Genomic DNA, 144,179 nt, shown 5'->3' on the forward strand with positions numbered 1-144,179 from the left:
ACGGTTGTCAATGTTCATCTGTGGTTAGAAGTATCCAGTATACAAGACGGCCAAGTTAAACTGGAAGCAATAGCATTAAGACTTGAGTTGCGTGAAGCATTTGAAAGGAGTAGAAAAAGAGCAGTTGGAGGACCTGTTGCTAGAATTCCAGGATCTGTTTTCTCCGAGTGGGCTGTTGCTTGCCACACCAGTAATACAACACAGGATTTCAACAAGAGATGAAGTACTGGTATTCCGAAGATCATATAGAATGTCACGTTCATTGCAACCACTTTTAGAAGTGTTCATAGATCAGGGATTAGATGACGGAATAATAGAAGAATGTAATAGTGTATTGGGGGGCAGGAATTGTAATCGTACTTAAGAAGTCTAAGGAGGTTCTCACAAGTATCGGTTTTGTTCCGATTATCGCTATTTCAGTAGAATGAGTGAAACAGATTCATATCCTATTCTCAATATCACGGAGACCAAGGATCTATCTATATCCCGATCCCGCTTCAGCTACTGCCCGGTCTCGGTGCTGACGAGTCCTCTCCATTTGGCTCGGCCCTCCCACCACTTTTCTTTCCCTACTTGCTGCCAGGTCACACCTCTCCTTTCCACAGATATTCTCACACCCATTTTCCACCGTGTTCTTGGGCGCCCTCTAGGTCTTTTTCCATCCATCTTTAGTTCTTCACAATTTTGGGGAGTCTCTGCCCATGCACACTCTTAACATGCCCATACCATCTTAATCTCTTTTTTTCAATTTCTTCTCTCATGCTTCATTGTTTAAGATCCTTTCTAATCTCTACAATCCTTACTCTGTTCATTCTTTTGCCGGCCGTGGTGGTCGAGCGGCTTTTGGCGCTATAGTCTGGAATCGCGCAACGGCTACGGTCGCAGGTTCGAATCCTGCCTCGGGCATGGATGTTTGTGATGTCCTTATGTTAGTTAGGTTTAAGTAGTTCTAAGTTCTAGGGGACTGATGACCTCAGAAGTTAAGTCTCATAGTGCTCAGAGCCATTTTTTTGTCCATTCTTGTTTTTCACTTAATTACTCTGAGAAATTCCATTTCCCCTGCTTGCACTTCGCTCCAGTCCCTTTCTGTCATTGTCCATGTTTCTCCAACATAGGTGACAATACGGAAGTAATAATTCTTATACGTAAGGAGTTTTGCTTTTTGTGAAACTTCTTTATTCCAAATCAGGTGTTATATTGTTTGGTAGAAATTGCCTCCCTTATGTAACCTCCTATTAATTTCGTTGGTTGTTCTTCCATTCCTAGATATTTCACTCCCTAAATAAGTGAAACTTTCTACCACTTTGAGGGATTCTCCATTCATAGTAATATTTCCGTTGATCCCGTTCTCTCTTCCAAATACCATTACTTCACTCTTATCTTTATTTATTTTTAATCCATACCTTATCATTATTTCCTTCCACGCATCAAGTTGTAACTGTACATCTACCTTTTATCACCCCATATTACCATATAATGTGCAAAAATAATCTTTTAGTTTTTTTCTTTTACTATATATTTAACTGCCATATTCATTCCCTCCATCACAACATTAAAATGTGCAGGAGACAGAATACTTCTTTGCTTAAGTCCTTAAGTATTCAGAGTTCCCCAGTGGTGTTCTAATTCTACAATTGTGTCTGCTGTACATTGTCTTTATTACATTAATGCATCCATCTTCTATATCTATCTTCTTCATTTCTTCCCAGAGTCTTTCCCTTTTAACTGAGTCATATGCCTTTTCTATGTCTATAAAAAGCATTATCACATTTTTGTTATTCTCCCAACTTTTTTCCATGAGTTGATGGATAGAAAATATCAGGTCGATCTTGCTTCTTCCTTCCCTAAACCCACGCTGTTCTTCACTCATTCGATTTAGTAAAATTCTTTCAAAAATCTTGGCTGTATGACACATAAGGGTTATTCCAAAGATAACTTACGAAAAAGCAAATATTTATCGACACTGAATTTAAAGAGAAGATACCATCAGTTAGAAGTGGCTCCTGAAGATAGACCGAAAACAGCTTTTCAGCAAATGGGGGACACTACCAAAATAGGAAGATACTTTTTGGATTGAAAAAGGCGCCGGCGACATTCCAGTGGTTGGTGAACGGAGTATTGAGAGGATTGAAACCACACCAGTCTTTAGGACATAATCGTCTATTCAATCTATATGCAGGAACATAGACAACGTCGGATTACAGGCAGAACGTTTCACATCCAACGCTGAAAATGTCACTTGCGCTGAAGAAAGTTAACTATTTGGATCATGTCGTAAGTAAGAATGGTCTAAAGATTGATCCAAGGTTGGTGCAAGTAGTGCAATATTTTTCAGTACCACAGACTCCTCCATCTCGCGAATTATTGTAGGAGGTTAGTGAAGGGCTTTGTGGATATTGCAAGCCTGCTTACGCAATTGTTGAAGAAAGAGCTTAAGTTTGTGTGTTCGGATGAATGTCAGGGAGCATTTAACGAATGAAAGTAGGTGTTGACATACAGTCCAGTTTTGATGATTCCATACTTCCAGAACGATTTGTATATTCATGTGATGCATCAAACTACATCCTTGGCTGCGTTTTGAGCCAGAAAGTCGATGGTCAAGAACATTCTGTTCCCTTTGCATCATCATCAGTCTTATGGCTAAAGGCAGGTTTTCTCATGGTAGCTCTCCAAGGCTGTCCGGTCTTCTGCCATTCTCTTCAGATCTGCATGATTTCCTCTTCCCTTTATGTCGTCTATCACCTTGTATCTCCTTCTCCCTCTCAGTCTTCTCCCACAAACCAGTCCTTCCAAAGCATCTACTAGCAAGCACTCCCTTCTCAATGAATGTCCCAATCAGTTCTTTTTCCTTTCACTTACAACCTTCAGCAGACATCTTCTCTCACCAACCTGTTCCAATACCTTTTCATTACTCACTCTTCCCATCCAGCTTATTCTCTCCATTTTCCTCCACATCCACATCTCAAATGCTTCTAACCTTTTTTTCATCCTCTCGTCTCAGCGTCCATGTTTGTGCACCATATAGTGCCACACTCCAGACAAAACATTTGCCAAGCCTTTTCCTTAGTCCTTTATCTAATTTTCCACATAAGAGTCTCCTCTTTCTGCTGAATGCCTCCTTCGCCTGAGCAATCCCAGTTATCACCTCCTGGTGACATCTCAAGTCTTCAGTTATTGTGCTTCCGAGATATTTAAATTCACTTACTTGGCTAATAGTACATCGTCCTATTTTAATATTGGACAGTCTGCGTCTTGTACTGATGACCATACTCTTTATTTTTGCTGTGTTTATTTGCATCCCATATTACACACAAGCTTCATTCAGATCTTTGAGCATGTTATTCACTGTCCGCTCACTTTCTGCCATTAATACCATGTCATCAGCAAATCCTATACATTCTATTCTCTTTCCACCAATACATATTCCCCTTTTCCCATCTCTTCAAGGTATACGTTAAACAATAGTGGGGAAAGGCAACAACCTTGTCTAACACCTCGTCCAATGCTGCTTTCTTCTGAGATTTCATTTCGAATCCTTATTTCCCTTTGCATCAAGATAATTGAATGTCGTAGAAGGAAACTGCTATACAATGGAGAGAGAGATGCTTAGACTGATATTCAGAATAAAGTACTTTCGACGTTATTTGTACGACACGAAGTTAAAGGGGATAACGGACCTTGCAGCTTGGAGGTGGTTACTAGGCTTAAACGACCCTCTAGCACATTAACGAGATAGACATTGAATCTCAAGGAATTTGAGTAAAAAGTAATCCGTCAGCTGAGAAATGCAGATGGGCCAAGCAGAAAGTTGCAAGCACTGGGTCACGATCTTGCGGAATGGCGAGTAGCACAGACCACCGATGTGGAATGTAGGCAGTATAAGAAGCAGCAGCAATTCGGTATGCGAGACATATTATTGTGCAGAGAGACAAGATAAGACCACGAGTGGTAATGAAGGCCAAGTTAAAATTGGAAGCACTATATGATAAGCATGATCACATTTTGTCACGCCGTGGTGGATGCAGGGCGACGAACAGAAAAATGGCAGGTAAGTATTGGTAGAAAGGAAGGACGAATGGTGTGGACTGATACATCAAGAATTCTGCGGATTGTGCGCAGCGGGCCAATTTAAATCGGAAGAAAGTATTGTTACAAAGATTGTTTCATTGGGGCGGATGTGTTAGAACCATTCAACCGAACACCAGCGGGCAATCGTTTTGTTCTGACCATAATAGCTCATTTTTATCATTATGACGAGATGGTGTCAATTACAGTGCAACAGGCTATCACAGTTTCACTGCGTTAGTTAATAGGTTGAATATGAAGTTCGGAGTGGCTCAGAAGATAATAATGTACCAGGGGACGACCTTCATGTCAGAGCCCATGAAGGAATTGTACTGGTTGCTGAGAGTGAAGGAGTTGAGGACTAGTCTACTACATCAACAAGCTAATGACAGGACAGAAAGAATTCATACCTAGTTACTATTTGGATTCAATCATTCAAATTGGGACACATACATAGCTTTTATTATAAATGCACTTAACTGTAAAGTACATACTAGCACTGGGTTGTCACCATTCGAGGTAGTGTATGGCAAAAAAATGCTATCACTTGTCGGCATGATTGACCAGGAAAGCGGCAGAAAAGAAGCAGTCCGCAGTCTTGCAAGAAAAGTAAGGGTGCAAAGAGCTAATACGAAGGCTTTGGAGGAACAGGAAGAGGCAATGAGGCGTGTGGGGAAGTTACTGCAGTGTAAGGTGATGATACTGTCGAATCCAGACAAGTTTTTAACGCAGCACCAGGGCCTGTACCAAATAGTCGAAGCTAAGACACCGGTGAAAGTGAAGCGGCAGTTAGCAACATGGACAACGATCGTGATGTGGCATGTCTGCCACCATTAAGGGAGCACTAGAAGCAATTCCACGAGAAGTGCTAGTAAAGGCAAAGAAGGATATTTAAAGGAAAAAGTGAAACGACGGGAGTGGGAACAGTCGGATGCCTCAGACTCGTTATACATTAAGGTCAAGAGCGTAGTTATGACTATCTGTTTTGCGCTGTTTATTTGTAAGTCTAGTGTAGGACATAACGTTGATAGTAATAGGTGTAGACCTATATGCTTATTTGTGGTAATCTTATCAGTAGAATAATAAGATGATCGCTGTTCAGAGACAGCAGGCTTCTTGTGGGGAGGGCAGGTGATATGGGTCCCTGTCTTAAGGTTGCCAGGCGAAGGCGAAGACGAGTGCTGGTTTTTGCAGTTCTGTATCTTTTTAGCGAGGGCGGAGAAAGAGGACTGCAAGTTCACCATCCTGATGGTGGAGTGTTGTTTTTCAGTCAGCGAGATGTGGCATTTTCTAACCATAAATGGCCTTATTTTACCATTTAATGTGTAGGATCTACGAAATGAAATCAGGAGACTGGAAGAAGTATTTTCGGGGGTGCAAAAATTAGTGATTAGTAGCGGGTCACGGAGAGAGAGGTCTCAAAAGAATACGGGAATTTGCTTTGAGCATATGCGCGATTAAAGAGGCGGATGCTAGAGGTGACTGAAGTAGTACCACACGAGCTTAGGAGAGTAAAAAGGGGGATGAATAGATGTTGGGGGTTACTCTGTTTAATGTGAGACAGCCACAGCTGTATACGAACCGCGAGAGATATTACCCAAACAAAATCTTACCTTTCTGAACGATACTTGGGAACCAGGTCTGGACCACTTCTTAAGCCGAATGATAGCATTCCAAGAAGGGCGGATTAATGCTGAACAAAAAAATGATTCAAATGGCTCTGAGCACTATGGGACTTAACATCTGAGGTCATCAGTCCCCTAGAATTTAGAACTACTTAAACCTAACCAACCTCATGACCTCACACACATCCATGGACGAGGCAGGATTCGAACCTGCGACCGTAGCTGTCGAGCGGTTCCAGACTGAAGTGCCTAGAACCGCTCTGCCACAGCGGCCGGCGCTGCGGAACAAATGCTACAGCATGTAGAGCAGTGTCGAAATAGGAGACGTCAAATAGCAGTGACCTCAAGTGTCACAATTCCTAGCACCATAACAATTTTGCTTTTGCTCTGCCTAGCTTTTTTTTAATATTTTTAATTTTGTGGGCGACATAGCGCGAGGAAACCCGATCCAGGGTAATATAAGTTCCGGTAGATTGGATTCCCAGGGCAAGACGTGTTTGATATAGTACTTATGTGCAAACAAATATGGTTGTCATCAAAATAGTGCAACCAGTTGGAGTAGTATCCATGGGACCGGGTCTTCTCCAGAGAGGGAGGCAGTGTAGTGGTACAACCCAGTATTTTAGGTAAAGGTATTAAATCTTTAGTGTAAGTGACTGGAAGTAGCACGGAGGCCGCCGCAGAGGATTGCAGGAACAGCGCTGGTCGTCAGGACGCTATGTCGACATGCAGGGCACAGTGACAGATGCACAAGTGGGTTGCGATGCGAGGATAACTGGACACAGTGGCAAACTCCACCGCGCAGCAAACAGCGATGTGGAAAGTGGGTCGTTGCCCCACCGCACTCGATCGATTCTCTTTATTACGGGCGGCGTAACACCAGGTTTTGGAGAGACAAACGTTAAGTAACAGAGTATGAATGAGACCGAATTTGAGGACAGGACGTCATTCGACGTGGGACTTGGTCAGTGCTGACTAGTCATACCACGACGCCGCAGCACCGCCGGACCGACAGACGACTGGGCAGCTCAAGCCTCCGATTCGAGACCAGGCTGCGCCTGCCGCCGCGTCGGGGCGTCCACGGGACTTGATGCCTCAGCCCTGTCGGCCTGTTATCCGTGTCTGCTGCCGTCGACGGTGAGTCCAGGGAGGGCTCGACATCACAACGCCAGCCGCCGTGCACCACCTGTCCGAAGGGTGCGGGTCGAGACGGGGGCACAGCCGCCTCTCCCACCACGAACTACTTTGCAATATAATTTTAGAGAACAAAAAATGGTTTCTAAAGGACAACGTAAAATTTCAACAGAATATTGGGTAGGTCTGATTTAACGTAACGGAAACTTTGAGCCACTACCTTAAAATTATCCGACCCTTACCATACCGGTCATTTTGATGATATTCACATTATCAAGTTTATCCGTGTAGTGGAAATTTTCACATTTGGTTTCTCTTTTAGGAGTTATACCCATCTTTACTAAAAATGTGCTAGCAATCAGCACAACCTTTTACTCGCAGTGACGTAACAGGTTTTATGGAGATCGGTTCAAATGGTTCAAATGGCTCTGAGCACTATGGGACTTAACATCTGAGGTCATCAGTCGCCTAGAACTTAGAACTACTTAAACCTAACTAACCTTTGGACATCACACGCATCCATGCCCGAGGCAGAATTCGAACCTGCGATCGCAGTAGTCGCGCGGTTCCAGACTGAAGCACCTAGAACCGCTCGGGAGATGGGTTCCATCAACACGTCATGCAAAGCCTGATGTGAAAACACTGCTCATGTTATTTCTGACACTTCTGCAGAAAACCATTTTAAAGTAACTGATGTATTTCAGTCGAAGCTTGAGGCCGAAGTTCTTCAATTCTGATAAATAGTTTTACTTGGTAGGTACTTAGGGCATCGATAAACATACATCTATAACTCTTGTAATACTTTACGTAGACAAAATACAATTTCAGTTTTTTAATACTCTGACGAAGTTTCAGTTTTGAAATACACTACAACGCCAGAGAAACTGGTATAGGCACGCGTATTCAAATACAGAGATATGTAAATAGGCATAATATGCCGCTGAGGCGGGAACGCCTATATAAGACAACAAGTTGTTACATAGGTTACTGCTGCTACAATTTATAAAGTTTTAAGTGAGTTTGAACTTGGTGTTATAGTCGGCACACAGCAATGGGACACAGCAACCCCAACGTAGCGATGAAGTGGTGATTTTCCTGTACAATCATTTCACGAGTGTACCGTGAATATCGGGACTCCGGTAAAACATCAAATCTCCGACATCACTGTGGCCGGAAAAAGATCCTCCAAGAACAGAGCCAATGACGACTGAAGAAGATCGTTCAACCTGACAGAAGTGCAACCATTTCACAAATTGCTGCACATTTAAATGCTGGGCCATCAGCAAATGTTAGTGTGCGAACCATTCAATGAAACATCACCGATATGTGCTTTCGAAGCCGAAGGTCTACTCGTCTACCCTTGATGAGTGCAAGACACAAAGCTTTACGCCCCGCCTTGGCCCGTCAACACCGACATTGGACTGTTGATGACTGGAAACAAATTGCCTGGTCGGACGACTCTCGTTTCAAATTGTATCGATTAGATGGACTGTACGGGTATGGAGACAACCTCATGAGTCCACGGATCCTGCATGGCAGCAGGAGACTGTTAAAACTGGTGGAGGCTCTGTAGTGGTGTGGGGCGTGTGCAGTTGGAGCGATATGAAACTCCTGATACGTCTAAATATGACTCTCACAGGTGACACGTACGTAAGGGCCTGTCTGATCACCTGCATCCATTCCGACGGACAGTTCCAGCACGAAAATACGACCCCATACGTCCAGAATTGCTAGAAAGTTGCTCCAGGAACACTCTTCTCAGTTTAAACCCGTTCACTGGCCACCAAACTCTCCATTATTGAGGATATCTGGAATGCCTTGCAGCAAACTGCTCAGAAAAGGTCTCCTCCCCTACGTACTCTTACGGATTTACGGACAGCCCTGCAGGATTCATGGTGTTACTTCCTTCCAGCACTACTTCACACTTTATCCGAGTCCGTGTCATGTCGTGTTGTAGCACATCCGCATACTCGGTGGGGTCAACACGATATTAGGCAAGTGAACCAGTTTCTTTGGCTCTCCAATGTACATCATAATTGTTTGATTTTTTGGCCTTTCTCTAGTGATTCTTGTTTTTGCACGTTTTCAGCCCATTGAAAACCCCTCCTAGTTCGATTTAGTAAATATTATTATAAACACTATTTACATGAAAATAGAACCGTTAATTGGTGAGGGACTCTCAATGCCAATTGGATGCACTGAACTATCTATACACCAGTCATCAGCAGAGCTTAAAATCACGTGAACTATAATTTGATTCAAAAGACACATCATAAATATAACGTATTACTTCTTCGATGCTATGGGAATTACGTCACAAGTCACTAAAATAAAAGAAATAGTCTCATCCAAACGAGGCGGGAGGAGTTGTGGTGAAAGTTTTGGGTCGATATCGACTGGTGTAGCGAGCAGGCGCATTAACAGCTACAGATGAGTGTGAGTTTTCAAGATAGCCTAGTGAAAAGGTGGCAAAACTAACGCAGTGAGATGCTTTAGTGTATGGTATTGCGTTATTGTTTTTGCACTGAACAATCATAAGCAAACACTGCTCGGAATATTTGTTTCTTACTTATAAAGACCAGATCACCTTAATGGTGAAACGAAACTGCAACCCCAGACAACCAACGAACAAAAGATAAGTACGTCCACAGCAGAATAAAATCTTTGAGACTTCTGGCTCACGGTTTATAAGCTTAGTGCCGTAGCATCCGGGTTCCATCCACGTGACGTCACAGGCCACTATTTGTAGAACCCACACAGCGTCGTCAGCACATGCCCACACGCACACAAACACACACATACTTTTCAATCTAATCATAAATACGGCATGATAATCACTTATTCATACTTAAATTTCAGTCTGTCCAACAGATATATTTCTAGTTTTACATGATAGGGATTCAGTAATATCAGAAATTCAGTCCGCCTTGATGAAAAACACCATGTTATTCGTTTATTTCTTCATTCCCAAACTAGTTTCGGAGACAAATATCGCCATCATCAGTGGGGTTTTTTAATTTAAAACATGCAGAAAATGACACGGTTGTACAAACACAAAAAAACATTATTACAATTTTTACAATTCGTCTTTTGAAATATAGTTTTCTATTGATACTTTCATAATACCTCATTTTTTTGTATGTTTCAGCATGTTTTAAGCAATTATTGGCGCTGTTTGCGACATATTTTCTGTGCTCTTTCTTTGTTGCCGTCTTCTTACTTAGCGAACATCATGTCGTCTGCAACCATGTGAGCGGCTGTTAGTAAACAAATACTAAAAGGTGAGCTTCGTCTCTCAGCAGTATATACTTGGGTTTGTGGTACTGTTGTGGAAACCAGTTATTTGGTGTCTACTGAGCTGTTGCTTACCTATTCGTGTACTCATGTTCGTTGGATGGTATGTGGCTGCTTTTATACATAGAAAAACAAAACTTTTGCACTTTGTTTCTGTTCCAGAATATTACGCCATCTTGCTGTTCGTATATGTCGCGAGAGGCGTATCTCATGTGGCGAGAAAGGCTATGAAAAACTGTAGCACAAATTACGATGACTTCTGTTGATTATTTATGTCTCTGTGTGTGATGGGGAAGTGGTTCCTTTGCGTGTGTGTGCTTTCTGTTCTGTGTCCTTGGTCAGTTCTGTCAGAGCGGTAAAGAGAGTTGTGTTTTCATTTATTACATTTTCCCCTTCGACTATGGCCTTTTGTATGTAATTTTCTTGTATTGTTAGTTGTCGGTATAGACTGTTGCTGTTTCTCAGAATGCGTAGATCGTTTTCGATATTAGTGGGGCTATAGTTTTTGTTCATTAGATGTTCTGCAAAAGTTGAATGTGTGGTGTCACTTTTTAGAGCTCTCATGTGCTGTGTTTGTCCTATGTAGTGGGCCTCACAGCAGTTATAAGTGAGTTGATATATTCCAGCGTTGCTGAATTTCTCTGAGGTTTTTCTGACTGGTCTTAGTCTTTTCTGAACTGTATTGTTTGTTATGAATGTCATTGGGATCCCTTGTTCTTTCAAAATGTTTCCTGTTCTATGTGATATTTTGTTACTGTACGTTAGTGTGTACCATCTCTCTCTTTTTTCTGAAGTGGTGTGGTCTGCTGTGTTGTCTGTGTGTACTGCATGTTTCCATTTTAACTTGTTGTTGAGTTCGTTTACGATGTTTGTTTTGTAGTCGTTTTTTTTTCAGCAGTTTGTTTGGTTATATTTAGTTCCTGTGTGTAATTTTCTCGTTTAAGAGCAGTTCTGTTTATCCTGTGGAGCACGTGTGTGAAACTGGCATATTTATGCACTGTTGGGTGGTTGGATGAGCTGTGGATAACAGTGTGTGTGGATATGGGTTTTCTGTAGATGGAGAATTCATGTTGGTGGTTGTTTCTTGTGATTGTAGGATACAAGAAATTTAGATTCTTGTTGTTTTATAATGCTCCACAACACTCTGTAACGTAACAACACACTCTTTGAAACTTCTGTTAAGTTTGGCAGATAGGAGACGAAGTACTGGCAGTAGTAAAGCTGTGAGGACGGGGCGTGAGTCGTTCTTGGGTAGCTCAGATGGTAGAGCACTTGCCCGCGAAAGGCAAAGGTCCCGAGTTCAAGTCTCGGTCCCGCACACAGTTTTAATCTGCCAGGAAGTTTCATATCAGCGCACACTCCGCTGCAGAGTGAAAATTTCATTCTGGAAACACACTCTTTACCGCTCTGACAGAACTGACCAGGGACACAGAACAGAAAGCACACACACGCAAAGGAACCACTTCCCCATCACACACAGAGACATAAATAATGAACAGAAGTCGTCGTAATTCTCGCTACAGTTTTTCATAGGCTTTCTCGCCACATGAGATACGACTCTCGCGACACACTCGAAAAACAAGATGGAGTAATATTCTGGATCAGGAACAAAGTGCAAAAGTTTTGTTTTTCTGTGTATGCCCGCATCTCGTGGTCGTGCGATAGCGTTCTCGCTTCCCGCGCCCGCGTTCCCGGGTTCGATTCCCGGCGGGGTCAGGGATTTTCTCTGCCTCGTGATGGCTGGGTGTTGTGTGTTGTCCTTAGGTTAGTTAGGTTTAAGTAGTTCTAAGTTCTAGGGGATTGATGACCATAGATGTTAAGTCCTATAGTGCTCAGAGCCACTTTCTGTGTATAAAAGCAGCCACATATCATCCAACGAACATAAGTACACGAATAGCAAAGCAACAGCTCAGTACACACCAAATAACTGATTTCCACAACAGTACCACAAACCCAAGTATATATTGCTGACATATGAAGTTCACCATTTAGTATTTGTTTACTAACAGCCGCTCACATGGTTGCAGATGACATGATGTTCGCTAAGTAAAAAGACGGCAACAAAGAAAGAGCGCAGAAAATATGTCGCAAACAGCGCCAATTATTGCTTAAAACATGCTATAACATAAAATAAATAAGGTAGTATGAAAGTATCAATAGAAAACTATATTTCAAAAGACGAATTGTAAAAATTGTAATAATGTTTTATTGTTGTTGTACAACCATGCCATTTGCTGCATGTTTTAGATTAAAAAAACCCACTGATGATGGTGATAATTGTCGCCGAAACTAGTTCGGGATAATAAAGAAATAAACGAATCACAAGGTGTTTTGCATCAAGGCTGGCTCAATTTCTGATATTACTGTTTTTCTATGCAAACACGAACCAAATGGAAGAGTTTCAAGATAGTATTATTATATATGATAGGGCTTCATCATATTACATGGTGTAGAGGACAGATCATAGGGCCCTATATAGGTTAGACCATCTGCCACAGAAGCTGTTGTCATAATGTATTTTGAAGTATTTATAAGAAGCTCTAAACCATGAATACACATTTTAATTTGTCTAAGAAGAAGGAGGAGGAGGAGGAGGAAGTGAAGGAGGAGCAGGAAGAGAAGGAAGTGCAGTTTGCAGGTAGAAGAAGAAGAATGTGTCTCATTTTGCACCTTAATTGCTTGGAATTCCGCTTATTGTGCTGCATGTAATGGTCCACTGGAACAGATGGCCTTTGATCGTAGTTGCTTCCATAGACATGTCGACGATATGTGCTAAAGTTTGTCACCTGTACAGGACGATTGCCATGGAAGTCATATTTGGAGAAGATTTCAAGACTTTCTTTTTACAGGCATTATATGTTGGAACAAAGTCCTATTAATTCCTGCAAGGGAATCCGCAATGGTTTTAGTCCTAAAATAAAGAGTATTGTTATCTGAACAATAGGTGTCCGTGAAGGCCATAATTGTGTCAAGTCTCTTCCATATAGCAACAACTGAACTCCCTGTGGCAACTCGTATTACACTGTACAGGCCACGCACTTTCGTGACACTTGGTCACTTTAAATATACACATCGTTTTGGGTCGTGAAATGTTAACTTCATTGTATTATCCCCAAACATGTTGACAATGGATTTGTGGTTACTACCAAGGATATCGACATCCTGAGGAAAATAGTTGTACAAAGGTTCATGCAATCCTCGATCTACTTTAGTTTGCTGCTCAGTTGTTCCCACTCCATATCAGTGAACAGCACATTTTTACCCTACTGGTTACTTTCTACTTCTACGATAACTTGGAAATCTATGTCAGATGCTAAACCAACATTAACACGCTTCAATTCATTGCAGCCAGTTGAGAAACATGGTTCAAATGACTTTGAGGACTATGGGACTTAACTTCTGAGGTCATCAGTCCCCTAGAACTTAGAACTACGTAAACCTAACTAACCCAAGGACATCACACACATCCATGCCCGAGGCAGGATTCGAACCTGCGACTGTAGCGATCGCGCGGTTCCAGACTGTAGCGCCTATAACCGCTCGGCCACCCCGGCCGGCTCTACCTACTGACATGAATTAGGATTTTTGTTCATGAAATTCGCTTAAAGATGGTATCACTCAATAAAGTGAGAGAAAAATAGACAACCAAACGATACTTATTTATGACGTCCAAAGACTTTTACTAATGATCAATGTAAAGCACAGATTGTTTCAAGGAAAATGTAAACTAATAAATGGGAAAATAATATCTGGAAAATTGCGAAACTTTCCTAGTGATTTGAAGAAAGAGCAAGTCATTCACATTTTGAAGAAGGATAGTCGAAGAGACGCACAAAATTTTTTGCCTTTATCTTTGACATCGGCCTGTTGTTGAATTATGGAATGTGTTTTATGGACTCGTGTTATAAGATTTCTGAAGACCGAACATCTCCTCCATAGAGGACAACATGGATTTATAAAACGATGATTTATGAAACTCCGCTTGCTCTCTTCGTCCACAAGACCTACAAGCCAGTAGCTGCAGATGCCCAATTTTATGACACTTTTCTTGACTTTCAGAAGGCGATCGATAAATTTCCGCACAAAACACAATCCTGCGAAATATCAGACCAGTTGTGCGACTGGACTGAGGAATTTCTAGCAAACAGAACATAGCGTGTCATTCTCAGATCTTTGCTTCTATGTATAAATTACAGAACTAACGTCGGAAGTTCCATGAGGCTTGTCGTGGATGACGCTGTCATATATAGAGAAGTCGCAAGGATAGAAGATTGTAGCGGACCTGCAGAGGGTCGACGCTTGGTGCAGACATTATCAGTTGACGCACAACTTAAACGCATGAAACTTTTTGCGGATAAATAGGGAGAAAGATCCATAACTGTATGGTAACACGATTGCAGAACTATTACTGGAAGCAGCCGAATCGATAACACATCTGGGAGTATGCATTCTGTGGATCGCCTAAAACTAATCGCAGGTAAGGAAGTGACCAGACTGAAATTCACTGGAAGAATTTTCAGAAATTGTTGTCCATCCACAAATCCTTTCTTCGATCTATAGCTGAATACTCTGCGTCAGTGTAGGATCTGTACCATATAAAGTTGAAGGAAGAGATCAGATCCAAAATAGAGTAGCGCGTTTCGTAACACGTCCTTTTAGTAAGCGCGAAAGCATCACGGAAATGCTCAGTCAACTCACATGGCAGACTCTGCATGACTGGCGTACCGAATCGCATTGTGATATACTGTTAAAGTTCCAAGATCGAGCACGAAAACATCAAATTAGAGAAATTCAAGGTCACGCGAAGGTTCGCCACCAGTAGTCCTTCCGGCGAAACATTCACGATGGGACCAGGAGAAGACAGGAAGTGCCAGTGGAAAATGAAGTACCCTCCTCCACACACTTTACGACTTCTTGCATAGTATGTAAATGTACATATAGATACAGAAATGAAGAACAAAAAACCGCAAGCATATGAAGACTAACACTTCAGTTTGTGCATGCGAATATGCATTTGAAACGTCAGGAAACAGAATGTAGTCAGCACTGGAATGAAATACCCAAAGATGTTTTTAATAAATGATTGTGGCAGAGTTTATACGTTAAAAATATCAAGAAACTAGAATATCAAAGTCGGAAATAAGAACAAGTTCGAAGAAAGATAAAGGTTTTAGGTAATATTTAGCATTCGATAGATGTTTCAAAATACTCATGACACTGAACTGCATTAACTGGATTTTATTAGCACTATCGGTTTCTGCCGCAAGCCATCATCTGGTACGAAAATCACTTAAGACATTTCATTTGTCATAAATGTTGAAACACAAAGCATTAAATATTTTAATCAACATGAAACAGTTAATGAAAGCTCATTTACAAGTGCAGCATTTTGTTGTTATCATCTCATATGAATAGGACGACTGCACCACTTGTAATCTCTGTGAATGAGTTTCTATCACTTGTTTCTTGTGGATTAAAATATTCAGTGGTTTGTGTTTTTATGAAAAACGAAATACTTTAAGTGATTTACCTACTAGATGATGGCTTATGGCTAAAAACGATAGTATTAATAAAATTCTGTTAATGCAGTTCCGTGTCATAAGTTTTTTTAAATTATAAAGGCCCTTGATAGAATTACAGAAAATGCAGAGTATACTGCTGCTGTTTTCGGTGAGCCACAGAAATAACTGTGTTCACGAGGCTGTATGAGATCTCTACAGGATACTCTTGCTGGAAGATACAGTGAACAAACACACAATCATCGTTGCAACCGATTGCCGATTGATATTCTTAATCTACAGGGGTAAGCACGAGCGGAGAAATGCAACAACGTCAACAGTTTGATATTCCTCTCTCTTAAAAAGTTTGTTGGTACAATACGCAGGAGAACTGAAGGAACAATTGCGTACTTATTGAAAGATTACCTAAATTCGTAAGTGTAGAAGAGATGTTTATACAAAAAAAAAATGCTTTTACATCAACCAATCTAATTAGGTCTTCATAGAAATACGAGGGGCATTCAATAAGTAATGCAACACATTTTTCCCTCGGCCAATTTCGGTTGAAAAATGCCGAATCTGCTGTGGGACATAGTGGAGTATTCCCGCTTCAGCCCCTATAGGTCATGAAGTTCCATCCGTAATCTTCAGGACGACGACGGGAACGGAGGTGCGTTTCTAGCAGAAATTTGACACTGAGTTTCTTTTGGTGGAGAACCAGAGCATCGCAAATATTCGTAGCAGCTTTCAGAATGTCTATGGGGGTCTTGCAGTGAACAAAAGCACGACGAGTCGCTGGAGAGGCGTCTGTCATCCTGCAAGCTTGTTCGATCTCTCTCATGCCGCCTGGCCGCACACAGCTGTAACTAGTGCAGTGTTTGAACGTGCGGACACTCTCATTCGAGATGATTGACGAATCACAAACATATCGCTGCCCAATTGGACATCTCTGTGCAAGTGTTGACACACTCGTTCACGAGCTAGGTTACTCAAAGGTGTGTGTCCTGACACAAGACCGTAAAGAACAATGGAGAACCATGTGACAATTTTTGGTCGAAAGGCTTCACAGGGGATGAAACATGGGTTCTTCCTTCGAACCAGAAACAAAACGGAAATCCATGGAGTGACGCCCCGCCACCTCTCCTCTGGAAAAGAAGTTCAAAGCCGCATTCTCACCTGATAGAGTCAAGGCGACGGTCAAGAGGGACTCAAATGGAGTTATTCTGTTTAATGTCTTCGGAAGTGTACTGTGCTTCCCCCAGGAAAATGAAGAAACGATTTCAGCGTCTTCGTCTCTACAAAAATGGAAACGAACTTCTCCTTCTTCATGAAAACACAAGGCCTCACGCAAATGTGCGCACCCGCGAGAAGCTCACAAAACTTCATTGGTCTGTTCTTCTTCATCTACTTTACAGCCTGGATGTAGCACCGTCCGATACCACCTGCCTGGCCCAATGGACGATGCACTCCGCCGGAAAGAGTATGTGGATGATGGGGAGGTTGTTGATGCACTAAGACGTTGGTTCTGAAGTCGAACAGTAGAGTGGTATCATACTCGAATACAGGTTCCAGTAAGGCGGCGTAAGGCCGTCTCATTCAATGGAGATTGTGCTGAAACACAGGGTTTTGTAGCCAAAACAGTGGGGAAAATATGGGGTATTGGCATGCTGAATAAGAGTAACTTGCTTTCAGAAGAAAAAGGATTGAACACATTTCGTAATATGTTGTTGTTGTTGTGGTCTTCAGTCCTGAGACTGGTTTGATACAGCTCTCCATGCTACTCTATCCTGTGCAAGCTACTTCATCTCCCAGTACGTACTGCAACCTACATCCTTCTGAATCTGCTTTGTGTATTCATCTCTTGGTCTCCCTCTACGATTTTTACCCTCCACGCTGCCCTCCAATACTAAATTCGTGATCCCTTGATGCTTCAGAACATGTCCTACCAACCGATCGCTTCTTCTAATCAAGTTGTGCCACAAACTCTTCTGCTGCCCAATTCTATTTAATACCTCCTCATTAGTTATGTGATGTACCCATATAATCTGCAGAATTCTTCTGTAGCACCACATTTCTAAAGCTTCTATTGTCTTCTTGTCCAAACCATTTATCGTCTACGTTTCACTTTCATACAAATACTTTCATGAACGACTTCCTGACGCTTAAATCTATGCTCGATGTTAACAAATTTCTCTTCTGCAGAAACGATTTCCTTGCCATTGCCAGTCTACATTTTACATCCTCTCTACTTCTAACATCATCAGTTACTTTTCTTCCCAAATAGCAAAATTTCTTTACTACTTTAAGTGTCTCATTTCCTAACCTAATTCCCTCAGCATCACCCGACTTAATTCGACTACATTCCATTATTCTCGTTTTGCTTTTGTTGACGTTCATCTTATATCCTCCTTTCAAGACACTGTCGATTCCCTTCAACTGCTCTTCCAACTCATTTACTGTCTCTGGCAGAATTACAATGTCCTCGGCGACCCTCAAAGTTTTTATTTCTTGTATATGGATTTTCATACCTACTCCGAATTTTTTATTTGTTTCCTTTACTGCTTGCTCAATATACAGATTGAATAACATCGGGGATAGGCTACAACCCTGTGTCACTCCCCTCCCAAACACTGCTACCCTTTCGTGTCCTCTGACTCTTATAACTGCCATCTGATTTCTGTACAAATTGTAAATAGCCTTTCGCTCCCTGTATTTTACCCCTGCCACCTTCGCATTTTGAAATAGAGTATTCCAGTCAACATTATCAAAAGCTTTCTCCAAGTCTACAAGTGCTAGAAACGTAGGTTTGCCTTTTCTTAATCTATTTTCTTAGATAAGTCAGGTTTGCCTTACGTGTTCCAATATTTCTACAGAATCCAAACTGATCTTCCCCGAAGTCGGTTTTACTAGTTTTTCCATCCGTCTGTAAAGAATTCGCGTACGTATTTTGCAACCGTGGCTTATTAAAGTGATAGTTCGGTAATTTTCACATGTGTCAACAGCTTCTTTCTTTGGGATTGGAATTATTATATTCTTCTTGAAGTCTGAGAGTATTTCGCCTGTCTCACACATCTGGCTCACGAGATGGTAGAGTTTTGTCAGGACTGGCTCTCCCTAGGCTGTCAGTAATTCTAATGGAATACGTTCTACTCCCGCGGCCTTGTTTCGACTTAGGTCTTTCAGTGCTCTGTCAAACTCTTCACGCAGTATCATATCTCCTATTTCATCTTCATATACATCCTCTTCCACTTCCATAATACTGTCCTCAGGTACATCCCCCTTGTTAGACCCTCTATATGGTCCTGTAGCACCACATTTCGAAAGCTTCTGTTCTCTTCTTGTCAAGTTTATATGCCAACTATCTCTGCAGATGACGAAGGAAATCGTTTCTGCAGAAGAGAAATTTGTTAACATCGGGTATAGATTTTAGTGTCAGGAAGTCTTTTCTGAAAGTATTTGTATGGAGCGTAGACATGTATGGAGGTGAAACATGGACTATAACTAGTTCGGACAAGAAGAGAATAGAAGCTTTCGAAAAGCTGTGCTACAGAAGAATGCTGAAGATTAGATGGGTAGATCATATAACTAATGAGGAGGTATTGAATAGGATTGGGAAGAAGAGAAGTTTGTGGCACAACTTGACTAGAAGAAGGGATCGGTTGGTAGGACATGTTCTGAGGCATCAAGGAATCACCAATTTAGTATTGGAGGGCAGCGTGGAGTGTAAAAATCGTAGAAGGAGACCACGAGATGAATACACAAAGCAGATTCAGAAGGATGTTGGTTGCAGTACGTACTGGGAGATGAAGCAGCTTGCATAGGATAGAGTAGCATGGAGAACAGCATCAAACTAGTCTCAGGACTGAAGACCACAACAAGAACAAAGTTCAGTTGTCACCTTCAATGAATGATATATACGAGAGTGAGTACTCATACTTTTCTATGTGAACACTTCTCTCTGCGTCGGAGAGTGCAGGGTTGTGAAACTTACTGACAGTCTTAAAGCTTAATCTAATCAGGAGACGAACCTTGATATCAACCACGGCTCATGATCGGTTTCCACAGCTTCATTATTGCCAATACCTCTCCAGTACTCTCCAAAGTTGACAGTAATACTCCTGCACTCACTACAGGTGCTGGAATGAAGGATATCGCGGATAAATGCTTTCGTCAGACTGTAGGACGTTGTTTCCATAACAGATCTTTCACTGTGTAACTGGCTGTTTTAAAAACTTCAGAGTGATTGAAATTGTATACTTGATCGGGAACCTAATCCAGAAGTGAACTTCCCACGAAAGCCAAGTTTCCTCTTTTGTGTCACGGTCCGTCACATACACTGATGAATCAAAACATTACGATCACTGCCCACCGCATGATTGAATGCCTCCTGGTGGTGCTATGCGCACGTGACGTGGTAATGAAGGTGTACAAGAGGACTAGAGACGAATGAGGAATCGTCCTAGCGACATTGTGGTCCCCAAATCGGGAAATCCACTGACATAAATGACTCTGACAAAGGACAAGTTGTTATCGCCCGGCGCCTGGGAAAAAAACATGTCGGAATCGGCGAATCTGGTTCGCTCTAGACGTGCTACTGTTTGAGCCTCTATGGGAAGTGGTTGATGGACATTGAAAACACGTATATGTAACACGGTATTGGACTTGCACGCCTCATCACAGGATCTGGAGGTCGGAAGTTTGCCCGTTTTGTAAAACAGGTCGATGGTCGCCATCCAGGCTAACGACTGCTCGAAATACTCACCACACCACCTGACGCAGGCTGTTGAGGGCGGTACTGTGCTATGGAGGACATCCGCCATGCTTCTATGTGGCCTGTGGTAGCTGGGGCAGTGACCGAAGGTACCAAGACCGCTGTAGAATACGTGAACATTTCTGCAGACCAACCGTATCTCTTCATGATTCATATCTCCCCTTTCGGCGATAGCATCTTCCAGCAGGATAACTGTTGGTGCCACAAGGTCACAAACATGCTACAGCGCTATGCCACAATCATGCTACAGCGCTATGCCACAAATCATGCTACAGCGCTATGCCACAATCATGCTACAGCACCTAATCTGAACCAATTGGAAGCTGGGATGCTTTAGAGCGGCTACTCTGCGTCCACAAACGACCAATCCATGCTTTACGTGACTTTTGTGACCTGTACATAAAACTCGGCGCCAGATACCCTCCGAAACGTACCAAGGATCTGTACCGTTGGTAAATGGGACAGAATCTGCAGATATTAACCAAGAAGTTAGACAAGGTTGCTCTCTGCCGCCCACCCCTTTTAAGGTTGAAAGCGAAGATGTTGTTGTTGTTGTGGTCTCCAGTCCTGAGACTGGTTTGATGCAGCTCTCCATGCTACTCTATCCTGTGCAAGCTTCTTCATCTCCCAATACCTACTGCAGCCTACATCCTTTTGAATCTGCTTAGTGTATTCATCTCTTGGTCTCCCTCTACAATTGTTACCTCACGCTGGCCTGCAATACTAAATTGGTGATCCCTTGATGCCTCAGAACATGCCCTATCAGCCGATCCCCTTTTCTTGTCAAGTTGTGCCACAAACTCCTCTTCTCCCCAATTGTATTCAATGCCTCCTCATTAGTTATGAGATCTACCCATTTAATCTTCAGCATTCTTCTGTAGCACCACATTTCGAAAGCTTCTATTCTCTTCTTGCCCAAACTATTTATCGTCCACGTTTCCCTTCCATACATGGGCACACTACATACAAATACTTTCAGAAACGACTTCCTGACACTAAATCTATGCTCGATATTAACAAATTTCTCTTCTTCAGAAACGCTTTCCTTGCCATTGCCAGTCTACATTTTATATCCTCTCTACTTCGGACATCATCAGTTATTTTGCTCCCCAAATAGAAAACTCCTTTACTACTTTAAGTGTGTCATTTCTTAATCTAATTCCCTCAGCATTACCCGACTTAATTCGACTACATTCCATTATCCTCGTTTTGCTTTTGTTGATGTTCATCTTATACCCTCCTTTCAAGACACTGTCCATTCCGTTCAACTGCTCTTCCAAGTCCTTTGCTGTCTCTGATAGAATTACAATGTCATCGGCGATCCTCAAAGTTTTTTTTTCTTCTCCATGGATTTTAATGCTTACTCCGAATTTTTCTTTTGTTTCCTTTACTGCTTACTCAATATACAAATTGAATAACATCAGGGAGAGGCTACAACCCTGTCCCTCTCCCTTCCATACCACGGCTTCCCTTTCATGTCATCTGTACAAATTGTAAATAGCCTTTCGCTCCATGTATTTTACCCCTGCAACCTTCAGGATTTGAAACAGAGTGATCCAGTCAACATTGTCAAAAGCTTTCTCTAAGTCTACAAATGCTCTACAAATGCTAGGAACATAGGTTTGCTTTTCCTTAATCTTTCTTCTAAGATAAATCGTAAGGTCTGTATTGCCTCACGTGTTCCAGTATTTATACGGAGTCCAAACTGATCTTCCCCGAGGTCGGGTTCTACCAGTCATAAATGAATTATTACGTTAAACACAACACCAACAAACGATAATTTTAATTTCATTATGCTACTGTTTTCTGATGGTCGGCTTATAACACGAAAATCTGTAGAAATTGTTCGAACTGCAGTACCTAAGTTGAGTGAAATTGCCGCTAAACAAAAAATGAGAAAATTGACAGATAAAATAAAACTGATGGTATCGCAAGGACTGGAACCCACAGTGAAAGAGTTAAAATCTATAGAGTGCAATTCAATCGCTTCTTACTGAAGGGGGATAACTTTTTAAAAATTGAAAATCCAGATCTTTGTCAGTTTCAGTTTCTTCAGACTCAGCTGCTTAGACTGGAATTCAAAAGGGAGGCCATCATTGCCTTGCTACCTGGAGAGAGCGGATTTAAATCTTCAATTGTTTCTAATACGTGACAACTCCAGAAGTAGTCACATCTTAGAAATGAACATGTGGCGTGCTTGGAATCATACTGATTCAATCGGTCATTTTTCTTAGGAATTTTAATTTACTATTCCACTTATAATGTTTAAATGAGCAGCTCAGATATGAAAGTGTCAGAAAATAATGAAAAAAAAGCAAGAAAACGGAAGAAAGGTAAGCGTTATTACTTTATAGTATGCTACGGGTTTTTGAGATACACAACATGAAAACAGATGAAGCCACGTTTTATTGTTACAATGAAGGCCAAAGTAAGAAAGATCATAATGAAGTCCTCCTTTCTGTTCCGTTACTTGTAGTACTTAATCCCTATAAGAAAGCCTGTCCAGCAATAACTGTGGTGGCGAAAATGACAATGATATGATTACAATAAAGATATTGTTCTTAACAAACAGTGATAGATTCATAAAGTCTAGCACTGTTGTCCCACTGGAGGACACTCTTATCTAGCATCTGGCTGCACCTACGAATGTGCGACAGGGTATTTATTCCATATCAGTATAAGTCACTTATCACCATATCCAGCCACCTTGGTCGCTTTGAAGTTCATGCAAGAGAAACAAGTGAAATAGAGAAATCTTATAATATGTTGGGTCGTTTTATACAAAATGCTCGTGACCTTAACTGAAACACTGGGGAGAGGCAATAGAAAACTGGACAAATTTTCATTTGCCACCTATTAGGTTCTTTACTATGGGTACAGGTCAAAAAAGAAAAGGCAAGTAGTTGTTAATTCGTATATTGGTGGACCCGAAGTCTATATCTCAACGTTGGTGAAAACCAGGACATATTTTCCCAACTAGAACACTGGGCTTTCTCGAGCAGGGGAGTTCCATCACACGAAGAAGAAAGGTATTATCGAGAAACTACTGTAGTATATTGCTGATCGACAGTATCATCTTTGCAAAAAGCTGAAGAGGTAGCGTGTATAGAATTAAATGAAAATGACTGAAAACTAACTAGAAACAATAATTTTTTTGGGCCCTGTTTCGTATTCATTTTTGCTAATAAACTTAATGAAATTTCGTGAACAAGTGACCATTCATCATTTTCAACATCCTTTTATTCATTTTTGTTTTAACTTAAGGCATTTTTGTGAACTCTCAGGGCTATAAAGATAATATTGAACGTATTCATTGGTTTAGGTTCAAAAGAATTGACAAACAGTAAATTATTTGGTTTCCATTTAAATATAGTTCATATCATGATTATGTACGGTAATTTTTCTGTGATAGTACGCTCAAGACAGACATATATCTTTTATATTTTATTTATTGCACTCGAAATGCTTTCAATAATATAAGTTTTTACTGTTCATATAATGTAAACAAGTGCCTTAAAATATATTTACATCTTCATTTATAGCTATAATAGGATAGCTCCATGTTATAGAAGTCAAAATAACAGTTACAAACGTTTTCGAACCACTTTATGTTAGCCTTACACATTCCAGCAAATGATTTGTTTCACATGACAGAAAGAAATTCACCATTTAAATGGTAAAACAAGGTTGTGGAAAGTTTTTCTGCCTCCTGAATAATTTATCTGGCGGGAGTTGTCTCTCATAAATAATTGATACAGTTTGAAATTTTCCAAGTCAAACAATGAAGAGATAAAATTGTCCAGATTGAGACATTTCTGTGGAATCATAACACGTGCATTACAAACATAATGTATGTAAAGAGACATTACTTAAACTTCGCATGGTAAAAACTAATATATAATTAATTACGACAAATCGAATCATCAGAGATAAAGTTCCTTCTTTGTAGTGGGAAACTCATTATAGGACTACACAAGAAAAACCTATATTAAATAAGAACTAAATGTAGAACGGATTACAACTGTTACCGGAAAAGCCAGACTGAACTGGGAAGACCATACCCAATTTTCACTGAGGAGGAAAAAGCCATGACACACCTACTAATATCGTGTCGGACCTCGTATTGCCCTGCTTAGTGCAGCAGCTCGACATGGCATGGACTCAACAAATTGTTGCAAGTCCCCTGAAGAAATATTAAGCCATGCTGCCACTGTAACCATTCATCATTGCCAAAGTGTTGTCCATGCAGGATTTTGCGAACGAACTGATCTCTTTATTATGTTCCATAAACATTCAGTGTAATTTATGTCCAACGAACTAAGTTGCCAAATCATTTGCTCGAACTGCCAATGTTAACAGTTGTGACCCTGTGACATAGCGCATCTCATCCATAAGACTCCCATTGTTGTTTGGTAATATGAAATCCATAAGTGGCTGCAAAGGGTCTCCAAATAGCCGGAGGTAAACACTTCCAGTCAATCATCGGTTCATTTGAACCAGGGGACCAAGAACATTCCACGTAAACACAATCCACAGCACTATGGAGCTACCACCAGCTAGTACGGTACCTTGTTGACAACCTGGATCCATGGCTTCGTGGTGTCTGCGCGATATGAACCCTACCATTAGCTCTTACCAATTGAAACTGGAACTCATCTGAATGGGCCAAGGTTTCCCGGTCATCTAGAGTCAAGCCAATATAGTCACGAGCCGAAGCGAGGTGCTGCAGGCGTTGTCGTGCTGTTAGCAAAGGCATTGGCGTCAGTCTGCTACCATAGCCCATTAACACCACATTTCGCCGCACTATCCCAACGGATACAGTCATCTTAGGTCCCACACTGATTTCTGGTGTTATTTCACTCAGTGTTGCTTGTCTGTTAGTACCGACAACTCTGGCAAACGTCGCTGCTCTCGGTTGTTAAGTGAAAGCCGTCGGCCACTGCATTGTCCGTAGTAAGAGCTAATGCCTGAAATTTGGTATTCTCGGCACACGCTTGACACTGCGGATCTCGGAATATTGAATTCCCTAATGGTTTCCCAAATGGAATGTCCCATGCATCTAGCTCCAACTGTCGTTCCGCGTTCAAAGTCTGTTCATTCCCGTCGTGCGACCGTAAACACGCTGGAAACATTTTCCCGTGAGTCACATTAGCACAAATGACAGCTACGCCAATGCACTGCCGTTTTATACATTGTGTACGCGATGTATCGCCGTCTGTACAGCTGCATATCGCTATTCATGACATGGTCACCTCAGTGTATGTCTAGTAATAGAATAGCTACATTTTCAATCCTATATAACCAAATACGAACAAGAAACTTTCGACGTCCCTTAAAGAGCTGGTGTGAACATTGTGAGGCGGAGCAAGCCAAAGGCCTGATTCTCGAAGACATGATGATGATGAACCAAGCAAGGACATCTTCTATATTAACGACATAGGAGACAATCTGGGTAGCCGTCTCAGATTGTTTGCAGATGATGCTGACATTTACCGTTTTGTAAAGTCATCAGATGATCAAAACGACTTGCAAAATGATTTAGATATTGAATTTAGGTACTCAATTTAGATAAGATATCTGTATGGTGCGAGATGGGGAAATTGAGCCTCAATAAAGAAAAGTGCGAAGTTATTCACATGAGTGCTAAAATAAATCAGCTAAATTTCGATTAAGCGATAAGTTACACAAATCTGAGGGCTGTAAATTCAACTCAATGCTAAGGGATTACAATTACAAATAGCCTAAATTGGAACGATCACATAGATAATATTATAGGCAGAACACTTAGAAGGTGCAACAGGTCTACCAAAGACACTGCTAACACTACGCTTGTTCGATCTATTCTGGAGTATTGCTATGCGGTGTGGGATCCGCATGCGGTGGGACTGACGGATGACATCGAAAAAGTACAAAGAAGGGCAGCTCGTTTTGTATTATCGCGAAATAGGGGAGATAGTGTCACAGACATGATACGTGAATTGGAGTGGCAATAATTTAAACAAAGGCGTTTTTCGTTGCGACGGTATCTTCTCATGAAATTTCAATCACCGGGTTTCTCCTCCGATTGCGAAAACCTTCTGTCGGCAGCCACCTACATTGGGAGAAATGATCATCACAATAAAATAAGAGAAATCAGAGCTCGCACAGAAAAATTTAAGTGCTCGTTTTCCCGCGTGAGGTTGGAGAGTGGAACGGTAGAGAGACAGCTTGAAGGTGGTTCATTGAACCCTCTGCCAGGCACTTTATTGTGAATAGCAGAGTAATCACGTAGATGTAGATGAAGGACTTGTCGAATCCACGACACATAGAATCACTGCTGTATTGTGCTTCAGTGGTGGACGAAGGTGCTATTAAGCAGGGAGTCATAATGTTTTTGGCTCGTCAATAGTTTTAATTTATGGGCAAGTATTCAATCCTTGAAATTTATCCAATTCGCACTTGTCCTAAAGAATCCAGAATGAGATTTTCACTCTGCAGCGGACTGTGCGCTGATACGAATCTTCGTGGCAGATTAAAACTGTGTGCCGGACCGAGACTCGAAATAGGGACCTTTGCCTTTCGCGGGCAAGTGCTCTACCAACTGAGCTACCCAAGCACAACTCACGCCCCGTCCTGACAGTTTCACTTCTGCCAGTACCTCGTCTCCTATCTTCCAAACTTTACAGAAGCTCTCCTGCGAACATGCAGAACTAGCACTCCTGAAAGAGAGGATATTCGGGCGACATGGCTTAGCCACAGCCTGGGGGACGTTTCCAGAATGATATTTTCATTTTGCAGCGGAGTGTGCGCTGATATGAAACTTCCAAACTTCCTGCAGGAGAGCTTCTGTAAAGTTTGGAAGGTAGGAGACGAGCTGCTGGCAGACGTGAAACTGTGAGGACGGGGCGTGAGTCGTGTTTGGGTAGCTCAGTTGGTAGAGCACTTGCCCGCGAAAGGCAAAGTTCCCGAGTTCGAGTCTCGGTCCGGCACACAGTTTTAATCTGCCAGGAAGTTTCAAGTCCTAGAGTACGCCATTTTGCACTATGACCTTCGCCTCTTTACTGACGTTGCGAGTAACACGAATGTTTTTAAAGGTCATAGACCCTTCGATTGCGTGATCATTAACGATTTCCATTGTGCCGTTTTGTGATCAGCCGAAGGGGGTGTTTGTCACGCGCTAAAAGTGTAGGTGCAAACAGAGCACAACGGCAGCAAAACACTTCGTCAATTAAACGGCCTCCGCGAGGCAAGACAGTTAAGGAGAGGTTTTGTGTGTGGGACACTGAACGGCGACGCTTTGTGTTACGCGAGACGCGGCACAAACGCGGGCGCCGACTTGCGTGAGAAGAAGGCGGGAGGCCTTCGCACGATCTGGCGGCACCAAGACGGAGAGGAAGCGGCGGAGCGCGAGCAGCTGCCGCAGGCAGGGCGAGGGGAGGGGAAGGATGTCTGACGGGTCGCGCGCCGGCACAGTGAGCGCCCATCTGCAGACATGGCAGCCACGCCGCTACTCAGCCTGCTCCTACTGGCCGCCGCCGCCACCACCGGTAAGTGCGCCTCAATAGATACGTTTTCAAATGTTCTCTCTCCTGTTCCTGAAATGGACATGCTACATGTACACACATATTAAACCAACGATACATACACTACTGGCCAATAAAATTACTACACCACGAAGATGACGTGCAACACACGCGAAATTTAACCGACAGGAAGAAGAGGCTGCGATATGAAAATGATTAGATTTTCAGAGCATTCATACAAGGTTGGCGCCGGTAGACACACCTACAACGTGCTGACATGAGGAAAGTTTCTACCGATTTCCCATACACAAACAGCAGTTGACCGGCGTTGTCTGGTGAAACGTTGTTGTGATGCCTCGTGTAAGGAGGAGAAATGCGTACAATCACGTTTATCACTCTGATAAAGGACCGATTGTAGCCTATGGCGATTGCGGTTTATCGTATCGCGACATTGCTGCTCGCGTTGGTTGACATCCAATGACAGTTATCACAATATGGTGGGTTCAGGAGGGTAATACGGAACGCCGTGCTAGATCCCAACGGCCTCGTATCACTAGCAGTCGAGACGACAGGCATCTTATCCGCATGGCTGTAACGGATCGTGCAGCCACGTTGCGATCCCTGAGTCAACAGATAGGGACGTTTGCAACACAACAACCATCTGCACGAACAGTTCGACGACGTTTGCAGCAGCATGGACTATCAGTTCGGAGACCATAGTTGCGGTTACCCTTGACGCTGCATCACAGACAGGAGCCCCTGCGATGGTGTACTCAACGACGAACCTGGGTGAACGAATAGCAAAACGTCATTTTTTCGGATGAATCCAGATTCTGTTTACAGCATCACGATGGTCGCATCCGTGTTTGGCGACATCGCGGTGAACGCACATTGGAAGCGTGTATTCGTCATCACCATACTGGCGTATCACCCGGCATGATGGTATGGGGAGCCATTGATTACACGTCTCGGTCACCTCTTGTTCGCATTGACGGCACTTTGAACAGTGGACGTTACATTTCAGATGTGTTACGACCCGTGGCTCTAGCCTTCATTCGGTCCCTGCGAAACCCTACATTCCAGCAGGATAATGCACGACCGCATGTTGCACGTCCTGTACGGGCCTTTCTGGATACAGAAAATGTTCGACTGCTGCCCTGGCCAGCACATTCTCCAGGTCTCTCACCAACTGAAAACGTCTGGTCAGTGGTGGCCGAGCAACTGGCTTGTCATAATACTCCAGTCACAACTTTTAATGAACTGTGGTATCGTGTTGAAGCTGTACCTGAAGACGCCATCCAAGCTCTGTTTGACTCAATGCCCAGGCGTATCAAGGCCGTTATTATGGCCAGAGGTGGTTGTTCTGGGTACTGATTTCTTAGGACCTATGCACCCAAATTGCGTGAAAATGTAATCACATGTCAGTTCTAGTATATTATATTTGTCCAATGAACACCCGTTTATCATCTGCATTTCTTATTGGTGTAGCAATTTTAATGGCCAGTAGTCTATCATCCTGTCTTGCCTTGAAAGTCCTCTCGCATAAGGAGCATGAAAGAACACAGCGTGTTTCAGCAGTAACTGTAAATACGAGGGGCTTTGAGTAAACTGCAATACATTTTTCACTCGCCCAATTTCTGTGACAAAAAATGTGGAATTTATTGTTGGTCATCTTGGAGTATGTCCGCTTCAGCCCCTATTGTTTCATGATGTTCGGTAGGTCGAGGCGCTATACGTAGCCTTCAAAATGGCATCTGTAACGGAGATCCGTTCCAAGGCAGAGACCTGTTATCGGGTTTCCTCTGGAAGAAAAACAGAGCATCGCAGGTATACACAGGCGATTTCAGAATATCTATGGAGACTTGGCAGTGACAAAAGACGGTGAGTTGTTCGGCGAGGTTTCTGTCATCATCGTAACAAGGTCGCTCCAGGTTGTCCAATCCCCCACGGGTCGGACGGCCGCACGCAGCTGTGACTCCTGCAATGTTGGAGCCTCATTCGCGGTGATCGACGAATCACAATCAAACACATTGTTCTGCAGCTGTGGAGGTTATTGATGCAGCAAGACCTTGGGCATACAACGCCTACTTGTACGCTCGCACTGAACGGAGTTTATTTTGAAAAATAAGGCTTTTTAGCTAGAGGAGTGGGGAAAAATATAGTGTATTGGAAACCTGACTAAAACTAACCTACTTTCAGAAAAAATGTGATGCGTTGCTTGTTGAAGGCCTCTCGTATTTTGAGAGGTAGCACTATAGACTAATTCGAATAAAACATTCCGAGTCGAAGATGTATTGATTAAAAAGATGTACCTGATGTACCCAAACAAATACAGAAAAAAATGGTACAAATGGCTTTGAGCACTATGGAACTCCCCTAGAACTTGGAAGTACTTAAACCAAACTAACCTAAGGACATCACACACATCTATGCCCGAGGCAGTATTCGAACCTGCGACCGTAGCAGTCGCGCGGTTCCGGACTGTAGCGCCTAGAACAGCTCGACCACCGCGGCCGGCACAAATACAGAAGGTGTTATGCAAAGACAAATAATTAAGTTCGAAGTTGATTTTCATAAATTCAACCCCGACTCCAATGGACTTTCGAGTTCTCCTCTCAAGTCGTCTCGGCGTTCTTTTTGAGGTGTGCGCTATTCAGAATCCGATCAGCTTTTGTTTATAGACTCTATCAACCATTGTCACAGTGAACAGTCTAAAGGGGATAAGATCGGGGGATATTGGTCACAAGAAGCTTGACCATTTCTGCCTTTCTAGCTGCGGGGAATCTCGGCTTAGATGATGTGTAACCTGACGACTAGAATGTGCAGGGTCTTACATCATGCTGGAAGAACATACTCATCCTTGTACCCAAAGGAAATCCTCCCAATAGCGCTGGAAGCTCGTTTTCAAGAAAGTCCAGATAACAGGTTCCTGTAAGATGACGCGGTAATTCAGTAAAGGCAATCAAGTGATCGTCCATCGTACCGGTACCAGACCAAAGATTTATAGAAAAGCGTTCATCGGACCACCAAAATATAATTGACAGCCTATAAATAAACCCATAGCAGCTGGAGTTCAGACATGCGGAATGAAAAATTCTCTCTATAACCAACTGTATCTCTGTACCCAATAAAAACTTGACACATGTTATACGGAATATTTCATTTGAATTAGCCTATATTTCAACTTCCTTAAATATTTGTTATTCCTCCCAAACACTCTTTATATCACCAGTAATCAGCAACTACCGCTATTAACTTTCCCTTACGCAAAACATACAATAGTGACATTTAGTATTGTTTTGCTGGTTCTCGTATTTTATCAAACAACGAATGTCAAGCATAAGATAGTAATTATCCATCACTGCCCATCTAAGTTACCAGAACATAGCTTCAAAACTTTGGTATTGACTAAAACCATACGTGATAAGTATCACTCAGTGTCTTCGACATGTATCTGCAGGCTGACTTAATCTCCAGCCCGAGTACTGATTTGATGAAGCGCCTGACGCTGGACGGTCGTATGCCAGCTTCCTCATCTCTCTGTAGCTGGAGCAACAAACATTAACTTCAGCCTCCTTACTGTTGTTAAAATTTTGTCTCCCTCTATATTTTCTACCCCGCACACACCCCCCACCCCACATTAAAAATTGACGATTCCTTGATGCCTCTATATCTGTCCTATTAACCAATCCCTTCCTGTAATGAAACTGAACCATAAATTTCTTTTCTTCCCAATCCAGTTCTGTATCTCCATGATGTAAACCGATCTACTCATCTAATCTTCAGCATTTTTGTACAAACCGCATTAAAAAGCTTATATTCTCTTCTTGCCTGAAATCTTTATCATCTACCTTTAATCGCCGAATAGAAAAAGACTTCCTAATTTTGTAATTGATATTCGATGTTAACATTTTTCTCTTTATCAAGCCATTTTTCTTACTGTTATCAATTTGCATTTATATCCTCCCTAGATCGGCCATTATCAGTTAATTTTCTGTCGAAGTAGCAATACTTATCGTCTGCTACTGTTGTCTGATTTCCTAATCTAATTCCCCCATTCCCCCACCATGGCCTGGTAATCCGACTCCGTGATGCTACTTGCTACTCGTATTGAACTTTTGTTGATATTCTTTTTATAATCTCTTTTCATTACATCATTACGAATATAGGCCACACAATGATAGAATACGCTGTTTATTCTGCAGAGGCATCTTATTCTCGCAAACTTTTTTGTGATGAAGTCACCTCGCCTCCCAGTAACTTACTCTTTTCCTCTCTGTCGCAACACCTAAATATGTGCTCGGTATGACTGACTCCGCATGTTTTTATGCAGTCAGTGTCACATTTGCGAGCAAAGAGGGGGGGGGGGGCACATCCGTGTTCTGACTTGTTTCTATACGGCGCGCTACGACTTTCCCTCCTGTCCAGCCTCCCAGCCTCTTCGTTTCAGAGTTGCACTTACACCCACAGTTCCCTCTTATTTGTTGTTTGTATTCCGATCTCTGTCTTTCCCTACAGTTTGTACCCTCTACAGCTCCTTCTTGTACCATGGAAGTTACTCCCTGATGCCTTAAAACACGTGCTGTCATCATGCGCCTTCTGCTCAGTGTTTTCCGCGTATTTCTTTTCTCACACATTCTGCGGAGAATCTCCTCATTCCTTACCATATCAGTCCACCCAATTTTCAACATTCTTCTGCAGCACCACTTCTCAAACGTTAGATTCTCTTCTTTTCTTATTTTCCCAGAGTCCACGATTCACTTCTGCACAACACTGTGCTCCAGACATACATTCTCAAGAATTTCTTTCTCAAATTAATGACAGCGTTTGGTATCAGTAAACTTCATTTAGGCAGAAATGCTATCTCTGCCTGTGCTAGGCTGATTTTTATGTCCTCCGTTCTTCGTCCGCCGTAAGAGATTTTGCTTCTAAACTAGCAGAATTTCTTCACTCTGTCTACGTTGTGGTTCATAATTTTGATGACAAATGTCTCACTTATCTCTTTTCAGTCACTCTTCATTACTTTCGTCTTCCGTCGGTTTATTCTCAATCGATATTCTGTGCTTAGTGGATTGTTCATTCCATTAAGTATGTTCTGTATACCTCCTTGCTACCACTGAGGATAGCAATGTCATCATCGAATCGTATCAGTGATAAACTTTCATACTGAATTTTAATCCCATTCCGGAAGTTAGCTTTAAATTATGTAATTGCTTTTTGACGTACTTATTGAACCGAAGAGGTGGGAGGGATGAGGTGGGTGGAAAGACTGCATGTCTTGTTCCCTTCCAACCCGATCACTTCGTATTTGGTCTTCCGTTTCTATTGCTCCTTCCTGATTCTTACATATGTTGTATATTATTGTTTGTTTCAAAGCTTATGTTTGTTTTTCTTAGAATTTTGAACAACTTGCACGCTTTTACTTTGTCGAATACTTTCTCTAGGTCCACATATCTTATGAGGTGTCTTGATATTTCTTAGTTTTATTCCCTTTAGCCAATCTGATCGTTACGCAAGTATGCTCAGATTTTTTACCCATTCTTGTGTATATTGTTCTCGTCAGCTACTTGCGTGCGTCATTTGTTAGGTCGGGCGTGCAATAATTCTCATATTCATTTAGCCTTTGCATCGTTGGCATTTTATGGGTGGCATTTTTCCGGAAGTCTGACGCTAGATTTGCAACCTCATAGAATCTACTGTGTCACTTACGCACCTTAAATAATGGCTCTCAAGTAAGACATCCTAATAGTAGAAACACTTTTAACAGCTATCCGTGAGCCACAAATGGACATTAGTGCTGACGACACCACTGATCCACTGATGGCAACTGGGGAAGCAATCTATGTGCCTGTATCGTTTTCACCTTCTCACTCTCATCGCGCAATCACTCATAACGACACAGAGACAAGCACTCGTCGCAATCGTTTGCTTGTCAGCAGTACGCAGTGGAGGCCGCCTGCCCATGTGACACGTAGGCGCAGCTGACTGCCATGCGGAGGAGCCGGGTTAGATTCCCGACTCAGACAGGGTTTTTTCTCCATGAAAGGATGCATCCAGTGACGCCAGCAGAGGTTACCTCTGCGATCGGTCGGTGGACGGAGTTATTTAGATAACTTGTGAGTAAGCAGAGGACGCCAGACACAGAACTATAAGATAAGGAACTCAGCTCTGAATTTTTCTTTGATTTATTAAAACTATCCGCAAATCAGTTTGCAATTCATGTTGGAGAAATGATAAGGCACTACATTTTGAATGCTAGAAACAACCACTTTCTCAATGTTTATTAATCACTGCAGGAGAATACGAATGCAGCTACCCTATTTCAGTAGTAACATTACCCAAATGTTCCGCGAAATTGGTGCATTAAATCTTTAAAGAACAGTACTAGAGCGATTGCTGGATAGTGTCTGTTATTTGTCCTGCGGAATACCTCTAAGCCAAGTGCGGAAGTTGTTCCATTCCTTATTTCTCTTCTCTTTATTATTGTGCTGTCTCTATGTCTCTTAAACTACTGAATTCACGGAAACAACTGCAAAAATTATTTCTTAGAGATTGCTAAAACCCGATTTCCAACAGACGCTCAACACGAAATTTGCTAAGTTCTATGAACACACTACATTCTTTTGTTCTCACATTTTATGGTTTCCTAAACTCAAAATATATTTTCTTTCAATTTTATATACACACTTCTTACAGCTTCATTCTCAATGACTGATTGTGAAATGCTTACGTGATTCAATATCCTTCTTAGTTCTGTCTTTAAACACTTGAGTTTTCATATAATGTAGTTGATTTTCTACTATGTAATGACATTGTAGCTTGTAGGGATGCTTTTTACTTAGTAAGACCACAGGAATCAAATAAATGAGAAATGCAGAGAGGCCAAGGCTAAATACCTGAATGAAAACTGCGAACAAATGTGAAAAGAAAAGTTCATCGGAAGGACGTATGAAACAAATAGAAAATTCATGACAACCTTCGGTGGAATTGAAATCAAAATCGTTAACTCGAAGAGCGCAAGGATTTCACTGTTGAACGGTGAGAAGAGAGCGGATATGTGGAAAGAGTATACTGACAGCCCCGGCGAGTGGGGATAAAGTGACTGAAGACGTGACAGAATAAGAAATGGGGGTCGATGTGGAAGACAATAAGGATCCAGTATTAGAGTCAGAGTTTAAGAGAGCTTTGAAAGACTTACCATCAGATAAGGCGGTATGCATGTACCACATATCTTCCGAATTTCTAAAATCATCGGGAGAAGTAGCAACCAAACCATTAAAATTTCTTTGTGGAATCTCGTCTGAAGATTTTCGGAAAAATATCATCCACACAATCCCGAAGACAGCAAGGGCAGATAACTGTGACGACTGTCGCATATTGAGCTTGAAAGATCATGCATCCAAATTACTGCCAAAAATAATATACAGATCAATGGAAAAGACTACCCCTTCCGTTTTTACCTTCTGCGATTTCCTCAACTACCATGGAAACTATTTTCTATGTCTTAACACATGGTCTATTAGTTCATATTTTTTGTCAATGTTTTCCATATGTTCCTCTCCTCGACGGTTCTTGGGCGCACTGCCTCATTTCTTATCATATCAGTCCACCAACTTTTCAGCATCCTTCCGTAGCAGCACATCTTAAACTTTTCAATTCTCCCCTTTTCCAGTTCCCCCAACAATCCATGATTCAACTCCATACACTGATGTCCTCCACACGTGTATCACCAGAATTTTCTTCCTCAAACTAAGGCCATTGTATGATATATAAAGAAAATGGTTGATCTTTTAAATGACGATCCATTTGGCTTTAGGAAAGATAAAGGTACCAGAAAATCACTTCTGGAAGCGAGGCTTAAGAAAAACGAAAACACGTTCAAGGGATTTATGGATCCAGGAAAAGTGTTTACTAATGTAAAATGGTGCATGTTGTGCGAAATCCTGAGGAAAATAGCAGTAGTCTACAGGGAAAGACAGGTAATAAACAATAGGTATTTGGACAACTAGTCGCATCTTCACAAGGCTAAAGTTGTTCAATGAGCCTGTCACTGTCGTTTCCTCTTCTACTTCATGAGAATATTTACGCAGTTTGCGCTACTTTATGTGTTTCATGGATGACTTACATAAATAAAGAATGTACTAATGTGCATTCTACACAAAAAGCCAATGAAATGTGACCATTGACAAGAGCTTCAGTGATCGATATTTGTATTAATATTTGTGACTAGTCGATCTCAACAACCTTGTTGAAATGAATCTGACTCTCAAAACAAAAATTTCATTCCGCTAGTAGAGTGCACGCAGTAAATAAAGATGCTAACATGTTAAAGCTGTATATCGGACCACAGCTTACACATTATCTGACAAACAACTGAATTTGCTTGCAAATTTCGTCACCGTAGTAAGATAAGCAGTCGAATGGAAAAACAAACTAATGGAATCTGACATTGTAGACTGTGAAACTCTGACATCGAAAGGTGACAAAATAAATTTCCAAAAACGAATTTCTCTCTCATTACTCCTTACTGCCGTATCCTGTTAACTTGTTTGCAAGACTGTTAAGGGAACTTATTGCCTACGTGTTGCATGGCACCCTGAAGTGTTAAACTAATTTTCGGAAGGAATACCCATCTACTTAATAGTCAAAAGGGTTTCTTGTGTCAAATACTATGTTATAACACGACTGTTTCATTGTAGTGATGAAATTACATAGCGAGGAAGAACAGCCTGCGGGTGAAGGACTATCATTAGTTCCGCTTAGGCAGAGCACTTGAGAAACAGCGTTTTCGTTACCCAACGTACCTCCTCAGAACTGTCACCGCATAGGCTCGTCTTGTCACGATGCAGAAGGAAATTTATCAAGATATAAAATGAAACGTCCCCTTCGAACAATTATACAAGATTGTGCTTAAACTGACACACAATATTTTTAGCGCAACGCAATCTGACTTTGAGTAATCGCTACAAAGAATGGTCCTGACTAACATTAACCTATACGTTTCACATATCATGTACCTCACAAAAATCTTGGTTACTCGAACTACTGCAATACAGCGAGCACCACTACTGCCAGCTAAATAAAAGATTCAAACTACGGAAGGCACTAACTACTGATAGGCACAGTTAGCAAATGAAAGATTTTAATAGAGAACAAAGAATGTGTTTACCTTAATAGTCATAATATATATATACATATCAGTTCATGACATCCATTCTTACAAGTTTCAAAACTCCGCCATCTCTCTCCCCACATCCACCACTGCTGGCGGCTCACCTCAAACTGCGCAACGCTTCGCGCTGTTAACAGCCAACTGCCCAACGCTACAATGGCGAGTATTACAACAATGCCAACCAGCCACTGACTGCACACAGCACAGCCAGTGATTTTTCATACAGAGCGCTATGTGGCATTACCAATAAAAAAACCTAAACAGCCTACTTACAAATATTGTGTTGGTGTGTGTGCTCTTCAGACCGAAGGCTGATTTGATGCAGCTCTCAATGTTACTCTATCCTGTGCAAGCCTCCGAATAACTGCTGCAGCCTGCCTTCTGAATGTGCTAACTGTACTCCTCTCTTGGCCTCCCCGTGCGATTTTTACCCCCCCCCCCCCCCCCCCCACATTTCCTTTCAACACTAAACTGTGACATAATGTGTCCCATCATCGGCTCCCATCTTCTAGTCAGGTTGTGCCACAAACTTCTTTTCTCCCCAGTTCTGTTCAGTACCTCGTTATTAGTACTCGATCTACTCATCTAATCTGCAGAATTCTTCTGTAGCATCACATTTCAAATGCTTCTATTCTCTTCTTGTCTAAACTGATTATTGTCTATGTTTCCCTTCTATGTGTGGCTACATTCCATACAAATACTTTCAGAAAAAACTTGATCCTATATTCGGTGTTAGCAAATTCCTCTTCTTCAGGAAAGCTTTTCTTGCCATTGCCTGTCTATATTTTATATCTTCTCTGTTCGGTCACCATCAGTTATTTTGCTTCCCAAATAGGAAACTCATCTACTACTGTAAGCGTCTCGTTTCCAAATCGAATTCCCTTAGCGTCACCGGATTTAATTCGACTGCATTCCATTACCCTTGTTTTGCTTTTTTTGATGTTCATTTAATATCCTCTTTTCAAGACACTGTCTATTCAATTAATCTGCTCTTCCAAGTCTTTTGCCGCTGTCTCTGACAGAATTACAATGTCGTCGGCAAACCTGAAGGTTCTTCCAGAACTTTAATTACTTCTCTAAATTTTTCTTTCGTTTCCTTTACGGGTTTTTCAGTGTACGTATTGAAGAACATCGCCCAATAAGCTACAACTCTGTCTCACTCCCATCTCAACCACTGCTTCCCTTTCACGTCCTGCGACTCTTATAACTGCCGTCTGGTTTCCATACAAGTTGTAAATAGCCTATCGTTCACTGTATTTTTCGCCTGTTATCTTCAGAATTTCAAAGAGAGTATTCCAGTAAATATAGTCAAAAGCTTTCTCTAAGTCTACAAATGGTTACGATGTAAGTTTGACTTCCCTTAACTTCTATTCTGAGGGAAGTCGTAGGGTCAGTTTCGCCTCGTGTGTTCCTGCATTTCCCCAGAATCCAAACTGACCTTCCCCGAGGTCGGCTCCTACCAGTTTTTCCATTCTTCTGTAAGTAATGCGCGTTGGTGTTTTGCAACCATGAGTTACTAAACTGAGAGTTCGGTGCTTCCTTAGCAATTGGGATTATTATATTTTTCATGAAATCTGATGTATATTGCCAGTCTCATATATCTTTCACATCAGATGGAAGTGCTTTCTGAAGGCTGGCTGTCCCAAAGCTATCAGTAGATCTGATGGAATGTCGTCAGTTCTTTCAGTGCTCCGTCAAATTCTTCTCGCAGTGTCATACCTCCCATTTCATTTTGATCTACGTCCTCTTCCATTTCTATACTATCGCCTTCAATTACACCTCCCTTATATAGACCCTCTATATACTCATTCCACCTTTTATCTTTCCCTTTTTTGCTTAGGACTGGTTTTCCATCTGAACTTTTGGTATTCATACACCTGTTTCTCATTTCTTCAAAGGTAATTTTCCTGTAGGGGGTACCTATCTTTACTCCAGTGATATATGCTTCCAAATCCATACATTTGTTCTGTAGCCATTCCTGCTTAGCCAATTTACACTTCCTGTCAACCCCATTTTTCAGATTTTGTATTCGCTCTCTCCTGCTTCATTTGCTGCAATTCTATAGTTACTCCTTTTATCAGTTAAGTTCAGTACCATCTGTGTCATCCAAGGATTTGTACTAGGCCTTGCCATTTTTCCCCATATGATTATCTGCTTCTTTCACTATTTCATCTCTCAAAGCTATCCATTCGTCTTCTAATGTATTCCTTTCCCAGTTCTTGTCATCGTTGCCTGATGCTCCCTCTGAAATTCTCAAAACCTCTGTTTCTTTCATCTTATCCAGGTCCTGTCTCCTTAACTTCCTACACTTTTGCAATTTGACAATTTTATTCGTCGTATAATCTAATACAGAGTCTAAAAATAGCTGTACTCTCACATCAGACTTAAAAATAAGATTTCCACTATCCGTAGCTTACGATGAAATCTGTCTACAATTCAAGGTTCAAAAATGGTTCAAATGGCTCTGAGCACTATGGGAACATCTGTGGTCATCGGTCCCCTAGTACCTAGAACTACTTAAACCTAACTAACCTAAGGACATCACACACATCCATGCCCGAGGCATGATTCGAACCTGCGACCGTAGTGGTCACGCGGTTCCAAACTGAAGCGCGTAGAACCGCACGGCCACACGGGCCGGCACAATTCAAGGAACTTCCTGCTCCATTGAAAGAGCTATTTTCAATATACACATTTTCTCCGAGGTGTTATCCTTGGATTAGAGTAACACAATGCCTTGTAGCATCAGATATGACAGACTCAAGGCTATGTGGTAAGGCTGGAGGAGACTACCACACAATAAGTGTCTGCTACACGTCCTTAATTGTATATCTACTAGTATTTTAAAAAACTCCAGTTTTATTGTGATATTCAGTGAGGGTTAAAAACTGACGGACAGATTTGGTGCCCTGCAATAGTCTGTCGTCAGCACTCGTATAACCAATACGTTAATTATGTGTGCATCAGACCCATTCAGAGGCTGACGGAACATTGAAACAACTGTTGGAGAATGTGTCCCATCTGCTTCCTTTCTCTTATTTATCCGCACACAAAATAACAAATGTATTCAGCAGACGAAATCTTTCAGAATATTCATAAGATACTTCAGCTTCTGTAGATTCAAGGAGCAAACATCCTCTGCTGGATGACATTCCATGGGTGGATTTTTTTTTTTGTAGTGGCGTCACCAAAGAAGGCGAGTATGATGAAAACACTAGCGCAAAAAGATGTATCATTTCTGTAGTTAAATAAAACTTAGCGTTAATAGCAACAACAGCATTACAAAGAGAGTAATAAGCTAAGGTTAATAATATCATTGATCCGATAATGTACACCTCTTTTCCAGACTCTTAGGTGGAAGAAACTGATCTTAATCAGACTTAGCATAGTAACCTGCCCGATGGCACAGTACCAAATCTCACGCTAGGTAACCCAGTAGCATGGGTCGGAACTGGTGCCCCATTATCCACGCAACACGTTTTATTAAAGTGTGTTCGATCCTGTCACAAGAGAGCACTCTTAGAATTTCAGACCCATTCAGAGGCTGACGGAACGTTGAAACTACTGTTGGAGAATATCGTGTAAGGCTTCCGCTAGCATGCAGAAGTGCCCCAACACTACGTGGCATGGACTCAGTTAATGTCTGAAATAGTACAGATTACTTTACAAAGAGACTAGCTCTGAAAATGTTTTAAAATTTCGTGTGTCCGTAATACAGATTTCCATATGTGTCTGAATTGGTGATTTATCGTTTTTCCTATGTAATAAAAAGGCCCCGGGAAAATCCTCTACATGCCTCAATTAGAAAACCTACCTAACAATCAAACTACAGAAGTACTTTCTGAAAGTGAAGATGGACAATAGAACAGAGTGAACTGAGCCAGAGACATAGGGACAACAGGGTTAAGGACAAGAAACATACACTCAGAGCTCCATCAGATGCATCGCGTCAGTATTAGTGCTCATTCCGTTGTCCAAATGTTGTGCACCTGCTACCCTTGTCGCATTAAACGTGGATAGTAGACACCGTATTTTAGACGTTTTGTCACCGTCTGGAGTTCTCAGTTCCCCCATGTGTCCTGCGCAGCAGCAGCAGCAATGGATGTATGGACATTAAAACGAACCACCTTGAGTGCCATGATGTTTTTCGTACATTCTGGCGCGGAGAGTGTTTTTTACAGATCTTCGACAGCTGGCAACACGTGCTATGCACGGAACGGCCTTGTCGGTGTTGTGTGTTTACGCGAGACCGCTTCGTACGTGACATCTGTGCTCACAACAGGTCTGGCTGTTCTTTTGAGACTGTTGTTTCTCCTAAGACAGTCATTAATGGAATCCACCTTTGTTAACTTTTCGTACTCCGAGCATACCTATCAGCCTCCTAACCGTAACATAAAAGCTACCGATTAAAATTAATAACAATATAATAAGAGCATTACTTTTTCCATCGGGACAAGGAACCAGTTGACTATAGAAGTTGATGTAGCACAATGAAACTTCGGGCGAAACGCGAATGAACTGTAGAACGCAGCAATCAGTAAATTTGTCTCGGTTTCATTAATTATACGAAAGCTTTAGTTTGTTTTAGTTCCAACAAAATCTATGCTAATGTCCTTGAGGTACAAAGTGTTGATTCAACATATTATATTCAAGGAAAGCATACATGTTCACAGCTTCCATTAGACTTCATTAGGATAATGAGGAAATCAAAACTGATAGAACAGTCACGCAAGAAGCTTCCATAACATCAAAACATTTCTTAACTGTCCTAGAGAGTGTTTCCAGATCTTTAAACTGGGCGATCGAAGATAGAACATGCTTCAGCGGAATATAATTAAGCCAGCTGCGTTCCTTTATTGACATTGATCTACTCGCATGTAACTCAAGTAAATTTTCCGCGACGAATGCAAGAACTTAATAGAACAAGTTTAAAATAGGTCTGAAAGCAATGTCATTATAACTAATGCAACGTATAACTACATACACTGAAGAGCCGAAGAAACTGGTACACCTGCATAATATCGTGTAAGGCCTCCGCTAGCATGCAGAAGTGCCCCAACACTACGTGGGATGGGCTCAGCTAATGTCTGAAATAGTGCTAAAGGGAATTGACACCATGACATCTGTTCTGAACAGCACGTTGCAAGGCATCCCAGATGTGCTCTGCATTGTTCATTTCTGGGGAGTTTGGTGGCCAACAGACGTGTTTAAACTCATAAGAGTGCTTCTGGAACAACTCTGTAGCAACGTGTGGTATGTCGCATTGTCCTGATGGAATTTCCCATGTACGTCAGAGTGCACAATGCACATGAATGGATGCAGGTGATCAGACAGGATGCTTACGTATATGTCACCTGACAGAGTCGTATCTAGACGTATCAGGGGTCCCATATCACTCCAACTTCACACATCCCACACCAGAGCCTCCACCATCTCGAACAGTCCCTTGCTGATATGCAGGGTCCATGGATTCATGAGGTTGTCTCCATACTCGTACACATCCATCGGCTCGATACAATTTGAAACGAGATTCGTCCGACCAGTCAACATCTTGTCAGTCACTAACAGGCGAACGTCAGTGTTGACAGGTCAGGCGAGGTGTATAGCATTGTGTCGTGCAGTCATCAAGGGTACACCAATGGACCCTCGGCTCCGAAAGCCTGTAACGATGCTGTTTCGTTGACTGGTTCGCACGCTAACACTTGTTGATGGCACAGCATTGAAATCTGCAGCAATCTGCGTAAGGGTTGCACTTCTGTCACGTTCAACGACTCTCTTCAGTCGTCGTTGGTCCCGTTCTTGCAATATCTTCTTTCTGACCGCAGCCATGTCGGAGATTTGATATTTTACCGTATTCCTTATATTCACGGTACACTCTGAAATAGGCGTACGAGAAAATCTCCGCTTCATCGTTACCTCGCAGATGCTGTCCCATCGCTAGTGCGCCCACTATAACACCAAGTTGAAACTCACTTAAGACTTGGTACCCTGCCATTGTTGCAACAGTAACCGATCACACAACTACTCCAGACACTTGTTGTCTTATGTAGGCGTTGCCCACCGCAGCAACGTATTCTGCCTGTTTACGTATCTCTGTATTTGGAAACGCATGCCTATAGCAGCTTCGTTGGCGCTTTAGTGTATATAAACCAGCATACAGAAGAGAGAATTGCACAAATTAACGAAGTAGTCGTAGTAAAACCTGATGAACCTTTGTTATTTAGCTAATGTCAGCAACAGTAAGAGAGTGAAAGTGGCGAGGAGAAATTTTAGTAAAGTAAATAATGTGTTTAAAACCAAGCTCCTTTAGTGTCCGAGATAGAAAAATTACAGTCAAAAACTGAGGGTGCTTAGTGAGCAATGTCGATATGAATGTTGGGCATTTTGTTTACTAGGAGACACAGGAAAGCGAATAAATGAATCAGGTAAAAGGACGGAGAGGAAGACGTAATTCTGACTTTAATAAAAACGAAATGTGAGAGTAGAATACAGCTAGCCAGTGAATGGGTGTGAACCAAGGAATTTTGTTGTTGGATTGCAAGAATCAGACCGAAATAACGAAACGACCTGATACGAAGAGGGTGAAACAAAAATTTTTTTGTAAACTGTGCTAAACAGCCTCATTGTACACTGCCTGTCAAAACAAGTGAACCACCGAGGAACGGAGGAGAAAACGAAACTTCGCAGATTGAGGGAGAGTGTGCGATGTTACTTCAGTGATTACAAAATGGAGTAAAATGTACAAAGAACTTGGCAGTAGAGGCCCAGTTATCGGTACGACGTTGCGCCTCCTCTGGCCTGAATGCGTGCACTGATTCAGTTGGGGAGGGCGCCAAACAGCCTTTGTCTTCTATCCTGAGGCCAGATAGCTCACAACTGTCGTAACTGATCCTTGATATCGTCGATGCTGGCACTGCAACGAAGTTGGCGTCCCATCTGGTTCCGCACATGTCGTATTGGGAACAGTAACGAGGGCCTTGCTGCCCACGGGAATATCTAAATATCATGCAGACACATGTCGTGTGAGGACGAGCATTGTCCTGTTGAAAAATGGTGCACCAATAATATATTATAGGTAACACATTAGGACTCAGGATGCCCGTCACGCACCACTGTGCTGTTAAAGTTCCCTCAAACACCGGCCGATGTGACCGAGCGATTCTAGGCACCTCAGTGTGGAACCGCGCTACCGCTACGGTCGCAGGTTCGAATCCTGCCTCGGGCGTGGATCGGTGTGATGTCCTTAGGTTAGTTAGGTTTCAGTAGTTCTATGTTCTAGGGGCTGATGACCTCAGATGTTAAGTCCCATAGTGCTCAGAGCCATTTGAACCATTTTTGAGTTCCCTCAAGCGCGATGGTTCCTACACCATGACCTCAGGAGTAACATCGCTATATCCAAAATGTAGTTGTCATATTCGCTGACAGTGGTCATAGCAAACCACGGTTCATCGACGAACACATTGTGTCACCATCAATCAGCAACGGCATCCTACGCATTAGCTGGTAATTTCCTAGTCTGGCTGCCGCTACTCTCTGACCAATGGCGTGGGATGACACAGAATGTTGCCAGGAGGCCATTACTTGCTTGCGGATGGCAGACGCAGATATGAAGGCGTTAGGATACGCTTAGTACTCTGCACGACGGTATGATTGGTGCATAACAGGGCGGCCATCCTTCGTTACGATCAGACGTGCTCTACTGGAACCACGATGATGAGTATGCCTGCCCTTCACGTTTCCATCGGGTCAGTGTCCATTCAAATGACCCAGAAAATTTTAATATTGCATGAATCGATCAGCCGGCGAAGTGGAGACCCCCAATCACGGGCATTTCAAGCTCCGTTAGGTATTGATAAGGCTGTCTCGCACTAATGCGGGTTTCTGTGTCCTTCACAGTGATCGATCAACGTCTGACGCCGTTCATGCCTTTTATGTGCCCCATCTCAGGCCTGGCAACAGCACTAAACACGAACAACACTTACGCATTCTGGTGACCGTTGTACCTGTTACAATGCATTGCAGTTCAAATCAGTTACACACACATACATGTACGAGTTACACTGACATCTAACCATGTCTTCTGGATGCTTTAATTTTTGCCAGGCAGTGTATTTAAAAATCATCACTAAACCACGAAAATCTATTGTAAAGTGTATTTTTTAACGGACTCCTTGTTCCGGTCAAGCAATCATTTTCAAGTCCCTACAGATTAACAAAAATATAATACATCAAAAAAAGTTTTGCATCACCTCGGTTCCAAGAGATCCAGAACCTGTACTGAAAACTGGAATAAAGATAAACGTAAACATCATCGCTGCCCTTTTTATTGCTCGTGAAAACCACACATTGCAAGTTGTACCACCATACGACGAGACCTTCACAGGTGGTGGTCTAGATTGCTGTACACACCGGTACCTCTAATACCCAGTAGCACGTCCTCTCGCACTGATACGTGCCTGTATTCGTCGTGGCACACTATCCACAAGTTCATCAACGCACTGTTGGTCAAGATTCTCCCACTCCTCAACGGCGATTCTGCGTAGATCCGTCAGAGTGGTTCGCGGGTCACATCGTCCATAAACAGTCCTTTTCAATCTATCCCAGGCATGTTCGATAGGGTTCATGTCTGGAGAAAATACTGGCTACTCTTATCGAGCGACGTCGTTATCCTGGAGGAAGTCATTCACAAGATGTGCACGATGGGTGCGCGAAAGGTCGTCCATGAAGACGAATGCCTCGCCAATATGCTGCCGATATGGTTGCACTATCCATCAGAGGACGGCATTCACTTATCGTGTAGCCATTACGGCGTCTTCTATGACCACCACCGGCGTACGTCGGCTCCACATCCCCACATAATGCCACCCCCAAGCAGCAGGGAAATTCCACTCTCTGGACGGTGTGTCTAAGGCGTTCAGCCCAAACAGGTTGCCTCCAAACACGTCTCCAACGATTATCTGGTTGAAAGCGTATGCGACACTCATCAGTGAGGAGAACGTGATGCCAATCCTGAGTGGTCCATTCGGCATGTTGTTGGGCCCATCTGCACCGCGCTGCACGGTGTCGTGGTCGCAAAGATGGACCTCGCCATGGACGTCAGGAGTGAAGCTGCTCGTCATGCAGCGTACTGCGCACAGTTTGAGTCTTAACACGACGTCCTGTGGCTGCACGAAAAGCATTATTCGACATGGTGGCGTTGCTGTCAGGGATACTCCGAGCCACAATCCATAGGTAGCGGTCATCCACTGCACTAGTAGCACTTGGGCGGTCTGAGCGAGGCATGTCATCGACAGTTCCTGCCTCCCTGTATCTCCTCCATGTCCGAACAACATCGCTTTGGTTCACTCCGAGACGCCTGGACACTTCCCTTGTTGAAAGCCCTTCCTGGCACAAAGTAACAATGCGGACGGGATCGAACCGCGGTATTGACCGTCTAGGCATAGTTGAACTGCAGACAACAGGAGCCGTGTACCTCCTTCCTGGTGGAACGACTGGAACTGATCGGCTGTCGGACACCCTTTGCCTAATAGGGGCTGCTCATGCATGGTTGCTTACATCTTTGGGCGCGTTTAGTCAAATCTCTGAACAGTTAAGGGACTGTGTCTCTGATACAATATCCACAGTCAGCGTCTATCTTCAGGAGTTCTGTGACCGTTTGGGACTGCACAGGTAGCATCTACGAAAGCTTCCACTAACATCTGATCAGACGACATACTTCATACCATTAATCACCCAAACCAACCATCAGTAGAAAACAAAAAATGAATCAAGTATATACACTCCTGGAAATGGAAAAAAGAACACATTGATACCGGTGTGTCAGACCCACCATACTTGCTCCGGACACTGCGAGAGGGCTGTACAAGCAATGATCACACGCACGGCACAGCGGACACGCCAGGAACCGCGGTGTTGGCCGTCGAATGGCGCTAGCTGCGCAGCATTTGTGCACCGCCGCCATCAGTGTCAGCCAGTTTGCCGTGGCATACGGAGCTCCATCGCAGTCTTTAACACTGGTAGCATGCCGCGACAGCGTGGACGTGAACCGTATGTGCAGTTGACGGACTTTGAGCGAGGGCGTATAGTGGGCATGCGGGAGGCCGGGTGGACGTACCGCCGAATTGCTCAACACGTGGGGAGTGAGGTCTCCACAGTACATCGATGTTGTCGCCAGTGGTCGGCGGAAGGTGCACGTGCCCGTCGACCTGGGACCGGACCGCAGCGACGCACGGATGCACGCCAAGACCGTAGGATCCTACGCAGTGCCGTAGGGGACCGCACCGCCACTTGCCAGCAAATTAGGGACACTGTTGCTCCTGGGGTATCGGCGAGGACCATTCGCAACCGTCTCCATGAAGCTGGGCTACGGTCCCGCACACCGTTAGGCCGTCTTCCGCTCACGCCCCAACATCGTGCAGCCCGCCTGCAGTGGTGTCGCGACAGGCGTGAATGGAGGGACGAATGTAGACGTGTGGTCTTTAGCGATGAGAGTCGCTTCTGCCTCGGTGCCAATGATGGTCGTATGCGTGTTTGGCGCCGTGAAGGTGAGCGCCACAATCAGGACTGCATACGACCGAGGCACACAGGGCCAACACCCGGCATCATGGTGTGGGGAGCGATCTCCTACACTGGCCGTACACCTCTGGTGATCGTCGAGGGGACACTGAATAGTGCACGGTACATCCAAACCGTCATCGAACCCATCGTTCTACCATTCCTAGACCGGCAAGGGAACTTGCTGTTCCAACAGGACAATGCACGTCCGCATGTATCCCGTGCCACCCAACGTGCTCTAGAAGGTGTAAGTCAACTACCCTGGCCAGCAAGATCTCCGGATCCGTCCGCCATTGAGCATGTTTGGGACTGGATGAAGCGTCATCTCACGCTGTCTGCACGTCCAGCACGAACGCTGGTCCAACTGAGGCGCCAGGTGGAAATGGCATGCCAAGCCGTTCCAGAGGACTACATCCAGCATCTCTACGATCGTCTGCATGGGAGAATAGCAGCCTGCATTGCTGGGAAAGGTGGATATACACTGTACTAGTGCCGACATTGTGCATGCTCTGTTGCCTGTGTCTATGTGCCTGTGGTTCTGTCAGTGTGATCATGTGATGTATCTGACCCCAGGAATGTGTCAATAAATTTTCCCCTTCCTGGGACAATGAATTTACGGTGTTCTTATTTCAATTTTCAGGAGTGTATAATCACTTAGACATTGAGGACACATAAGGATCAGTGAGGGATGTATGTTGAAATATGAAGTAACGTAGTGTGTTCATCTCTTCTCCATAGCTCAGTGGTACCACCGTTGGGAAAAACAATGTAGGTATATGCACAAGTGAAGACTTGCACGTTTATCCAAAGTAGATGAAAGTGAAAGCGAAAAGGGTGTCTCTTTCAAGTGTTATTAACAAATCAACAGCAGGTGCAACCGTTCCTCTCTGCAAGGCTGCACATTCAGATCTAGTTTCTAGGGCACACCGATATAACCTTTCCCATCGTATTCAGAACAGCACTGGTTTAAACATAAAAAAATTATACATTTTAATGTCTGTAATATTGTAAATAATCATAATTGTCCATTACTTTCCATGTCCTTGAGTCCAAAGACATAGTTAATCTTTTTGAGGCTAAATCCATTTCCTAGCTGTAGCGGTTTAAAATTTTGAAATTAGTGTTCCGTTATTTCATCAATCACTTGTGCAGTACTAGCTGATTTGGTCGTGTGATCATTATTAACTGGGGAAGTTTTGTTTACAAACACAATATCTCTGAAGTGTGGAGCGAGTTTCATTTTTCACAAAAGCCACATAAAAAAATCTATTTAACGTTGTTCGACGACGAGGGATTAAGGGATCTGTGTTAGTTCACTATTTCATTGCTGTACCAGCACAATTTCTTGTTGAATCTGACAAAAATTTTACAACACAGTGTGAATGGTCTGTAGCATCTGCGAATAGGTGTCACCACTACCTAAGGCTTTCGACCGCGCCTTGTCCGAGTCCATATCTACAAGGTTTTAATCGTATATGAACGTCCCCCGTATTCAGGCTAGTAGTCGAAGTCTACATCTAGGCCGGGTTATGTGTTTTTGGGAGTGGTTGGCAAGTTCTTGCTGTGTCCTCAGAGCACAGCGGTGTTCTCGCGAGAATGGCCTGCGGGCATCCGCCGCGACTCCGCGTCGTCTCGGCAGAGGCGGCGTTTTTGCGAGCGTGACGCAAGATCCTGGCCACGCTATTACCTGCAGGAAGCACTTATCGAAACAGCCATCTCCGTCTCCAGGAGACAACCTCGCTACGGCATGAACTTAAGCAGTCTCTCTTCAAACCTCTCGGCGGCTGTATCCACGTTCCACACCGTTTGCTAATATACCTGCCGTTGCCCCATCGCTGAAGCTGTTATTGGTACAGTGCCATAATTTTCACTAGTATGAAAAAATCAGGACTGTAATCGCGTCAACTATTTCCTGTGCATTTCCTTACATTATTCACGTAACTAGCGAATGTTTACAGCTGTCGTTTAATGAAACACTATGAACTGAATTACCGCCAGAGGCATAAGTGATATGCTGACACTGAATGCTGGCGCAAAGACATATGCTCCATTAATTTAATCTGTGGCAGATGGAGTCGAACTGTTGAACCACGCCGCTTCAGACCCTCTAAAACGCTCAACGTGTTGTGCCAAAGCTGTGGATACTGTCACGAGGAGCATACAGTATACCCCGTCCTTAACCACTAGTGCTAACTCTGATTTATAGTACACACTTCCCGTCCATGCAGTTGGGTAATTCTTCTGGAGGACTTTACACACTCTTGTATGTACCCAACAATACCTCGTTCAGCTAAACTGCTTTTCAACTCAGTTCTGGTAGTTCTAGAATATTTACTAACCCAGTTAGAAATAACATAACGATAAAATGATTGCCTAGGCTTCAGCGGCCAGAGTCAGTTAACGTGAAAGTTTTCTGGGTATGGTATTGCGTCATATTGTCATATTGTAAATAACTATCACTATTGAAATCAACGTTTGGGTAGATCCAAAAAGAGGCCACTGTAACCTATGTAGAAACAATGGTTTTATCAGGAATAGTCTTTTACAATATGACACGGCAACATACCCAGAAAACTTTCATGTTAACGGAACATTAGTTCATTAAGTGAAACACAGTTGACGTTTAACGAATATGTAGTGATAAATGAAAATTTTTACCACGCTGGAATGAGAATCAAGTTTCCCGTTTGATTTTCGAGGAGCTGCCAGGCCTCACTCAAGCGTTCTTTGTTTGTCAGGTTTGATTTCCGGCAGGCACTGCCAGATGTTCTTACTCGGGACAGACGGGACTAGGACCACAGGTGCAACACCCAATCTAACTGAATAGGCGAACGAGGTGCTTCAAGTAAGGTGTTTTGCTCTGTAACTTACAAAACAAATGAAAGGATTGTTTATTTAGATATGTAAACATAAGAACATTGCTCTTTGACCGGTATTATAAACATAGTTTGCTTAGTTATTTACCACAAAACTACAGAACGAATTACAGTTTTTTTTCAATAGAACATTTTCTCTGTCATTCAGCTACACTACTGGCCATTAAAATTGCTACACCACGAAGATGACATGCAACACACGCGAAATTTAACTGACAGGAAGAAGATGCTGTGATATGCAAATGATTAGCTTTTCAGAGCATTCCCACAAGGTAGGCGCCGGTGACGACACCTACAACGTGCTGACATGAGGAAAGTTCCGACCGATTTCTCATACGCAAAGAGCAGTAGACCAGCGTTGTCTGGTAAAACGTTGTTGTGATGCCTCATGTAAGGAGGACAAATGCGTACCATCACGTTTCCGACTTTGATAAAGGTCGGATTGTAGCCTATCGCGATTGCGGTTTATCGTATCGCGACATTGCTGAGGGTAATACGGAACGCCGTGCTGGATCCCAACGGCCTCGTATCACTAGCAGTCGAGATGACAGGCATCTTATCCTCATGGCTGTAACGGATCGTGCAGCCACGTCTCGATCCCTGAGTCAACAGATAGGGACGTTTGCAAGACAACAACCATCTGCACGAACAGTTCGACGACGTTTGCAGCAGCATGGACTATCAGTTCGGAGACCATGGCTGCGGTTACCCTTGACGCTGCATCACAGACAGGAGCGCCTGCGATGGTGTACTCAACGACGAACCTGGGTGCACGAATGGGGAAACGTCATTTTTTCGGATAAATCCAGGTTCTATTTACAGCATCATGCTGGTCGCATCCGTGTTTGGAGACATCGCGGTGAAGGCACATTGGAAGCGTGTATTCGTCATCGTCATACTGGCGTATCACCCGGCGTGATTGTATGGAGTGCCATTGGTTACACATCTCGGTCACCTCTCGTTCGCATTAACGGCACTTTGAACAATGGACGTTACATTTCAGACGTCTTACGCCTCGTGGCTCTACGCTTCATTCGATCCCTGCCAAACCCTATATTTCAGCAGGATAATGTACGACCGCATGTTGGAGGTCCTGCACGGTCCTCTCTGGATACAGAAAATGTTCGGCCGCTGCCCTGGCCAGCACATTCTCCAGATCTCTCACCAATTGAAAACGTATGGTCAATGCTGGCCGAGCAACTGGCTCGTCACAATACGCCGTTATTACGGTCAGAGGTGGTTGTTCAGGTTCTGATTTCTCAAGAGCTATGCACCTAAATTGCGTGAAAATGTAATCTCGTGTCAATTCTAGTATAATATATTTGTCCAATGTATACCCGTTTATCATGAATACCCGTTTATCATCTGCACTTCTTCTTGGTCTAGCAATTTTAATGGCCAGTAGTGTGTGTGTTTAATCCGTGTACGAATCAGCCTAATCAGATTTCTATAACTTTTCATTTGGTCGCTATAAACCTTATAAGTCATGGTGTACATAATTGCCGGTGTTCAGAAGGAGGTTCTGCTGGTCGAATGTTCATTTCAGTGACGTGTTCAAGCGAGTGCACAATTCCCTGACTGGAGAACGTAGTGGTTGATGGAGCTCTTCGACCAGAATATCATACAACATGAGCCACGGCTGTTTCATTGGCATCTTGTCAGCATTCGCCAAGCACCAGCAATATATCAGCGTACTAGTTAGTAGTGTATGCCACGTTTATTCCACATCAATATCTGTGGTAGCCCGAATCTCGCTTGTTTGTGTTTTTCGATCATCCTTGTATATGGTAGTATAGGGATACATTCCACAATCTAGGCGAACATGACTTCAGACTGTACACCGAGGAACCTTGTCTCTCCATAACACAAATATCTTTAAGCCTACATCTAGTCCACAGTTCGTTTGGAAAGCCCTCTGACACACGCAATGTGGAAAATGAGCAGTCTTTTGAACACCTAACTTAAATGAACACCTATCCGAAGACAGGCAATTATGAACAGTATGTTGCATCTACCCCTAAAACTCAGAACGTTTCTAGCTCTATAAATAAAAGTTATAGAAATATAATGGAAATCAATTTGCACACAGATGGTTCAAATACGTCAATTACATGGTATAAAAAATAATTTTCTAACTAAAGAGTTATAACTTCTTGCTGCTGCACTTGGCACAACAATACATATTAGAAAAATGGATGTATGCATATATGCATACACTGAGGTGACAGAAGATCATGGAATACCTGTGTTTTCCCGGTGAAATGCAGCAGCACGACGTGGCATAGACTCAACAACTCTCTGGAAGTCCCCTGCAGAAATACTGAGCGATGCTGTCTCTATAGCTGTCCATAATTCCGAGTGTGTTGACAGTGTAGGATTTTATGCTCGAAAGGAGATGTCGGTCATGTCTCACATATGTTTGATGGGATTCATGTCGGATGATCTGGGTGACCAAATCATTCACTCAAATTGTCACGAACGTTCTTCAAATCAGTTGTGAACAATTTTGGCACGGTGATATGGTGAATTGTCATCCACAAAAATTCCATGGTTGTTTGGGAACATGAAGTCTATGAATGGATGCAAATGGTCTCCAAGTAGCCGAACATAACTGGAGGACCCATTCCGTTCCATTATGGAGCCTCCACCAGTTTGCACAGTGCGTTGTCGACAACTTGGGTCCATAGCATTGTGGGATCTACGCCACACTCGAGCCCTACCATCAGCTCTTACCAACTGAAATCGGGACTCATCTGACCAGGCCATGGTTTTCCAGTAGTCTAGGGTCGAGCCGATGTGGTCACCAGCTCAGGAGAGGCGCTGCAGGCGATGTCATGCAGTTAGGAAAGGCACTCGCGTCGGTCGTTTACTTTCATAGAACGACAAATTTCACCGCACTTTCCTAATAGATACGTTCGTCGTACATCCCACACTGATCTCTGCGGTTATTTGATGCAAGTGTTGCTTGTCTGCCAGCACTGACAAATCTGCCCAAACGCCGCTCCTCCGGGCCGTTAGGTGAAGACCATTGGCCACTGCGACTTCCATGGTGAGAGCCAATGCCTGAAATTTGGGATTCTGTGCACGCTCATGACGCTGCGAATCTCGGAATATTGCATTCCCTAACGATTTCTGAAAAGGAATGTCCAATGTGTCTATCACCAACTATCATACCCCGTTCAAATATCGTTAATTCCCGTAGTGCGGCTATAATAACATCTGAAACCTTTTCACATGAATCACCTGAGTGCAAAAAATGGTTCAAATGGCTCTGAGCACTATGCGACTAACCTAAGGACATCACACGCATCCATGCCCGACGCAGGATTCGAACCTGCGACCGTAGCGGTCACGCGGTTCCAGACTGAAGCACCTAGAACCGCAATGCCATCCCGGCCGGCCACGTGAGTGCAAATGACAGATCTCTAAACAAGCTGCCTTTTTACACCTTGTGTACGCTATACTACCGCCATCTATACATGTGCATATTGCTAGCCCACGGCTTTGTAACCTCGGTGTATCTGTTCCACATTTTCTCCTAAACTACTGGACCGATTTCAACAAAACGTTGTATACCTATCACTTACTGTCTGGAAACAATCGCTGTGAGGATAAGCAGCACCTACCTACCCAAAAGGTTGGGGCAGCGGTGAAATAAGTCGAGTAGGCCACAACACGTAAATGACAGAATTCATTCATCCAATAAATACTTAGTGACTTGGAACATGCTTTAGACATAACTTCGAACCGTTAGAAAGTTTTTGTCGCTGACAACCTCTTCAAAATTAGGAAAGGGGAAAGTCTGTGCCTTGTTGCTGCTCGGGCAGTAAAACTCCTTCATCAGGCATGGCGTTTAAAATTAGTACTTCTTTGCTGCTAACTCAATCCGCAACTCATTTCACAGACAGTATTTGCATGTGTCGCTGCATGTATCTACAAAATTACATCATTGTGTGACACATAGTTCAGAAAATATGACGTCATGAACATTGAGTTGCATGGAAACGCAAGTGTAGGGCAAAATTCGCTAGAGATACAGGTGAAATATGTATGAAGTGACTTACACACGTCATATAAAAGAGCGTATGTGGGCTAAGCCACGGCTAAAAAATTCTCCTAAGCCCCTGGATTTCTTACTTAAACTTGGTACACTTATTACTTACTATCTTGAAAGAAGTACAATAAGGGTAAAAACCAGCAATCTTGTATTGGGATAGGAGTGCTGACGTGGGCAGAGAGGGAGAGATACAGACAGAAAGACAGACAGAGAGCCAGAGAAGGGGACGAAGTGATGGAGAAACAGAAATGGTGAAAGAGGATATGAACACACGTGGGAGGACGAATTGGACAGGGAGGGGGGGATGAGGAAACTGACAGAGAAATGGAAATGGAGATGGACAGAGAGAGAGAGAGAGAGAGAGAGAGGAGAAGTAAATTGAAAGAGATAGTTGGAAGAAGCGATGAAGAAAGAGAGGGTGGTGGGGAAAAGCAGATGGACAGAGAGAGTCGCAGGAGAGGTGAACAGAAAGAGGAGGGACAAGGAGATGGGCGGGAGGACGCTGAAGGTGACCAGAGGAAGGGGGAGGCTGAGATGGACTAATAGATTTGTTATAAACTAATAACTAAATAAAGAATGGTCATAAATCCGCAGAAACACTCGAATTTGTTACGCTTACCTACCGAATTACAGTGACTGAACAAAAATATGGAGACACCGCGAAAAATGGATGCTGGAACATAAATTCATATACAAGCCAAACTTGCTGGTTCCGTTATTTATTTGATCAAGAACGGCATCTGTGCGATGTCCTCAATACGTTGCAGGTGTCAATCGTCGTTAGTACTGTGTTCTGTGTAGTTGTGAGTGTATTATGTCAGAGCTAAATGAATTCGAACATGGGAAAATTGTGGGTGCTCGTGTTATGAGTGCTTCTGTAATCAGGGGAACCAAAAGTCTGGTGTTCCATTGGACACCGTGCCCAAGATTTATACCGCATTCAGGGAAAGCGGAAAAACGCCATCCTCTTAAGTCACAACGCGGAATGAAGCTGCGTGTCGAGTGATTGTGGCAGACGGTTACTGAAGAGGGTTGTGACGAGCAATAAAAGAGTGTTAGCTGCAAAAGTCACTGCAGAACTAAATTTCGGACTCACGAATCCTGTCAGCACCCAAACAATACTAAACAGCTCAATAACCAGGAATCTGCAGGGCGAGTTAGAATTACAAAACAACTCGTCTGTGATGTCCATGCCCGTAACAGAAAATAGTGGTGCCGAAGCAATGAAAGAAAGTAGTTTGGTCGTAAGAGTATTGTTACACACTGTTTCCAACCTCTGCCCGAGTTTACGTCCCAAGTCCCGGTTCGGTGATGATTTGGCCAGCTGTATCGTGGTATTCCATGGGCCTCATGGTTACTCTGCAAAGTCGCATTACTGTCAAGAATTATGTGACCATACAATGTTTGTACCGTAATAGTGACGCTGTGTTCCAAGATGAGAGGACCTCTGTTCACACGACTCACATCGTCCACGATTGGTATTGTGAGCATGACGATGAATTGTTGCAGCTGTCCTAGGCCACCAGAGTCACCATACCTCAATATTATTTTGAAATTAGAATTGTATTAATACCTTCAGTTAGCCCCTGCAGTCGCGCTATCCTCTGTGCTCTCGGTGGCACAGATGGATTGAGCGTCTGCATGTAAGCAGGAGATCCCGGGTTTGAGTCCCGGTCGGGGCACATATTTTCACCTGTCCCCGTTGATATATATCAACGCCCGTTAGCAGCTGAAGGTTTTAAAAAATGGGTCAAATGGCTCTGATCACTATGGGACTCAACTGCTGTGGTCATTAGTCCCCTAGAACTTAGAACTACTTAAACCTAACTAACCTAAGGACATCACATACATCCATGCCCGAGACAGGATTCGAACCTGCGACCGTTGCAGTCGCACGGTTCCGGACTGCGCGCCTAGAACCGCGAGACCACCGCGGCCGGCGAAGGTTTTAATATAATTCTAACTTCGTTCCAGACAGTTGCAGGACATCAATGGCGTCTGTTCTTTTGGTCACGTCCGAAAGAACAGACACCTTATCCATATAAGTATATCAATATTATTTAGTCTTTGTCGTCTTCTTTGGAGAGAAGGGTGCGTGATCGCCCTCCATCTCTAAAGTATCCCGTTATGGGTAAAGTACGCACAACAAAAAACTTTGTGCCTGGGAAACAAGAAACAACAGGACATTATCACTACAGAGAAATACATAAGGAAGTGGGCAACAGAAAACAGTTTCATGTTGAAGGCAACTTAAAGATCGTCCTGATCTTACGAAAGAAACTCGTAAATACGACAGAGTTCTTGAAAGCGCAAATTGAGCACCCAGCCTGTCACTATTGAGAGTCAATACTGTAGGCAGGGTCGGTGTAAGACTGCACACTGATAGTGTCCAATGTCCCGGTAACATACTTGGTATAATAAGATCGCGGCACTTCCGAAGTAGAACGTCGATGTACAGGCTCGGACTCGCACGCTCCTACGAACGCTGGGCGGTGTTCTATGAAGACAGCGCGGTGGAGGAACACCCGGTAGTTATGCGGTAATCCGTGGCTTGCGTATGCAAGCTGTTCAGCGATGTGACGCCCTCAATACTGCAGCATCAATGATGGGTCCGCGCTGGCTTGCTGGCAACCCGCAGCACTCTGTAGTGTGACCTGCAGCTGGTCAATGAGGCACCATCCGTACGCTACACACATCAATCACCGTTACCTGGGGTTTCCACTTTTTTGCCGGAAGAATGGTACAAGATCTCTTCAAAAACATATAGGACCAGTATTTATCAATTCGGAGGCGACATGAATGTTACTTTTATGCCAACAGTTTCTCTATACTGTATTAGGTTCAAATGGTTCAAATGGCTCTGAGCACTATGGGACTCAACTTCTGAGGTCATTAGTCCCCTAGAACTTAGAACTAGTTAAACCTAACTAACCTAAGGACATCACACACATCCATGCCCGAGGCAGGATTCGAACCTGCGACCGTAGCGGTCTCGCGGTTCCAGACTGCAGCACCTAGAACCGCACGGCCACTTCGGCCGGCACTGTATTAGGCATGAAATGTGTAGAGTTTTCGATGTTTCCATATTTTGTCCTCCACCTGTCAATATACCAAAAGTGTGAAGCACCCATAAGGAAGGCGGGTGGGGGTGGGGGGTGGGGGTTGAGGAAGGGAAAACTTGACAAGTTCAGAGGCTATGTGGTTTTCTTTCAGTGATCACAGTAACGAGTGCAATTTACTAACAACTGGGCAGTACGAGCCGACTTATCTGTATAACGCTGCAGACCCTCTGGCATTGATGCTTGCACTGAATCGATTGCGAAGGGTGCCACACAGCCACTGTATGTTCTCCTGAGGCAAACTGGTATACAACTGTTGCACCTGAACCATTATATTCTTGATACTGGCACTGGGATAGAGTTGACGGCCGAACTGGTCCCACAGATGTTCTATTGGGGACAGATCTGGGGATCTTGACAGCCACAGGAGTACCTCATCATCACGCAGACAGTTAACAGAGATACGTGCCACGTGTGGGCGTGGATTGTGTTGAAAAATGGCTCGACCATATATTGTCGCATGAGAGCTAACACATGAGGAAACAGGATGTCCTCGACGTACTATTGTGCCGTCAGGATTCCTTCAGTCACTACCTATCACGACATAAGTGATGCTCCCCAGACCATGACGCCTGAAGTAACACCGATGCGCCTCTCTAAAACATTGGAAGAATGATAACTCTCTGTAGTTAGCCGCCATACTCACCGATGATGGAGCCGGCCGGTGTGACCTTGCGGTTCTAGCCGCTTCAGTCGGGAACCGCGTGACCGCTACGGTAGCAGATTCGAATCCTTCCTCGGGCAAGGATGTATGTGATGTCTTTAGGTTAGTTAGTTTTAAGTAGTTCTAAGTTCTATGGGACTGATGACCTCAGATGTTAAGTCCCATAGTGCTCAGAGCCATTTTTTTTTACCGATGATGGTCAACCGGGGTATGGTAGAATGGTGTTTCATCACTAGACACACCCGATGTTATTTATCAGGAGTTCATGCTCGTCCCGTCTCGGGACAAGTCTAGCCGGAGCTGTTTGTATTGTAGTGTTAACGACTGCCTATGTATATAATTCCCCAGTCCGAGAGCTGTTATTCTCCCACCAATAGTGCTGTATGATACAGAGCATTGCAAGAGTCCATTACTTGTTCTTGGGCGGCGGCGTAAATGTGATGCGGTGACTGTGTGCTTGGTGGACAATACGGCGATCGATCCTTTTGGTGGTCAGACGTGATCGATCGGAACCTTAATGACGGGTATGCCCGCTCTCAAGTTCGCATGCATTCGAACATCGATCCACTGTCACACCGAGTATATATTGCACTGGATATCGCACGATTCGATCAGCCGATCGAATGAAGACTCAGAATGAGACCCCTTTCAAATTCTTTCTGGTTCTGATAACGCTCTCTCACACGAATACGTGACATCTGGGTTCTACACTGTGATCAGCATCTAACGCTGTTCACGCCCCATACATTCGTTACCACACCTGGCAACAACACTATACGCAAACGAGACTAATTCACTATGGTGGCCGTTCTACCTGTCACAGATAACTGCAACTTTAAGCATTTACATACCCGACGATGTTTGTAGGTGTACGAAGTTGCGTTGACATCTGACTATGTCTTCTTAGTGCACTTTTTTTGTCAGGCGGTGTATTTTGTAAATCACAGAGAAAAATGTGTTATCTGAAACATACTGAATATTCCTTCTGACCGGGTAAGCCACGGTCGCCCACCAGCTCCATTCCCCAGTTGTGCTACTGCAACACACTCACGGTAAGGGCCTCTGATAGCTGTGTTACGAGATCATCAGTGGAAACTTCAGTGACAGTGGAAGTCTGAGTGGAAGCTGGCTGAGGTCGGCTAATGGTTTCAGAGTCACTTTCAGTTGAACTAATACAGAAAGTTGTTTTTAATTATTCAAGCAATATAGCCAAATAATTGAAATAGGCGAACGAAAGAACGAAAGTCTGCACTGAGAGATGAGGAAGAATGCAAAAAGAAAAAAATAAAGATATTAAGCCGACTGCTCCCGATAAGTGCTGGACGTGGTGGCCGAGCGGTTCTAGGCGCTACAGTCTGGAACCACGCAACCGCTACGGTCGCAGGTTCGAATCCTGCCTCGGGCATGGATGTGTGCGATGTCCTTAGGTTAGTTAGGTTTAAGTAGTACTAAGTCCTAGGGGACTGATGACCTCAGCAATTAAGTCCCATAGCGCTCAGAGCCATTTGAACCATTTGAACCCGATAAGCAAGAAGTCAGAGCACCCCGGTAAAAATATTCGGTTGTCACCACATACGATAATTCATCGTACGGCGTGGTCAGCATCTCTGATATGTTTGCACTGTTATATCACCCCATTACAAATTCACTGAAAGCACCCTCACTCATCCATTCATTTCATATCAGCTCACTTCATTCGTTTCATACAGTTTTTAGGGACTCATCCTTTTAATGCTTAGTTCATCGTCTTACGAAATGGCATCCATTTCCATTTGTCTTACACCGCTTACCTCCCGATAAGTTTCTTTCACGAATTTCAGGCATTACGCATTTGACACAGGCTGCAAAGCGCAAAGTATAAGTAGCGTATGTTAATTATGACACTCTGGTTACCGCAGGCAACTGTTCTATTATGGTTTTCTTGTGCAGCCCCTTGACTGTCAACCTTGTGCAGGCTTGTGCGTCGAGGTGAGCAACAAGCTGGACTTTTGGGAGGAAGAGGAGACGGACGCGCACGAGAACGAGGTGGAGCCTCGCCCCCCGCCACTGACCGTCGTCGACGTGCACGTCCTCGTCGCTAACGGCAGCGCCGGCAGCACCGACAAGCACCGAGACGTACCCATCTACGTGCCTGTGGAACTCGTCACTCCCAAACCAGCCACTTCCCGCCCGGTGAGTTGTCTCGGCACGTCGCATACCTATGAATCTTTGACTACGAATTTTATTTCGAAAACAATAACGAATGTCTTAGTCGGAAGTAACAATAAGAAAATAATATTTGCCGCCTTTCAGAAGATGACTGCGCAAAACCTACAATACATACAATAGTCAATGGAGCATCCCTCCAAGCTCGTGACACACTACAGGTGCTCAGTATGAGCCTCGAATGTGATGTGGCAAGCGTCAATTTCGTGAGTGCAAGTCGTTGACGCGAAAGCAGTCCGCTTTGCTAACTTAGTATTTGGGTTGCCTTTGTGCATGTGCGAACTAATTCGAAGTGACAATACGGTGACGAGTATTAACAATGAAACTTGAGGGCAGCACAGCCTACAGGTGCAACCTGTATTTCTAAGAATTCTGTAAACCATTAGCAGGCTTCGCTTTACCAGTGGGGCAGTGATACATAGCAAGATCATGGAACAAACTCCATCTGATAAAATATGACATACAGTACTTAAGTGTTTTGAAAAGTCTTTGCTCCTCCTGCCATTGTTCCCATCTACTAGTACCTGCAATCATCCTAGCTACTTTCATATCCGTAACCTCAACCTTGTTGATAAGGTAACCTGAATCCACCCAGCTTTCGCTCCCATACAACAAAGTTGGTCGAAAGATTGAACGGTGCACAGATAACTTAGTCTTCGTACTGACTTCCTTCTTGCAGAAGAGAGTAGATCGTAGCTGAGTGCTCACTGCATTAGCTTTGCTACACCTCGCTTCCAGTTCTTTCACTATGTTGCCATCCTGTGAGAATATGCATCCTAAGTACTTGAAACCATCCACCTGTTCTAACTTTATTCCTCCTATTTGGCACTCAATCTGTTTATATTTCTTTCCCACTGACATTACTTTCGTTTTGGAGATGCTGATCTTCATACCATAGTCCTTACATTTCTGAGCTAGCTCTGTAATATTACTTTGCAACTTTCAATCGAATGTGCCATCACAACTAAGTCATCCGCATATGCGAGACTGCTTATTTTGTGTTCACATATCTTAATCTCACCCAGCCAGTCTATTGTTTTCAACATATGATCCATAAATAACATGAACAACAGTGGAGACAGGTTGCAGCCTTGTCTTACCCCTGAAACTACTCTGAACCATGAACTCAATTTACCGTCAACTGTAACTGCTGCCTGACTATCCATGTAAACACCTTTAATTGCTTGCAAAAGTTTGCCTCCTATTCCATAGTCTCATAGAACAGACAATAGCTTCTTCCTAGGAACCCGGTCATATGCCTTTTCTAGATCTATAAAGCATAGATACAATTCCCTGTTCCACTCATAACACTTCTCCATTATTTTGCCGTAAGCTAAAGATCTGGTCCTGACAACCTCTATGAGGCCTAAACCCACACTGATTTTCATCCAATTGTCCTCAACTAATACTCTCACTTTCCTAATCTAATCAAAATATAATTAAAATATAATTTTAAAAAAACACCATACTTGGCCTTAACTACGACGTTTGCCGACATGCAGTCGGTCGCTGGTAGCTGTATGAAATTCAATTTCTTGAAATGTCTTTGTTCTTCCCGCCATGAAGTGGTGCAAAACTCACAACAGATTTCTGAATCTTCAAAAGAGAATAATAGTCTAATCGAAATATAATTAAATAAAAACACCACACTTGTCACCCGAAGATCAAAGACTTCTCAAAAAACTTAAGTACTGTATGTCATATTTTATATGTCAGCTGAAAGCGTTTGCAGAAGGCGTAGCGTTCTCAAGATCAAGAACAGAGTTCGCATGGCCACTTAATTTATTTGTGTCGTGATCATGTTCGATCACGACCGGTTATGAGACATAGCAACTACGAACAGAGAAACCTAAGAGACCAGACAGAGCTGGAAATTTTCTTTACGAAACTACACCACACATTAAAAGAAGTTCGATTTAAATCACAAACGAGGTAAATAGCAATGCGCCTTCTGCCTTAACTACGACGTTTGCCGACATGGGTTGGGTTGGGTTGTTTGGGGAAGGAGACCAGACAGCGAGGTCATCGGTCTCATCGGATTAGGGAATAACGGGGAAGGAAGTCGGCCGTGCCCTTTGAAAGGAACCATCCCGGCATTTGCCTGGAGCGATTTAGGGAAATCACGGAAAACCTAAATCAGGATGGCCGGTCGCAGGGTTGAACAGTCGTCCTCCCGAACGCGAGTCCAGTGTCTAACCACTGCGCCACATCGCTCGGTTTTGCCGACATGCAGCCAGTCCCTGGTAGCTGTATGAAAATTATAAAAACATCGTTATTTCTGTTGCTATTAATAGGAGATGGATAGCATAGAAATACTTTAAGTAATAAGCAAGCACTGCTGCATTTCAGAACACAATAACTTATTTAATTACCTTAGTCAGTATTGCTAACAATAGGCTAAGTACAATTTCAATTTTCTATTTTTCTGGCTGTTTCCTTAAATAAAATCCTTTAACATCTTCGATATTTCATCTTAGATGCACACATACTGATTGTCTCAAACCCATGATGGCATACATATGTCCCGTTGGCACTATTGCTAAACGATTAAAACAAGTGCCAGAGACAGAGATTCGTGTGGCAGTGTCTCGAATGTCTTCTATAAAAATTACTTCGAACAGGTAAAGAACTGATTCTTGAGGGTACTGTCTTAGACCTTCTAGTAACTAACACACAACAGCTAGTCGAATCCATTAATGCAGAAGAGGGCTTTACTGAACATATGGCTGCCTTAGAGTTATCGACTACCGGTGTTATAAGGAGTGTTACCAAGGATAGGAAATATGCTTGCGTAAAAAGTGAGATAGGAAACAAACTGAAAATTATAGGAGTAATCAATATCAAATATTCAGCTCTGAGTACGAAGATGAGCAAACGGGGAAGTCATTCAGAATCAGTGGGATGGCAAAGACCCTGACCCACCAAAGTACAATAGCCGTGTTGAGAGGTGGCACGCCACTCTCTCACTTTTAACAACACTCTCAGTCAAATTAATATTCGTATTTTAGGTCATCATCCCCAGTACTACATTTGGTGTGTGCTTTTACAACTTTTTACATGAGGAAATTGTGGACAGAATGTTAATATAACTGCATGTGTAGCCTGTAGGGAACTTGTACCCGAGGGGCCCTAGCGGAGGCGACAGAGAACAGGGAGAAAGATTGGTTGCGGGCCTTAAATGATATGTGCATCGACCTGGCTGTGCGAGTGATTCTGCGAAACAGCGCTTTGTGGATTGTATCTGCAGAAGGACTCGGGCCGTGGCACTCCCCCCTTCCCACTTAGCGTCGGAGGAAGAAGGCGCCGGTTCGCAAGACATTTTACCTGGCCAGGCGACAGACCGTTGCTTAAGTGGCCAGATGGCGGAAAGTGGGTGGAGAAAGTTATTTAAGACAGAGTGTTGCACTCTGAGCTTTTGTGCAAACGGCGGGACGGTTACGTGCGCGTGTTTAGTGGGGGCAAGATGTAACTCCCCTGACGCCAGGAGTCGCCAGGTTCTTTTAGCGAAGGGGAAAAAAAAACATATATTTCAGTAGCACGACTCACTGGGAAGCTTAACAGCATTCTTTCAGAAATTGGAAATGGTCGGCGTGAAAAGATTAGATCCCTCCATAAATGAGAGACTGTGTGGTTTTTGCCGAAACATTGCCATATTTACCGTAAGAACGACGACTAGCTGGTCTAAAATCTTTTTTCGCTGACATTGGCTCCTCTCAGGGTATACGAGGGTGAATCAAATGAACACCTTAAATTTCTAATAATAAATCGAAATTTCGCGCCGTTATCCTGTAAGTTGGTAAGAGTGCTACAAACAGCGTGCAAAATGGCCTGTAGGTGGCAGGATAGTGCAGATGCACACATACCGTCGCAGCATCAGTATTTAAATGGCCGCCCCACTTGCGACTTACACCAGGGAAGAACAGCGTTCTGTTATTCAGTTTTTTCGTAGTGAAAGTGTGAAATCTACTGAAATTCATCGACGAATGAACGTTCAGTACGGTGATGAATGTTTGTCACAGCAGCAAGTGAAAGAATGGAGTAGGAAGTTTGCAAATGGTGTGACTTCAGTAGAAGATGCTCTTCGTGCAGTTCAGGCACAACGAGTTGTGACTCCGCAAAACATTGCAGCAGTTGAAGCCATAGTGAAGAAAAACCGCTGAGTGACACTGAATGACACTGCAGCATGTTTACAGATTAGTCATGGGTCAGCACACCACACTGTGCATGATGTGCTCCTGTTTCACAAAGTGTCTGCAAGATGGGTGCCACGGCAGCTAACTCCTGAAATGAGAGAACGAGAAGGTGGTGGCGTCCTTGGAAGAATCGTTACTGGGAACGAAACCTGGATTCACTTCCACCAACCGGAAACGAAGAGAGCGAGCAAGGAATGAGGTCATTCCTCATCGCCAAAACCAAAGACGTTCGGAACACAACCATCAGCAGGGAAGGTTATGCTGACTCTTTTGGGACGAAAAAGGCGTCATTTTGGAGCATTACATGCCTACAGGGACCACTGTCACCAGTGCATCATACACAGATCTCCTAAAAAATCATTTTCTGCATGCAATCAAATCAAAGCGACGTGGATTGATGTCAGCAGGTGTCCTTTCGCAACATGACAATGCAAGGTCCCACACTGCCCGTACAACAGTTGCAACAATCGCAGACCTGCAGTTTGAGTGTCTTCCTCATCCACCATACTCACCAGACCTTGGCCCAACTGATTTCCATATGTTTGGACCACTGAAAGACACAATGGGAGGAAAGAAGTTGGGTTCTGATGAAGAGGTACGCCACGCGGTGCATGAGTGGTTGGTTGCGCGGACTACCAAAAGAGCCCGCATCTCGTGGTCGTGCGGTAGCGTTATCGCTTCCCGCGCCCGGGTTCCCGGTTTCGATTTCCGGCGGGGTTAGGGATTTTCTCTGCCTCGTGATGGCTGGGTGTTGTGTGTTGTCCTTAGGTTAGTTAGGTTTAAGTAGTTCTGAGTTCTAGGGGACTGATGACCATAGATGTTAAGTCCCATAGTGCTCAGAGCCCTTTGAACCATTTGAACTACCAAAAGAACTTTTTTCTAAAGGACTTTATGCACTTTGTAAGCGCTGGAGGACTTGCATTGAGCGTGGGTGAGATAATGATGATACAGCTTTGTACGACTGCTGCACAATAAATAATATTTAAAAAATATTTAAGGTTTTCATTTGACTCACCCCCGTACAAAACATAGGCTTGCTCCCCCAGCGCTGGATCCCCGGTGCTCTGTGTGGATTGGCTACCAGGTCAAAAGAACAGTCAAGAGGAGAGATTCTATAAGTAGAGGATAGTTCGATTGGTTTTTACAATTTTGAGGGTCTTTTGTTCTAATTCGGCTCCCGTTCGGAGGCTTGGTGGAAAGTCATTGCGATTCTTTGCCCCGTCGTCTTGTGGTGCTCTCTGATGGAGAGCTTCAGGTCTTACCTAGTAGATAAGACTTGGGGTCAGCAACTTGTGGTGGGCTAACAGCCAGTAGTAACTTCCAACTGTACCGACTGTGGAACGGCATATCATCTCGGGCATATCGCGTGTCATGAGAGTCAACTTATTCGTCCCTAGTCGGCTGTCTGACGTTTGACAATTCGGCCACGCACAGTCGTGGCTCTGAGTCAAAGTTGTTTGGCTAGACCAGCGAACGGCTGCACCTTATACTGAAATCTGACGCCATTTCAGGGCTGTGATAGGAAAGTTCCCCGCGTTCTAATAATCAGAACGCCAGTCCACGTAGTTTGAAAATTTTCGTGTACGCGTCAGAACATTACATCTGCTGCAGTGCTCCGCTCCTCGCACACAGTGAGCCGCTGTCTGCTGCGTAAAGTATGACTGCACCAGGGTATGGTTGTTAAATGATGTTCACAGCTCGCTGTTCTCCGGTGAATCGTCGTTTGTGGTGCACTTGGTCGTAGTTGATTCTATTTGAAATAGAATGGGGAATCATAGTGGATTTATGTAAAAAAAAAAGGTCAGATTGTGAAAATTCCTGGCAGATTAAAACTGTGTGCCGGACCGAGATTCGAAATCGGAATCTTTGCCTTTCACGGGCAAGTCCTCTACCAACTGAGCTATCCAAGCACGCACGACTCACGCCCCGTCCTCACAGCTTTACTTCTGCCAGTACCTCGTCTCCTACCTTCCAGACTTTACAGAAGTTCTCCTGCGAACCTTGCAAAAGTAGCACTCCTGAAAGAAAGGATATTGTGGAGACATGGTTTAGCCACAGCCCCGGGGATGTTTCCAGAATGAGATTTTCACTCTGTAGCGGAGTGTGCGCTGATATGAAACTTCCTGGCAGATTAAAACTGTAGAGCTTCTGTAAAGTCTGGAAGGTCGGAGACGAGGTACTGGCAGAAGTAAAGTTGTGAGGACGGGCCGTGAGTCGTGCCTGGGGAACTCAGCTGGGAGAGCACTTGCTCGCGTAAGGCAAAGGTCCCGAGTTCGAGTCTCGCTCCGGAACAGACTTTTAATCTACTAGGAAGTTTCATATCAGCGTTCACTCCACTGCAGAGTGAAAATCTGATTCTGGAAACTCAGATTGTGTTATAAAAGGGATTTATTCAGGGGAGGATTTGTATAGTTTCCACCCCAATGAATGCTTTGCCAATCAAAAACCATCTCTTTTCTGATTTCTTTTTGTCCTTTTTTTTTTTTAGATTTATCAGCTCGTTGTAGCTATACAAGGATGAATAAAAACTTGTCTTTGTAAACTTAAATAGGCCACTGTTCTCATGCAAACTCCCTCAACTACCCAACGTTTTTATTTTTTTGTGGTAATACATGGATGCACCTGCAATTCAAGGTTCAATTTTGTTAAATTAGTTAATCTGATTATTAATTTGAGTTACGAACGTGACCGCAGATATAGGCAACGGAAGTGTCACTAGTTGATTCATTCTTTGAAAAATTAAGCTGATTCGTGTGTTACATTGCTGATTACGTTTACATATACTTATAGCTTGACGTCTTCTTTGGATTCATAAACATTTTATTTTACCTGTTATTACTTTTCTATTGTAATCAAAAAGAACAACTCGGGCTAAGCCAAGAACAGAAAGAACTCATGTATCAAGCGACAGGGACCGCCAAGAACTGCGGAGATTGGTTCTAAAAACATCGGATGAAATCACGGAAGGAATCACTCGTAAATCCCCGAGTGACACTAGAATCCAGTTACCACAATTATGTGTTTTTGGAGCTACAAAGTATGGGCTACAATGGTCGAGTACTCTTCATAGGCCATGTTCTTCTGTTGTCAGTGCTAAGCGAACTGTGAGGTGGTGTAAACAACGAAGCCACTGGACAGTAGATGATGGAAACGAGAGATTTGGAGGGGTGAAGCATGCTGTACCCAGTGGCAACACGATGGAAGGGTTTGGATCTGGCGAATACGTGGAGAATGTTAACTTCCATCACGTGTAGTGCCAAGAGTGAAGTATAGACGAGCTGCTTTTACTGTACGGAACCTGTTTTCCGTGATTAGTGTGTGGTCCCCTTAATGCTCTCAAGAAAACGCTAAATGCGAACAAAGATGAACACATTTTACAGACTGTATACTGCTAAAGTAGAGGAACAGTTGAGAGACGATGACTGTTTGTATCAGCAAGACGATGAACCTTGCGATAAAGCAGCAAATATGAGGCAATTGTTTGTAGACAATAACTTTCCCGAAATCGTCTGGACCGATCAGGGTCCCAATCTCGGATGAGTTAGAAAGTCGATTTCTCTCCAGACCGCAACGTCCAACATCTCTACCTTCTCTGGTTTCGGCTCTTAAGGAATAAAAAGCTGCCATTCTTCCACAGACATTCAGACACGTCACTGAAAGATACCGCAGCAGAGTTGAAGCCGTCATAATGTCCACTATTAGCTGTCCAGATTCTCTTGATCTGATAGTGTAAGAAATCGTCAAGTCGAAGAAGTCTTCCACGGCTTTAACCACACACTTGAAAGAAGAATTATTGTCCACAGACACGAGAAAAAGATGCAGGAGAACCTTTATCGGCAGGAGGAAAGTTATGCAGTTCTATTCATTTGTTGTAGGTGGCAGGCTCATGGCAAAGGCGGGCCAGATCACGAAGATATAGACGTAATGGTACAGCCCGCATGACTTCTACGTAAGCGATCATTTCTTTTAGTGCTCAATGCACTTATGCTATAAAGAAAAATCAAGTAAAGTGCTGCAATTAACCAAAATGGTAAAGATGAATGTCTATTATTCACATAATAGCCAGCACAGTCAGTGTTAATAAAACTTCTCGTAGCTTCAGCTCTGTAACGTACTTCGGCATATACACTGCATTGGTGTAGGTGCTATAGGAGTGTAAGGAGGGTAAGGACCCTTATATCTAAATGATGTCCTTTCTCTCAAAGGCCACCCTCAAACAAGTCATAAATATTCCTCATGCACAGGAAGTGAATCATCCATAAGGGAACATTCTATTACCAAGTGGACAGTGCAGAGTGCAATGAAGTAATTTTTTTTTTCTTTATTGTCATTTTGGCAGTGTCACACAGCCATCCCTCTAAATCTGCACTTTAACTGACATGAGAATGGTCCACTCCAATATGTCGGAACCTACTCTGAAATTTTTCACTTAGAAAGGATACGTCGAGAGAAAAGCACTGTCCAAATTTTAGCTGCTAAGGCGCACTGAAAGTATTATTAAAAATGTTGAAGTTATTCATTTTTGTCGCACGAAGAACCTCTTATAACAGAGGTTTGTACAGCCGTTACTGCGAAGTGCGCGAATTGGCTAATAAGCAGACACAGCTGTGACAACCGAACGTAGCGCGACGTAGCCTGAAATCCAAAGTGCACATACGCGAATTTTAAGCACGTAAACCATATCAAAAATATAACTGCGTAGGCTTCCGTGGCCATAGTCAGTAGACATAAAAGTTTTCTGGTTGTGGTACCGCGTCACAATGTATAAAACTATTGCTGCTGGAGAAAACCCAACATTTCGGCCACGACTACAGCGGCCTTCTTCTGGGTCTACTCAGAAGAAGACCGCTGCAACTGTGGCCGAAACGTTGGTTTTTCTCCAGCAGCCATAGTTTTATACATTATGACGCGGTACCACAACCAGAAAAATTTTATTTCTTGATGCAATAATTTAGCAACAGCCATATGTTTTGTAGAAATTTATTTTATGAACTTCTTATGTGCTGCAAGTTTCGGCATTACATTGATGCCATCTTCAGGCCCCACACGTCATAGTCGTAAAATCACTATACGCGGATGGAGCCATATAACTGGATCCGTGAATCAAATCGTTATGCAACAGCTCTTGGTGGCCAGGCGACACAGACTGAGGCGGTTTGCAAACATCTGGCCATCAAAAGCTGTTGCATAACGATTTGATTCACGGATCCAGTTATATGGCTCCTTCCGTATACAGCGATTTTACGACTATGACGTGTGGGGCCTGAAGATGGCATCAATGTAATGCCGAAACTGGCAGCACATAAGAAGTTCATAAAATAAATTTCTACAATACATACGGCTGTTGGTAAATTATTGCATGAAGAAATACATGCCAGCCGTTGTCCCATGGTCCATAATGGATTAAAGAAGAAGAGAAAACTTTTATGTACGCATCAAAAATGTCACAAATCGTCATGTATTTGAATAACCTGTAGCTCATATCGACAGTTATACTGTTCCATATGTATTGCACAACTGACTAGCAGAGGAAAAAAATCAATGCAGTGCAAGTTACATCGATCGATCAGGACTTCAATTTGTTGACATTGAATATTTTATAGCAATTGCTGTGGCACAGCTCTTATGGTAATTTTAATAATGTATATTTTACCTGTAATGAAACAGTTTCTTGTTTATTCCCTGTAGTCGTCACAAAAATACGAAGTGTCTATTGAATGAGGAAAACAAACTTTCATTACACCTTGCACAACTGATAAAAGAAAAATATTCGAATGAATATCCAGAAAATTAACTAATAAATACTTCAGGAGAAGTAAGCGATTTCGGTTGCAAACTAGGTTCTTCATGTTTAATCTTACTGAGGTCGAAAACATCACTTGGACACCACATTAATGTCAAACTCTGTAATCTGCACAAAGACAGATGATATTAGGTAGCACACAAAAGAAAATTGCAAAGAAATTTAATTTAGTTTTATCTCTGATGTTAAAACTTAGTGATATCGCAAAAGGTAGCTGCTAATTGTAATGGGTGTTAAAAGAGTCGCAAATTCGAGTGAATAATAACTTTCAGCAATTTATTGTGTCAGAGAAACTATCAACGGAAGCGGAGATTCGTTTAACAAATTACGATCGCATTGTGCCATGTTATGTTTAATGACGGGCCGTTAACTAAGTATATGTGCTCGATTTGTTGTGCACGCGTAGCTACGGCAGGAGTGTACATTTCTCCAGCCACCTGGAGAGCTACGAATTTGACAAATTTCAACATTTAATAAAAATATTTTCAGTGTGCCGACCGTTGTGGCCGAGCGGTTCTCGGCGCTTCAGTCTGGAACCGCGCGACCGCCACGGCCGCGTGTTCGATTCCTGCCTCGGGCATGGATGTGTGTGATGTTCTTAGATTAGTTAGGTTTAAGTAGTTCTAAGTTCTAGGGGACTGATGACCTCAGATGTTAAGTCCCATAGTGCTCAGAGCCATTTGAGCTTTCAGTGTGTTTTAGAGTATAACATTCTGACATTGTGTTTCTTTCGGTGTATGCCAACTGCTTAAAAAAAGAAAAAAAAGGGAAGGTTTCAGCATGTTGGATTGGATCATTCCCTTGTGAGGTAGTAACATCACCATGAAAGAAATAATTTCTGCGGTATACATTCTGGTAAATGAATCAAAAAGTGGTAGAGAGTGTGACTGGACTCAACAGATAAACTTTCAGATATTGATAAAGATTAATAATGGTCGTTTTGTGCAAGGGATCTTTTGTAACCGACACTTTGAAAGTTTTTACAACACAACTTTTATTTACGTGAGTCTACATGGAATAGACTGAATAACAACGAAAAGTCACAATCACAACCTGTAAGAATTTCCTACTAGAGGCAGCAAAATACAACTTCTAAGTTTCCCACAAGAGTCCGAGCTAACACACATACACTTAATTCCAAGTCCTGTTCCAATGGCGAAGACGTAGTCTTCCGTGTAGATGTCCTTGAGGTTGGTATTCGGCGTGAACTGACGTCCGGTACTGGTTCTAGCCTTTTAATAGTATTGGCCAGCCAATAAGATGTTGGTGTAGTAATACTTCCTGAAAGTCATCACGAACTCCCTCTGCAGGAGGCAAAACAGCCTATGTTTACCATTGCTTACGCCTTGGGCATAGGCAACCTCGGTCCTGTGTGGTGTTAGATGTGTTGCCAGCCCGCAGGGGCTACCTTGGCGACGGCGTAATAGGAGCTATGGCTTGTTCTGAACGAAGAGACGATTGAGCTTTTCTCCGCGCTGTTAAGAATGCATAATATGAGATGCCTACAATATTTCCGTTTGAAAGACCTTACTTATTCCGTACGACATGCCTTTGCGGTATTGGGCAAGCATTTCAGTTCAATTATGAAGGTGAATTTGGTAACAAAATGATAGAATATTACTGTACAACGAGCCACCAGAGAAAAAGGTTTTATTGCATCAAAACACTGATTAAACTTCTGAAAGTCTTTCAGTAGAATGGATGCTGTTGTCTGACGTTCACATTATGGTGTCCTCGATTGGTGTCGGTAATGCTATGTATTTTTGTAGAAGTACGATGTTATATTCTATTTCCTTTAACAGCTGATCATTACGTTATTTTACGTGATTTTTGACGACCGTGTTATAACTTTAATATGGAAGTACGTCTACAAGTAGCCTTGGTGAAAAAGTCCACTTTTATTTAACAAATGAAAATAATGACTGTGCTTAGCGTCCAAATTCCTCCTCTATAGCCGGCCGATGTGGCCGAGCGGTTCTAGGCGCGTCAGTCCAGAACCGCGCTGCTGCTACGGTCGCAGGTTCGAATCCTGCCTCGAGCTTGAGTGTGTGTGATGTCCGTAGGTTAGGATTAAGTAGTTCTACGTTCTAGGGGACTGACGACCTCAGATGTTGAGTCCCATAGTGCTCAGAGCCATTTGAGCCATCTTGAACCTCGTCTATATGTAAACATCAGCGTGTACACGCGCAGAGTACCTCACCAATTTTTTCGTATCAAAAAGGAAACTTATTTAAGTTTTATAATTTTAAACAGGAATTCTAATGAATCAGCACAATGATGAACTAAATTGGTACGGGACGTTTCTACAATACGTCATCATAATTTTAAGCCTACATGTCTTCAGATGTATCCGGGAAGGGCAGGAAGTATGCAGCGTGCTGCAGAAACGGGCCACGCCTGTATAGTTTCTTCTAAGAAAGAGGATAGTTGAGGTAGCACTGTGCTGGTACACAGAACTAACTGGTCTGTTGTTTCCGCAGTGGAAGCACCACGGCAGCTACGCGCCCTCGAGCACCGTCTCAGTGCAGGACGTGCCCGTGTACGTGCCGGTGGCCAACAGCGTCTCCAGCGTCTCCAGCGGCCACAAGGTGCACTACGACGACGTCCCTGTGCTGATCGGCAGCAGCGGAGTCAAACACGTGAAGACGGACGACTCCCAGAAGGCGGTGCCCGTCGTCATCCCCATCAGCATCAACATCAGCACCGGCAAGGAGGACAAGTCCCCGGCGGCTAAGCACCCGGACGTCCCGATAGTCATTGGCAAACCTCCAGCTGCCTCCAGTAACGTGCCGCCGGACGTCCCCGTCGTCTACGGACTCAACCTAGGTGAGACATCCTTTGCGTAAGTGCCTGCAAGAGTGTCATTGTTATTGATGTTGTCCTTGGTCCGAAGACTGTTTCGAACAGCTGTCCATGACAGTCTATCCTGTGCAAGCCTCTTCATCTTGGCATAACTACTGCAGCCTACATCCACTTGTGTACTGTAGTTAAGCCATGGCCTTCCTCTACAGTTTCTGTCTCATACATCTCACCCAGTTACCAAATTATCTACCCCTTGATAGATTTTTTTGTGTCAACCCGTCCATTCTGCCTGTCAAATCTGTTTTCTTCCCTATTCGATTCAGTACCTCTTCGGTACTTACACGATCTATCCATCTAATCTTCAGCATTCGTCTGTAGCACATTGCAAAAGCTTACATTTATTTGAATTCACTTCTGTACATGGCTGCACCCCAGACAAATAGCTTCGTAAAAGTCTTTCTAACTCTTAAATTTTTACTAGTGAAACCTGCTTGGTAGGTACTCAGAGAGCGCACGGAATAAAGTTATGATTGTGGATGGGGCCGTAAACGATTGCGAGTTGCACAATGAAACAAACAACTTTATTTTTCTAAGAACCACTTATTTACACATTTCTTCAAAAAATCACAATTAGACAATACGGCTGAAGGTATAGTCACTGAAAACTTGAGATGCTTTCTGGACTGAAGGCCCAAAAACAAATTTTAAACAATGGCTGAATGCCTGAACAACATGTCAGACAAACAATTTAAAATAAACCCCTTCCTTCTTATAAAAAATTTTCCTTTAAAGAATGCACACGGGTGAAGGCCTTATGAAAAGGGGTTCACATAAATCGTCGGCTGAAGGCCACACATAACACATCGAACAACTAACGGCTTAGGACTTGGATTACAAACAATTTCAGATGGAACAAATTTTAAGGAAATTTGTTTTAATAAAATCTTCAAAATTTTAATTTAACACGGCTGAAGTCCTTTATGTAAAATTTAAACAAAAACTGAATTAGTACGCGACTGAAGGCCTCGCACAATACTTCAAACTAAAATGAAAATCACAATCTAAAAGAAACAGAACAAGTGGTGCTCAGAAGTGTTCCAAAGGTCAGCCTGAAAAGGTAGTTCAAACGTAAGGCGAGGTGAGACAGGCAGCCAAGAGTTGAAGTTAAATAATTGGATGGCAACCAAAACTAGGGACAGCCCAGTGACCGACCAACAATTGAACCAATTCCCTTGTCTCCGACCAATGGCACAACGATAGAAAATATCGACCGAGGACGAGGATACGAACACTACTACTACGTCTTCAGAAATTGGCGTCTAAAAACAGCCGAGGGAACAATAACCACTCTAAGCAAAATATGAACCAAACAACTTTAAAGGCTGTCGAACTACACGCCTTGCCGGACAGCATCAACAAGACGAGGAAAGGCACACTGCCGGAAAACTACGCTAATGACCAGGGCAGGGAACTGGGTCGTTAACTGTCACAGGGCAGAAAATACCGCTGGTGCACTTCACTCGCAAGTAACAGTCAATTTCATAATTAATCACAATATAGGAAGATGGCTGCAAGATTTCGCCGACTACAACACATCATACGTTGCTGCAAGCCAAAAAGGCCCAAGGAGCAACAACCCGCAAATGAACGAAGAGATGTCGCACTAGTTGGGGTTTCATAATAAGTTAACTGATCATTCAACTTCAGCGTCCAGGTTCGTTGGTCAACCGACAGTGCGTGCACGCTGCCAGCGATCACGGCGTGCCCTCACGCTGCACAGACTTGCTTGCTGCTCTGTTCCAACCAACTGACTAACACCAGAATACAGACAGCATTAAAATAACTTCTCAGGCAAAACCACTCAAGCTACACACGATTCCACAAAGCACTTCCACAAACAACTAGAACAATACTAAAACGAGTCTCTGTGGAAAAACTAGGAGGAATCACAAGTCGACACACACAGAGAACCCGGAAGTGGTCGGCGACCAAATACACGTCGTCCGATGAGACGACCGATCGAACGACCAACCAAGGTCCTCTCCACTGAAGTCATGTGTGCCGGCAACGGTCGGGCGAGTCATGGCTGTCCGGACCTCACTGCTGCTCCATCACCACTGAACTCCCGACACATGATGACCCGGAAATACTAGCGGTCAGTACAAAGACAGTACGACAGTGCGCTTATCGACAAGCGCTGCTGCTGCCATTCACAGGCAGCCCAACCAGCAACTTAGTGACGCCAGTAAATCGAATAAGAAACGGGATTGCAGTACCCCGAAGACAAGATGTGAAGCAATAAACGGCACAGAGACGAGCCGTGCTTGGCTCAACTAGATGTCAACAAATTTCTCTTTTATGAAAATGTTTTTTTTTTGCTGTTTTGCAGGTCTATACTTCGGACAAAGCAGATATTTTGCTGCCCAAATAGCGGAACTCGTCCACTGCTTTTACGAAGTCATTTCCTAATCTATAAGGTTCCTTCAAATCACCTGATTTGCTGTCCGCCCCAATAGCTGAATGGTCAGCATGACGGACAGCCGTTCTAAGGCGCCCGGGTTCGATTCCCGGCTGCATTGGGGATTTTCTCAGCTCAGGGACTGGATGTTGTATTATCTTCATCATGATTTCATCTCCATCCGGAGCGCAGGTCGCCCAGTGTGGCGTCAGATGTAATAATATCTAGACTAAGGCGGCTGGAGCTGAGCAGTAAGGGTCCTCACGGCCAATGACGCCAAACGCTCATTTCCATTTACATGATTTGATGCGACTGCATACTACTGCTTTTGTTCCTCTTTTGTGGATGTCCATTTGATAACCTCTTTTCAAGACTCTATTCATTTCGTTCGACTGATCTTTGAAGTCATTTACTGTCTTAGATAGAATTATAGTGTCGACTCAAAGCACGAAGTTTTTACTTCTTGTCTGTGGACCTTAATTTACTCTTCAAATTGCTTCGTGACAGGGACTATAATAAAAGCTGCAGGTTTCAGTCTTCTCGAACTGTAGTTTGACATTCCTCAATGATACTGATACACAAATTTTCGTTAAGCATTTCTTACACAACTTGCATGGTTAGTTACATTTCATTAGTATGTCTGTAATTATGAGCTAATTACGAGTCTTACAATAGGAAGCGCTTAACAATATTTTGATCTGCAAGTCCTTCATACTATAATGAAAACATGTTTGGCATGTTTCTACTTTTTACGAATCTTGCTTAGCATAAATGTCATATAATACAAATGCTACGTTATAAAACATTTTGTCTCACATATTTAATGCCAACTTTTCATTCCGTAATCTAAATAAGTCCTTTTTTTTGACAAACATCCGTAAACAATAAGCTGATGCATATGGAGCGTATAGTGTCAAAAATTTATTTAACTTCAGGAAGGAACGATTAATTTGAACGCCACTGGAGCGATGATATAGTCACGGCCGTCAGCTGAGGATTTGGTAAGGACAGTGACTACCTTTCACGGCTGTTTGTTACTTGATGATGGCAGAGCAGAGATTAGTGAACTTTTGCACATTTTTAGCTATCCCTTGCGATGCATTAGAAATAATAATACATTATCATTATGAGTGACTTGCGTTCTGTTTATTGGCTCGATATTCTTCGTAAAAAACTTCTGCATACCTTGAAGAATAAACAATACAATATATAGGATGGTCAGAAACAGTCTTACTAAGTTGTAAAGGTGTTGCAGGATAGGTTGTGATGAGATGCAATTGTTAAAAAGGAATCAGTACGTTCTGCCGTTTCCGACTTAATTTGCATTGAAGCTAGCCAATCAGGTAGCTGCGCACAGTAAATGCAGCGCTGACATCAGCGGATCTGTGAGTTACCACTTTTGAAATACTCACTACCAGTTAAAATGGGCCTTTTTCGCAAGTGATAAATTTAAGGTAGGTGAGCAAAAGCTACGTTTGTTCGGTATGAAGAAACAAAACGAAGAACACCTTTTTTTCTTAATAGTTATTTCTAAGCGCTTTCTACGCAACAAAAACCATAGAAGCTGTTTCTGACCTCCCTGTATACCCGCAGGGTACACAGACAATACCTGCCACCACACAACCTGAAAAGACCGCACGTTCCCCTATGTTTAAACAAAATATCATTTTCTTTCAGGTTGCCGTATATCATAAGTATAATGAGTATGTCTTCGTAAAAATATAGTGTTAATTGAAGGAATAGGTCATGTCCTTCAGTGTCGGTCACTTAAAACTCATTAACGGTCGGTGGGTAAGCGCCACACTATGCATTTAAAGGTGTGGGGTTCGATCCCCGTTCATCCCTACGACTTTTGCCTCTCATTCACTCTTGTTTCATCACTGGCAATTATTGTTAAAGTGAAAAATACCAAGTTGCACCGTGGCTTTAAACCCACATTCCCCTCCAACTGGTTGGATAAGCTAGTTCAAAGGTCGCAGGAAGGCAAGTCTGTACCACCTCCAGTAGGTCCACGGCTAGGAAAGCACCTCGGTGATCTAAACAACATTCAGTGTGATGACAATTTTAGTCACAGTCCGTAACGCAAACAAGGAAAGCAAAAAAAAAAAAGGACGAAATGTAGGACGCACTCAAACGATCGCCAGGATACATCACCATCTGAGTCACGGCTGTTTTCGATTTAATTGCTACAAGTATCTGATTCTGTTGCATGCATCATCACTACCATCATAGTGACATCCATTGTGGAATAAAGATTTGCGAATTTTCCTTGCGTTGCAGTAGTCACCCATACATAACCAGGTTACTTCTGTATGCTTTCAAATGCCTTCTATCCATCTTCCACACAATATTCATATCTTTTTATTATCATTTGGAGCCATTCAGCCATCCTTTGTGGCCGAGCGGTTCTAGGCGCTTCAGTCCAGAACCGCGCTGCTACTACGGTCGGAGGTTCGAATCCTGACTGGGGCATGGATGCGTGTGATGTCCTTAGGTTAGTTAGGTTTAGGTAGTTCTAAGTCTAGGGGATTGATGACCTAAGATGTTGTCCCATAGTGCTTAGAGCCATTTGAACCACTTTTGGAGCCCTTCAAGGAACTTGCCTGATTTGTCTGATATCCATTCAGGTGACTGCATTTGCAGCTGACCTCCGCTTCATTTTCATTGCCGTCATAGTTACCTCCTCTACTCGGGTCTGTTGCTGCCTGTTCCTGGCTCTTCAAGTAATTCCCAACATGCATCACTCCACTGCTCGCAAAGTAACCCTTGAGTTTTAATTTTTACACAGCAATTTAATGTCCCAGTGACATAAATCGAAACTGGTAATACGTTTCACATCAGTTTTATTTAGTCATTTCACTTTAAATCTCTCCATACGCAAGCTCCTAGATATTAAATGAACTAGGCTTCAGATGATGTAATAATGGGCCATTCTGCTTATTTACAATATGTGATCAAAAGTATCCGGACAACCCCAAGAACATACGTTTTTCATATAGGTGCAATGTGCTGCCACCTACTGCCACGTACTCCATATCAGCGTCTTCAGTAGTCATTAGAGATCGTGAGACAGCAGAATGGGGCGCTCTGTGGATCTCACAGACTTCGAACATGGTCAGTTGATAGGACGTCACTTGTATCATATGTCTGTAAGAGAGTTTCCACACTCCTAAATATCCCTAGGTCCACTGTTTCCAATGTGATACTGAAGAGGAAACATGAAGGGACACGTACAGCACAAAAGCGAATAGGCCGACCCCGCCATTTCACTGACAGAGACCGCCCACAGATGAAGAGGGTCGTAATGTGTAATAGGCACACATCTATCGAGACCATCACACAGGAACTCCAAACTGCATCAGGATCCACTGAAAGTACTATGACAGTTAGGCGGGAGGTGAGAAAACTTTTATTTCATGGTCTAGCGGCTGCTCATAAGTCACACATCGCACCAATGCCAAACGACGCCCCACTTGGTGTAACGAGCGTAAACATTGGATGATTGCACTGTGGAAAAACGTTGTGTGGAGTGACGAATCACGGTACACAATGTGGCGATCCGATGGCACGATATGGATATGGTGAATGCGTGGTGAACGTCATCTGCCAGCGTGTCTAGTGCCAACAATAAAATTCGTTGGCGGTGGTGTTATGATGTGGTCGTGTTTTTCATGGAGAGGGTTTGCATCCCTTGTTATTTTGGGTGGCACTATCACAATACAGGCCTACACTGATGTTTTAAGCACCTTCTTGCTTCTCATTGTTGAGTTGAAGAGCAATTCGGGGATGGCGACTTCATCTTTCAACACGGTCCAACACCCGTTCATAAAGCACTGCTTGTGGAGGAGTGGTCACACACAATAACATCCCTGTAATTCACTGGTCTGCACAGAGACCTGACCTGAATCCAATAGAGCACCTATGGGGTGTTTTGGAACGCCGATTTCGTACCAGACCTTACCGATCGACATCGATACCTCACGTCAGTGCAGCGCTCCATGGAGAATGGTGTGGCATTCCGCAAGAAACCTTCCAGCACCTGATTCAACGTATGGCTGCGAGAGTGGAAGCTGTCATCAAAGCTAATGGTGGACCAACACCATATTGAATTCCAGCATTTCCGATAGAGAGCGCTACGAACTTGTAAGTCATTTTCAGCCAGGTGTCAGGATACTTTAGGTCACATAGTGTATGTGCAATAGGCTACATTGGTTGAGGTTCGGGGTCAACTGCCATTCCATATTCGATTATCTGCACACCAACACGGGAGACGTTTGCGGGAGAGTTTGGATCAATGGAAGGAGTAAATAGTGGCGTGTGTGGACTCAAGTGGGATGCACTTCGAAGGCCACTGACACTTATTCAACACTGTTTGTTAGCGCAAAAATGTTGCAGCATCAATCTCGTTTTTCTTGAGGCCGATTCCGTACATGACGCGAGACTTTCATCTTACATCGGGACAATTGTCACATAGTAAGAACTACATTCAATGTCAAAAGTCAGATGCTTACTACTACGTAAAGATAAATATTTCCTTCTTCAATTGCAGTTTAAGAAGACGAAAATTTCGACTTCGTTGCAAATTATACAAGTACTTGAACAAAAAGCAAGACCAGTCTTCTGACTGAGAAGTATAGCTAATGAAATATTCGGAAACATCGATGGTCGATTCAGTCCAAATGAATTATCGCTGAAGTCTGAGCACATGCAGTTCAGTGCTTCTGAGAGATCTCCAGAAGAAATTAAACAATTTTTCAGACTATTAAATACAAGAAGAATGAAGTGTCAGGTTTTATGGGCCTACAGAGAGATCATAATCTTAACTGGAACGCCCAGTGCCTAGAGTTAATGAAGCACTATAGTTCAACTACTTTAGCAGGTCGTATTGTCTTATTATTACTACCTTGGGTGATTTAAAAATAAATGAAATAGCGTTTTGCACTACTTAATGAATTATAGTATCTTTTCTGAGGCACTAAACTTTCATAGACAGTATATTAAAGAACTCTGCCATTATTAATATTTCTCTTACCTCGAAACTAATGAAAATCATTAATACACACATCAAAAACAGTTTTGCATATCCAGGTTACCAAAACTCCTGAAGATAGACGTTGATTGTGGATATTCTTTCACAGACACAGTCCCTTTGACTGCTCAGAGATGTCACTAAACCCGCCCAAAGATGTAAACAACCATGCATGAGCAGCGCCTATTTGTTAGAGGGGCGCCGACAGCCGTTTAGGGACGCCGTGACCCACCAATCTACGCCAAATCGCCGTTGAGGAGTGTCACAATCTGGACCAACAGTGGTTTGATGAACTTGTAGATTGTAGCCTTTGTCACAACGAATACAGGCACGCATCAAGTCAAGAAGACTTTACAATAACTTTTCGATTCTGCGACTTTAGAAATCATTTGGTTTTGAGGGAAATAGCTCGTCGAGACATGTTCTGAGGGTATTTTTATCCGGAAACAAAGTTCGTTGAAGATAGTACTGTAGACCACCCCCCACCATGAATCATGGACCTTGGCGTTGGTGTGGAGGCTTGTGTGTCTCAACGACACAGATAGTCGTACCGTAGGTGCAACCACAACGAAGGGGTATCTGTTGAGAGGCCAGACAAACGTGTGGTTCCTCAAGAGGGGCAGCAGCTTTTCAGTAGTTGCAGGGGCAACCGTCTGGATGATTGACTGATCTGGCCCTGTAACACTAACCGAAACAGCCTTGCTGTTGTGGTACAGTGAACGGCTGAAAGCATGAGGAGACTACAGCCGTAATTTTTCCCGAGGGCATGCAGCTTTACTGTATGGTTTAATGATGATGGCGCCCTCTTGGGTAAAATATTCCGGAGGTAAAGTAGTCCCCCATTCGGATCTCCGGGCGGGGACTACTCAGGAGGACTTCGTTATCAGGAGAAAGAAAATTGGCGTTCTACGGATCGGAGCGTGGAATGTCAGATCTCTTGATAGGGCAGGTAGGTTAGAAAATTTAAAAGGGGAAATAGATAGGTTAAAGCTAGATATAGTGGGAATTAGTGAAATTCGGTGGCAGGAGGAACAAGACTTTTGGTCAGATGAATATAGTGTTATAAATACAAAATCAAATAGGGATAATGCAGGAGTAGGTTTAATAATGAATGAAAAATAGGAGTGCGGGTAAGCTACTACAAACAGCATACTGAACGCATTATTGTGGCCAAGATAGACACGAAGACCACGCCTAATACAGTAGTACAAGTTTATATGACAACTATCTCTGCAGATGATGAAGAAATTGATGAAATTCAGTAGTGAAGGGAGACGAAAATTTAATAGTCATGGGTGACTGGAATTCGTCAGTAGGAAACGGGAGAGAAGGAAACATAGTAGGTGAATATGGATTGGGGCTAAGAAATGAAAGAGGAAGCCGCCTGGTAGAAATTTGCACAGAGCATAACTTAATCATAGCTAACACTTGGTTCAAGAATCATGAAAGAAGGTTGGATACATGGAAGAACGCTGGAGATACTAGAAGGTTTCAAATAGATTATATAATGGTAAGACAGAGATTTAGGAGCCATGTTTTAAATTGTAAGACATTTCCAGGGGCAGATGTGGACTCTGACCACAATCTATTGGTTATGAACTGTAGATTAAAACTGAAGAAACTGCAAAAAGGTGGGAATTTAAGGAGATGGGGCCTGGATAAACTGAAAGAACCAGAGGTTGTACAGAGTGTCAGGGAGAGCATAAGGGAACCATTGACAGGACTGGGGGGAAGAAATACAGTAGAAGAAGAATGGGTAGCTTTGAGGAAGGAAATAGTGAAGGCAGCAGAGGATCAAGTAGGTTCAAAATGGTTCAAATGGCTCTGAGCACTACGGGACTTAACATCTTCGGTCATCAGTCCCCTAGAACTTAGAACTATTAAACCTAACTAACCTAAGGACATCACACACATCCATGCCCGAGGCAGGATTCGAACCTGCGAACGTAGCAGTCCCGCGGTTCCGGACTGAAGCGCCTAGAACCGCACGGCCACCACGGCCGGCTGGATCGAGTAGGTAAAAAGACGAGGGCTAGTAGAAATCCTTGGGTAACAGAAGAGATACTGAATTTAATTGATGAAAGGAGAAAATACAAAAATGCAGTAAGTGAAGCGGGCAAAAAGGAATGCAAACGTCTCAAAAATGAGATCGACATGAAGTGCAAAATAGCTAAGCAGGGATGGCTAGAGGACAAATGTAAGGATGTAGAGGCTTATCTCACGAGGGGTAAGATAGATACTGCCTTCAGGAACATTAAAGAGACCTTTGGAGAAAAGAGAACCACTTGCACGAATATCAAGAGCTCAGATGGAAACCCAGTTCTAAGCAAAGAAGGGAAAACAGAAAGGTGGAAGGAGTATATAGAGGGTCTATATAGGAGGGATGTTCTTGAGGACAATATTATGGAAATGGAAGAGGATGTAGATGCAGATGAAATGGGAGATATGATACTGCGTGAAGAGGTTGACAGAGCACTGAAAACCTAAGTCGAAACAAGGCCTCGGGAGTAGACAACATTCCATTAGAACTACTGACAGCCTTGGGAGAGCCAGTCCTGACAAAACTTTACCATCTGGTGAGCAAGATGTATGGGACAGGCGAAATATCCTTAGACTTCAAGAAGAATATAATAATTCCAATCCCAAAGAAAGCAGGTGTTGACAGATGTGAAAATTACCGAACTATCAGTCTAATAAGTCACAGCTGCAAAATACTAACACGAATTCTTTGCAGACGAATGAAAAAACTTGTAGAAGCCGACCTCGGTGAAGATCAGTTTGGATTCCGTAGAAATGTTGGAACACGTGCGACAATACTGACCCTACGACTTATCTCAGAAGAAAGATTAAGAAAAGACAAACCTACGTTTCTAGCTTTTGACAATGTTGACTGGAATACTCTCTTTCAAATTCTGAAGGTGGCAGGGGTAAAATACAGGGAGCGAAAGGCTATTTAGAATTTGTACAGAAAGCAGATGGCAGTTGTAAGAGTCGAGGGACATGAAAGAGAAGCAGTGGTTGGGAAGGGAGTGAGACAGGGTTGTAGCCTCTCCCCGATGCTATTCAATCTGTATATTAAGCAATCAGTAAAAGAAACAAAAGAAAAGTTAGGAGTAGGTATTAAAAACCATGGAGAAGAAATAAAAACTTTGCGGTTGGCCGATGACATTGTAATTCTGTCAGAAACTGCAAAGGACTTGGAAGAGCTGTTGAACGGAATGGACAATGTCTTGAAAGGAGGGTATAAGATGAACATCAACAAAAGCTAAACGAGGATAATGGAATGTAGTCGAATTAAGTCGGGTGATGCTCAGGGAATTAGATTAGGAAATGAGACACTTAAAGTAGTAAAGGAGTTTTGCTATTTGGGGAGCAAAATAACTGATGGTGGTCGAGGTAGAGAGGATATAAAATGTAAACTGGCAATGGCAAGGAAAGCGTTTCTGAAGAAGAGATATTTGTTAACATCGAGTATAGGTTTAAGTGTCAGGAAGTCGTTTCTGAAAGGAATTGGATGGAATGTAGCCATGTATGGAAGGGAAACATGGACGATAAATAGTTTAGACAAAAGAGAATAAAAGCCTTTGAAAGCCTTTGAAATGTGGTGCTACAGAAGAATGCTGAAGATTAGATGGGTAGATCACATAACTAATGAGGAAGTATTGAATAGGATTGGGGAGAAGAGAAGTTTGTGGCGCAACTTGACTACAACAAGGGTTCGGTTGCTAGGACATGTTCTGAGGCCTCAAGGGATCACTAATTCAGTACTGGAGGGCAGCGTGGAGGGTAAAAATCGTAGAGGGAGACCAAGAGATGAATGCACTAAGCAGATTCAGAAGGATGTAGGTTGCAATAGGTACTGGGAGATGAATAAGCTTGCGCAGGGTAGAGTAGCATGGAGAGCTGCATCAAACCAGTCTCAGGACTGAAGACCACCACAACAACAACAACAGTACTATATAGAGCGGAAAAGGGTGAAAATCCGAGAACCAGGTCAGATGAAAATGGGTGAAGAAAGACTTTCCAACCCAACTTCTGTACAGTGTTTTCTGTCAGTCTAGCAGTATGCAGGCGGGCGCTATCGTGGAGTACCATCACTTTACGCAATCTTCCTTGTCATCCTTGGACTGCGTCTGCAAGACAGTAAATGTCAGCAGTGATGCTTGCAACTCACAGAAGTAATTCATTGTACACCTCACCAGACGCACAACATTATCTTTTTTGGGGCTCAAACATCCCTTTACCCCTTTATGTGACTATACAGACACCATTTTTCGTCATCAATGACGATACAAGATAAAAATGATCGGTGTTGTTCACGAGCCAATTGATCACGAGCAAACAGGGAGGCACATATGGACTCCGGCTGATTTTTGTGGTTCTGGCTTTGAGTTCTCACAAACCCGATTTTTCAACCTTCCCCATTGAATTAAAATGTCGCACGATGGTTGAATCATCACAGATCATCACATTTGCCAGTTCTCCAGCACAGTGACGTGGATCATTGTGAATTACTGCATTTAAACGATCTTCGTCAAACTCTGAAAGTCTTCCTGAATATGGAGGGACATTAATGTCAATAGGATCCTCCTTAACACGAGTAAATCCTTTTCTTACCGTGCTTTGTTCAGTGGCATTATCCCCATACACGGCGCAAATGTTTCTGGCTTCCTCTGTTGTTCTTACACCTGTATAGAAGTCAAATAGAAGAATATGTTGTAAATTTTACGAATTTTCCACTCGCACTCCATCTCTTAGCGCCCACAGCTCCACTCACTATCTCCAGATGACAAAATGACCATATGTAATCTCAAATATCAACAATCAACTACAAATAAAGAAACCTCAATCCATAGCAACCGGAATACCAACATTCAAATAAAAAAATGCTACAAACCTATGCATCAGCCTAATGCATTCTGGAATAATTGATTCACATTTCGGTGAAGTTAGTTTATGGTATACTGTCAAGTAACTGTACTTTCAACACCAAATCAGTTACGTAAACAATGCATCTGAAAATTGCAAGAGAGCGTAAACTCAGAAATAAATTGGAAAAAGTGTTGGGTAACAGATACCCTCCACCACTGACGTAAGCCACGGCAGTGAAGTGATGTCTATATGTCAGTCATTTACGGGGAATCAGGGCAGTTAAATGGTTCGACATGCTGACCTGACTGAATGGCAGAAAGAAGCAACAGTGTTTAAACGTGTCCATGACCACATTGTGAACGATGTTGCACTGTTTGTTGGTGTATCAACGCAGACTGTACAGTGTCCACAAGGTAAGATGCACCGCCAACCATGTGACACAGTGATCGTATAATAGATTCCAAGTGACAGATACCGGAAACTAGTGCCACGCCCTGTCAACGTCAGTCGGTTTCAGGCCCAACAGGAATTGCTCCTGTCAGTGAATTGAGGCACATCTCAATCAGTTGCCAAGGGACGTTTGCAATGGGGACAGCATACGGTGGTAATTTTAAGTTGGGCACCTCGCAAAATGCCAATGCTCACTGTGGCACCAAAATGTGCACTTCAGAGACACAAACAACACAGAAACTGGACAATAACTACACTCCTGGAAATGGAAAAAAGAACACATTGACACCGGTGTGTCAGACCCACCACACTTGCTCCGGACACTGCGAGAGGGCTGTACAAGCAATGATCACACGCACGGCACAGCGGACACACCAGGAACCGCGGTGTTGGCCGTCGAATGGCACTAGCTGCGCAGCATTTGTGCACCGCCGCTGTCAGTGTCATCCAGTTTGCCATGGCATACGGAGCTCCATCGCAGTCTTTAACACTGGTAGCATGCCGCGACAGCGTGGACGTGAACCGTATGTGCAGTTGACGGACTTTGAGCGAGGGCGTATAGTGGGCATGCGGGAGGCCGGGTGGACGTACCGCCGAATTGCTCAACACGTGGGGCGTGAGGTCTCCACAGTACATCGATGTTGTCGCCAGTGGTCGGTGGAAGGTGCACGTGCCCGTCGACCTGGGACCGGACCGCAGCGATGCACGGATGCACGCCAAGACCGTAGCATCCTACGCAGTGCCGTAGGGGACCGCACCGCCACTTCCCAACAAATTAGGGACACTGTTGCTCCTTCGCAACCGTCTCCATGAAGCTGGGCTACGGTCCCGCACACCGTTAGGCCGTCTTCCGCTCACGCCCCAATATCGTGCAGCCCGCCTCCAGTGGTGTCGCGACAGGCGTGAATGGAGGGATAAATGGAGACTTGTCGTCTTCAGCGATGAGAGTCGCTTCTGCCTTGGTGCCAATGATGGTCGTATGCGTGTTTGGCGCCATGCAGGTGAGCGCCACAATCAGGACTGCATACGACCGAGGCACACAGGGCAAACACCCGGCATCATGGTGTGGGGAGCGATCTCCTACACTGGCCGTACACCTCTGGTGATTGTCGAGGGGACACTGAATAGTGCACGGTACATCCAAACCGTCATCGAACCCATCGTTCTACCATTCCTAGACCGGCAAGGGAACTTGCAGTTCCAACAGGACAATGCACGTCCGCATGTATCCCGTGCCACCCAAAGTGCTCTAGAAGGTGTAAGTCAACTACCCTGGCCAGCAAGATCTCCGGATCTGTCCCCCATTGAGCATGTTTGGGACTGGATGAAGCGTCGTCTCACGCGGTCTGCACGTCCAGCACGAACGCTGGTCCAACTGAGGCGCCAGGTGGAAATGGCATTGCAAGCCGTTCCACAGGACTACATCCAGCATCTCTACGATCGTCTCCATGGGAGAATAGCAGCCTGCATTGCTGCGAAAGGTGGATATACACTGTACTAGTGCCGACATTGTGCATGCTCTGTTGCCTGTGTCTATGTGCCTGTGGTTCTGTCAGTGTGATCATGTGATGTATCTGACCCCAGGAATGTGTCAATAAAGTTTCCCCTTCCTGGGACAATGAATTCACGGTGTTCTTATTTCAATTTCCAGGAGTGTATCTGGATGCGCTGAGTGTCGTCTGACGTGTCGAGAATTACCGTCTTTTTGAGTGACGCAAGCGTTGAGTAATATCCGAACTAAGCGGTAACCTGCAGTGTCTGAAGGACATTGATAAGATGTGTGAAATTTTGAGGGTGTTCCCAGCACGACGACTTTGGCCTGCCGTGAACGTGACCCAGCATGTTTTTTTTTTTTTTTTTAAATATTCTTGGTGACCAAAGTCCGCTCCGATAGCTCAGTGGTCAGCGTGGAGGCATGTCACGCCAAGGGGCCCGGGTCGGAGATTTTCTCCGTTCAGGCCCTGGGTGTTGTTTTGTCCTCATTATCATTTCATCATCATCAGTGGAAGGCAACGGGAAACTACCACTGGAATCACTTCCTTAGAAACTAGTCCTGCCGTAAGGCAGAATACAAAGCTTTTTTTTGTGTCCAAATGTTGCCATTTCATCTACATCTACGTGATGAGAATGCCACCGGCAGTCCCATCTTGCAAAATGGCAACAGCCTTTTTCAAATGCTCCCGTGCATTTGATGAAAACTGAAGCCCCCTATAATACACCCACAAATGTGCCGCTAAATCAGCCGATCGCAGTCCCACATAAAATATATGGGAGTGTGTGGAGGAGCGAGTGAAAAGTAGCTATCAATATCCCCACCATTTTGTAGTTCTAGGGGTAACATGTATTTTATTCAAAATACATTTTTCCATGGTTTCTCCATCGAGCATGTCACCTGGGCCTATGACTGAAAGTACTTTAACTTTTTCTTCCCAACGAAGTTTTAAGATCCTTATTCGTCATATAGAAGTGATGTCCATAATACACTGGTGCGCAAAACATAAGGACGAATGTACCTTTCGCATGATGTGTCACTGCCAAGTAACAGCTCGATGAAACTTGTTCCGTGCATAGCAATTACTTCTGTAGAGGGTAACTCAAAGAACTACACAATGAGAGGAACAAAACTGATAGGTTTAGTGATAGACATTAATCACACTGAACTCTCCACGATTTATGATGTTGCTCTGGATATTGGAAAAGGTTCTTAACAGAATGCGTAATCACCATGGACGAGAAAACATGCTTTGAAATGTGCTCCCATGCTGGGCATGACGTTGGTTAGGAGTTCTTTTGGTAAGCCTCCCCATTCCTTCACCATCACGTCTGATAACTGCTAGATGGTCGTTGTTGCATGTGGATGTGCTGCACTACATCTCCCCAACGCGCTTTATGGTATTTAAGTTGGAGGAACCGGCAGGCCAGTCCATTCGTCGAGTATCCCCTCGTTCCAAGAGCACCTTCACCTGTGCTGCTCGATTCCGTCACGCATTGTCATCCATAAAACTGAAATCTGAGCCGGTTGGACCCGTGAAAAGGCGCAGAAGTACAGTGTCACAACAATGATGACTGGCGAGTGTACCATGTTGAAAGATTTGGATGTCAGTACGTCCATGCAACATTATATCTCCCCACACCACAACACCTGGACCACAGAAACAGCCATGTTGGACAATGTTCACTGAATCTGCTCTCATTCGAGACGAGCACGCAACGCTATTCCTTGTTCGACAAGTCCCTATGCTCTTCGAACCATCAAATACGATGCTGCCGATGTGCGGGCGTCAACGGAACACAAAGTACTGGTCGCCAGGGAAAGAGATCACTCCTGTATATATAGTCTCCACGCAACTGGGGAGCGTAAGGATGGATGTCTTGCAGTCCTGTTAAATATAGCTGCAATTGCATTCGCTTTTTGACGTGTATCCCTTCTGGCCTGTTGCACATTGTAGCGCTCATATGCTGCTGCTGTTGACTCTGGCCGAGCATCTCCTCTTCTGCCACGCAGCTGAAACAATGCTGTTTGCTATACCAAACTCATGGGCTGCACTCATCACACCTCATAATTCTTCCAGTTTCCCGACGCTTCTTTCCTATGTGAACTCATCCAAATGTTGTCTCCGTGCCATGTTGTAATGAACACCACCACACAGCACCGTAACTGTTCGCTGACTGACAAACACTGCCTTGCCACGTTCCTTCAGATCCCTCGTTTCGCGGGGCCAGCTCCACATGGCGCTATGACCTCGTGCCGTGCTACAGCCAGCTTCCTGTGCACGACTGGGAGACTCCTGGCAACATGCTCCCGCAGTTTCACTCATTTCCACGAGTAGATAATATGTTACGGTACTCTATCCTTCTCGTCCTTAAGTCTTGCAGAATAGTGTACTTTGAAAGATATTACTGTGATATAACGTTCCAAAGGTAATGTTGAACTGCGTACTAGCTAGGTGTTTTGAAGGTAACTGTGAGAACCTGTGTATTAGGAAATTTCACACTTTTATTAAAGTTGGACACTATCACTTTTTAGCGGAAAGAGTAATAAGGCCCACTACCTGGAATCATAAGTCGTGTCAAAGTATTAATGGCAATTAAATCTACCGCGAAGCGTGCTGAATCAGAACTAAAGAAGTATGCATGCCGCCGGCCGGTGTGGCCTTGCGCTTCTAGGCGCTTCAGTCTGGAAGCGCGTCACCACTACGGTCGCAGGTTCGAATCCTGCTTCGGGCATGGATGTGTGTGATGTCCGTAGGTTAGTTAGGTTTAAGTAGTTGTAAGTCTAGGGGACTGATGACCACAGATGTTAAGTCCCATAGTGCTCAGAGCCATTTGACCCATTTTTTGAAGTATGCATGCCGTCTTACGTTTTCCACGTCTCTTGCATTTTCTTTCTCATGGCATTTTGCTGTTTTTTTTCTTTTTTTTTTAATGACTGTATTTTCCGTTGGTTCATGCCGGCCTTATTGTTTTGTTTTCCGTATCTCAATTTTATCCTGATCGGACGTCTTTTCATTTCCACTTATTTCTCGTGTCAAGTGAATTTGCTCAATACACATGTCTTGCTAACACCTCTATTCTCTTATTAACGGCATTGTAGAGAAATTTGTCTGACATGTTAGTTATAAGAGTTCAGCTCAGCTCTGATTTTAATTGTTATGAAACAATATCTGGAACTCTTCTAGTTTCTTCCTTCTTTTCCCAATGATTACATTTTACTTTCATGCGATACTCTCATGGAGATTAGACGAACACAACTCATTCAGAATGAGTATGGTTCGCAAATACTCATCTGGATGTATAGGTTTTTGCGTGTATCATTATAGGTATTTATCGCAAGATTTGGAAGATCAAGATCTTATTTTTCGTCACGTCAATCGATTTCTCTAGACATACATATGCCGCAAAGTCTTCCAGATATTATTTTATTCTTCTTTCCATTCTCATGCACAATTTGTGTTATGTACATTTTTCAATATTTTTCACTGTACTTCTGTATATTATTGTACCAACGAGCTTACAATTGTGACGTTTCGGCGTAATCGTATTTCTATGATGACCCATTTTTCGAATACAGTTAAACACTTCAGTAATGCAACCTGAGAAAAAATCAGGATCATGAAAAAAAAACATCTTCTCGTAATTACACGGACCTTCACGACGCACAACGTTTAGAAGCTAATTGCCATAATGAATAATTTAACATTCATAAGACTTGTTTATAAAAATAACTTGTTCATTTGAATTAACGGTGTCATAAAATTTTCTAAAAAAGCATTCCTTAGTAAAAAGATCTGCTTCATTAGGAAAGAATCTTCTTTATTTACACATGTTATTAAATTACCTTATTTACATTCGTCATACACTTCGGTGTGAAAAATATGGAATGAAATTTGCCACCCAAAATTTGAAAAATTATCATCTTATTACCTGCATGTGTATTTCAACACAGGATATGTATGACCATTCAATGGAGGCTATTTATGTTCGTTACAGTACAACGTTGTTTTTTATAACGGCTTGCAGAAAAATTTGTGTATTATAAATACCTCGCGAACGGTTAATCAAGGTAAAAGCAAAGTCAAGATGTGTATGATTGTATCGCGTTGGTGGTCGAAGGCAACAAAACAATATATCAAAAAAATCAAATTTATTCTGGAGATGATCAAATAAGGTTTTTGAACTTAGTACTTCAACATTTGCGGGATCACTCCCATAACATCGAAAAGAAAAATGTTAGAAATTCACATTCAGTTAAATGTTCTGTGCGTTTTTTATAGCAGTAGATTTGTTTAGTTGTTACTAATAAGTTTTAATAACTATGGAACTTCATTGGTTTTAGGTTTGCCAGCTTTCGCGGGTGGTCGCTGAAATATATCTTGAGGCAAATCATTTCCAGTTTTAAAAGTATCTCATCCGTAATGATGTCATCACTACAGTAGATCTAGTTCCATAAATAGTTAAACATTTCTTTTATCACCTGTAACTTCTTTCTCTTTTCAAACAAGTGTTCCTTCTATGGTTGTTCTTCTCTCGGCGTGGGTAATAAAGCCGTAGTTAACACACTTTTTAAAATTTATTTTGAAGTTTTAATCTTCATTGGTTTGTCCACTTTCATCCCTATTCTTATCTTATGATCAACTACTTGTGGATAGTAATGGTTGTATAGAATCTAGAGGATGTGAAACCTTACCTTGAATGTTCAAATAACTTACGGGTTTGCTGCCGGGTGACGTCGTCAAACACCGCCGATATTTCGACAGGAGCGCACCTTGCCATTCTCAAGGCACAAATGCAAGGAAGAAGAAATCTGCAAGCAAATTTAATACCTCGGTTCACAGAGGTGAAACAAGGAAGACACCACACACAGAACAAGTGTCAACACAATCAAAGATAACCAACATCAGAAATATCGATAGTTACTATTAATCAACAGGGACGTAGCACTAATTCTGTCCCTCTGTTTTTTTTTTTTTTTTTATGAGAGACGGAGCCGGATTCGAAGCAGTATTTAAACAAAATCCACCATCTCTGTTAATAAGGTTGCTTGATAGTCTGATTTCAACAGCTTCTTTAATAACACTATCCCAATAGCTGGACGTGCAAGCCAGAATCTCCGTGTTGTTGTATACCATAGGATGACCAGTGTCAAGGCAATGTTCTGCAATAGCGTGTGTGACGCTTATGTTCAATACACCGGTCTTCCACAGTCCTGATTGTCTGACCAATATATGACATGCCACAACTGCAAGGAATACGATAGCCACCAGCCTTACGCAAACTAAAATCATCTTTTACAGACGCCAACAGGGCCTTAATCTTAGAAGGTGGTCGAAAAACACATTTCACATCATATTTCCGCAAAATACGGCCAATCCTGTTGGAAATGCTTCCTGCGTAAGGCAAAAAGGCCGTAGACTTAGGTGCCACTTCGTTGCTATCGTCACTCCCCCGGTGCACAGAAGGCTGATGGCGCAACGCCAAACTTTCAGGGTCTGAGATAACGTGGGCCCTGTGAACCAAGGTGCGAAGTACTCCTTCACGCTGAGCCGGATGGTGACAACTATCAGCGTGCAGATACAAGTCAGTGTGGGTGGGCTTGCTATAAACAGAATGTCCCAACGTACCATCAGTCTTCCTTTTGACCAACACATCAAAGAAGGGAAGGCATCCATTCTTTTCCACCTCCTTAGTGAACTGAATATTCGGGGGGATTGAATGTTCGAAAAACCGGTTTAAATTCTCACTACCATGAGGCCAAACAACAAAAGTATCGTCTACATATGTGAAAAAACACGCAGGTTTCAAGGTCGATGACTCCAATGCACGTTCCTCAAAGCCCTCCATAAACAAATTGGCCACAATACGTGACAACGGGCTTCCCATTGCAACTCCATCGGTCTGTTCGTAGTACTGACCATTGAATAAAAAGTAAGTGGAAGTCAGCACATGTCGAAACATGTGTGCCTTGAGAATGGCAGGGTGTGGTTCCGTCGAAATATCGGCGGTGTTCGACGACGTCACCCGGCAGCAAACCCGTAAGTTATCTGAACAATCTAGAGGATGTATTTAACACCTCTATACAACCAATTTTTCGGTTCCCCAGAGTACTAAAATAATAATTTACGACTTACACTTACTTGTAAACTGTGACACTATGGATGAAATACTGGGAAATATCTAATTAAAACTATACATAAGAAACGTATGCAGTGAATATCTACTATATGACTAAAGAAAGTTCGCATAGCAATGAACAATTCAGCATTTTATTAATGTGGGAAACTGCTGTTAATAAGTTCAGGTAGTTAACACAATCTCTGTGTAGTATATTACATATTTTGTGAACCAACTGCGTATTAACCACAACTTGTTTCTTATCTAGTCGCAGTTTAGCTCCAGGAAATCTTTCTGTATGTGTTGCGTAGAATAGGAAGTGTGATTGCAGTATATTGTATTTCTTTGAACTCAGGTAGTCACATACGAAATTATTTTTCTTGATGTTTTATGGTGAACTCTGACCGTAAGTGAAAATTCGGGAAGCTAGTAGATTGATGAGTAGTAGGTTGCTCTGCAGTAGTAGTTGCAACAGGTATTCTCAGAGGGAGTAAAAGAGGGGGAAATGCCAAATACTTTTGTGACGCCCTCCCCTGGTCATTCAGAAATCACAGCGAGAACTGAGTATGGATGAGAAGGAAGGAGAGAATTTTCAGTCACCTATACTCATAGGAAGGGATCATCAGACACGAAAAATACTGAATCAAAAAACAAAAATCGCAATACCAAGGAGTTGTGCGACGTACACGAAAATTAGTAGGTCTGTTTCTACATTTGAAACATGATGTCTATTCAGATTTCGCGCCACTCGCATAAGAGAGGCACTAGTTGCGCCACTATGAGGATGAAAATCACGTTTGCTTTAAATACACGCTGTACCGGTCGTAAGCGTTAGTTACCTTTAAGATTGGGTGTAGTGAGTTGATGATCGTCAAGAATGCCTTTAAAGCGACAAAGATACCATTATCAACACCTCACTGGGTTCAAATGGGATCGTGTAATAGGGCTACGGGAAGCTGGATGTTCCTCCGATACTGCAGAAAGACTTGCCAGGAAAGTAGCCACTGCACTGCTGGCTAGCGGTTATCATGAGAATGTACGAGTGCAGGAACACAGGGCTCCGGACGTCCACGTAACACTATCGAGAGGGAAGACCATCGTGTTCTGCGTATGTCTCTGGCGCTTCGCTCTGCATCTGCAGCAGCAATGCGAGCAGCAGTTGGCACCACGGTTACACAACGAACTTTAACAAATCGGTTACTTCAAGGAGAACTCCAAGAGAGATGCTCTGTAGCATGCATTCCACTGACCCCAAACTACACTCCTTTAAATTGAAATAAGAACACCGTGAATTCATTGTCCCAGGAAGGGGAAACTTTATTGACACATTCCTGGGGTCAGATACATCACATGATCACACTGACAGAACCACAGGCACATAGACACAGGCAACAGAGCATGCACAATGTCGGCACTAGTACAGTGTATATCCACCTTTCGCAGCAATGCAGGCTGCTATTCTCCCATGGAGACGATCGTAGAGATGCTGGATGTAGTACTGTGGAACGGCTTGCCATTCCTTTTCCACCTGGCACCTCAGTTGGACCAGCGTTCGTGCTGGACGCGCAGACCGCGTGAGACGACGCTTCATCCAGTCCCAAACATGCTCAATGGGGGACAGATCCGGAGATCTTGCTGGCCAGGGTAGTTGACTTACACCTTCTAGAGCACGTTGGGTGGCACGGGATACATACGGACGTGCATTGTCCTGTTGGAACAGCAAGTTCCCTTGCCGGTCTAGGAATGGTAGAACGATGGGTTCGATGACGGTTTGGATGTACCGTGCACTATTCAGTGTCCCCTCGACGATCACCAGAGGTGTACGGCCAGTGTAGGAAATCGCTCCCCGTACCATGATGCCGGGTGTTGGCCCTGTGTGCCTCGGTCGTATGCAGTCCTGATTGTGGCGCTCGCCTGCACGGCGCCAAACACGCATACGACCATCATTGGCACTAAGGTAGAAGCGACTCTCATCGCTGAAGACGACACGTCTCCATTCGTCCCTCCATTCACGCCTGTCGCGACACCACTAGAGGCGGGCTGCACGATATTGGGGCGTGAACGGAAGACGGCCTAACGGTGTGCGGGACCGTAGCCCAGCTTCATGGAGACGGTTGCGAAGGAACAACAGTGTCCCTAATTTGCTGGGAAGTGGCGGTGCGGTCCCCTACGGCACTGCGTAGGATCCTACGGTCTTGGCGTGCATCCGTGCGTCGCTGCGGTCCGGTCCCAGGTCGACGGGCACGTGCACCTTCCGCCGACCACTGGCGACAACATCGACGTACTGTGGAGACCTCACGCCCCACGTGTTGAGCAATTCGGAGGTACGTCCACCCGGTCTCCCGCATGCCAACTATACGTCCTCGCTCAAAGTCCGTCAACTGCACATACGGTTCACGTCCACGCTGTCGCGGCATGCTGCCAGTGTTAAAGACTGCGATGGAGCTCCGTATGCCACGGCAAACTGGCTGACACTGACGGCGGCGGTGCACAAATGCTGCGCAGCTAGCGCCATTCGACGGCCAACACCGCGCTTCCTGGTGTGTCCGCTGTGCCGTGCGTGTGATCATTGCTTGTACAGCCCTCTCGCAGTGTCCGGAGCAAGTATGGTGGGTCTGACACACCGGTGTCAATGTGTTCTTTTTTTTTCCAGGAGTGTATTTGCAAAGTGATGTCAAGCGAGAGCTCACTGGAGAGCATGGTGTGAGCCTGGTGCGTTTTGCGGTGATGGCTGGCTCTGCCTCTGTGCTAGTGATAGCCGTGTGTTGGATCGAAGGAAAATGTAGAGGGTCTGCAACTAGTCTTTCTGCGTGCTAAACACACTAGACCTAAACTTGGCTTTATGGTCGTGGGTGCGCTTTCGTATGAGAGCAGGACCGCTCTCGTTGTTATCCCACGCACACTGACTGCAAATTTGTACGTCAATCTGGTGATTCGACTTGTTTTGACTCCATTCATGAGCAGCTATTCAGAGGGTGTTTTCCAACAGGATAAAGCTCGCCCACATAACACTGCTTAACCCAACATACTCTACACAATGTCGACATCTAGCCTTGGCCTGCTCGATTACCAGATCTGTGTGCAGTCGAGCACAAACGTTACGTCACCGGGTAGCAACTCCAGCATCATCCACAAACAGAATTAACCGTTCCTGTGTTGACCGACCAAGTGCAACAGGCATGGTACATTCTGGTGGTTCAAAAATGGTTCAAATGGCTCTGAGCACTATGGGACTTAGCTTCTGAGGTCATCAGTCCCCTAGAACTTAGAACTACTTAAACCTAACCAACCTAAAGACATCACAAACATCCATGCCCGAGGAAGGATTCGAACCTGCGACGTAGCGGTCGCGCAGTTCCAGACTGTAGCGCCGAGAACCGCTCGGCCACTCTGGGCGGCATTCTGGTGGTCACACCGGTTATTAATGTACCAGCATTTCATATTTGCAAAGGCTTATCACACCCTTTCGTTAACCTGTGATCTTCCAATGTTAATCACTTAAAAAAAATACCTGTAAAAATGTGTTTCCAAAACTTCATTACTCTACATTAACTATTTTTTGGTGTTATGACTTTTTTTAGCTAGTGACAGAAGACGATTTCTGACTGTGAAGATGTAAAATCTAGTGGTAGGCAGAGATAAAAAAGCCACCAGCAAAAGTCGAATGCATATACTGCTATGATTAGTATATTGTCCACATTCAGCACCAATGCCACAAAGTAACATCACATGTTGTAGTATACTGACGTAAAATGGCTTAATATTTGGACGCCTCACTTGAGGAAAAAAGAATACTTTTAGACAAAAAGTGAATCATCTTAACCGTCTGTCGTTGTAATTCACTAAATTTGTTTAGGCTTTTATTTAGTGACCTGAATAGAGAATGAGCTGTGAAAGTGGAAGAATATTTCGAAGCCTTTGGCTGCGCTACCTAATGCTAGAATAGCAAAATACAATAGATGTGGAACATAATGAAAGACTTGAGATACTATGTGGCCTTTCGTAAACGAGAGGTTAAATTCAAAATTATAAAGAAATTCGAAAGAAGGCAGTAGCGTAGGTTGCTCTGAAGTACGATCATCAGAAAATTCAGAACGGTAACACGAGAAGAGTTACAGCGGCACGAACACAACATGCCACAAGGAGAATGAAGACCTGCCCACTATAGCGATGGAAGAAGAGAGTTTTCTCAGGAAATATGAAACTGAAAGGGAGAGAGCAAGTAGCAACAGTTTACTAGATAACTGATTGGGCTAATTTTATACAAGTCATCAGGTACCAATTAAAGACATAGGACCGTAAATAGAAGATATATCTTCGGAATTACTAAATCCCTTGTTGTTGGAGTAGATACATCAAATAGCGAGATATGCCCAGCTAGGGAAACATCACCAACGCACAAAATAATATACGTACCAGCAGTCTACCTTGGTAGAGTCTCCAACAGAATTAATGCACTTTTTAAAGCCACAAATATTCAACTAGCCTTCGAACCACTAACAATCTTTCAATAAAATTGCGTTCCGCCACCACTATAACATCGAAATATGGTAACCCGGCATATACAAAATCACATGTTGTAGCTGTAATAGGTTTTACATTGGCCAAACAGGAAGAAATTTTAACGTGAGAAATAAAGAACATACTAGAGAGAGCGAATATAATCAATCGAGCTTCTTTCTACATTTGAAAAGTCAAAATGACACTGCTGATACGATCGAAAATTCACTACAGATTCTGCACAGAATACCAAAAGATTTTGCAATGAACATTCCTTAGGAATTATAAATTTACAAGTACACCATAAAATGCCCACAAACAATATTAAACGAGCATACAGAATTTAGACACAAGTACTACCTTATGAACTTTATTGAACTTTTGTAACACGAAAATGGATAAATCGGAAGTAACATATCCAACAACCAAAGATAATCGTAGCAAATTTCAGTTAATAAAATAACATCGCTGTTCATATGGACAATCTTCTTAAACATACAGCGTCGTAAGAGTGGAACTGTCAAACTGCTCTCACGTCGTAACTAAAATTTAATTACATCGTGTTGACACCATTTACGATCTTAATAAAGCCATGACAGTTACAAAAAGAGCCCATTAACGACGCAATATGGACGCCACATCAGTCTAGACGTGAGTACAATATTGCTACTTTAATACGAATGACACTGGCATCCACACCTATTCTCACCAAAATTGTAATTGCAGGTACTTGAAAATGGCGATTAAGCCGAAACAGACTGTCGTAAATAAAGATTAGTTATTATAAGCAGCTATTTGGTGTACCTACTCTAACAACCATGTCGTTATCAGACATATATTACGCTGCTGGCTCTAAAGATAAATCCCTATTACGTTCAGAAGCTAGAAGTCCATTCACTCCGATCTCCTATAATGCTAGTAAGAAATCAACAATTTACTGAACGGCATTGTGTGTTTCAAAGAAACTGCAATCACTCGAATGAGAATTTTTCACTATCAATTTGTTACACACTACAACTTGTCCACTAGAAAAATATACAGATCAACTAGAGAGGAAAATCGAAGAAATAGTTCTTGATAACCAGTTTGATATCAAAAAAGGTAAGTATAAAGGTGCAAAAACAGGTACTCTAATATTTCCCTAGAAATGAAGTGGAGAATAAAATTAAAAGAATGCAGGAATGTTAACGACAAATTTTAACTTAAAAAGACGGAAGTGTGTAAAGTAGCTAGTAATTGTTGGCGATGACAGGTTATAATTGTACGACATAATAGAAATGTACGTACATAAAAAATGAGTAGAATTAACTAGGAATCAAATAAAAGTTCGCCTCAGATTTGTTTGAGACACAAATTGTTTGGCAAGGATCGTGAAAATTTCAATACCAAACAACTTATTATAAATTTCTACCACCGATGACGTAAAACACAAATCAAGCGGTTTAGAGAACTGTACACGGTCTCCGAGATTTCAGTATAAAGTGAAGACCCACAAGCTGCGATCAGATCTTCTGAACGTCGTAGCATGGAACCAAGGAGGGTCGGATATGCCTCAGTACAACAATGGCTGGAAGGCCCTGACGAGCAAGCTGGTGATTAACCACGTTGCGGATTTCTTTGATGGGAGATATTTTAGGCGAGTCCCAGCCAGAGAAGCAGTGGAACTCGTCGTTTTCCGAAGAAGGCTTATACATTATCTGGCACAAGTTGCTGTCTGAAACGGAGGCGTATTGAGTTACCCAAGGCTCAAAATCTGGGACTCTGAAAGCGCTGATACTGTGGAGGCAGACTGTGTGAGGCCATACTCTATCCAGTGGTTCTATACATGCATCACTCTCGCCGCATCGTATTCTGTACGAAACGAAATGTCTTGAATGACAAACCCTTTTGGTGGAGATTAGACAGCAATAACTTATGTCGTTCAAAATTGCTCTCGTGCCATCAACACCTGCTATAATGTTATAAAAAATATGGCGACATCAGTTAACAGATACGAACTAGCACGCTGTATTTGCTAAAGGATCTGTAGACAGCTAATTAACAACCAAAATGGACTTAAAATTTCTTTACTCTTTGATCTAGACTATCATTTAATTCGGTATTCAGCCTTATTGTATTTACAATGCTTCCTGTGACTGATAGTGTTCTGGGCAGTCACAATCGAATTCAAATTCCACCTTGCAATGTACGGGGTGTTTAAGAAAAGTGTCTTTTTTTTTTAAGGGGCAGAATTTGTCGTAACTAGAAGAAAAGTTCCTATAACGATCGGAAACAAATGATCCGCAGAAAATGTGGTAGTGTCCCGTTGTGTATAAACCACAGTCGTCTTTCTGCATGGGTAGCATTCTCCAATAGTGCTAGTAACTGACTGCGCAGTAATCGGTGATAATACGTGGTACTTACTGGAATTAAGGGAAACGTGGAAGGGAGGATCCACCAATATAACTTTCTTTTCAAACAAACTGTTTATTTAACAAGATAGAAACTGTGGTTTACGGATAATCGAAGCATTTAACAATAAAATTTTCTTTAACAAAATGAACAAATTTGCAATATTCTTTTGACCTTTAGCCGTAAGTTGAATAAGCTTTTAATCCTTGCATCTGAAGTGCTGTATTGCAAAACAACAAGCAATATGACAATGATTACAAGATGGCCGAACTAGCAGCCCGCCCGTTATCGGGTGAAACAGCGGTGTTTACTACCGCTCTGGACACAGTCTGTCTTATTAAATTACTTTCTGCAACACATGAAAACTACATAAGCACCATAGATGACAAGAATGATCCAATTACTCGAAACAGATGACTTAACCTTTAATTTGAAAGCTGTACGTCGTAAGGTTCGAGGTTAAGATGCGCACCTGTGCTTAAAGGTTAAACAGTCTAGGAAACAATATGACAATGATAAGCCTTACTTCAAAGCAACCAACCTCTTAATATCAGTCGGTCACCAAGGTGCGACTAGATACCAACTCGTCCCTTACCCAACTTTATTTTGACTAAAGCCCTGGTGACATTTGGCTCTTAATATTTTCAAAGTTAAACTGATTGTCAGTTATTATGACCGCTCTGAAGGAACATCTAAAAACATTACTTGTGAACACTTATTACAAGAGCACTCACTCGGCGGAACCACAAGCTCCACCTAAAATACGCCAATAATGACTCTGTCTTTGAAACACAGAAACGAACAGCTTAGTACAACAGGTTATTCACATTATAACTGATGGCTGAGAAATGCAATTACAATCAAAGAACTTAACCGGTTATCAGGTAAATCTAACCACAAGGTCCCTCTTTGTTTCACAGCAGCCTCTGCCTAGTTGTAATTGTTCCGGCTGCATTTATGACCAAGATCTGATTAATTAGAACATTAATGATAGGGAACGAACCAGAAAGGAAAGGCAATATAATTGTGGGACAAATTTTCAAACGACAACTAGCGTCTTAGTGCAATACTAAAAAAATGGTTCAAATGGCTCTGAGCACTATGGGACTTAACATCTATGGTCATCAGTCCCCTAGAACTTAGAACTACTTAAACCTAACTAACCTAAGGACATCACACAACACCCAGCCATCACGAGGCAGAGAAAATCCCTGACCCCGCCGGGAATCGAATCCGGGAACCCGGGCGTGGGAAGCCAGAACGCTACCGCACGACCACGAGATGCAGGCTGTGTAATACTACTGCCTATATTTACGAACAAAGAGCCGACGGAGTAAAGCTCTGAGGGTCAGGTACAAACCAGAAAATAACAAGGAGGGCAGATGGACAATGAAACAAATCACCAGAAGGCTTACAGAAATTACTCCCCTCTATCAACAAGCAGTTCCATGGACCACGGTGCGTCGCTACGGTTATTGAGTGATGCCGATGATAGGGCAGCCAGGCCACGTGCGGTCGTCCGACACGAATGTTGCCAACCAACCGAAGGGATGTCGGCCTGCTGCTTGCAGCCGACGCTGACTCCGGTGAGGTACTCCCGTACCCTCGCTGTGTACAAACCCACCTTGCGCAGCTCGTGGCTTCGGCCGCTCGGACCTTGTGACCACCTCTTGCCGCGACGCTAACGCCAATCCGCCAGCTTCTTGCCTCCTTCTCCGGTCAGCAAACCCTGTGTATATATCGGCAAGCAGAGACCTTCTAAGGACACAACCCACAGATACCAACTCGTCCTCATAGATATTGACAATGGAGCCGCAAGAGGGATAGTCGATACTACACCTGAGCCAGTGGCGCCAGCGCAGTCCGGAACCGCGCGACTGCTACGGTCGCAGGCTCTAGTCCTGCCTCAGGCATGGATGTGTGTGATGTCCTTAGGTTAGTTAGGTTTAAATAGTTCTAAGTTCTAGGGGACTGATGACCACTGCTGTTAAGTCCCTTAGTGCTCAGAGCCATTTGAACTGTTTGAACCAGTGGCGCCAGAGAGAACAGTCTACTATCTCAATGTCTCCATGGTTCAGGGGATACACAAGATCAGTTAACATATTTCACACAGTTTATGTCCCTGTGACTCCTGCCACCAACATTTCCCATTCACTGATGATGAAGTGACTCTGATGCCTCGCCTCCAAGATTGCTAGAGGACTTGCATTTGCCTACGCTCCCGCACTCCTGGCAGGGTCGCCATATGAAACGTCCCCTTAGAACAATTATACAAGGCTGTGCTTAAGCTGACACACAATATTTTTAGCGCAACGCAATCTGACTTCCAAAAATCCCTACGAAAGAATGGCCCTGACTAACATTAACCTATATGTTTCACAGATCACTTACCTCACAAAAATCTTCGTTACTCAAGCTACTGCAATACAGCGAGCGCCACTACTGCCAGCTAAATAAAAGATTCAAACTACTGAAGGCACTAACTACTAATAGGCTTAGTTAGCAAATGAAAGATTTTAATACAGAACAAACAATATATTTACCTTAATAGTCATTATATATATATATATATATATATATATATATATATATATATATATATATATATATATATATATATCAGTTCGTGACACCAATTCTTACAAATTTCAAAAGTCCGCCATCTCTCTCCCCACTTCCACCACTGCTGGTGGCTCACCTCCAACTGCGCAACGCTACGCGCTGTTAACATCCAGCTGCCGCTGCCCAACACTACAATGGCAGACAACAATGCAAACCAGCCACAGACTGCACACAGCACAGCCAGTGAGTTTCTTACAGAGCGCTACGTGGCTTTGGCGTTACCAATAAAAAAATCCTAAACATTATACTTAAAAACTTACTGAGCTATCTTTTCTGGGAATCCAAACTGATCTGCAAATTAAATGTAGGATGTGAATTGCGGATCGTCAGCAATCTATTGAAAAAGCCCTTGACAGGACTGTAATCCAGAATTGTGATCTGCTGTCCGAAGATCCTGCACGTGTTCTTTATGATACAGATAATGCAACTGCTCATACAGAACTGGCCACGGAAGAGTATGGTTGATACCTACAGCAGCTTAAATTCTCCTGCACGTTTGCTTCATGATCATCGTCTACATGTCACAAAACCTGTTCCTCCACTTGTGGCGTGTGAACTGTGCGGTCTGTTGTCTTTGCTGTGAATGATCTAGTGTATGCTAGTAACTGGAGTAGCCTGTTGATTGATGCTTTCAGACGGAATGGCCGCTTTGGACGTCGTTAGGCAGGCACTTCACGGGCCTGGTGTTTAGTATCATCGGCGAACCCTTAACAGATTACTGCGTCTGTCGATTTCCGTATGGAATACCAGGTCTCCAGTGAACTGTTTACACTGCACAGAATCGCTAATCTGGTTATGCTAACGTAGAGCAATAGCAACAAAGTCTCAGCTACACTGCTATGACTGATATCAGAGCCATCATCAATGTCCTGCAAATGGCAACCAGTCAGACATGCATAATGACAACAGTACGACGCCCTTCACCACTCAAAACTACACATTACTCGTCGCCAGTACATTGACCCACATCTCAACGGCAATTAGTTTCTGGACATATCACTATAGGAATGTTTTCTTCTAGATTTGATCAATACTGTAGAAACACGCAACACTTTTTTAAAACCTACTCTGTACGCGTATGGTGCTGCCAAGTAGCTACAGACCCACTATCATTGGATCAAATGTTTTATTTCCTCATTATTTCTCCCTGTCACAGGACTTTTAACAAAGTACTGAAATCTACAGTGGACAACTGTAATGGCATTCATGGTGCTACCAGTGGCTATCAAAAATATTGTACACAACGAAACAAAAATTAGTAGCAATGTCAAATAAAGTACCTATACTGATTAGATCGTCGCAGTTCAGAGAATAGCGTGTGTCTGAAAGTGGTCATCAATTTCTTTGTTGCCAGTATACCGAATAATATTATAGCGAAACTGGTAAACGTCACGCGTAGTGAAATCCCAGCGTCCTTCGAGTGGCTCTTCCTGGATGCTGCTTGGCAGTTTGCAGAAAGTCTGTTCGTGATCATTTGGTTGGTGCAGCTATGAATGAGACATGACACATTGGACAGGCTCCTTAAGACCAATTCTGGATAATACAAATTCTCGCTCATCGCCGTACCACATTGCATACTTAAGAAGGCCAGTAACAGAAAAAATTGGTATAAAAATGATGAAACTGACCTACGACGATCTATGAACACCCAGACGAGATCACGAGATCACGGAACATCAACACACACGATCCCAATTCGTCATTCAGTTTCACCAGAAGTAAAGAGGCAGTTCAATCTGTTGAAATTGTATGTACGAGGGCTATTTCTTTTTCGACCTTCGATTTTCGCGAAATTAAAACCTCAGTGAAAAATCCGGTGAAGCTTTGCCTTTGCGCAGATGTGTAGCGCAATGTTCCTTGTATGCCAGTATGCCAACCTATAGCGTCACGTCGCACTTTTCTGTACTAAGAGCACAATGAGCACATAAAAACGCATAGAAAATACAGTCTCCTGCCAAGTGTGAGGTCCCTTTGAGGAATTGAACCTGATTTCATGCAGCCCACATACCGTAACTCTCATGTGTTTCCATCTTCACGAAAATTCTCAGCTACGGCTTGCAAGTGCAGCGACTTGGCGTAAGTTTTCTATAAAAAATTTTACTGCGTATGGAAATACCGAACATTCTTTTCTCAAAAACCTTCTATTCACGTAACATGAGCTTTAGATATCGTATTTAACTCTTGAGCAATATTGACTGCTGGTTGGCCGTCATTGCGTATGTGAATAGGGTCGTGAAATAATAATTTAATCTTAATGAAACGCCGAATTTGAAATAATTGAAATTAATCTAATGTAATACCAAAAGAAACTAATTGTATGCTCAGTGAAAACTATTTTACTAAAACCCAATACTGAAGTATATTATCCAAGTTGTGTAATATAAAGTGCATTATCTGACTTGGTGTTTGTGTTGTCATCGTTTCAGCATGACGGCCATTCGTGACAGTGGGTACATTGAAATGCAAAAATATTAGACTGTGTAAAAACTGGGACTTTGCACGGGAGCTGATGACTGTGCAGTTGAGCGCCCTACAAACAATACATCACCGTATTGCCCTGAAATAAGATTAGCTTACCTCATACTCAGTATGCTGCTTCGTGTTGGTGTACTTATTATCTCGAAAACAAATAGAAATCAACAGATGCCGCAGCTGAAGGAAAATAAACAACTCACTACAAAATTTGTCTGTGCTTGTCAGGAACAACCTGTGGCTTCGTGTTGTGTAAGGTTGTGGTGTGCATACTGTAAGACCTTCGTTGCACACACCATCAGATTATTTGACTTGTCGCTTTAACGAAGTAGGCGAGTGTCAGCAATATGTCTCGTGGTCTTATCGTGGCGTGTTTATCTTCTGCCGTTAGGTCAGACGATAGAAATGCCACTTGCACGCTTAGAGTAGCAGATTGACGGTGACCAACTGTAAACAGAACTTGATTAATTTTCACACACATTTATTAAAATAATAACAAGCACAGACATTACGTAACTTGATTCTGGATGCTGTTTACAATTGACAATCTGAAGTTCCTTTGGTCTTGGTACGTTAATCTTATTCTCACATATCTCTGATACTTGACAACGCGTCTATTCATTTATCTTCATGGCTATGTACAGGAATATGGTAATCTCATTAGGCACAGACTGAAACTTAACTATAGACTGGTGCAGACAAATGCAGACTGACTAATCGGAGGTCTGTAAACTCATTATAATACCTCGCGCATTAAGGTATCATTGCGCGAGTGTGATCCGCGAGGAGAAAAGGTTCTACATTAGCAGCAATCTCATTGTCTGCGTTACATATTAATACGCAGATGAGCGGAAGCAGAATGTGGTCCATCCCTAAGGCAGCGCCATCTTGTAAAGTGGAGATGGACGAGTGCTGCGTCTGCGCTGTTGTGCTTAGCGGGGCGCGCTCTAGTGGGAAAGTTGTGTACGCGCCGACTACGCGTAACTATGTACACAACAAAGGTATGATGCACAGACGACAAAAACATACAAAACGTTACTACTAATAATGGAGGCGAGTTTTACTTTAAAGGAAAGTGTCCTTGAAATATTAAACTATGATTATTGTAAAAAAAAAAACTGTACAACATAACAAGACTTATCAATTATGAAATTATCTCAACACAAAAATTGCAGATATTTACACTAACTGCGCTGTTTGTGACATAATGAAAACGAAGAGATCAAATTAGCAATAATTATGAATCCTTCAGTTAATAAATATGACATATAAAAAATTCATTCTTGCTCATGCATTGTTTACCTTGAAAGATTCCTTCAAAAATCTTCTCCATCCATAGAATCAATAAGACATGTCTACAAACAAGTTTTCATCTCCATATTAAAGTATTCCAGATAATTTCTATCAGATTCACAAATATTAAATCGCGTTCTCTAAAAACTCAACTGTTCGCTGTTATGCCTCAATTAAGAATTACCCAGCGCTGCACAACTGACAGGCGAACAAGCGAACCACAGATAAACCTAAACATAGAGTCAGGTATCTTATTTACTAATCGTGCAGAGCGGTCATTCATCTTTGCCGCAGTACAGTAAAGGTGAATTATTTACAATAGCAGAAAACATATGAAGATCTTACATTTCAGTTTTGTCTTTTCGCGCGCATTAACCGCTGGATATGAATACAGCATTTCGGGACAGCCGAGATGCAGACCGGCGTAGGGGATTAGCCTTCCACGACTAGGGCATTGAAAAATTGGTACCACACTACGACAAATGTCAAAGTCTGAGCGGCCACTATGCAGAAGTAGCTGGAAGATGTCGCTAAAATTTTCAGTTTTTCACTGTTGTCCACATTCCTTGATCTATCAGAGCTTTTTAAAAAATGAATGAATTAATTAAATAAACTCATAGTGTAAATGAATTGAAACTTTTAATATAGATTGTTCTGAATGTTTGTGCTTCAACGTCGGACAGATAAACAAATACATGAGGTATCCATGGCAACAGTTCCTTGAATGTTGGCAGTGAGTGACGTGGCTGTGTCCGGCAGGTCCGCAGTTCCACCGTCGGGGTGGCGGTGGCTTGGTGAGGCCGGCGCCGCCGCTGCAGGACCGCACCTTCTGGTGGCCGCCCGTCGTGGCCATCGCCCCCCGCCCCTGGCTGCCGCCCGTGCAGCTACCGCACTACCGCCCCCAGCCCCCGCAGCCGCCTCCCAGGCCCGTAGCTCCCAGCCGCACTACGACCACCACCACGACGACTGCCTCATCGTTGGTCGTCGACGGGAAACTTGACTTCGGCGATTATTAGAAGCAGACGCTGTTCCTGCTGTGCAAACATGGCGGACAGAATATATATACTCGCCAATATCAGTCCTGGTAACTTCATACCAGGAGTAATTAATATTCATTTGTGCATGAATTTTAATTTAAATGCCTGTGTTATCGATGCAGGTCAAAGTTTCACTGAAAAGCAAGGTATTGTGAGATAAAAAATTAATATATATGCTGTATGACAGCAGATGACAGAGTGTTAATTTATACATAATCTTCGTTTTCAGTATAAAGTCGTTTAATTCTTATTGTTCGGTAGTTAATTTGAGCAACTAATGTCTTAGTCCAGGTATCCATGAAGAGATTCGGAGCTACAAATATCTATCATCAAGTGAGTTGTCTGAAAATCGTGTGTAAACGCAAAAAGTATTTTGGTTGCTCGACAATGTTAATTAAATGTGATTAACAGACTCTGAACACTAACAGGCATTTTAAAATTAACTTGAAATATTATCAGACGTTAGTGTGATGTGTTCACTCCCTGTCTCTCATTTTCTGATAGTGTCAGCAGCTTTGGTTGGAGACAGGGATATAATAAAATATAAGCGACTAGTAGCAGAATTTATTCTGCTGATTAGACACAGGTACTGTGTGCTCATCATATAATGTTTACATTCAAAAGTTAATTTAATGGCGATTTCAAATTTATTCATAAAAATTAAATATATGTTCAACAATGAATAATAGAGTCTATAATGTACGTAAGGCGTTGAATTTTAATAACAGGAGATAATACACCAAACTTGGATACACAGAGAAATCTTTTGAGTTTTAATACCAGTTAACATTAAAATTCTGCTATCCATAATGTGCTCTTGCTGTGGTCACTGTAGTGTGTGCTCAAGACTTTCATTCATCTGACGTAATACAGGTACGTTAAATTTTTAGCGTTATGGACTTCCGATACAAAACAAATGCTATACACTGTTTTTTTTACGTTACTTTCATTGCAATATGTCTAGTAAACGAACTTTGAAGGAGATAAATGCAAGTAACGAATAATTTTTACAGCCACTGTATCAAATTTTCCTGTGCTGTACGTAGTAGGCTACTATGAGTATATTACAGCTGTAAAGAAAGGCATGTAACAAATGATTTCGCCATATTGTCTTATGCTTTTGATTCGGTGAGTGTGTACTCCACTACTCCACTACTGGCCATTCAAAAGTCCCGCCCGCAGTTTAGCAGAAAAATGGCCGCCGTATCGTCCGGTTGGCCACTCTCTCCCTATACAGGCTCTCTACCCACAACCAAGAGACGCTGGAGTCTGGGTTTTAAAGAGGCACTCTCTCGTCTTCCGTGTTGAATTGGAAAGACATGTGGCAATTAGCATCCTACATCGGTAGTTTCGAATGTTTCCTTCATCTGTCTGTCGGCTCTTTGTTGCGTGACCGTCCGGGACTGCCGAGCACTGGCGGCAAGCATGGCAAGCGGGCTGCCCTCAGCCTTTGTGAGACCAACTAGGGAGCTGCTTGATGAAAAGTGGCGGCTCCAGCCACGAAAACTGACAACGGGCAGAGGAGCAGTATGCTGACCACATGTCCCTCCAGATCCACATTCAGTGACGTCTGTCGGCTGAGGATGACATGGCGATCGGTCGGTTCTGTTGTGTCTTCCGAGGTCTGTTCGGGGGGAGTTTTTTTTTTTTTAGTCTGTCTGACAAGTGTCAAGCACATTCCATGACCAACAGATCCCAAGAAATCAGTTGTCAAGGTGGCTATGTATATACACTCCTGGAAATTGAAATAAGAACACCATGAATTCATTGTCCCAGGAAGGGGAAACTTTATTGACACATTCCTGGGGTCAGATACATGACATGATCACACTGACAGAATCACAGGCACATAGACACAGGCAACAAAGCATGCACAATGTCGGCATTAGTACAGTGTATATCCACCTTTCGCAGCAATGCAGGCTGCTATTCTCCCATGGAGACGATCATAGAGATGCTGGATGTAGTCCTGTGGAACGGCTTGCCATGCCATTTCCACCTGGCGCCTCAGTTGGACCAGCGTTCGTGCTGGACGTGCAGACCGCGTGAAACGACGCTTCATTCAGTCCCAAACATGCTCAATGGGGGACAGATCCGGAGATCTTGCTGGCCAGGGTAGTTGACTTACACCTTCTAGAGCACGTTGGGTGGCACGGGATACATACGGACGTGCATTGTCCTGCTGGAACAGCAAGTTCCCTTGCCGGTCTAGGAACGGTAGAACGATGGGTTCGATGACGGTTTGGATGTACCGTGCACTATTCAGTGTCCCCTCGACGATCACCAGAGGTGTACGGCCAGTGTAGGAGGTCGCTCCCCACACCATGATGCCGGGTGTTGGCCCTGTGTGCCTCGGTCGTATGCAGTCCTGATTGTGGCGCTAACCTGCACGGCGCAAAACACGCACACGACCATCATTGGCACCAAGGCAGAAGCGACTCTTATCGCTGAAAACGACAAGTCTCCATTCGTCCGTCCATTCACGCCTGTCGCGACACCACTGGAGGCGGTCTGCACGATGTTGGGGCGTGAGCGGAAGACGGCCTACGGTGTGCGGGACCGGAGCCCAGCTTCATGGAGACGGTTGCGAATGGTCCTCGTCGATACCCCGGGAGCAACAGTGTCCCTAATTTGCTGGGAAGTGGCGGTGCGGTCCCCTACGGCACTGCGTAGGATCCTACGGTCTTGGCGTGCATCCGTGCGTCGCTGCGGTCCGGTCCCAGGTCGACGGGCACGTGCACCTTCCGCCGACCACTGGCGACAACATCGATGTACTGTGGAGACCTCACGCCCCACGTGTTGAGCAATTCGGCGATACGTCCACCCGGCCTCCCGCATACCCATTATACGCCATCGCTCAAAGTCCGTCAACTGCACATACGCTTCACGTCCACGCTGTCGCGGCATGCTACCAGTGTTAAAGACTGCGATGGAGCTCCGTATGCCACGGCAAACTGGCTGACACTGACGGCGGCGGTGCACAAATGCTGCACAGCTAGCGCCATTCGACGGCCAACACCGCGGTTCCTGGTGTGTCCGCTGTGCCGTGCGTGTGATCATTGCTTGTACAGCCCTCTCGCAGTGTCCGGAGCAAGTATAGTGGGTCTGACACACCGGTGTCAATGTGTTCTTTTTTCCATTTCCAGGAGTGTAGATTCTACCTCAAGAGTACAATGGTCGTCCAAGAAAGCTTCCAGAACGAGACTGGAAGCAAAACCACTACGTGTTTATGTGTCACAGTCGAATGCAGAGTGGAATGCACAAGCGGCATGTAGGAGAATGTTAATGACATATTGCCAGGAGTACCAGTTTTAACTTCCCTTGGCTGTTTATTATACTTTATGTATACCCATCCGTGTTTCTCTATCCTTCGACATTATTTTATTTCCATCCTTATTTTTGATTTTCAATCAAAAACTTAGCATTTATATGTTTCACATATTAGCGCAAAACCACTGTTACTGGGTAGTGCGACTATATTGTGTGAGAATGTGAAACAGACCCTACGAAGAGTCAAATATATTAACCTATTTCCGAATATGGCTTCCGAATATGTGTCAATGAGAGTGGATAATACGTATGGTACACAACTGCCATTACAGTTTTTTTTCAGTGCCTGGTACGTAAGGAACAATAAGCTGAGAGCCGCACCGGCACACGAAAGTGGTGATACAGTTTCCCTTTCAACTTTTCAGAGATGCTGCACCAGATTTGTACACACCGAAGATCTACTTCGAAATTAGTAAATGGGTGAGTGCGTCTCAGTCTGGGAGCTCAGTTGCAAATTATTTTTACAGAAGCACTTTTCGATGGCCTCCAAAACTCATCCTTTTAAGTTTTCCCACTATCCATCTCGCATTTCATTGAACACCGCGTTCCAAACGTACTTTCTCCAAACGCTACTCCTTTATTCTACATTGTTCACTGGGGTTGAAGAGGTTTATTTTAGTGTATCTGCCCCCTCCAATGATTTCTCTGAATTTAATGGAAGAGCTGACTCAAGTTTATAGTTACGAACGCGTAATAACGGTTCTGTACATGATATGCAGACGGTTGTGATTTGAACTGTTTGCCTACTATAGCCTGCCTACTGCTCACTGTATCTACAGGGAAACATGATTAATGATTTCGTAGTCACTTTCGCGTACTACTTATGGCTCGGCACAGCAAATCAGTCTGATCGTAACATCAGCAGGAAGTATGCTTTGCGCTTCCGGGGGCACGGGTCATTGAGACCCGCCTGCCACAGGAAACGTTGGAGGCCAGCGTTTGAATAAAACTCTCTTGTCTTCCACTCTGTAGTGAAAAGACGTGTTTGCGTTGAATGCTGCTGCTGGTCGCTGAGATTACTTTGTGGCGAGATGGTATCATATAGTTGGGATGAGTGTAGGTGATGCGCTTCTCATACGAGTCGTTAATCATTGAAAACATGCTTGCATCATATGATTAACTTTTCCTTTATTAGCGTTACACTACTGCTATGATTTCAGCACGTTGGATTCATAACACGTGTATGGTTACCAGTTTTATTTGTCTTTGAAAGAGTAGTTGGATGCGAGATCCGGTACAGTATCTGACCAAAATTAATTAATTCGAACGGTATAGTCAGTCTGGTCATTTTTCCTGTTAATCAAACTTGCTAAACGCTTTGTGACTTGCAGTGAACTTAGTTTATTTGTCGTTATTACGTAATTACTGTAACTTTGAGTGTCACGTCTTGCTTGTGCACTAACAGTTCGTGTGTTACTATGTTTACCTGCTTTTCTAAAGTCATTTATACTAGTTTATCAGAAAATGCTCTTGCTATTCCACTTATTTTCTATATAGACGCATTAGCGTGACTTGCGCTTGCAGCAGTTATACGATAACAGGATTTAAAATGTAACCTTTGCTTTCAGTATTTGGTAACAAGTTTCTTACGGCATTTCACATCAAAGATAGCTCCGTTATTATGAATATTATACGTCAATTTGTTTGCATGATTTTCAGCAGATAAAGTACGTCTTGTCGATGATGCAGCCTGCAGAGACACTAAACGGTATTATACACAAACAGAAGTGTATATGTACGATGCAGTATATTTGTGCGTTGTTATAATTGCGTGGGTTTCACATCCCCGCTTACAGCAGGCTACAAACAACATTGCTTAAACACTTTCATGTTTGCTGAGCTACTACATATGATTTTTCAAATCACTTATAACAGTTTTTGCTTCCTACTGTCACTAACTTGCTAACTGATGTACATGCTAACGCAACCATCACTGCAACTGTTCTTGTAACACACATGATTTTCTGTTGGATGCAAGCACAGAATGTTAAAGTGTTATAATTGTCGCAGATACTCATTTTAACACATAATACACAACATACACCGTCGTAAAAAGCTAGTCACTACAATAGTACTGCAACTATAGATGTACACTGATTTAAGAAAAGTTATGGGGTACCTCTAATGTCGCTTCGGACCTCCTTTTATCCTGCGCAGTGCAGCAACTTGAGGTGGCGTGGACTCAACAAGTCGTTGGAAGTTCCCTGCAGAAGTACTGAGCCGTGCTGCCTCTATTGCTGTTCATAATTGCGAAAGTATTGGCAAGATTTTGTGCACGAACTGTCCTCTCGACTATGTCCCATAAATGTCTGATGGTTGGCAAAACATTCACTCTAACTGCCCAAAATGTTCTTAAGCCAGTCGCTAGTAACTGTGGCCGGATGACGTGGTGCACTGTCATCCATAAAAAGCCCATCGTTATTTAGGAACATGAAGTCCGTGAGTGGTTGCAGAGGGTCTCCAAGTAGGCAAATATAACCATTCCCAATCAATGATCGTTTTGGTTTCACCAGAAGATCCAGTCTATTCCACGGAACCACAGTCCATACGATTATGGAGCCACTACCAGTTTGCACAGTGTTTCCGTCCATGACTCCCTGGGATCTCCACGACACGCAAACCCTTCCATAAGCTCTTAGCCGCCGGCCTGGTGGCCGAGCGGTTCAAGGCGCTTAAGTCCCGAACCACGCGACTGCTACGGTGGCAGGTTCGATTCCTGCCTCGGGCATGGATGTGTGTGATGTCGTTTGGTTAGTTAGGTTTAAGTAGTTCTAAGTTCTAAAGGACTGATGACCTCAGATGTTAAGTCCCATAGTGCTCAGAGACATTTGAACCATTTTTGAGCTCTTAGCAACTGAAACCAGGACTCATATGACCAGGCCACGGTTTTTCAGCAGTCTTGGATTCAGCCGATATGGTTACGAGTCCAGGGAGGCACTGGCAGTGATATCGTGCTACTGGGAAAGGCACTCACGTCGGCCGTTTGCTGCTATACGCCGTTAATATAAAATTTAGCAGTACTGACATAGCAGTTACGTTAGCCGTACATCCCACATTGATTTCTGTTTTATTTCATGTAGAGTTGGTTGTCTGTTAGCACTGATAGCTTAATGCAAACGCCGCTGCTCTCGAAGGTAGTCAGCCACTACTTTGTCTGTGGTGAGATGTAATGCCTTAAACGTGGTATTCTCGGCGCACTCTTGACGCTCTGGATCTCGGACTATTGAATTCGCAAATTATTTCTGAAATTAAACATCCCGCCAATGCACTGCACTTTTATACTTACTGTACGCTAACATTTGGTTTAAGAATCACGAAAGAGGGTTGTATACATGGAATAAGCCTCAAGACACTGGAAGGTTTGACAGATTATATAATGGTAAGACAGAAACTTTGGAACCAGGTTTTAAATTGTAAGACATTTCCAGGGGCAGATGTGAACTCTGACCACAATCTAATGGTTATGAACTGTAGATTAAAACTGAAGAAACTGCAAAAAGGTGGGAAGTTAAGGGCATGCGATCTGGATAAACTGAAAGAACCCGAGGTTGTAGAGAGTTTCAGAGAGAGCATTAGGGAACGATTGACAAGAACGGGGGAAAGAAATACAGTAGAAGAGTGGGTAGCTTTGAGAGATGAAATAGTGAAGGCAACAGAGGACCAAGTAGGTAAAAAAACGAGGGTTGGTAGAAATCCTTTGCTAACAGAAGAAATACTGAATTTAATTGATGAAAGGAGATAATATAAAAACGCAGTAAATGAAATAAGCAAAAAGGAATACAAACGTCTCAAAAATGAGATCGACAGGAAGTGCAAAATGGCTAAGCACAATTGGCTAGAGGACAAATGTAAGGATGTAGAGGCACATATCACTAGGGGTAAGATAGATACAGCCTACAGAAAAATTAGAGAGTCCTTTAGAGAAAAGAGAACCACTTGTATGACTATCAAGAGCTGAGATGGAAACCCAGTTCTAAGCAAACAAGGGAAAGTACAAAGATGTAAGGAGTATATAGAGGGTCTGAACAAGTGTGATGTACTTGAGGACAATATCATGGAAGTGGAAGAGGACGTACATGAAAGTGAAATGGGAGATATGATATTGCGTGAAGAGTTTAACAGAGCACTAAAAGACCTAAGTAGAAACAAGGCCCTCGGAGTAGACAAAATTTCAATAGAACTACTGACAGCCTTGGGAGAAGCAGCCCTGCCAAAACACTACCATCTGATGAGCAAGATGCATCAGACAGGCGAAATACCCTCAGACTTCAAGAAGAATATAATAATTCCATCCCAAAGAAAGCAGGTTTTGACAGATGTGAAAATTACCGAACTATCAGTTTAATAAGTCACGGCTGCAAAATACTAACACGAATTCTTTGCAGACGAATGGAAAAACTGGTAGAAGCCGACCTCGCGGAAGATCAGTTTGGATTCCGTAGAAATGTTGGAACATGTGAGGCAATACTGACCCAACGACTTATCTTAGAAGATAGATTAAGAAAAGGTAAACCTACATTTCTAGCATTTGTAGACTTAGAGACAGCTGTTGACAGTGATGACTGGAATACTCTCTTTCAAATTCTGAAAGTGGCAGTGGTGAAATACAGGGAGCAAAAGGTTATTTACAATTTGTATAGAAACCAGTTGGCAGTTATAAGAGCCGCTGGAACATGAAAGGAAAGCAGTGGTTGGGAAGGGAGTGAGACAGTGTTGTAGCCTATCCCCGATGTTATTCAATCTGTATCTTGAGCAAGCAATAAAGGAAACAAGAGAAAAATTTGGAGTAGGAATAAAATCCATGGAGAAGAAATAAAAACTTTGAGGTTTGCCGATCACATTGTAATTCTGTCAGAGACGGCAAAGGAACTGGAAGAGCAGTTGAATGGAATGGAGAGTGTCTTGAAAGAAGGATATAAGATGAACATCAACAAAAGCTAAACGAGGATAATGGAATGTAGTCAAATTAAGTCGGGTGATGCTCAGGGAATTACATTATGAAATGATACACTTAAAGTAGTAAAGGAGTTTTGCTATTTGGGGAGCAAAATAACTGATGATGGTCAAAGTAGAGAGGATATCAAATGTAGACTGGCAATGGCAAGGATAGCGTTTCTGAAGAAGAGAAATTTGTTAACATCGAGTATAGATTTCAGTGTCAGGAAGTCGTTTCTGAAAGTATTTGTATGGAGTGTAGCCATCTATGGAAGTGAAACATGGACGATAAATAGTTTGGACAAGAAGAGAATAGAAGCTTTCGAAATGTACGTGCTGCAGAAAAATGTTGAAGATCAGATGGGCAGATCACATAACTAATGAGGAGGTACTGAAAAGAATTGGGGCGAAGAGGGGTTTGTGGCACAACTTGACTAGAAGAAGGGATCGGTTGGTAGGACATGTTCTGAGGCATCAAGGGATCACAAATTTAGCATTGGAGGGCAGCGTGGAGCGTAAAAATCGTAAAGGGAGACCAAGAGATGAATACACTAAGCAGATTCAGAAGGATGTAGGTTGCAGTAGGTAGTGGGAGATGAAGAAGCTTGCACAGGTTAGAGTATCATGGCGAGCTACATGAAACTAGTCTCTGGACTGAAGACCACAACAACAACAATGCGAGAGTAACGCCATCTTTTGTGTGCATATCGCTACTGCATAAATTTTGTCACCAAAATGTATGCAAGACCCATAGATCGTCTTTGGTTTCACTGGTTAACGGCGATCAGCTGTGCTGTAGGCAATATATACTCGTATAATGCGTCCGATCGTAGCGTAAATGCTGACTGTTGATATAGAATGAAAGTACACTTATGGCACATTTTGTGACTGACATTGTGATTTTGGTTACTATTTGACAACAGGTAACTCTGTGTAAACGCAATGCATGTACGTTGCTCATCATATCCTTTGTCGTACTTCGTTACATTATTCTGTGTGTTGTATTTCCAGCGACAGTTCTTTATTACATGACGTCGCTGATTTTACATCGTTTAGCATCATTTAGCAGTAGTTGACAGCTTTTCTTGCAATGCTTTTTATACGTTCCTTCATTTGGTGTACAGAAACCTGATGGCAGTTCGTGAACCTAAACTGGTTGTTCAGTGAAGAAATATTATCTTGACGGTAAATCATGGCGGTTTTTTTTTTTCAAATAATTAGGACGTGTGGGGCATCACCTCCTTAGAAACACAAACGTTCCGGTCACACATGAAAGAAAGAGGATAGTAAACATATGGCACTAGTTATTAGAAATCAATTATCTATTTTATAACCATTTGGCACAAGTACAATAAATGGATACATTAAATTAAATTAATTGGCACTGTAGAGAACAGACGAGCCCCACGTTGAGACACGTGTGCGCTGGCAGGCCTCAGCGCTTGCCGTACACCACGGGCACGGCGTACTGGTACTGGGGAGGGGCGGCGTATCCAACCACGGCGGGCACGCACACTCCTGCGTAGGCCAACAGCAGACCTGCAAAGAACACATCTACTGGGAAAATTCTCAATGGCAAGGTGAAGCACACAGGTTTACAGTGTATTAGCAGATGCGCTATTTGATCAAATGTATCCAGACGCATATTAGCAGACAATATGGAGTGCGTCCATCCATCGCCTGTGTCACGGCTTGAACTCTGCGGAGGATACTTCCAGCGAGATGTTAGCGTGCCTGTGGATGAATGGCAGCCCATTCTTCCTCAAGACCCGAAACCAGAGAAGGTGATGATGTTGGACGCTGGGGTCTGGACTGAAATCGGTATGCTAACTCTTCCCTAATACACTCCTGGAAATGGAAAAAAGAACACATTGACACCGGTGTGCCAGACCCACCATACTTGCTCCGGACACTGCGAGAGGGCTGTACAAGCAATGACCACACGCCCGGCACAGCGGACATACCAGGAACCGCGGTGTTGGCCGTCGAATGGCGCTAGCTGCGCAGCATTTGTGCACCGCCGCCGTCAGTGTCAGTCAGTTTGCCGTGGCATACGGAGCTCCATCGCAGTCTTTAACACTGGAAGCATGCCGCGACAGCGTGGACGTGAACCGTATGTGCAGTTGACGGACGTTGAGCGAGGGCGTATAGTGGGCATGCGGGAGGCCGGGTGGACGTACCGCCGAATTGCTCAAGACGTGGGGCGTGAGGTCTCCACAGTACATCGATGTTGTCGCCAGTGGTCGGCGGAAGGTGCACGTGCCCGTCGACCTGGGACCGGACCGCAGCGACGCACGGATGCACGCCAAGACCGTAGGATCCTACGCAGTGCCGTAGGGGACAGCACCGCCACTTCCCAGCAAATTAGAGACACTGTTGCTCCTGGGGTATCGGCGAGGACCATTCGCAACCGTCTCCATGAAGCTGGGCTACGGTCCCGCACACCGTTAGGCCGTCTTCCGCTCACGCCCCAACATCGTGCAGCCCGCCACCAGTGGTGTCGCGACAGGCGTGAATGGAGGGACGAATGGAGACGTGTCGTCTTCAGCGATGAGAGTCGCTTCTGCCTTGGTGCCAATGATGGTCGTATGCGTGTTTGGCGCCGTGCAGGTGAGCGCCACAATCAGGAGTGCATACGACCGAGGCACACAGGGCCAACACCCGGCATCATGGTGTGGGGAGCGATCTCCTACACTCGCCGTACACCTCTGGTGATCGTGGAGGGGACACTGAATAGTGCACGGTACATCCAAACCGTCATCGAACCCATCGTTCTACCATTCCTAGACCGGCAAGGGAACTTGCTGTTCCAACAGGACAATGCACGTCCGCGTGTATCCCGTGCCACCCAACGTGCTCTAGAAGGTGTAAGTCAACTACCCTGGCCAGCAAGATCTCCTGATCTGTCCCCCATTGAGCATGTTTGGGACTGGATGAAGCGTCGTCTCACGCGGTCTGCACGTCCAGCACGAACGCTGGTCCAACTGAGGCGCCAGGTGGAAATGGCATGGCAAGCCGTTCCACAGGACTACATCCAGCATCTCTACGATCGTCTCCATGGGAGAATAGCAGCCTGCATTGCTGCGAAAGGTGGATATACACTGTACTAGTGCCGACATTGTGCATGCTCTGTTGCCTGTGTCTATGTGCCTGTGGTTCTGTCAGTGTGATCATGTGATGTATCTGACCCCAGGAATGTGTCAATAAAGTTTCCCCTTCCTGGGACAATGAATTCACGGTGTTCTTATTTCAATTTCCAGGAGTGTATATTTCACTGTGTTCTTGGTTCTCATTGCTTCAAAGTCCATGGTTCGTGGTCTTGCGGTAGTGTTCTCTCTTACCGCGCATGGGGTCACCGGTTCGATTCCCGGTGGGATCAGGGATTTTCTCTCCCTCGAGATGACTGGCTGTTGTGTGTCTATCATCATTTCATCTTCATTCGGTTGCAAGTCACCGTACAGGCGTTGAAGAGCTTGCGGAACGGATGCCGAACCGCTCCGCGATGGATCTCCGGCCTACTAATGCCATACGCTCATTATTATTATTATTGCTTCAAAGATGATTCCTAATGATAGGGCGCGTTTTCATGCTGATACAATCATCGTCTCAGGAATGTTGCTCTGCCGTGCACAGTAACAGTGCTATACAATGTCTTCGTGTCCTTTCTGCACAGCGTTTTCTTAAGCCTAGTTTACATGGCGACACTAGGTAGCAGGCCACTTTACACGCGCGCCCCGCGTTCGCGCAACTCAGCGGTGAAACTAAACACTTTCGGCGTGTTCCAACTTTGGCGACACTAGTTGCATGAGTTTTGAGGCTGTGTGTGTTCGTAGAGTGTAGGCAAACTGAAATATGCAGTGAGGAACGGAGAATCATGTTCGCTTTTTGGATATGTATGCTTTGCATAGGTGTTTGTGGGATTTTAGTGATGGTTGGTTGGTTGGGTTTGGAAAAGAGACCAGACAGCGAGGTCATCGGTCTCATCGGATTAGGGAAGGATGGAGAAGGAAGTCGGCCGTGCCCTTTCAAAGGAACCATCCCAGCATTTGCCTGGAGCGACTTAGGGTAATCACGGAAAACCTAAATCAGGATGGCCGGACGCGGGATTGAACCGTCGTCCTCCCGAATGCGAGTCCAGTGATTACAAAAATAAGCAATATATTGCTGCTCCTGAGACCTTCACGTGCGATCAGAACACAGAAGGTTTGACATATCTGAGCTGCAGGGCAAAATTTATTGGATTAGAAGCACATACACAATCGAATTAAGAAAAATACAAGCAAATGTAATCCTAGCTGTGGAAATGCTCTCGTCTACAAGAGTAGAATCCCATCGTTCGAGTTGCCGACTTTTTTTATTTATTTTTTGTTTTTTTAAAGGATTATTGTTCAATGAGGGAAGGCTACATAAACCAAGAAGCTGTGTCCTTTATTCAATATTCATCTATTTAAAACGTCGCAGCAGTCCGTCCCACTCACACATGTTTGAATTTGGAAATGTTGCCGGTGTACAGATCCATCTTCAAGAGACTAGTTTGCAAACCATTATCTTCTTAATGCGGCCTCTTCGAATAATTATTACTGTTAATGTTAATGATAATTGGTGTTAATGAGAAAGTGTCATCACCAACTAAATCCGCATCTTACGGCATGCCGATTGTTCTCGATTGTAATGCAAGCAATGTGATATGTAATTTCAGTTCTGGCAAAGTGCTTCATGCATTACAGTATCTTTATTCCTTATCGCAAAATTAACTCTATTTAGAAGAAACGTGAACAGCTCTGGTGTCATTCTAAGATAATTAAAAGAACTTATTGGGTCTTCCATTACAAATTATTTCAGTAAGAATGTTGAGCAACGTAGCTGACGTCTTTCCTTCGTCCAGTCACGGATCGAAACACGTTTTTAATTTTTTTCTTATGCAGCGATTCCACGTAACAAGCTTTAACGCCATCGCAACTCGTGCGACGTGCAGCTGCCAAAACTTTCATTTCAGACACGACTCAGGAGCACACAAAACGACGAAACTGAAGTGTATACTGGTTTCGCCGTGTCGACAGTCAAATATGAAACCATTTGCATGCAACTCATTCCACACAATGAATGGCGCAACCCAATGTCGCCGTGTAAACTAGGCTGTAAGCGAAATAAGGGTATCACGCCTTACCCACGAAAACCGTCCCTATACTGTAATACCACCCCACCTGTACTTCACAGTTGACAGTACATGTGACCTCCAAGTATTCGACAAACCATGAACGTTGCTTTGAATTGCCACAGGATATATTATGATTTGTCACTCCAAATCACACGTTTTCCAGTGATTCAGGGGCGTCGCTCTTCACACCACCTCAAGTGTCGCTTACCAGAACTGTATGGCTTATTAGAAACTGTTCAACCGTTTTTCCCATTCTTTGTCACCTCCTACGCTCAGTCGTTATGCAAGCCGGACTGCTGGCAGCACCTTTGGAACTCACAACCCACAAGTGATACCTTCTGCTGATTTCATGTGATTTTTTGCATATTATAAGTGAGACGGAACAGCTCAAGTTCCTAGGCGTTCGAATAGATAGTAAGCTGTTGTGGAAAGCCTATGTACAGGATCTTGTTCAGAAACTAAATGCTGCTTTATTTACCATTAGAACAGTATCTGAAATAAGTGATAGTTCAACACGAAAAGTAGTCTACTTCGCATATTTTCATACTCTTATGTCGTATGGTATTATTTTTTGGGGTAATTCTTCTGATTCAAAAAGGGCATTTTTGGCTCAAAAACGGGCTGTTCGAGCTACATGTGGTGTAAGTTCGAGAACCTCTTGTCGACCCCTATTCAATAGTCTGGGAATTCTGACGTTGTCCTCACAGTATATATTTTCTTGAATGTTGTTTGTCGTTAGCAATATTAGCCTATTTCTAAGAGTTAGCACCTTTCACTCAGTTAATACTAGACAGAAATCCAATCTGTATGTGGAATGCACTTCCTTGACTCTTGTGCAGAAAGGAGTGCAGTATTCTGCTGCATCCATTTTCAATAAGCTACCACAAGAGCTCAAAAATCTTAGCAGCAGCCCAAACTCTTTTAAGTCTAAACTGAAGAGTTTCCTAATGGCTCACTCCTTCTATTCTGCCGAGGAGCTCTTGGAAGAGCTGAAAAATTAAGCAAATTCCAGTGTTACATTGTTGATTTTCTTTATTTAAACTTATGACTTGTCTCCTGAATATGTTTGTTATGTTTCATTTTATCAGTTTCTAATATCGTGCTATAATTTCATGTATTGACTCGTTCCATGACCATGGAGACTTCTCCTTAATTTGGTCCCACGGAACAATAAATAAATAAATAAAAATAAATAAAATGCACCTTGCAGGTCTCCGGGTGAATAAACCATGTCTGTTCAGTCGTCTGTAGACGGTGTGTCTGGAGACAACTGTTCCAGGTCGCGAGCAAGGCTACCTGCAGTACTTCGTGGCCGTCTGCAGGCACTGATGGTGAGATATCGGTCTTCTTGTGGTGTTGCACACTGTGGACGTCCCGTATTGTAGCGCCTGGACACGTTTCCTGTCTGCTGGAACCGTTGCCATAATCTTGAGATCACACTTTGTGGCACACGGAAGGCCCGTGCAACGACCTGCTCTGTTTGACCAGCCCCCAGTCGCCCTAGTATTCTACGTCTCATAACTTCATCAGTATGTATTCTCTGAGCCATTTTCATCACACAGTCACCATTAGCACGTCTGGAAACGTTGCACACTTACTCGCTGCACCGTACTCTGACATACACCAACACACCTCTGCGTATGTGGACTGCTGCCAGCGCCTCCGTGCGACGACCGCGGGTGAAACGCACCGCATGGTAATACCCCGAGGTGATTTAAACCCGCAAACCGCCCACCAGAGCGTTGTTTCACCATGTGTCAGCATAACCTTAATTTGTGAGCATGAGTATAGCACAGCTGTTCACTGCTCCGCGACATGTCTAGAAGTGTCTTCTAACATTATTTCAAACTTGCATCATCTGGTGTATGATAACTTTTCTCGGTAATGGTTAAGTCCTACTTTTTATCCCAACTGTCTTTACCGGCTGTCAAATGAGTACAAATATTTTCTAGGAGCAGATTCCCGCTGCGAAACAGAAAATGGTCAACTGTAACGCAATAATGAAGGTAACAAAATCCCGTCCACTTAAGTGTATCGACGCAAGCTCTTTAAAAACTATATAATGCTTACAAACTCGATGACGGACTGAACCTGTATTCCAATTTAGGACTCGAAGCCAGCTCTTTGAGTTTCGCGGTTTAAAGTGTTAACGAATTCGCTATACACTCACGACTCACAACCCTCCTTCTCAGCTTTTGTTCTATTAAAAAATCTCTCCTGCTTTCCAAAATCTACAGAAATTCGCCTGCATACCTTAACCCAATGACAAACATTGAAGGTAAAAACAAAGCTATCCATCCACTTCTGTCGAATAAAGGGCTCAAATAATTGACAATATAGTCTTGTAAAACGTGAATGCATTCCACCGGATTCTCCCTGGATCAAACTTCAACCACTTCTCCTATTCTGCCTCTAATCAGCTTGCCATTTGTTCTGTGGGAACAACGTGATTTGGACACAAGTGATTGTTATCTGATTTCCAAGTAGACAGCCATCCTTGTCTGAACAGAGTACCTTTGACTGAGTCCGTCTGCACCAAAAAGTCATTGCTTACTGGCAGAAACTGGAGATAGAAAACCATGCCTGTTTCTTGATGATAAGACATGACGGCCTGTTTTCTTGCAGAATCGCAGTGGATCTAATTATTTCAGGCAAATATCATTGACAGTTTATACGAGAAAATCATTCACTACAGTAGTGAGCCCTCAAGATCGGCGTCAGATGACAAGCCCGAGCGTAAAAGAAGGGCCGGACATAATGGCGATTGTCGTCAGCCACATTTGGAGGTGACTGCACAGGAGCAGGCGTTGGACTTACCCGGTAAATCGCACTGCGCGCAGCGCAGCTCACACTCGTTGAGGTACGTGACGCCATTGTTGCCGCACACGGGCTGTTGTCCCTGCGAACAGGCGCAGCCGACACCGCAATGTACGCTGCCCAGCTGCGCATGCGCGCTAGCCACCAAAGCTGCAACATCGGAACAAGAGGCCGTGATTAAGACCAGGGGCAGGCAAATGAGCCGATACGGACAGAAGGAAGATTAGAATTCAACGTCTCGTCTTGAGTAGATGACGACAACTTACCACTGACCGTTGTGATGTAATAAAGCTCACATTTTCTGATTTCTTCAATACCGAAGGGTATCGGTAATTTCATTACACAGTTCAAGATGAGTGTAAAACTACAGCCAGTAAAATTCATTACTTCATGCATAAGTATTTATATCTTATGTGTTTGGAATAAATATTGAAGTTGTACCATGAAAATCCGTAAATTTAAATCTAAATATTAAATCTAATTTTGCTAAATAATTCTGAGCTAATGTCTTTCATAACGAAGTACATCTCTTTGTACTTCGTGTTTTGTACATTTTGCAGGAAGTTGTGGCATAGTGGATGAAAGTCGTGTTTTGTGATGCAGTAGAAAGCAGACATTGTAGCAAGAACTGAGAGACAAAGAAAGCGAATCAATGCTACGTTATACCAATTTCTGAGGAGTCAAAATACAGATATTGAAATGTATAGATATTTACTTCATTCGTAGTTACTGACACATCACACTTTCAGAATCCTAGCACATGTGGATGCTTTTTGTGCAAACCAGACAAGCGGACATTATCATGCCTCTATGAAAAGACAGCAAAGACAACTTCAAGACCATTAGCTAAGCAAAATTTTGTACGTATTTTAGAAAAGTGAATATACCCTTCAGTGCAACTCCATTCAGAATGATGCCAATCGTCCGTTCCATGGACGTCATTGTGTGCACTGTACTGAATCCGTATATTACACAACACACACCTATATATAGTAATCAGATGAAGACGAATGGCAACAGTGGCCGACACGTTCGTACATCATTTTCCAAGACAAGATCTACTATCCAGAATAATTTTAATAGAAATTGACACAGAGCGCAAAAGCCAGTGAACAATATACACTTCCTTTTTACATTTCGTCACGAGTGGACACGTAATCCAGCGCTCTTGGAATTGAATGAACAGAATGAAAATGTGGTCCAAGTAGGCTGTAGTCTGTTATCCGTACAGTTGACTAATATCAACTGTAGATCATTTTCAAGCAGTTATTTTATGCTTTACGCTTCATTTCACATTCTTATTCATCCCTGGTACACGTGGACGGATATACATCGCAATTCTGTGCGGATGTGGCACAAAACAAACGTGTGCATGATTACGTCCATTGACCGAATAAAGGTTAACTCAACTAATGTCAACGAAAGCTGAGGACATAAGAAGGCCAGAGAACATTAAAAATCTTGAGCGGCATGCATGTGCTGTGGTTTAGATTGTTTTTGTAGGGCAGAATGAGGTGGTTCATCAGCTCTATAAGCCACAGATATCTTATATCAAATCGTTCGCCTCGTTTTCTACTGCAGCACTCTGTTGTGTTGTTATAGGCAAATTTGTCTCTAAAAACAACTATAAAATATGTTGGTAAGCGCATATTTAATTGTAGTATTAAGATTTCCTTCCGTTTCATTAAGGGTTATGAGATATACAAACCTATGGCCCATAAGTAACTGAAGGATGTACCCAAAGTCCTAGAGCGAGTGATGTAGTAGGTAATCCAAGTAAGCTAAACATCTCTAAAACTTCATAAACGTACACTACAAAATGATATTAAAGAAAGAAAGAAAGTTTAGCGTTTGAGGAGCTGTTGATATTGAGTTCACGAGAAAGAAAGAGAGAGAGAGAGAGAGAGAGAGAGAGAGAGAGAAGCTGAGCAACTGGCTCATCACAATACGCCAGCCGCTAGTAGTGTACATTTGGCAACCGTCTTATTGTGGGTTACTTAGTGTATCTCTGCCACTCCCCACCCCTTTACTGTTCTAGTCGCGAATGGTCCGCGGAAGAAACGATTGTTGGTAATCCTCTGTGTAGGCTCGAATCTATTAGTTTCATTACCTTTCCGCGAGATTCCAGTACGGGGACCCAAGATACTGGCTGATTCTTCTCGAAACGTGATGGTTCTTACTAAATGAACCTGTAACGAAAAGTGCTGCTTTCTTTTGATTTTCTCTTTCTTCTCTATCCTATCTGGTACGGATGCCAGACTGACAAACAACTTTGACGTATTGGCCGAACGAGGGTTTTGGAACTTACTTTCAGCTGTGTTCTATTTGCTAGGTTTTCTTCAGTCCAGTCACACGACTGGTTTAATATTCGGGACGCTCGCAATTTTTTCACTGGTCAGTGGTAGGGAAGTGTTTGGAACTGTGTCTGGCGGTCAAGAAACACGGTACCAGTCTGGGCGCCAGTACATACTGCTTTCTGGATCTCGTGGATGAACAGAACGAGCTGGGTTTCATACGATAGTTGTTTGCACAAGTGTAATTTGAGTGTAGTATCCACATAGTGTAAGTGCTACATTTGCTTCAGTTTACTTTTACTGAAAAAAAAGGTGATTTTGAAAAGTCATGATAATAGAATATTGGTACACACGGCCGCAATCGTAAAAAAAAGTTCTTACTGCATAGACATCCCACTTAAGGCTACTCATGGAAACACAGAATAGCCTATCAGATTAAACATTTAAAAGTTCTATACAAATGGATTAATATTTCATTGGTCATGTGTTGTGGGAGTTCAGTTTGAGTAAAATAGATCTACGACCATACTTCCCTGTAAACTCGCGATATCTCATGTTGTTATAACCTGCTACTATTCTCAAACACTCGAATACTATTCCAGCATGTAATGTGTTGTACTTCGTATCGTTCGCATATGAACAGTGGTTTTGCCGAATCGTACAGAGGTACCAATGGCTGTCAGCTACTTCGCATGCCGATAAACGTATGTACTTGTTCGCTTCTTGATTAAATCCGACGCCTCACAGAAGGTGTCAATAGATCTAACAGAACTGCAATATCTTATCTTTGTAAAGTGAGTCGCAGCAGTCAAATATTATACTCCCGATGCTAGAGAGACTTTCTTAAACCTTGAGATTTTATAACGCTTTGAGAAGGCCTGTAAATCGATACATTTTTGTTCAGGAAACAATGGAAGTTATAGATTTATTCAAGCAATATCCTTTACGACCCGACTTCAAAAAATAATTTTATTTTAATCAATAAATATGAAACATATAGCTTCAATGTCGCCACAGAAGTTTTTGCTATGAGAGATGCAGCTGTTAGCAGTGTTAGGTAATTGAAAACATAAGTCTTGTCTCGTAGAAGATATCTAACATTCAAAGCATAAAACTTGACGCAATTGTAGAGAAATGCACAAACACCCAAAATATCGCTTCTTTCTTTGTGAGTGAATGTGGAAGAGGTTTAATAAGACCTCTGAGTAATGATTTCTACGTCTCAGCGTATGACTACGATCTGATTATATTTTACACGAAACGTTGATGAATGAGTTGTTATTTGCATATTGCCTTCTGCCCACACTTATTTACATTGGAGCTACTTTTTAGACTTTACCACAAACTTACACACACGTAGGTAACACATAGCTCATATGACTGAGAGCAGTATAGGCACCCCACTGCATGACATATGTTTCGTATTTTTTAATAGATTCTTGGTATTTTGCGCCATATACCCTGCCTTTTGTTTCTTAACGTTTGCATATTCCCATATTTCACTAGGATCAGCATTCTGTCTTCGGTATTTAACTTTGGTCCACAATCCGGTTTTAACTTCTTGCATGGTGAGAATGTATTATTTTGTTTTCTCAAAATGTGTGCGTCTAACTGCGTATGATACGCCAATCGTAACCGGCACGTCTCAACATCTTAACATACAACGTTTAACAGGTTTTATTTGTAATGCGCTTTCAAATGACCCTACCAATTCCATTCGACAAATAGTTGCTATTATAGAAATTAAATAGAGACGTGGTTATGTTGCTGCATTACACTTCCACTGATTCTGACAGTTATGATATTTATGTAGTTTATGATCCTGGTATTTGTTTCGGACGGTATGCGGAACTTAATCGGAGCCACGCCGGTTTACCTTGTTGTCCACTAGCTGACAAGGATCTACAGACTGTAAGAGCAGGCAGTTAGCGGCTGATGATCCGAGTAGAGGAAGGTTAGCTGGAAATATTTCAAGGTTAAGGCGTTGCTTTCAATAGCAGCTTATAGTTATTCGCCCTCAACACCTGCCACGGAGACAGCCATTGATGTGTCTTCAGATATAACGACCCACGTGGTGTCATTTAGGAGCGGGAGAAGCAGGAGTTACGCAATACCTACAGATGTCTGAAGCGTGGAAGCGTCACACAATCCAAGGGGGAAATATCACATTTGTATGCAGAATCAAAACGCCAATATGTGCGAACGTATTTGTGTCCAAGGAACTGAGAAAGCATTCTGATACCACAGAATTGTGCTGCTCTCCTCATCAACGTAATAATCAAGAAAATTAGACGATCGAGGTGCCACACCACGGAACTGACTAGTTCTGAGTGCTAATAAGAAAGTTTTTATTTCAGGTGCCATTAATACAGAAGCACTACTTTTTTTGTGATAAAACGAGCGTAGAAAAACAGCACTAATACTTGAACTTTCTGAAACGCAGTCAACAAAACCCACGTATCATAAGTTTTCCATTTTTGAAAAAGAATAATGAAATTAAATTTAAGAACAAAATTTCTCACTATTGACTTCTGCTTCTTACATAACTACAATATTGCTGTCAGGTGTCGCTAAATTTACTGTAGAGGTTCCTGTGCTGTTGAGGAAGAAATAGCAACATTAAGAATAGCTCTTTTTTACAACTGGTAAACATAGCTGGTCTTTCAGATGAAGTACGGCATAGCATACATCAGCCATGGTCTTTTCTCTTTTCGATACACTGACTTGTTTCATCCTTGCGTTTAAGTGAAAGAATTTTTTTTTATCTGTTTGAAGTGGATGAGAATCAGACACTTTGACCTATTGCATTTGGAGCTCTTAATCATCTGCACTGACAACGTTTCCGCAGCATCTTTAAAATCAAAGAAATTCTGTGCAATGGAATAACACGGAACAGGTTCATAGCTTAAGCTGAGTCAACAACCTGTCTTGCGGAACAGGGACAGTGACGCTTTGTATTTGGCACTCCAGAGGAAAGCACTGCTTGGCACAAAAACCAAGCGCCATCAATTAGTAAGTATTAGGAACAATGATTTGATACTTGGAACAAGTCTAAGGACATGTAACGGAATTACAAGAACACAATAGCCCTGAAACGTGATTTGTGAAGAAGTGGCTCTTAGAACGTTTGACTTTTCCCCCTTCAATTGTTGTCTCTGGCCGTGGAAAAACCTGCCAAGCCTTCGGCAACAGTGTAATCAGCTATTATAAAAACACGAGAGATCAGAGCTCAATTTCAGCTGAAACTGCAATTGTTCCAGTATTTCCATGTAACGCAACTGACAGTTTTAACTAAAGGAAGAGGATTCGATAGTTGAACATCCCATCGTCGACGTCTTTGAAGACAGAGGAAATGGATAACGACCTTCTCAAACGAACCCCCCCCCCCTCATCCCCCCTCCCCCCCCCCCCCCCCAGAATTTGACTTCAGCGATTAAGGAAACTACAAAACGCCTAAATATCTATAGCTGGACGGGAATGTGAATCTGTTATCCCCCCGAATATGAATCCAATGTATTACCACTCAGACTTCTCGCTGGTTAGTACAGATCGAAATCACGAGTAGGAGTCTCGTTTCATCAAGGATTTTTCGCAGCCCAGATAAAAGTAGCGTATGGCAAAGGAGTTTTGCACGTCCTAGTGACATGTAATGAAATGTAGGTATTCTGTGACGGTGTGATGTGACTTCAAATCTCTAAAGCAATGCGAAATCAGCAATATACTTTTATTCCTTCTGTTCACGTGGAAGTAAGGCGTGATTACCGCACTGAATTAACGAACCCAATCGCTAGTATTATTCCGCTAGTAGTACGGCTATCTCCACATAGGGCTATGAAACCTTTTCAAAATTTAAACATTTTTGGAAGGTGACTATCAACAGCCAACAAGTAATGTATAAATTGCATGTTTGGCCATCAGCCGCTTTTATTTTAAACCCAAATATCGACCATCTTCACGGAAAAGGGTTAAAATGGTTTAAGCCACAATATTATATTTGTCATTACTTAAATAATGTGTAGCGCATGTCAGGAATATCAATATACGACACAGGACTCTTAGAAGCAAACACACTAATAAGCGTACATTCTACAATGTAATAGTTTTAGTGCTGATCTTCTCTTCAGTACTGCTCTGTGTTTACTTGTTGCGTTTGCTTCTAAAAGTGTAAAAATTAGTTCTCTACTCTCAAAATTCCTAAAAATACACAATTAGTAAGCTAGTTGCACAGTTACTTTTCCGTGAAGATTTTCGTTTTGTAAACACCAGCTTTTTGTGCACGCCTTCGCCCGCGTGCCATGTCACGAACTGCGCGGCCCCTCCCGCCGGAGGTTCGCATCCTCCCTCGCACATGGGTGTGTGTGTGTTGTACTTAGTATAAGTTTAAGTAGTGTGTAAGTCTAGGGGTGGTGACATGACCTCATCAGTTTGGTCCCTTAGGAATTCACACACATTTGCACTTTTTTTTTTTTCATCCGCGTGCACATCTATCTATATCCGAATCCCGCTCCAGCTACTGCCGGGTCTGGGTGCTGACGAGTCCTCTCCATCTGGCTCCGTCCTCCCACCACTTTTCTTCCTCAACTTGCTGCCAGGCCACACCTCTCCTTTCCACAGATATTCTCACTCCCATTTTCCACCGTGTTCTTGGGCGCCCTCTAGGTCTTTACCCATCCGTCTTTAGTTCTTCCATAATTTTGGGAAGTCTCTGCCCATGCATCCTCTTAACATGCCCACACCATCTTAATCTCTTTCTTTCAATTTCTTCTCTCATACTTTCTTGTTTGAGGTCCTTTCTAATCTCTACAATCCTTACTCTGTCCATTCTTGTTTTTCCCTTAACTGCTCTGAGAAATTTCATTTCCCCTGCTTGCAGTCTGCCCCAGTACCTTTCTGTCATTGTCCATGTTTCTCCACCACAGGTGACAATAGGGATGTAATAATTCTTATACATAAGGAGTTTTGCTCTTTCTGAAACCTCATTATTCCAAATCAGATATTTTATTGTTTGATAGAAATTGCCTCCCTTCTGTAACCTCCTATTAATTGCGTTAGTTATTCTTCCATCCCTAGATATTTCACTCCCTAAATAAGTGAAACTTTCTACCACTTTGAGGGGTCCTTCGTTCAAGGTAATATTTACATTGATTCCTTTCTCTCTTCCAAATATCATTACTTCACTCTTATCTTTATTTATTTTTAATCCATACCTTTTCCTTATTTCCTTCCACGCATCCAGCTGTAACTGTACATCTACCTCTTTATCACCACATATACCATATCATCTGCAAAAATCATCTTTTTTGTCTTTTTCTTTTACTATATCTTTAACTGCCCTATTCATTCCCTCCATCACAACATTAAAAAGCGCAGGAGATAGAATACTTCCTTTCTTAAGTCCTTGTCTTATTTCGAAGTATTCAGAGTTCCCCATATATTCCATATACGTCATACACTCCGGGAAATGGAAAAAAGAACACATTGACACCGGTGTGTCAGACCCACCATACTTGCTCCGGACACTGCGAGAGGGCTGTACAAGCAATGATCACACGCACGGCACAGCGGACACACCAGGAACCGCGGTGTTGGCCGTCGAATGGCGCTAGCTGCGCAGCATTTGTGCACCGCCGCCGTCAGTGTCAGCCAGTTTGCCGTGGCATACGGAGCTCCATCGCAGTCTTTAACACTGGTAGCATGCCGCGACAGCGTGGACGTGAACCGTATGTGCAGTTGACGGACTTTGAGCGAGGGCGTATAGTGGGCATGCGGGAGGCCGGGTGGACGTACCGCCGAATTGCTCAACACGTGGGGCGTGAGGTTTCCACAGTACATCGATGTTGTCGCCAGTGGTCGGCGGAAGGTGCACGCGCCCGTCGACCTGGGACCGGACCTCAGCGACGCACGGATGCACGCCAAGACCGTAGGATCCTACGCAGTGCCGTAGGGGACCGCACCGCCACTTCCCAGCAAATTAGGGACACTGTTGCTCCTGGGGTATCGGCGAGGACCATTCGCAACCGTCTCCATGAAGCTGGGCTACGGTCCCGCAGACCGTTAGGCCGTCTTCCGCTCACGCCCCAACATCGTGCAGCCCGCCTCCAGTGGTGTCGCGACATGCGTGAATGGAGGGACGAATGAAGACGTGTGGTCTTCAGCGATGAGAGTCGCTTCTGCCTTGGTGCCAATGATGGTCGTATGCGTGTTTAGCGCCATGCAGGTGAGCGCCACAATCAGGACTGCATACGACAGAGGCACACAAGGCCAACACCCGGCATCATGGTGTGGGGAGCGATCTCCTACACTGGCCGTACACCTCTGGTGATCGTGGAGGGTACACTGAATAGTGCACGGTACATCCAAACCGTCATCGAACCCATCGTTCTACCATTCCTAGGCCGGCAAGGGAACTTGCTGTTCCAACAGGACAATGCACGTCCGCATGTATCCCGTGCCACCCAACGTGCTCTAGAAGGTGTAAGTCAACTACCCTGGCCAGCAAGATCTCCGGATTTGTCCCCCAATTGAGCATGTTTGGGACTGGATGAAGCGTCGTCTCACGCGGTCTGCATGTCCAGCACGAACGCTGGTCCAACTGAGGCGCCAGGTGGAAACGGCATGGCAAGCCGTTCCACAGGACTACATCCAGCATCTTATGATCGTCTCCATGGGAGAATAGCAGCCAGCATTGCTGCGAAAGGTGGATATACACTGTACTAGTGCCGACATTGTGCATGCTCTGTTGCATGTGTCTATGTGCCTGTGGTTCGGTCAGTGTGATCGTGTGATGTATCTGACCCCAGGAATGTGTCAATAAAGTTTCCCTTCCTGGGACAATGAATTCACGGTGTTCTTATTTCAATTTCCAGGAGTGTATATATTCACGCATATTAAATTTTACACATATTTAAAACTTTTCATTCCAGCCTGTATTGTGGTGAGGTGTTCCCGCACAGCCTGAAATCAGTGGTGTCATTGATAACATGTTTCATTTCTTTGCAATAGTTTTTCACTTTCCATTTCCGTTTAATTTGACCGACAGAATTCTGTTTCGTTTGAAGCAGGTTGACGGGTTGACAGCAACAACATGTTTCGACAAAAGATTGTGATTATCAACTGTCTGATTCTCCATTGATTTACAATAACTCCAGAGAAGACGCTAAATGTTCTGTGGTTAGGACTGCCGCCTTAACCGGACATGTCCGACTTATTACGACCGTGTCCTGCCATATATACAAGAGCTCGGCCTGTCCGGCTTTCGTTAGGCTTTTCAACGATGAGTAAAGAATGCACAACTACGGACCGTTGCAAGCTAATGACGCTCGCGGGAGGAATAAGTAAAAGGATGAATAAGGGGATTCATCATAAGGATGTACAGACAAGCCGACCGGCATAATTCTTATGTCCTGCATCCTATATTTCTCTTCGTAGAACGAGCGAGCCTAACACAACGTCCACAACCACGCAACGCGCGGAGCAAGAGAGGCATAATGGAATGTACCCGTCAGTCGATACCAACACGCCCCGCTACGTCCCGCTAGCGGTTTGCGCCATGCGTGGTAACCTTGCGTCGTTCCTACTAGTGTTCAGACGAGCAAGTGCTAACGACAATAAGTCTGCGACGTACCTTCCCTATTCCAATACTGATTATTCATAAGTCTAATTGAAATGACCAAAGTTATTGAATATCTATTCGTTTTCCGCCCCAGCAGAATACGTTATTGTTTATTATGTTTAATGAAGAACTCTAAGTTTATTTCATCGTAAAATTATCTTAGCAATAATACTGAGCAATTAAGAAGGCTGAGCACTTAGTTGCTATCATTGGAAGGCTGTTTACTGATTGTTTTTTAGTTCACGCTCGTTTAAATTTGATCCTGCAAAAACCTAACTGCAACGATTGATAATACTAAAGGGTTAGGCCTGCGCTTAAGATAAAACGTCCAGATAAATATAACGCCGAGTCCAGCTTCTCTTCTTTTGGGCCTGGTAACCCTACATAGGTGTTCAGCCGTAATGGTATGATCTTTGGTCGAGAAATATGTTGACAAAATTAGTGGATAGCTGGAGAGCTGACTCTCGCGTTTTAGCTGACGTGCATACTTTTAAGGAGTTGCAATTCTACTAAACAAAGGAAATCAGTACCAACAGGTTGTTTTCGATTTTTATATGTCGCCCTTTCCCATCCCGTCCTCTCCCATAGGGGTAATATTCTAATGGTATTGTTGTGCAAATAATGAATCATGTATAATTGGTTGAAACTGTCCCAGGCGTTCCCGAATTTCCTGCCACATATTTCCGCGCCCACCTTCAGCCATTGGGTTGCTATAGGTGTCTCACTGTCACAGTAATTTTGTCCAGGTAGCAATTGATATAGCTGCCGAGTGTGGTAGAATTTCCTTCAGGCGGCACAAAGATATGCTGATACGTCATTGTCTTTGCGCCGCCCACCCCTCCCACCGTCCCTCCCATTCCTACTTGTAACAGCTCATTGGGACTGTTTACTAACATCGACAGTTGTTCAATATTTTTACATGTCATGGCTTCGTGCCGTCTCCTGGTGTATTTTTCTCTGTGAAAATACTTGAGAAAAGGACTTAATATTTTTCTGCATTACGAGGATTGGAACTTGAGTAGTGGCAGCTATTTATTTACTGCTCGTACAAAATAGATATCTAATTCAAAGTTTTACGACCTTCAAAGTAATGGATTACACACGTATCTATTTTGTGCGAGCTGTAAAAAATAGTTGCCACTGTTAGAGATTCAACCCTCGTATGTGGAAAACATTGATTTTTCCATGTGAAGAGCATCGAATGAAAAGGACAAAGACAATATATAGCCTATTAATTTTCATTTGTCTGATTAGAGAGAAGACATTGTACCCTTTTCGAGTAATGCCGCTGTTGTAGCAAGAAGCGCTCTTCCTACGTTCCATGTTAAGAGGTCTGTAATAAGTGTAATAATTGTTCATTTATGTAAATCGTTATCAGAATACAATATTATTTTTTTACTATTGAAACAATCTTTTATTTGTAGGAGAATTGTCCCCTTCCTGCTGTTATTGAAAGTTTTACTAGTTACGATCTTACACTACTGTTGTCCGCCATTACGGTCGATACAACTATTTTTGGTAATTACTGCTCTTCTAGCTCAGATACTATAGAGAATACTTATTCATTTTACGCATTTATGAAAGTAGCAAAGCACCTCCGTCATTGTTTTTTGTCTTATGATGCCAATTTTCCCGTACTGGGCCACTAATGTCGAGTATGTTATTTTTTACGTAAGTGCCATTACAGAGGCAGGTGTAACTAAATATGCTTCACGCAACTAAAATTAACCAATGTGTTATAAATAAATATATTTACAGAACCCTAAAGTTTCAAACCCTGAGACGAAAACAGATCATTTTCATACGTTGTTTCTGCTTTGTTGTGTAACAGCGTATCAGTACGTTAATGTAACTTCAGCAAAAGGAAGTACAGTAATTGTAATCAATTATTTAGCGAACTGAAGTGTTGGGTGTAATGAGTCTGCTAACATTTTTACAGTTTAAACGAGTGCCAGAATACCTGTGGTAAAAATAATTAATCAGTAGCAGTTTTACAACACGTTACAATTATGTTACATTACATTTACATCTTCATACAAAGGCTATGTCATGTATGAACAAAATTTGGTTGGCAATGCTCCATGCATTCCTGAGTTATGCTTTTACATCACTCCCTTCTGACGCCCATCCGTACCCCCATGGAAGATACGTTGTTACTCCAACAGTGTTTTTTTCGAGATAGTAAATCGTATATGTACCAAGTTTGGCTGAAATCGGTAAAGTACTTAAGGAGGAGATGCGGAACGTGCATACAATGTACAATAATTTTTATAAATGTGTTAATATATAGACAATATATGTGTAGATACGGGTATAGATGGTTTTCTAAACGTAAAACACGACGAGGAAGGCTAACGGCTATCTGCCCACAGACTACGCCTGTTCTGATAATTAGTAGAGGTTCTACAAATTACACCTGAAATCTAAGGCAGCAACAATATTTTCACGTAATCCATTACTAAAATCAATAGAAATTGAAAAGGACGCTCTGACTTTTTTAAAAATAATGAAATGGAAGATGAAACTCACCGACGAGGAGAATTGCGACCACAGTGTTCATCCTGCTGTGTGTTGTGTGTTGCTGTACGGTACACTCTGACCAGACGGTGTACTAAAGCGTCTTTTATAAGGCTGTGAGCCACTTAGCATGGGCGCACGGGGTGCGTCGTTAAGATTATGTCGGCTAATGGGCGGACGTCCCGGCGGCACGCACGCTTGTCGCTGCCGGCTCTTCTACTACGGATTTTCCGAGTAGATTCCGCTACAGATAACTCCCATCCTTCTGCCACGATTCCTTCGACAGTCTGCGAGAATTTCTCGCGTTGTGATATATCAACGGAATGCTAGGCACTATTGTGACACTGCCACTCTTGACATGTCACGACAATTCTCTTTCAAAATGTATCAACACTAATGCTAACGGAAACTACGGTATCTCGATAAGGAAAGTTGCAGGACAATAATAAGCCAGGATGTCATAGTGGGGTAATAAAGTCACTTGCCTCGAGAGGTACTAGGTTACTGTTCGCGGCCTGCCGCAGTGGCCGAGCGGTTCTAAGCGCTACAGTCTGGAACCGCGCAGCCGCTACGGTCGCAGGTTCGAATCCTGCCTCGGGCATGGATGTGTGTGATGTCCTTGGTTTAGTTAGGTTTAAGTAGTTTTAAGTTCTAGGGGACTGATGACCTCAGCTGTTGAGTGCCTTAGTGCTCAGAGCCAGTTGAACCATTTGAACTGTCCGCAGATACACCAATAAGGCCCGCCCGGTTAGCCGTGCGATCTAACGCAATGCTTTCTGGACGGAAGGCACGAATGCGCCCGGCGGATTAGTCTCGAGCTCCGGTGTACCGGCCAGTCTGTGGATGGTTTTTAGGGCGGTTTTTCATCTGCCTCGGCGGGCTGGTTCCACTTATTCCCCCTCAGTTACACTGTGTCGGCGATTGCTGCGCAAACGCTGTCTCCACGTACGCGTGCACCACAATTACTCTACCACGCTAACATTTGGGGTTACACTCATCTGGTGTGAGTTCTTCTCGGGAGATCCACTGGGGGCTGAACCGCACAATAACCCTGGATTCGGTGTGGGGCGGCGGGGGAGGGGGGGGGGGGGTGAGTGGACTACTGTAGCCTACTGTGGGGTTGTGACACACTGAGGGCTACGGCAGGGACGAAGCCTCTCCATCGTTTCTAGGTCCTCAGTTCCATACAATACAATATACCAGTACACTATACGACCAAAAGTATTAAAACACTGACGAGTAGACATCACCTTCTGGCTGACCTGCCAGTATGAAAGTATTGTTTTGTCGCTAGAGAGAAGCAGTAACAGCAAAATGTGCTCAGAGACCTCTAATGTGGACTGGTCATTGGCTACCGCCTGAGTAACAAATCAATCGCGGACATTTCAACCGTTCTAAGGCTGCCCAAGTCGACTGTTGCTGATGTGATTGTGAAGCGGAAACGCGAAGAAATAAGCTCAGCTAAGCCAAGACCAGTAAACCTCATGCACTGAAGGACTAAAGACAGTCGAGCATTACGGAGGGTGGTTGTAAAAACTGCGTAAATCAGTGGAAGGAATAACTCATGTATTCCAAAGTGCTGACAGCAGACGAGCTAGCACAATGGCTGTGCGTATGGAGTTAAAAATAATGGGGTACAGTGGTCGAACAGATCCTCATAAGCCACACATTTGTGTAGTCAGTGCTGAGCGAAGCTTGAGGTGGCGTAAAGAGCGATGCTACTGAACACCGGATGGCTGGAAACGATTAATTAGATCCAATGTAATGATCTGGGTTTGGCGAATTCCTGTGGATCCTTACCTGCCATTACGTGTAGTGCCAACAGTGCATTACGTAGGTGGTAATGCTACGGTGTGGGGATATTTTTCGTGCCTAAGGTATGGTCCCCTAATTGCACTTAAAAAACTTCAAGTGCGAAAGAATACGAACACATTTTACAGCGTCGTTTGCTGAATACAGTAGAGGAACAGTTCGAAAGCGATGACTGTATCAGCATGACAATGCAGCATGTCTTGAAGCTTAAACTGTGGGGCAATGGTTTGTACACAATAAAATTCTTGAAAGTCCAGGGTCCCAATTTTACTCAATGTAACACCTTTCGGATAAATTAGAACACTGATTTCTCTCAAGACCCCTGCGTCCAACATCTCTACCTTTCCTTGCTTCTGGTTAGATGGTTTAGATGGCTCTTAGCACTATGGGACGGAACTTCTGTGGTCATCAGTCCCCTAGAACTTAGAACTACTTAAACCTAACTAACCTAAGGACTTCACACACATCCATGCCCGAGGCAGGATTCGAACCTGCGACCGCAGCAGTCCCGCGGTTCCGGACTGCGCGCCTAGATTTCTTGCTTCTGCTCTTGAGGAAAACTTGGCTGCCATTCCTCTATAGACATCAGGCACTCTCACTGAACATGTCCTCGGTGGAGCTCAATCCGTCATAAATGCGAAGGGAGTTGACACACCAAACGATTAGAATTACATTAGTACCTTCAGCTGCTGAAGGGCGTTGATATGTATCAACGGGGACAGGTGAATATGTGTGTCCCGACAGGGGCTCGAACCCGGGATCTTCTGCTTACATGGCAGACGCTCTATCCGAAGGCAAAGAGGATAGTGCGACTGCAGGGACTACACTCCTGGAAATGGAAAAAAGAACACATTGACACCGGTGTGTCAGACCCACCATACTTGCTCCGGACACTGCGAGAGGGCTGTACAAGCAATGATCACACGCACGGCACAGCGGACACACCAGGAACCGCGGTGTTGGCCGTCGAATGGCGCTAGCTGCGCAGCATTTGTGCACCGCCGCCGTCAGTGTCAGCCAGTTTGCCGTGGCATACGGAGCTCCATCGCAGTCTTTAACACTGGTAGCATGCCGCGACAGCGTGGACGTGAACCGTATGTGCAGTTGACGGACTTTGAGCGAGGGCGTTGCCTGTGTCTATGTGCCTGTGGTTCTGTCAGTGTGATCATGTGATGTATCTGACCCCAGGAATGTGTCAATAAAGTTTCCCCTTCCTGGTACAATGAATTCACGGTGTTCTTATTTCAATTTCCAGGAGTGTATCTCGCGCACGCCTCCCGCGAGACCCACAGTCTCACCTTGCATGTCCACACACTACATTCGTAGTGTCCCACCGCAACACACTCATTACTCGTGGAAGACAATCTTACCAAGTCCCGTAATAGTTCGGGGGATATGTGTGCATCCGCACAGAAGAAGGTCATGGCCGGTATTGCCAGAACTATATACTTAAATGGATATGGTGTTTGTTCTTTCGGACATGTCGAAAGAACAAACACCATATCCATATAAGTACACCAAATTATTGTCCACTAGTACATGACCGAATACTCCTGGTGCGATAGCGTATTTCATTCCTAGCAGAGGGAAAATAAAAATGTGCCTGCGGCAGGCGAACGTGGGATGGGGAACACTATACTCGTAGTACAAAAACGAAACTGAAAAACTGATTAAATGATTACATCAAACGAGAAGAACACCATCTTGTACTATGCAATGTCGAGAGCAATTTATCATTTAGATCTCACTAGACAATTACATACTGACTTTCATCTTCGACGGTCTACTCCGAGTTAGGCACAGTCTTCGGAGGAGAACACAGGACAGATCACACTTATTAAATTTCATGTCTACTCTTGGGGTGGGGCCCTCAATGAAGGAAGGGAGGAAAGTTAGACTTTAACGTTTTCTCGGCGACGAGGTCATTAGAGACGGATTACAAAATGATGGGGAAGGAAATCGGCAGCGTCCTTATCAAAGGAATCGTCCGGGCAATTGCGTAGAGCGATTTAGAGAAATCACGGAAAACATAAACCGGCCGGGGATTTGAATCGTCGTCCTGTCATGAAAAATTTTATGCTTAATTTACCGATAACCCAACTAACAAAGCACGCTAATCTAGCTGACATAGAACAAAAAGAAAAGAGAAAATTAAGTCTTCAATCTGAATCCGCCATATGACCCGTATAGTATCCTAAGAGCCAAATTCTGCTTATCGAATGATAAAAGATGTAAAATTTATTTTTAATGCTTGATATCTTATTGATTCCTCTTCAAATGTATTGCCTGTATACTAATAAACAAGACACAATATTTTACTCAATATCTCAGCGTTCTTAGGCAGATGGTAACTGCCTGCTCTGTATCTACCGAGAAAGATGACGGTATGGTTAAGACACTGGACTAGAATTAACCAGGAACAGGTTTCAAGTTTCCGTCTACGAATGCTGATTTATGTTTTCCGCAGTATCTTGAATCCCTGACCAATGACAAGCTGTGTCTCTATTTCTCGTCTCACTTATGTCTCACCGCTGTTCAGTTACGAATGCTCTTGCAGTTTCCGAAAGTCGTAAATTTAGTTCTCATGGGATAATGAATAAAGAATATTCTGAAGCTGCTGTATACTGGGGGACCATTATCGGGGAGACTCTTGTGTTTTGTTTTATTGTTGTTGTTGAGTAAACTGGTTTCCTATTCTGTAACTTTCTCACGTTTCTGTGTCGAATGTGAACCTCAAAAATGCAAGTGATTCGATTACCTAACAGTCACCAAATACATCAGAAACTGAGTAACTGTATCATAATTAACTTTTACCAAATATAATAAGAAAACCAAAAACTGTATACTAGCAAAGCTATACCGCGAAATGCTGTATTGTGCAGTGTAGTGAACAGTGGAACAACGTGTGACATCACAGTACCTGACTTGCCGCTGGAACGTACAGAACTAAGAGTAAAATTCTACGTATAATTACAAATTAAATTTTTGTAAAAGTCTAAAAGGTTCTGTTGAAAATACCCTGTATTTACGTACGCAAATTGACTAAATAAAATTCCGAACCCTGAATGGTAGACCTATACACGCGAATGTAACACTGCACTGAAAGGGAATATCTGCGTAAGAAATGAGATCTGAACTGAACTTTAACTAAACTGACCATGCAGATAATATTGAAACACAATGCTTAACTGTGACTGATCTTACTGTTTCCTGTCAGATGCTGAAATGAGCCTACCAATTTTTTCACGACTTGCCTTGTGGCAACGGAAATTTGGTACTGCTCGAAAGTGATGAATATTAAAATACAGCACCACAGCAAATCAGCTAAAGAAAAACTTTGCGAAGGGCAATGCAAGGCAAAACAGCTACGTTAACCACATCAGGATTCTTTCAGTGACTTCACCTCTCAGTGCGTTGCCGCAACACACGGTTCGAAAATGAACTTTCGTGAGGAGACGGTGGTAGAAACTAAATCTATTGATGTCAAAGACACAAGCATTCAAAAACTTTATTGTGAATTATGAAACTCATTCCTTAACAATCACAACAATCTTCAAAAAAATTATGTCTTATTAAAAAATATGTTAATCTGCTGTATAATACGTTACTAAAACGGTAAAGGAGTGGTGAAACTGTAATTCGAGTCCAAGATATGTAAGCAGATAACTTTGTTTAATCACGTGTCGAAAGTCAAATTAACTGACAAATGAAGAAAAATCACACTAAAAATTAGTCTTTCTCAAACTCATGACAAATTATACACCAGTAAGAAAAGCAGCCACAATATTACCTGAATATCTTCAGACTTCTCAAATCAATCTTTACATAATCATGTATCCAGAAAACAACATCCTCTGTGTTTACGTCTCTGCGTTCTGCTAGTTATTTCCAGACTGCTAAGCAACGTTTTAACACACACCCTACACTCTATCTGTCTACAACTTAACGCTACACCTTTACGGTAAGTAGCAATCTATCTTTTCCTTACATTGCTGATATTGCAATCCGGAGTTTTCATTGTTTTGTTTTAATTATCACTGAATGCTACAGTGACAACGACAATGCTACTGACAACCAAAGATCACAGTGCTTGTACTCAAGACCTCTGTAGTGTAACATATCCACAATTGAAGACGTATGTTTGAAAAATATCCACCGTACAGACATGAAGTATAATACGTTGAATAGAAAGAGGGCTCACATCAGTTCCACGGAATACCAAAAACAAGCTACAGATCTTACACACTTATTCTTCCAGTGAGCAGTTTGACAACTGAAAGATAAATTTTAGAACGTATGTGAAATAAACGTAGGCCAACATCCAATGTAGTTAATCGTTCCATATTGTACAATATTACAACTAATCTAAACTGTCAAATCAGAGGATATTGCTTGAACTCAAAAAACATAAATGAAAATACAGATCACTATCGGAATGAAAAACAAAACCACTTGCAGAACATAGGGATATCAAAGGCTGACGTTTTTTGAACGTTGTGAGAATATAGAATGAAAACAATTGTGACAACAGAGTATATATTCACCCATGGAAGCAAGCAGATGAACAATCTTTGACTTTACCACTTCACCTTCAACGTTCTCTTCTAGTTAGAAAAAAAAAGAACAACCAAAGTGATGTTTTAGCGCGTCTGTAAGTAACTCTATTAATCGAAAACTACTTTCATTGTCTATAGTAATTTTGTTTTTCGTTCACAAGCAACCAATCGAGAAGCTGTTATAAAAAATTAAAAAAAAAAGATTAAACGCTACGCAAGCGTGAGTGATGCTATAACCCCCCCCCCCTCTCCCTACACACACACACACACACACACACACACACACACACACACAGAGAGAGAGAGAGAGAGAGAGAGAGAGAGAGAGTCGAAAAACTAGTTAGAATATTCCCAAATCTTCTTGGCCAATTCAAGTCACTTTTTCTCCGCAAATACAACAGTTCTTCTACTTCTGTTTTATCAGCCGTTTGTGTGCGTTTTCACTCCCCTCTTTTTCTCTGTCGCTTCTCTCTTTCGTATTGACCGCCACTACCACCCCCCCCCCCCCCTCCATATGCCCCCTTCGCTACCCCTGTCTCTCTATTTGACGGGTTTGAAATCATAACGCCTAAATATTGGTACATTTTTATTATAGTACGATTCCGGTTATACACTTCAACAGTTTAACTTCCCTATATCGTCTTCTTTAAGAGTTACTCTACTTTTTCATTTTGGCTGGTATATTGCTGTTCATTCCATAAGACTTTGATTAGGCACACGATAAAGTAATGGAATAACACGAACTGGACTAGCTAACGGTCTGGAAACTTGGAAGACATTAAAGATGATGCATCTGTAGACAAGTGGAAATTCTGAACACCCGTTAGGAGATACCCAAACAGTTATTTAGGACCAACACAGAAGAGGATTCGAGATGGGGCGAGTCCGCACGCCATTCACGTTTAGCTGAAAGCTTGTCATCTACTCTGTCTTTTGGTTTCTCTTGTATTCAAAAGCTATCTCGTGCATGACGTGTCTTCTAATTTTCTCATTTATTGAATGAACTGTTTCTGCCGTTTAGGTTCACACAACGAATGCGACGGATTGCATAGTTTAACAATTAACAGGTTAATACTATA

The 144,179-nt window shown here is 43.2% G+C and overlaps 2 protein-coding genes across 3 annotated transcripts; one reads left to right on the forward strand and one right to left on the reverse strand.

Annotated features, from left to right (window-relative positions):
* Positions 1 to 27,602: 27,602 nt before the first annotated feature.
* Positions 27,603 to 108,879, forward strand: LOC126346522 (uncharacterized). Of its 2 annotated transcripts, none has more exons than XM_050002194.1 (4): positions 27,603 to 27,913; positions 60,286 to 60,503; positions 73,013 to 73,358; positions 107,792 to 108,879. In XM_050002194.1, the coding sequence occupies exons 1-4, from the start codon at positions 27,859 to 27,861 to the stop codon at positions 108,046 to 108,048; spliced, it is 876 nt and encodes a 291-aa protein (XP_049858151.1). In that variant the 5' UTR covers positions 27,603 to 27,858; the 3' UTR covers positions 108,049 to 108,879. The 2 variants fall into 2 exon arrangements, with proteins under 2 accessions (XP_049858151.1, XP_049858152.1); XM_050002195.1 differs by lacking the exon at positions 107,792 to 108,879 and adding an exon at positions 91,980 to 92,202 and having other exon boundaries at positions 27,722 to 27,913.
* Positions 108,880 to 117,638: 8,759 nt separating this feature from the next.
* On the reverse strand, positions 117,639 to 136,847 carry LOC126346548 (turripeptide Lol9.1-like). The gene is made up of 3 exons (XM_050002196.1): positions 136,745 to 136,847; positions 124,310 to 124,459; positions 117,639 to 117,873 (listed from the first exon to the last, which is right to left on the reverse strand). Exons 1-3 carry the CDS (start codon positions 136,773 to 136,775, stop codon positions 117,770 to 117,772), a joined length of 285 nt encoding a protein of 94 aa, XP_049858153.1. The 5' UTR covers positions 136,776 to 136,847; the 3' UTR covers positions 117,639 to 117,769.
* Between the last annotated feature and the right edge of the window lie 7,332 nt (positions 136,848 to 144,179).

Source organism: Schistocerca gregaria, chromosome 1 (assembly GCF_023897955.1).
Source record: "Schistocerca gregaria isolate iqSchGreg1 chromosome 1, iqSchGreg1.2, whole genome shotgun sequence".
Lineage (NCBI taxonomy): Eukaryota > Metazoa > Arthropoda > Insecta > Orthoptera > Acrididae > Schistocerca > Schistocerca gregaria.

Excerpts from the sequence above, each read along its gene's own strand:
- LOC126346522 (XM_050002194.1), top strand. The coding sequence starts at position 27,859 with ATGGCAGCCACGCCGCTACTCAGCCTGCTCCTACTGGCCGCCGCCGCC. Across the intron at positions 60,504-73,012 it reads AACCAGCCACTTCCCGCCCG|TGGAAGCACCACGGCAGCTA; the intron begins GTGAGTTGTCTC and ends TTGTTTCCGCAG. Across the intron at positions 73,359-107,791 it reads CGTCTACGGACTCAACCTAG|GTCCGCAGTTCCACCGTCGG; the intron begins GTGAGACATCCT and ends TGTGTCCGGCAG.
- LOC126346548 (XM_050002196.1), bottom strand. The coding sequence starts at position 136,775 with ATGAACACTGTGGTCGCAATTCTCCTCGTCG. Across the intron at positions 124,460-136,744 it reads GGTCGCAATTCTCCTCGTCG|CTTTGGTGGCTAGCGCGCAT; the intron begins GTGAGTTTCATC and ends CCGATGTTGCAG. Across the intron at positions 117,874-124,309 it reads CGCGCAGTGCGATTTACCGG|GTCTGCTGTTGGCCTACGCA; the intron begins GTAAGTCCAACG and ends TGTTCTTTGCAG.